Here is a 134,167-nt window from a genome sequence, read left to right as displayed (position 1 = left end):
CCCAGCTAGCCGCAAAAAGAATAGCCTTTGCTTCGGCAATGTCCGGAGGCCACCAGGCCCTGATACGTTTCACTGCCGAGAAAAGAACTGATCCAGAGCTGTCGCGAGCAATGGCGCTGATGCCAACCCAGCCTTCCTCGCTAATCGATGCATCAGAATTGATCTTCACCACTCCCACACTCGGCGCACACCAGATACGAGGACTAGGCGCTAAACTTAATCGCGGGCCTGCATAAATCTTGCTTGAATATGCACAAAAATCCTCAACCTGCCTATGAATGCGCTGGGCCACTATGCCGAGAGGGGTAACCACCTCATCAAATACAAACTTGTTCCTTTCAAACCAAATATTCCACGCCAAGTAACAACCTCTTTGGACCATCTTCATGTCCATATCGTTCCAGCCAGCTAACACTTCCAGGATATCCTTGCCTTCACAACCCACAATCATCTCTTCACACCCACAATCAAGCCAAATCTGCCGAATTCTTGGACAAAAAAAGAGAGCGTGATGAGCGGTTTCATCCACCCCGACACACCACGGGCAAGTACCCTCACTAACAATGTGGCGATGCCTTAACGTCGCACGCACAGGTAGAGAATTGGTACAAACTAGCCACAAGAAGTGCCGAATTTTGGGAGCCATATTCCATCCCCAGATTTTCACCCATACTCCATGAAAAGCATCAAGATTGCCACCTTTACCTAGCATATAGGCTGTTTTCACTGTGTACTTCCCATCTTTGGAATAAGCCCACATAAATTCATCCCGTACACCGCGAATGTTAAGAGGGATAGCTAAAATGCATCTTTTATCTCTGTCATTAAAGTGTCGTTCAACCACATCAAGTCTCCACTCCATCCTCTCATGATCGATCAAATCCCCCACAACTTTTATTTCCTTATTTTTTTTGTTTCACAAGATACCCTTCAAAATTTTTGTTTTCTCTATGGAATTTGTCATGGAAATTTTTTTCAATTTCCTCCTTTACGTACTTAGGATGTTCCAGTAATGATGCCTGGACCACGTCTAGACCAGCCCACACACACATATATTGTTTGCCTCGAATAACGCGAGCAAGATCAAGAACGCGCGAACACACACAACGATACTTTTATTACTTTCATAATATCGTACATACAAGGCTAGAATGCCCAAAACGACTAAGGCAAATCTCTGTTTATAAAACAATATATTGGCACCCACTAGTTGGTAACTACCTATTATCTTTGCAACTTCCCCTTAAATCTAGGAGAGTGCCTCTCTCACACTTCTAATAACTACTCCTTATTTTTAGGAAATCATGGGGCAGCATGGGTGGTTAACAAATAACCACCCACCACTCTAAATAACTTCCCATTACCGCCCCTTAATATAAGGGATAATCGCCTCTTAAATTAAGAAGTAACCGCCAACGGTACTCAAGCATTTGTAACTGCCATTAACCACACTTGTAACTTCCAAGCGATTACCAAAGCAATGGTAACCGTCGCCCATGATCCCACCACGTGAGCACTATGCGGACGCTTGGCTAGGAACTCCATTACGTCGGTCTGCTGGGCAGCCACAATATCAGCAATTGTCGCGCCACCTCACCGGACCCATCAGGACCAACCTTCGACTTACTAGCCGTGGGTGCGTTACCTTCTGAGGACTTAGAATAAGGCGGTAACAAACCTTCCCCACCAAAAGAGCCTGACGTCCTCGGTAGGTCGTCGAGGTACGAGCCGATAACATGTTGTTTCATCAAAGTGTTTCGGCTCGCTCTCAAGTGGCATCCATTTCCGGCTTTCCTTTCCAAAGGACGAGGTAATACTCACGACGGATATTCTTATTTCCTTAGCCTATTACTTTATGGTCTACTATCTTCTCGATAGTCTGACCATTCTTCTTGTTCACCGTAGGAGGAACCCTTTTCACCAGGGGGTGCACATTCAATAAGTCAGGATGAACAGGATTCAAATAACTCACGTGGAAGGTGGGGTGAGCCTTAATCCGCTCCGGTAACTCCAAGCGATAGGCTATATTGCCTACCTTGTGATTACCCTGAACAGAAGTGGTCGACGACCTTTGTCCGCTTGTTTTTTCATGCGGCGTTGAGCCTTTGCGAGACTATCCTTAGCCTTATCCATCATCTCCTATCTGTTGGGAGCAAACTGATATGAGGCAGGAAACTTCCCACTCATCTTTTGCTTCACAAACTCCGCATGGTTAATGGTTGTCATCCCATGGCGAACTCAAACGGACTAAATCCCGCCGCACTACTCTGGTACACACTGTAACAAAATTGGGCTGTCTCAAGCAGCGTCGTCCAATTTCATTGTGATGTACTCACATAGTGCCTTAGGTATTCCTCGAGCAAGGTGTTAATATGCTCCGTCTACCCATCCGTTTGAGGGTGGTTCACCGTTGAAAACTTCAACAGCAAACCCATTGGGTTATACAGCTGTAACCAAAAGTTCCTCGTAAATCGAGTGTCGCGATCACATATTATATCCCGGGGAAGGCTAAAATACTTGACCACGTTCCTAAAGAATAGCTTCGCGGCTCTCTCAGCCATGCATGCATATGGAGCAGCACAAAATACCGCGTATTTTGTTAACCGATCCACCATCATTAGGATCGATTGTAGCCCATCAACCTTGGGCAACCCCAATATAAAGTTCATAGAGACCGACTGCCACGATCTCTTAGGGACTGGTAGGGGTTGAAGCAAACCTACTTTCTTCTTTCATTCCAACTTATCATGTTGGCAAACGAGACATGATTTCACATGTGCCTCAATATCATAACTCATTTTTGGCCAAAAATAGTCACGGAAAAGTAATGTTAACGTTCTTTCCCTTCCTGGATGTCCCGCCCACTTGGCGTCATGCACCTCTTGCATTAACTCATATTGAAGCATATCAGCGGGAATGTATAGCCTACTACCCTTGGCATAGTCTAAACCACTCTCCACCCAGAATCGCCTCGTGATTCCGGCTTCGATCTTTTCCTTCATTTTCTCATAAGACTTGTCGCCTACAACGAAAGCCCTCACCTTTTCCGTGAAGTCTGCTTCAATCGTTGTCAAAGCGGTGACCAACTCATGGCACCTACAACTAAGAGCATCAGGGATCGCATTGTGCCAATCGGGCTTAATTAAGCTCCCACTCGAAGTCGTATTCTCCTAAAAACTCCTAACACCGAGCCTATTTTGGGGAGAGCTTTGGTTGCATATTAAGCACGTATTGGCGACATTATATGTCTTGACAATAAACTTTGGCCCGAGAAGATACTCTCTCCACACCCTAAGGCAATGCATCACAGCTAGCATTTCTTTTTCATAGGTGGTGTATCTTTGCTCGACGCCTTCGAGCTTACGGCTCTCAAATGCAATGGGGTGTCCATCTTGGATCAAGACCCCATCAATTGCATGGTCTGAGGCATCAATGTGCACCTCAAAAGGCTTATACAAAACGGGTAACTTTAAGACAGGTTCGCTAACGATTGCTTGGTTGATGTCCTTAAACGCTGCATCGCACTCATCTGTCCAGTCCCACCCTTGCTCTTTCTTGAGCAGGTTGGTCAGCGGAGCGACCTTCTCAGCATAACCAACAATGAACTTACGATAGTAGTTTGCTAGGCCTAAGAATGATCTTAAGTCGGGCACATTTTGATGGGGAAACCAGTCATGGATGGCTTTCACTTTACGTTCGTCCATCCTAACTTGTCCCTTAGCGATCTTATGTCCTGAGAACATGATTTCCTTTTGGGCGAATTCACACTTTTCCTTTTTTACAAAGAGTTTATACTCTTTAAGTCTACGGAACATAAACTACAAATTGTGAACGATGCTCATCAAGATTTTGCTATAAATCACAATGTCATCAACATCCAAAATAACAAACTGATCTAAAAATTCATAAAGAACATCCTTCATGAGATTACAAAAGGTTGCAGAAGCATTAGTAAGCCTAAAAGGCATACTAGAAACTCAAATGAACCATAACGAGTAACACACGTTGTCTTGGCTTCATCCCCTTTTGCAATTCTCACTTACCAGTATCCTGAACGCAAATCCAACTTGGTAAACCAAGTAGCTTGTGCCAAGCAATCAAACAAGTCATCAGCCCTTGGGATCGGGTACTTGTTCTTGATCGTCACCTTATTCAGCGCCATGTAATCAATACATGTTCCTAAAGATCTGTCAGATTTCCTCTAAAGTAAAACAAGGGCACCAATGGGAGCTTTAGAAGGTTGAATAAAACCTTCTTTAAGAAGGTCGTTCAACTGAGTCCTGAATTCCGCAAGCTCTCCCGGACTCATTCGGTAAAAAGCACTAGCCAGGGCCTTTGCGCGTGACTTTAGATCAATTGTGTGATCAAAAGCGCGCCTTGGTGGTACACATTTCGGAGGTGGCATCACGTCTTTGAACTCCACAAGGACTCCAACAACTTTGTCAGGCAACACGGCATAATTGTCTGAGGTAATCTCCACCAACGCAATAAGGAACGTAGGCTCACCCTTGGTGACCTTGTTTCTCACCTGGAAGGAGGAACATAACTCCGAGTTCTTTCCAAGGTCGTGAGCAACATGATTCTTGGAGGAAGAAACAGCAACGTCCTTGACAAAACAAGGGTTTCCTTCATCCGCAATCAATATTCCACCCAAGTAGGGCATCACTGAAACCTTTGCCTTATGAATGAACTCATTCCCCAGGATGAATTCGAAAACATCAAGTGCGACAGCTAGCAAGTCACATTTCCCTTCCCAATTGGCTACTTGCATATCGGCACCGCACACACTCCCCTTTGCCACGCGGGCCTCGGAGTTAACGACTTTCATCCGATTAGCATAGTTGTTCAATGGAAGGCCAAACTTTTGAGCCGTCTCAGCACTCACAAAGTTGTGAAAGGCCACTGTATCAATCATTGCCTTGATAGGGTGCCAATTGACTTGCACATCCACATACAGGAGGCCCCCCATATGGATCAAAGGATGTCGCTCTTGCGACATTCAACAAGCGCAATGGATTGACGCAGGTCGGAGTGTCATCCTCTGAATCCGCCGCAGGATCTTTGGCCATCAACACTCCCAAAATTTCCCTTCTTGGTGACGATTTTTGGAGAAGTGCAGTCCACCGCACTCATAACACTCGCCATTTCCTGGATTATCACCTGCACCATCATCATTAGACGAAACAATTTTATCTTTACCCTTGAACTTTTTGTTCTGACCCTTTTCTTTGTCTTTTCAGGAGTTTCTCAATGATTGCACTTTCTATATGATCCCGAAGAGGCAGCGACGTCGGTAGCACTTGGCTTAAAATTAACAAGAGCGTCAGCAGCAGCAAAGGTCGTGGATAAAGTCTTAATATTTTGCCTACGCAATTCAGTTTGGCGCGAGTTTTTAAACCAGAAATGAAATTAAATAGCTTATCTTCCTCCGACATGTCCTTGATGTCTAGTATCAAAGAATTAAACTCCTTCACATAGTCGCGGATGGAACCAGATGGTTGAAGTCCCTTCAATGCCTCGCGAGCATGCCAGAAAGCGTTGTTGGGGGACAAAATTGAGCCTTTATGTTCTTCTTCATCGCGTTCTAATCCACAATAGGGTCTCTTCCAACGACATTATCAATTTCAATGCGAGATCGCCACCACAGCTTGGCGTCTCCCTATGGATACATAGCCGCAACGAATACCTTGTCTCGATCATTGACATGAGCACCCTTGAAATATTGCTCGCTATCCCACAAGAAGTTTTTGAGATCCTTTGCACTTTGATCTCCCGGAAAAGGTTTCGGTCCTAGAATCCTGAGTTTGAAAGTTTCACCTCTACTCTTTCGAAGCCTGTCAAGTTCCCTTCGAAGGTCTTCCACCTCGTTACGAGGAGGAGGGGGAGGAGGAGGTCCATCCTTTCGACTTTCACCAATGGCATCAATCTTACCTAGGATTAGAGTTTGCATTTGATGAGTAGCCTCCAACGATTTTTTGATTAATTCCATACGATCTTTCATCATAGGGAATTCAACATTCTTGTTTCCCATGCGACGATTTACGTGCTTCCAGTTCAGCGTCCTTGGAGAATTCTCTCCCTCAACATTAGCGGACCTTTGAGGGGTCCTTGGAGGAGAGCGGTCAGTTCCAACATGATTCACTTCGGCGGCATCCCTACTTTGTGTTGTGTTCTTCGCAGCAGTGCCCTCGAGCGCCTTACTTGCTTTGCTCTGAGCCATCACTCTTGGCTTTTGTTTATTCGACAAGTCGGACTAAATTGTCACGGAAAATTATTCGACAAGTCAAACTATAACTTTTAAACATAATAATATTAAAACAAATCTTAAAAATACAAACTTTGCATTGAAGATAACTTGAGGAAGAAAATTAACCAAACAAGAGAGAGGAGGAGTAAAGTCATGACAAGGAGGGGGTGGCGTTGTTGCTGCCGGTGATGGCGATGGTCAACTGGTGGTGGCGGCACTGGAGCTGATGGCCTAAGAGAAAACCGAAGGAGGAGGAAGAGAAAATCGGAGGAGAGGGAGAAAAAGAATAGGGAGGCCGAAAAAAGAGGAGAAAAAGGAGACAGAAAATAAATGTGTTTAATGTGAGGGGATTTGTGTAAATATGGGTATTTATAGGTTCTCCCATTAGGGGTCCAATAAGGAGTTGGGCTTTGATGGGTTAGTTAAATGAGAGTGTTCATAGGAAAAGTTATAAGGTTTGGGCTCCTCTAATCCAATATTAAAATCTTTTTACTTTAACTCCACTAGTTTAGTTATAGAATAATTTTTCACAACATGACTAAATAAAATATTTAATTACTTAAAATCATTAAATAATTCTTTTGACTTTCAAATAGTCAACCTTTAAAGAAATAAATTATATAAATGCTAAAGCATGCTAAAATATATATAAATATACATTAAAATATATTTATAAAAATCCATAAATTAATAGGGGATTACATGTAGGCCCATTGTTGGGGTATTAGATGGATGTCATTTGAAAGGGGCATGCATATCCTGGGCAAATATATTGGTTGATGTGAGAAAGGATGGAAATAACAATATCTACCCTATATGTTAGGCAGTGGTGGAAATGGAATGCACTATAACTTGGATGTGGTTTTTTGAGTTGTTGCTAAGGGATTTGGGTAGTAATAACGGAGAGGGGCTCACTTTCATGAGTGACAAACAAAAGGTTACTGTTTTAGTTAATCTACAAAGGTTAATTTAATTATCTCATTTTTAATATCTTCTAATAGCTTATCTTTTATTGGTTGTAGGGTATATTTGAAGCCCAAAGAGCCCTTTATCCCAAAGCTGAGATCAGATTTTGTGTAAGACACATCTTGGCAAATTTCAAGTTGCAATTTAGTGGTCAATCATTCAAAAATCTCTTCTGGAATGCTGCTAGGGCCACAACAAGGGTATGGATTATTCAATTGTACATAAGTTTGTTTCACTTAAATGTCCAACTTTTTATCTTAGCTTAATTTCTTGGAAAAATTGACAATAGAGGTCTGAACTTTTGGTGATAATCTTTAAAAGGTCTGAACTATTGATTAACCTGTGTAGGTCCCAACTTTAGGGGGTCTTAACTTTTAGCGGGCCTTAGCGACTTAAAACTGGCTTAATAGGTCATCACTTGTAAAACTTGGGTTACATCAGAAGGGTTAATTGAGGGAGGGATGTAGGAACTAGGTGACATTTAAAAAAAATCTTCAGTTTTAAGTCGTCGAGGCCCGCTAAAAGTTAAGACCCCTTAAAGTTGGGACCTACACAGGTTAATCAATAGTTCAGACCTTTTAAAAATTATCACCCAAAGTTCAGACCTCTATCATCAATTTTTCCTAATTTCTTTTATATGTCTGCATGTTTTGATGTACTGTTGTAGTATGATTTTGAATGTGAAATAGCATCTATTTAAGTTCTTGGATGAAGATGCTCATAAGTACCTCAATGACATACCTGCAGAACGTTGGTCTAGGCATGCCTTTTCGCTACTTCAAAGTCCAGCATGTTATTGAATAACATGTGTGAAACATTTAATGCAATATTGAAAGATGCTAGAGATAAGCCTGTTCTAATATGTATGGAGTGGATAAGGAGGTACGTGATTAAGAGGTGTTTTGAAAAGTGGGAGATGACTAACAAAGAAAAGGAGAGATTCATGCCTTATGTTAAGAAGGTGTTTGATGGATTTGAAGTTCAAGCTAGGTATGCTGAGGTGTTAAACTCTAAGATTGATGTGTATGACATCCATTACAGAGGAGACCAGTTTGTTGTAAACTTAATTGATAGGACTTGCACCTATTTCTCATGGGAGTTGTGTGGGATACCATGTGTGCATGCATTAGCTTGTATAAGGAAGAGGAGAGCCAATCCAAAAGATTATGTGGACATCTCATACACTAGGGAGAAGTGCCTACTTGCATATGGGCAGTTCATTGAACCAATGCTTGGGGCCTAGCATTGGGAGAAGGTCAACTTGCCTAGAGCAAGGAGGATGCCAGGCAGACCTGGCTTGAAGAAGAGAAAGAAAGAAGCTGGTGAGGATGGACAACCTTCTATGTTTTTTACAAGGAAGAAGAAGGCCAACAAATGTTCAAAATGTGGCCAATTAGGGCACAACATGAGAAAGTGTAACTCCACAACAGCTGCACCAGTGCCTGAAAAGGGCACTGGAGGAAGGCCTCCAAGCAACTCCAAATGGGTGAATCATCAAAGAGACAAAAAGGCTTCCAAAGCAAGAGATAAGGTCAATTCACCTATTCATCATAAACTTTAGGCTTAATGTACATGATTAAACTTTACATGTCCTTTTATGTGTTGTACCAACACCCACCTTCCACCACTGGTAGCCAAGCAACATTTTCCTATTTCAATGATGCCAACTCCTACATTATATCAACGACACAGTGGTGCAAGCATAACCACACAACAAGCAAGTGGTGCAACTCAGCAAAGTCAGAAGACCAGCTTGTCCAAGTTATCTTCAAGGCGCCCTTTGTAATAGTTTAGTGATGTCTGAACAGGGGAATCAGACTTGAACTTTGTTTTGATGTAATGAACATAGTATTTTAGGCTAGGCATTTATGTTTTAGTGTTGAACAAACAAGAACTTTGTATTTTGCACAACAGACAATGTTTACACGTTGAATTGGAATGCAAAGATATTGTTCAAACACCTTTTTCATTGATAGATAGTTGGTTACATAAAGATGATAAAGGTCACAAGTTCATTACAACTTTTGGAGTGCAATTACAACAAAATCATACATCCATCATTCTTAAGCTACCTACTACTAACTAACTTTAGATTAACATAGCCACTAAACCTATCAAACACACATAACTACCATCAATACAACCAAAGGGGGTATCATGTTCCTTTTCTTCTTCTTGATGTCCTCCTTCATTACATTCTTCAGTTCAGAGCTTAGAGCCTTGCACTTCACCCTAAGTGAGTCATTTTCTGCTATGAGGCATCTTTTCTGCCCACAAACATCTGCCAATCCAGTCTTCAAGTTACCAGCTTCAAGGGTGAGTAATTTTTTGTCAAGGACAAGTTGGTTTATCACCTCCGTTTGCCATTGCAGTTGATCCTTATCATACCACTCAAAATAATTGCAGCCATGCCATTCAGTTCCAAGCTCATAAAACTTACATGTAAGGAATCTCCTTCCAGGATTATCAGTGGTCCAAGCCTTCTTAATGGCTGCTAGAACATCACAATGCAGGAGGTGAACTGAGAGGTAGGACGCCCTCGCTCTTTCAGGCAGGGCATTTTTCCTTTTGCTTTTGATTGAAAGAGTGAGAGGAGGAAGATATTTCAACCTACACATTGCAATGGCAAAATACTTAACTAGCAAATCCAAATTTACCCAAAAGTTTCCGATTTCCCCAAATTACAAACCCTTATTTGCATGATTAGAGAACTTACCTTCACATTGTGGCAGTAGTATTGATGAAGCAAGTGAAATCCCAAAATCAATTGATTGGAACTGCAGCAGACAACTTTGATTGATAAATCCTAAGGCAATTATGGGAAATTTTGATGAATTTGGGGAATGAAGATATTGTGGTTGTTATACAGGTTATAAAGAGCAAAACAAAACGTGGGAAAGGATGAAAAATTGAGGGGGAAACATAAAGTGGGCCCCACTGGATGGAAAACTTGACGGATTTCGTTAAAAGGTAGCAATAATCTGAGTTTGAAAATAACAAAGGTAGTTAAATTGAAAAAAAAAATTAACAAAGGTAGTATTTTCAATAACTTGTAAAAATAAAGGTAGTTTTTACCAAAATATTATTTCCATAATGAAGGTTATAAGTATGACTACGGACTAGTCAATATAGTCGGCTTCTAGTTGCATTTTACAGTTTTTTTAAAGAGTAATTTCATTAATGGAAGGTCAAATGATATCTACAATAAATATAAAAGAACAATAAGATCAAATCAAGTTCGTATTCGAATTAACTATGAACCAGATTGAGCAATATAATGCCACCACCTTGTTTTTTCTGAAACAAGCAGCTATTAACGGGAGGTCTATCATTCTGACACAATTTAGGGAAGATTTTTTTTTGAAAAAGAAATTTCATTAATTGAAATCCAAACAGCATCTACAATAGATATTAAAGAAAAACAAGATACCATTAAACAAAGTTAAATCAAATTCGTCTTCGAAGAAACTACAATGAACCAGATCGAGCAATACAGCACAGCCCATTGTGTTTGCTGAATCAGGCAGTTATTGATGAGGAAGTCTATCATTCTGGCATAGTTTTGGAAGAGCATTCTTGATCGAGCCATGTTAACCGCATCCGAGATTCCAATACTTTTGTTGAGTCTCGAATTTCAACCAATGAGAACAATTTCTCATATTTAAAAATAAAATAAAAACCCTACTCACAACTCTCATAGGGGAGAAGAAGATCTCCATAACAGAGATTAAAAATCCCATAACAAGAGTTTGAAGAAATCTCATAAAGAAATATTTATTTATTCAACAAAACAGGAAGATGAACTAAAAAACTAAAAATAAAAGGAGAAAAGGGGCTTACCATGGATAAAATCATCCATGACAGCCCCAAAACTGTTAAAGAAGGGGTAGAAGAGGCTAGGATTTTAGAGAGAAAACAGAGAGCAGGAGGCGGCTAAGTTATTTTTCTTTTAGGACTATTCTTAATTTAAACCATGTTGAGCACATCTGAGGTTCCAATAACTTATATTCATAGTGTTAAATTTCAAATAATAAGAACCATTTCTTATACCAATTTTGAAATTTCTACGTGGGAAGAAAATAAAGTCAACCGAAAATCTTAAATGTAACTTTTACACCAGAGACTATTGTGTAACACTTGGAATATCTCCTCACCTTTCTTCGTATAGACATTACCCCTTTCGCTATAACTCCACAATTTTTAACACTTTGCCACTTATGATAATTTTATACTCCTACACAAATGGATATGAAGATATCAATATAATAACAAATAGAAGTACTATTATTAACAAATTGACATGAAGCAATTCAGATAATACTCCTCTTATTAGATCTCCCATTTTTAATTCAAACATTATATAGGTAAAGAAAATCTTTAAAAAAAAATCGATATATACGAAAAAATATGTTCATGTGGATTTTGTTTGACTCGTCTCATTGTGTACATTAGGAAAATCAAACTTTCATAGTTTTAACTGATATGTAATAATAGATATTGAAAATACAAAATATGCATTAACAAACATGCATTGAAAAAATGGTAAATCTAATAAGGGACAAAGGGAGTGATAAATAAGAGCATATTTTCCCCATCTTATTTTCAGTTCATTCAGTTCAGCTCTGGACAATACTTTTACTCTCACATATCACTATTCATTTCAGTCCAGCTCAACTGCTTTATGCCGAAGAAAACAGGTTCTAAGTATTTAAAAAGTTACTAGTAACATCTAAGATAAAATTTAGATATACAATAGGTCCCTAATACAATCAACGTATCTACATACAAGTGTTCAACCACTACATTTTAGTCTTTAGATGCACTCTCTTCACATTATTTTTCCTGGACTTGTTGAAACTTGTGTTGTAAGAGGTTAGAACTTTTTGAAACTTCCTTTGCACTTATCTCTATTATATAAGTGAAGGGGGAGCAATGGTGTCCCCTTGGAATTTACTTAAATGCCCCTCTGGCCACCTAACGAACCCCAATTTCATGAATAAACTTGCCAAAACAAAAATATCAATCAAATCGGATTTAAACCCAATCAACTCATATAAGATTCAATCATATAAACTTGCCAATAAAAAAGATTCATAATCAAGAACTCACCATACGTTAATACTACATACAATAGCAAAAAAAAAAATTACATGGCATAACATCCTCTCAAATCAATTTTTTTTCCACAACACAAACTCAATTACAAACACAAACTCCAAACAAAAAAAAATCAGCTCTATTCATAGATTGGAGCTTCACGACATTCTCAAATACAAAACTCTGAGATTTGTCGATTCTTTATCGTTAATCATGTACTCAATTCGTTATTGAAAATAAAAATATGTGTGTTGTTCTATGTTCAATAAATCTAAAAATATGTACTATGTTCGAGTAAAATTAAACTCAAATTACAATAACTCTTACGAATATGTGATGTATTATATTTTTTCCAAAAAAAAAATATAACTTAAATTACAGTTTATTTAAAATTTAATTCGTGGATAGTTGAAATTCAAATTAAAATTACATCATAAATAGTCGAAAAAAATGAAATTTCATCAAAAATGACTTCAATATTCGTGCCCTGGATATAAAAAAAAATTAACACAAAATATGAGAACTCGAATTGTTTTTGTGCCCATATATTAAAAAGAATTTGAGAAAAAAAATACTTAAAACCCATATATTAAAATCAAAAAATCAAATTTCGTTAATATAACTTTAAATGTGCCCAAATATTAAAAAGAACTAACACATAATATAAGAACTCGAATTTGGGGGAAATAAAAAAAATACTTAAACTCGTATATTAAAATCAAAAAATTGTGCCCATATCGAATTTCAACATAAACTACAGAGCTTGGGTCATGACCATAAGCAAGCTCGACAATCCATGACGGGCTGAGCGAAAGCCAATTCCATGACCGTTAAAGCCAACTCTGCAACTTGTTTAAGATAATCCTCAGCTAATAATCGATGGTCTCAATTGAATAGAGAGAAAAAAAAAATTGAGTGTGTAGTTTGAATTGGGGAAAATTGATGAAGATGATGTTCAATTGAATAAAGAGAAAAAAAAATATTGCGTGAAATTCAGAAATATAGATATGGTAATTGGGGAGTAGTGGTTTGATTTGGGAAAATATCGTCGCACACATCACGTGCATTAAAAGCTAGTTATAAACTTATTGGAACCTTCATCTACACTTATTAGGCCCAAAATTTATTTTTCTTTTACGAGGTGAAAAGAATAGAACAGTATACTAAACCCAAAAAATGCAATTAGATAAAATTGACATCGTCAGCTTGCTATTTCCTAATCCTGTTTCCTGCTACACCAAGACATCAACATGATTTGACGACGATTTAGATGTTTAGAAGAGGGACTCTCATCTCCCTTGCTTTTTGGATTCTAAATTAAACTTTCAGGAAAGCATGATTTTACAAGGAACAAATTAATAAAAAAATACATAGAAACAGCTGAAAGTTTTCAGTCATCCAACACCAACAGCCACAGAAGCGCAACAAGATTAGTCCTACTTGTGTATTTTAAAAACACAACACAGTAACAAACTTATTACAAGTTTTATGGCAGCCACATAACAGGCACATACTCCAGAAGATTGATTGGCATGTTCAGGAATAAGAGGAGCAAAGCATCGGTTCACACAACTATAAAAGATTTCACTCTTCAGCTGCACTAGCAGCATTGAGATCCACGTTAAGATCCAAAACCTGCAGTATAAGTTAGCCCATTATCAGTAGTTGATTAAACTGAGGTAATAGATAATCAAAAAGCGAAACACACATAGATATGACATATTAGGAGGTTGTAAAATTCATTCTTATGATCTTTCGTGATCCATCTTATCATGTTAGTTTTTGTACTCTTTCTTCCCATCTTCTTTTGGTGTATTATATTTCCATTTGTGCTGCATGGTACCGTTATTGCATTGATCACTATGTCCTTTCATCACTTATTGCCAATTTCCTCGTTGTAGATTCATCTTTACAAAGAATTGTACGTTTTTATATTTAATCAAATTTCCTCGTTGTAGATTCATCTTTACAAATAATTGTACGTTTTTATATTTTAATCAAAGATAGATAGATAGGAAAACTTATGAGAGGCAAGGAGCTTATTTCCACACCTTTACTTGATTCAATACATAAATGGGGAGTTTGGCATTAACATAGGGATAAGAAAGTGGGACAAAATTAATAATTGATAGGTGAGATAAGGTAAAAGTAAGTCTTTTCCCTTGCTTAATACATAAATGGGGTGTTTGGCATCAACATAGGGATAAGAAAGTGGGACAAAATAAATAATTGATAGGTGAGATAAGGTAAAAATAAGTCTTTTTCCTTGCTTAGTATGAGCTGGTAATAAAATCAGGATAGGTGGCAAATTAACCAAAAAATCCTTGCTAACTCTCTCTTTCCTTTTCATTAAGGATGAAATTGTATTTTAAATTCTTTGCTTACCACTTCCCTTTATATAACCCCCCCCCCCCCAAATAGGTATAGATTTTAGTGGGATAAAGGAGTGTTTTATCCCTATCCTTATCCTCTCTCTAATCCCCATAGGTATAGGTTTATGGTTCGTCTGGTTCACTATTTTTGTGCTCCAAGAAACGGAATCAATTACCGATGCCCTTTCTTCTGGTTTGGTTTAACCCCTAATCAATCCCTTACCATTAATTGACGATAGTGAATTCCCCCAATATGTTACCTTCCCCTCCTCTATTTGTGTTCATTCCCTTTCCATTACTTTGTGGCAATGGTTATTATCCATTTCCACTCCTTGGCTTGAACAAACACTCAATAAAGGTAACATATTTTGCTACCACTCCCCTCCTCTATTTGTGTTCATTCCCTTTCCATTCCATATCTTGAATCAAACGATCCATTAGTGGAATAAAGGAGTGTTTTATCCCTATCCTTATGCCCTCTCTAATCCCCATCACCCAAAACAAACAACATTTCTCTTATCATCTTCCCCTTATCACTATCCCTCCCCAATCCCTCAAAGACAAAGTCTCGAAAGACAACTATAATGATTTAGCTTAAATAATTACATATTTACACCATTAAATTCATTTATCGGATTTTGCCACCTTATATATATATATATATAGTTGTCTGTTGCACTTACGGGCTTACGGCTTTCTTTCCTATGTGATTCGCCGGTTAACTTTAACATCCTTCTTGTCAAAAAAAACTCTTAACATCCTTGTTTAACATTAATATGGGGATAACAATATTCTTTTTACCTTGACCTTAATGCCTTTTAAAATTATGAAAATAAACCTTCCCCACATTTTCATAACAATATTCCTACAAATGATCACATGAAATGAAGCCACTAAGTACTTAAAGGTATAGTCTGTCTGGAAGGCGGATAATTGCCTTTTTGCATTCACAGCTTTTCTTCTTATGTGATTCACCAGTTGTCTTTAACATCCTTGCTCAACATTAATAAGGGGATAATAGCATTCTTTTTGCCTTGACCTTATAGGGATAGCATGCACAAAATACTTAAAGGCTATGGCCTGTTTGGTAGGCGGATAAAATGGCGGTAACGGTAATGAAAAAAGTGTACTTTTGTAAAAAGAAACACATATTAAAGTCCATAATGATGAAATTTCATCCTCAAACATTTCCCATAAACTTGCATTATTCTCCAAATACCACCTTCCAATGTGGTAATGGAACTTTATGGAGAAAAGAGAAGTTTTTAGGATAATTTTCCTTTTCAGAAGTACACTCAAAGATCAATACTATTACCACCAAACATTACCACCTGCCAAACGAGCAAATAAGGGTAATAATGATGATGTGGCATTTAATAAAATTTTCATGCCTGCAAATGTCTAAAGAACACTATAGAGGAATAACAATCAAACATCATAGGGCAACAGGAATTCAAGGAGAAGCAAATTAGTACAAAACATTTTAATTATGTACCTTTCCAGTTATCATGGTATACATGTTGAGCACATCTGTTACAGTTGATTCAAAGTGTGTTGTACCATCATAACTCTGCATCAAATCAAACAAGTAACTAAGTTATTAAGAACGATGGCCAAGGGATCTGCATGAGCAAACAAATTCATGGAAGTCAAGGAAAAAGGGAAACAGTCAAACCGTTGAGATAAAACAATTGTCCAAAGAAGGTTCATTGACAGGCTCATATCTATCATAGATATCAAAAAACATCTCATCGACTGGGCCCAGAAGATCAATTCCAGCCTTTAATTCAGTCTGAGGATTATCAGTCTCAGCCTCTGTTGATACAAAAGCGATGAATTTTCCCTTTGGGGCAACGTTGTGAGTGTAGGAACAGCAGAAGACATACCTGCAGAAATATGCAGCAGCACAAAAGCAAGCAACCTAATGTTAGAACCTTGACAGTCACAGGCTCACAGCAATAACAACTAGCAAGTGAGTGGCAAATATTCACCTACAGAATTACTCATATCATCTACATTACAACTAATTCATTATCATTAATCTACCCAGCAACTTATTTGCTTACAGAAATAAGTGAGATAGTTTCAGAACTAAAATGGAGTGCAATGGTAAATCCAGCAAAATTCAACAAAAAAATTTATAATAACAAAACAGATATAGCAGTAACAATCAGGAATAAAACCTTAGCTGTACTATCATTACAAGCAAATATCAAGAAGTCCAAATAAACAAGCCCTAACCTTCCAACACGACCAACCTGCTTAAGAAGCAGGTAGGCCGATTCTATACACTATACAGTTCTCATACCGGCCAAGGGAGGAATCTGATAAGAGAGGAAATGGTTGCGATTCCATCACCTCATCTTCCAAAATCTTAAAGTTCTTATTTGAAATTGAACGGATATGATTGCTGTATATCTTTGTCCCTCCACTCTCGGAACACTATGCCAGCACCTACCAATTTCAGTGTTTGAAGTCTTCATAAAGGGGTGTTTCATAGTAATTTAACTTGAATGACCCATTATTAACAACTTCTTACATGCATGCATTTATAAATCTCCCCACCCCCTCTTTATAACAGTGTCTAGTTCCCAATCACCTTCGTTCATCGACCCTTTCTATATCTGCATTGCTCAATGATTTTTATTCAGCTTCCTCTCCCAAGCCCCTTTTCTGTCTCTGCTCTTGTGTCTCAAATCCATACAGATATTGAGTGGGGAACTCTTAATTACTTTCAGTAAAAAGCGTCAATTTGACATATCCTTTCTTTTCTTTCTCAATATAGTGAGTTTAGTTTTAAAGCATTTGATAATTCTTAGATGAGAAGAGTGAGAGATTTTTGGATGATTTGGTGAGCATGATACTATTACTTGGTGGTGATTAAAACATATATAATGTGTCATTGTTAAACATATTAAGCGGTGTGTACAATAAATGCTGAATTTCTTTAAGCAAGAAGAAAGGACATTCTGGTAAAGTGGTACATTGTAGATAAACTAAACTAAAAAATAGATAATAAAGAGACTAAGGGTTTGGTTTGTTCTCTTCAGCTTTTATAAATTTATGTTCAGAAAAAATAAGAAAAGTTAGGACAAATTTAAGAAACATTTAGAGAGTTCAGAAACATTAAGAAAAGTTCTAGAGAAGTTAAAAGGAAAATAAGTTGAAGTGAACTGACCCTAAACCGGTAGTATGCGGGTAGGTTGTAGCAGCAATTTTGTGGATGTCCTTGTTGAGATTAGGGAGTGGTGATGGGATTTAAAGGAATAATTTTAGCAGTCAGGCCGTACTATAAGGATCGTCAGTTGTTTTTGTAAGGAACATATTTCTTAGTTCTATTTATTATGACTTTCAGACATTATTAAGCTAATAATTTTGCATCTACTAAGGACCTTTTACGATACCCCTATAATTAACACAAACAAAAGACTGGTATAGCCTAAAAAACAGTTGTTACCCATCTATAAGACTATGAATGTAAATTGACATGTCAGGGCACACGATTATTCTTTCTCCTTTTACTTTTGTCCCTTATCTTTCTCCCAAGGAAGAATATATTCTAAGAAATGGTTGGATATTGCCCTTTCTTTTTGTAAAGAAATGAAACTTACATGTCAGATCTACGTCCTAATTGCTTCTGAGGCAGAATAATTTGCACTGAATGTGAATCATTTGTGCTGGGGATTGGGTGACTCATAATGGCAATAGCCCTCGCAACCTTTCCCACCTTCCTCACCTGTACACACAAAAAATAAAACAATTTTGAAATGAAAAACAATATAAATAATGAACTATTAGTACTTCATCATATGTTTCTTTTGTAGTTAGCATTTGACAAAAGTCAATTTCCTCTTCTGTTCTTTTTCTTTTTTGGAGTGGCTTGGAAGGCATTTGGAGCAATAAACAGTAACACGGGAAACAGAATACAAAGTGAAGAAGTGAATTCAGTAAACAAAAAAATTCTATTCATTAGAAGAGTAACACCTTTATTGCCTAGTTTAATATTATTCATGCCGGCTTTTCAGTACAAGTAAAATTTACCAAAAGTGACCAATCCTGTGGACATGTCAGCTGATTTGCAAGTGTAGAAGTCACATTCACAATCCACAAATTACCTTGTTAGTAAGATAAGATGGATCACAAACAACTTTTTTGCACTTGGCAGTTTCTCCTTCCGATGTTACACCTACAACTTTGCCCTCAGCATCAAATTCGACCTAGCAACTTATGAAAATCAGCAAATCCCCAACTAAAACGAACAAAATTACACAACAAAAAAAAATATTCATAGAAACAGAAGCAGAAATACCTTGCACTCTGGCTTATTCAACATGTAGGTTCCACCATAAACAGCACTCAGCCGTGCAAATGCCTGAAACCAAGATGCATATTAATTTAACAAAAAAAGCTAACCCCCAATAACACAAAGCTAGAGATTCCACATATTACAAGTAGGACAATAACATAAAAGGAACAGTTATCTAACCCTCTCCCCTCACCCATCCCTACCAAAAAAACTAATGTAAAACGATGACATGGACAAATATAGAGAGATTTGAAAAAGTACAAACAGACAGTCAATTTACCTGAGGAAGCTCCCCTAACCCATACAGGGGATAGATATATGGTGATCCTCCTTGAAAACGTGCCAAAGATTCAGCGTAAAGCTGAAGCCACAAAGACGAACACATAGCAAAATGCTTATGAATAACAATAATGATATAGACTTATCAGATATAGAGTACGATGCAGGCAAGCTGAATTAATCACCTTCATTCTCTTCACAGTATCTATTGCGGGTTCATCCAGGTAGCGGTCATCTCTATGGAGAGCCAATGCATGGCCAATGAAGTCTATGGTGTTGTCGTCAAGGCCATATTTTCTGCCAAGAAAAAAAGATCGCTCCACAAGATAAACAAGAGGATGAAGCAAAAGCACATTCACAATAATTGTAATTCTTAGCCAAAGAAGTATGTCTAAGCACTGTTCAATATGAAAACACAAAAAGAAAAGATCGGTCTCACATATGAAAAATTAGCAAGTACTCCCTCCTTCCAAAGTAGCATTATATGAAACTGTAGATACATGATCCAAGTAAAGGAGAGAGGTGGTAGAAGTATGGTCCTTAATTTGAGTTTTCGGTTAGAGAGAGAACGTTGTTTAGAAACAAGAACATTCATTAATGGTCCAAGTGGACCCGCCGTGATGGGGTAAGGTAGAAAAAGGGAAAATAGTTACCAAACAATGGAATAAAGCAAAATGGAAAAAAACTCTGTGGGGCGAACTAAAACTGAAAATGGGGAGGTTCTTGTGGAATGGGGGGAGTACGTATGTGCACACACAGAAAAATGAATGAGGAAAGAGACAGGGAGAAAAGGTAAAGGGAAAAGGATGAAATACTGAATAGTAGCAGAATCTATAAACCAAACTTGTACTTACACCATACTGAAGAACCTAAGAAAGCATGAAGAAAATAATCAAGTTAAAAATTCTCTCCTACTCTCCTACTCTCCTACTCTCCTACTCTCCCTCTCTCCTCTCTCCCCCTCTCTCTCTCCCCTTCTCTCTCCCCCTCTCTCCCCCTCTCTCCCTCTCTCTCTCCTCTCTCTCTCTCTCTCCCTCTCTCTCTCCCCCTCTCTCCCCTCTCCCCCCTCTCCCCCTCTCCCCCCTCTCTCTCCCCCTCTCTCCCCTCTCCCCCCCTCTCTCTCTCTCTCTCTCTCTCTCCCTCTCCCTCTCCCCCCTTCTCTCTCTCTCCTCTCTCTCTCTCTCTCTCTCTCTCTCCTCTCTCTCTCTCTCTCTCTCTCTCTCTCTCTCTCTCTCTCTCCCCCCAACTTAATGAAATGCCTGATTATTACTCCCTGAAATTAACCTTACAATATATATTGATTATATATTAACCTTACAAAAATTAAATCAAACTGAAATGAAATGGATAGAAATAATGGGACTAATTAAAACTATAACTAATGCGCCTATTAGTAACCTTACAAAAGTTCAATCAAACTAAAATTACATGGCTAGCAAATAACTGGAGTAATTAAAAGTTAAAACTATAACTTAATGGGCTGGACTAAGTAAGAGGAAAAAATTGGATAGCTGGTGGCTCATATCAAGAAAAGGGATATGAATAAAGTAAAAAGTAATAACAAAAAGCGCGCAAGATTTATTTATTTTCTCTCTCCTCTCCCTCTCTCTTCCGTTTTCTTCTTTTTTATTCTCTCATGCATTAATTATTTTTTCTCTTTCACGTCCCTCTCCTCTCCAGTTCTTCTTTTTTCTCTTTCCTCTCCCTCTCTCCTCTTCCGTTTCTTCCAAAGCCGTGTGAATTCATTTTTCTGTCTCCTCTCCCTTTCTCCTTTTTCCTGATGTTGTGAGTCTGTGAATTCTTTTTACTCTCTCCTCTACCACTCTTTTCCTATGCCGGTAAAAGACGTGCATTTCTAGAGATTTCTACGTGTAAAGGTCAAAGGAGGATCATCGAGGTCAATGAACCGGAATGCGAAAGCTGGCAATCTGGGTCGTGTTTGCTCCACTATCCGGGGTGACGGATTTCGGTCGCGGTTCGGAAGTCCGTTCTGTGATACAGTAACAATGCTCTATGCCTCTATCTACCTAAAAACCTACACTCCCTTAATATGTGTGCCCAAATGTAAAAGGAAAGTTAATCGAGGACGCAGGCAATATTCTTTACAGCTCAATACACATATTACTCAATATTTTCATGATATTAATTATTATTGATTGCATATTTTCAAAACAAAAAAACAAATTAACTAATTCTGAATAAAATAAGACAAATTATTACACCTTTAACTTAATTACTAATTATTTCAAGTTTGTTTTAATTAATTATAATAATAAAAAAGTTGTTAACAATTAAGATTAAGCATCATCAAATGTAATATTAAGATAATCTAAAAACCTTCAATTTTCAATGTGAAATTTACTTTAAAGAAATGGAACAGTATGCCACTAAAAAATCCACCTGAGGGGAATCAAGAAAAGCTCATAATTCTGTAAAAGATCTTTTTTAAAATTGATCCTTGAGATTTATTTTTTAATTATTAATATATAAATTTTCAATTGAATTTATATTTCTGAAGCTAATTTTAACTTCAAAATTTCAAAAAAGTAGTACCTCTCATTTTATATAAGTGGTATTATTCATTCACTTAAAAAAAAAATTGCAATTAATCAGTGAGATTTAGTTGTTAATAAGTATTCCCTCTGTTTTTTTATCTTTCTCACTTTCCTGTGCACATCTCCCAATGCACATCTTTGAACTTAAATATCTTTTATTATATATTAGTAAAAATTATAACGATTGAATATTAATAATATACTAATTGAGACGAATCAAACAAGATCCCACATGACTAAATTTGTCTTATAAATTGAAAGTTGAGAAGATTCTCTCTAAGTATGAATATTGTCAAGATTCTAAGTGAGAATGATAAAAAAAAAAAAAAGAGGGAGTATATCCCGTATTAATGGAATGTGAAATACTTCATACCTATAAAGTGGGAGGGTCGAGACAGAGTAGAGCGGGAGTGTGGAGGGAGGAAGGGCAATTAAGACAATTCATCCATTTAACACGTGAATTGTCCATAATTGTGAGGATGTTCAGCAGCTCACTAAAAAAGGTCGCTTGACTCAAAAAAACTATGCAAACATGCTCTTCAGCCAAACATGAGTACGAAGAGGGCTCGTTTTGACGTGAAAAAGAAACAAACAAAATTAAAGGAAGATCAAGAGTATACGCTATAAGCTCTCTCGTCGTCACTCTGGTCAAGTCCAGACCCTCGTGTGTCTTGGGATTACTCTCTTCAAAATCTTGCACAAAAATGAAAAATTTTCGGGCACGACGCTTCTCAAACAATCCCATCAAAGGAGATTTCAAGGCCTCCATGTCAGTGGCAGGAACCTTGTGCACCTGTAACATAAATTAGTTGATGAAATGATGAAATCAAGGTCATTCTTACTTCAAGCCAATCTAAAAAGCAGTTACAGCATAAGATTGACGATAATACCTTTCCTTTGTTAAAAACGTAACTACCATCAACTGCCTTGAAAGAAAGATATTTTGTGACATCTGTGTGGATGAGGACCCGAACAAGAGCACCATTTGCCATTATGAACTACGGGTTGAAGAGGAAAAAATATGAGATTAAGAGTATACAAAGAAACTAGCATAACATAGATGTATATATGAAAATATAGCAAGACAAGAAAACCTTTGGCATCATGTCCACATTGTAATCTCTGCTGGGACCTAAATCTGCTGAAGGCTGGTCATTTCCCCTAAACCTCTTCCACAGCTATAGTTACATGATATTGGCCAAAAGTTAGTATACTTAGATATATTTATATAAATTCACAGGCCAAAATCTACACAGAACAATATAATACCTACCTGAATGAGATTAATTGAAGTTGATTCTCCTCCATAATAATCATTTCTATCCATGTGTAGTACCTGAATTATGAAATATAGCTTATCAAAATTCAAATTAAGCAGTATACAGTATGCATGCAGAAAAGGCAAGTACTTGACCGCATAACAAACCAGCTGATAACATTAAAGATCAACTGCTTTTGTAGGTTCAAATATTAGCTAGTAGTCACCAATTCTAAGCAACAAAAAATGTGAAGATCAATTCCCTTAATCTCATGTGAAGTTTTGAAGTGAAGCTTAATCTAGATACTCCACTGCCAGAGTCATCACACTCAAGTAAAGCAATAATCCTTCTTGTGACCTATTATTCTTTTCACTCAATGGTCAAACTTAAACCTGCATTTCTGCATAAGTATTATTTAAGGAACACCTCCATGCTCCAAGTCTTCCCACTCGTGCAGGGAGCATCTGACAGACTGACAAAATTCAGACTATTTAACCAGCCGCACCCACATAATTAAAAGATCTAAGAAAGGGAGATAGTCTAGATAAGTTTGCATCTTCTACGGCTAACATGTGTTTTTGTGCCAGAAACTTTCCATTACAGTTTTCCATGCATTAGTCAACAAGGATCCCGATACTCAGTAACATATCACTGTTATCTCATACTGTGCTCTTATGCCCTTGGTGAGTGTTGACTCCTCATATAGATGTTTTTTTTGTTGTGCTGATATAAGTAGGTTCCAAAGCTACTGAAATGTATGGTAGAGCCCCAATTCCGAGATGAAACTCAAGTGGACCTAGAGTTGAGTAAAGAAACATACAGGACTAGGTTCTTGACATTCACAAACACAGCTCAAACTAGGCAGACTCAGACATGTGTAAACTTTATTTTAAGCGACGGTCTCCATAATCCAGGTTATGATCCCAAAAAAGGCCTTCAAAAGGTTGATCAAGGAAAAAGAGACGAAGAAACCAAGAGGTTCATGCATATTTTCAGAGAACAAATCACTTAAAATCTTAACCAAATCCAAATAAACCATGAAGGTAGGTACCAAGAAACACAGCAGGTAACCTACGATATATTAAGTGGTGAATAAGCTCGTCTCATTACCCTTAATCTAGGCATGCTTGATCACTTAAAAGTTAATCTCTTGCAAAAAGATGAGTTACATGACATCTCTGACCCACGCCTATAAATGATTATGATCCGTTAAACACGAAATAGAATACATCTCTTTGCAAAGATTAGCAGAGGCGCTATTTGGTGGACGAGCACCATTTCTGTCTTATCATCAAAATTCTCTACCTAATGACAGCAATAATCACCAAGTAGAACTTCCTATCTACATATTGCCACATATTTGCGAGTGAACAACATAAACTAAACCATACATCAACATAACGTCCTCATTCAATCAACAAAGTTAACATCCGATAAAATAAGCTATCGATTAACATGATCATCTATTAAATTGATAAGAATCCAATATATAACAACAAGAAGAATAAAATCAACAAGATCGGTGCGTCAAAAAACAGAAATGCAAGGTGGAATAAGAGATATATCAACAATGAATGAAATGAACCGAATTTCGGCATGGATCGTGGATTCATTTCATACGATTGATAATTCAAATTGAAAGAAAATCGAAGAAACATTGAGGATGAAAAAAAACCTTGAGGCCATCGACGGAGAGTAGACCACTGAGAATGCATTCCTTAAGACCAGTTCCTAAAACAATGACGTCATATTCTTCATCCATTGTTGATTGAGCTCTGAGAAAAACGCAGATCAAATCGGAGAAAATTCAGATCGATTAAAAGTTGAGGAAGAAGACGAAGAAAAATGGTGAGAGAGAAATTGAAAGAGTTAGGGCTCGAGTCAATATATAAATGGAGAGAGAGAGAGAGAGAGAGAGAGAGAGAGAGACGGAGGGTGTAATTAGACAAGGGAAGATGCTTTGTTTGATGATTGAGAAAGATAAATGTAGTTTTAGGATCTAATTCTCGCTATTATTTGCCTGCATCTCCTACGAAAGTCTTAAAAACTAATTTTACTCACTTGGGGGGTCATTTGGGTTAAATATGTAATGAAGATTGAAGGGTCATAAATTGAAAAATGGTGTTTAATTGGTAAAATATTGGGGATTGGTAATTTTTTTTATATAGTTTTTTTATTAAATACTTAAATTAGATGATTGACTAGTTAAATTCTCTAATATTAGTTCAAACATCTAATAACTATTTAAAATTCTTTTTACCGAACAGGATCATTATTTATTTATATCATCGTGTTTCTTGACTCCTAAAAGTATTCTTCATTATGAGTTAAAGCCCAAAAGTCGTGAAATTAGGTCTTGAAAGATGAGACAATATGTTTAGCCTCTCAACTCGATCGAAGTGCATCATAGAACTCACTATGAAGTGATTATATACATATATGGTCAACACATGTCTTAGTCATCATTTGATTAAGGTGCACCATGATCATCAGTTTACTAATAGTTTACCCTTCCACGATCCAAAATAGAGCGTTTCACGACCAAAGTCTTTCATAAATTATACAAATTCAAATATCAAAAAATATATGCACATCTTTTTTTTTTTTTTTAGTATTAATACTTAGACAGTCATTTTACCTTAGGTGTGCAGGAGCCCACTAGTAGATATTATCTTCTTTGGGCCCTACCCCGCAAGAATTTGCTTTATTGCAAAACTGAAGTCCTACCCAAAAGGTCTATACTAGGTTGAGGTGTCCACCTTTATATAAAGAATGCTTCGTTTTTCTCAACTTTCGATGTGGGATAGCCAAGAACTTAGGCACCTTTTTCAGTTATGTCCCAAAGCAAATCTTCTTTGGGCCCTACCCTGCAAGGACAATATTTACTAATGGCTCCTGCACACCTAGGGGTGTTACAGCTGCTTTCTGTAAAAAAAATTTATGTATGTTTAGTTTTAGTGTGCGGTTATATAAATATAATGGTGATAGTTGTGTGCAATTTTGTAAGTAAATTTTAATGCCAATATTTATGATATTTGATGCCAATGTTGTGTTTAAGTTGCAAATGCGATTAGTGTGAAGAATGGTGTTGATATTATTTTGATGTGTAGAATAAGAATAACTTTAACGATATATTTTTTTTGTATGTAAAATATGGAACAACCTAAATATCCTTTATGCCTTTATTGGATGGTGAACTATCTCAAAATGACATTGATATTGTGTATAGAAGTGGAAGGAAAAAAATTTGTTCATTAAGTCCGGTATGAGGTTTCACGAGATTTTGAATGGGGTATATGATGTGTTGGTTGTGATCGTATGTATGTGAAATTGAAATTGTTTATGAGATATCCAATATCGGGAAATATGTGCCAATGGCACTAGAGGATGATGAGTCACTAAGTGTTATGCGACTTTCAGTGACACAAACGTTAGCCATGGCTATGGAGGTGTACATTGAACAAATTCTCAATGAGATAAATCTCCAAAGTAGTATTAGTTATGTTCCTACTATGGACTTTAGAGATACCATGGAAGTACCGGTGTTAGCTCCTAGTATGCAGTTTGAACCATTTACTAGCTTGTTGTCAGATCCAAATTATGTCAATGAACACATGAATGAGTTTAGTGCTCCTGGTTCGTCTCCCCACATACCATCCACATTCCATCTCGATACTCTAGGTCGAAATGATGTGGATTTTTTTGGGAAATGAGGAGGAGCATATGTATTCTAATAGAGAGGAGGACGATGATGCAATGGAAGCAGCTGACAAGGCAATAAAGTCTAGTTTTCCATCACAAGATTGGTTCAGAGTTGAAGAAGTTGATCAAAGGTTAATAAATGCATGGATGACTTAGAAATCCAATGGCTCATTAACAGTGGCTTCTGATTTTGAGATAGGGAAAGACTTTACCTCATTGTAGGAATTAAAGAATTTTGTGAAAGCATGGTCAATCTCAAGAAACCAGATGTCTTGGGTGTTAGAGTCAGAACCCACAAAGTATGTCATTGGATGTGTCAGAAAGAAAGTGTGTCATTTTCCATGGAGATTGCATCCAATCATTACTCGGTCATATTCAGTCAAAATTGTAAGATATGATGGTCCACATGCAAGCAATTGTTTGTGAGACATAAGATATGTAGACCATCCTCTCATTTCCTCGGATTTCGTTGCTGATCTTATCGAGAATTTCATTAGGACTGATCCTTCACTCAAAGTTCAGTCCATCGTGACTTTTGTGAAAAACCAATTAATATCAATTTTCAATAACATATAATAGAGCTTGGTTAGCCAAACAAAAGGAAATAGCCAACATTTTTGGTGATTGGGATAAGTCTTATGAAGAGTTACTTAGGTACTTGCAAGCCATGAGAGTCCAATCGAGGCACTGTCATGTATTAGTGTACGATCCCAACACAAGATCCTTCTATGCAAATCTTTGAGAGGGTCTTATGGGACTTCAAACCCTCCATTACCGGATTCCGCCATTGTCGACCTCTTATCACTATAGATGGTACTCACTTGTACGGGAAGTACAAAGGTACATTATTGATTGTTATGGGCACAACTGCTAATTTTCAGCTATTCCCACTTGTCGTTACTGTTGTGGAGGAGGAAAGCACGAACTCGTGGTCTTGGTTTTTGGCTTGCATTAGACGTTATGTTATAGATAGAAAGGATTTATGTGTAATCTCATATCATCATAGGGGTATCATTGCAGCTATAAACGAGTCCCAAGGTGGATGGGAAAAGCTATATGCCCATCACCGATTTTGTGTGTGGCATCTTGATTCCGACGTGAGTACGAAGTATAAGAATACTGCCATCAAGAGATATGGTGGTTGATGTACTATATGATGTGCTATAGTTAAGAAAAAGAGGAAGTTTTTGTACTATATGGATCAAATTGGATCCATTAATGTCGAGGCAGCTAGATATTTGTTGGACATTCCCCTGCATCTATGTTCTCTTCATCATGATGGTTGATGTAAATATGGTGTGCAGACAACGAACATGTCTGAAGTGTTTGATGGCGTCCTAAAAGGGGAAAGATGTCTTCTAATTATTGCTTTGGTAAGAATGGCATTTTATCGTGTCAATTCTTGTTTTGCTACCAGGAGAAAATTGAGTAGAAAAAGACTTAAGGAAGGTGGTTGTTGCGCTCCCCGCGAATAAAAAAGAGCAAGAGAGTGAAGAACGGATGATCTTCCAAACAAAAAGAGTGATTGAGTCGCGAGGTTCATTGGTAACTTATGGGATTTGCAGAAAGACAAAGTTATCTTTCTCTTGTCAACTAAGCCATGATTATAGCCCGAATGTGACTGTCATCATTGGAAAAAAAGCATGGAGAAGGCAAGTGCTCATTAGGTGATTATGTTTGACTATGAACGAGGCCTAATTGAGGTCACTATTGGACGTGGAAATCGTATTGCAGGGAAAGACTTATAGTTGTAGCATTTGTAAGGTTCCGGGACACAACAAGCAAAGATGCCGTAATTAGAGCGGTGAAGGAACAATTGGGTAAATTTGTTTTCATTACAAACATAAATATTTATTATCATATTCACTAAGACATAATGTATTGTTAGTATCATAGTCGTGTTTTTTCCAAATGTTATTAACTTATGTTCATTTTTTTTCTTAGGTATGATGGTGCAGGCCATCTTTCCCCGCCACATTGATCGCAACGTTCTCACCCTTCAGGACAAGCATCAGAATGAGGATGCCTGGAGGAGAGTAGCAAACACAATATTATCGTGTCGGTCGCATCATCACAGTCTTAGTCACGAGTGGGAGGTTCACGATAGGGTTCTTCGGTATGTCGAGCGTGCTGATTTTCTCGGCATCTATCGTTTGGTAAGGGGTGGTTTAGAGATCGATCGACCACTTATTACGGCATTATTGGAGTGATGGAGACAAGAGACACATACCTTTCATTTGACTGACGGGGAGGCGACAATTACTTTAGAGGATGTTGTTGTTATCCTTGGACTCAGATTACATGGGCCACCTGTTACTGGTTAATTCAAGCCAGGGTAAATGGGTTACAATAATGCACGAGTTGTTAGGGATTTGGCCCTCTACTCTGGAGAACGAGCCCAAAATTCTTCAAGGTTTGTCTTTGAGGTTGACATGGCTTCGACTACAATTTTTGTTATTGTCGAATGATGCTGACAAGGAGACGGTGCGAAGATTCGCACGGGCTTACATTATTGGCTTGATCGGGTCTATTCTTTTTGTTGATAAGAGTGAAGATACAGTCACGTGACTTATCTCCTCTTCTTGGTTGATTTAGACGTAGCAGAGACATATAGCTGGGGTAGTGAGACCCTTCCATACTTGTATCTGATAGGCTGTCGTACACCCATCAAAAATAATTCCTGCAAAATCTTCTAACAATGTAGTAGGGTAAGTGGGGTCGAATCCACAGAGAGATGGTCGTTTTATCTAGTTTATAAGGTATAGAGAAACTAAACAAGATCACAGATATTATTTAAATTAAAGTTCTAAACTAATCAAACTACGAAAATCAAACTAAAAAGGATCTAGGGCGATGGTTCACCATGTTTATAACTATAATCTATCAAAATATCATCAATAGTTCAATTAATCAGAAATCTAGAACACAAGTTAATCCTTGGTCAGGCATTAACGCTCTCAAATCAACATATGCTAGTACGGTCGCTCAACATAATCAGATTTGCTAATTGTAGGTAAGCCTCTAAAGAGTACTATCTCTCGATCTATGACTCGATATTAACAATATTTAATCAAACAATTGATCGGATTGCAAGATTAACAATAAAACACTAATCAATTAGAGAAATCAATAGCTAATCAAACCATGAATAAATATCAATCAAATCATAGCATATAAACATGGATTTCCAAAACCTAGAAATAAAACTACTCTATCATGAAATAAAAGATGAAATCTAAAACTATAAAAGAAAACATAATTAAAGAAATCAACAGAAGAAACTAATAAAATTCATGAATTAATGAAGAAGAATAAAAACTAGGGTTTTCTGAAAACTAGAGAGAAAACTAAAACCTAAAACCTAAAAAATAACGTGAAGGGGAGAATGAGAGAGAAAAAGAATGAAAAACTAATCTAAATAATATTCAATAACCTAATATGAATAGGAAAGTAATTTACAAGATAAGAAAAGTCTTAATTAAATCATTAATAGGCGGATTAGTGATCTGCGCGTATGCGTGGCAGATTCCAATGGAAACAGTACAATCTTTCGAAAGGCATAACTCCTTGACTAAAAGTCTCCTCAGGGCGTGCCACCTATCGTTGGAAAGCTCTTCAAGTCTAATTTGCAAATATGCTGGAATTACTATATTTTAAGGAGCACATCAAAAGTTATGATCATAAGAGTAGACATGACTCTTTTTTCACGTTTCTTCTAATGATTTTCCGCTTCGTTTTTGCCCAAACTCCTACTATGACATATCCATACAATCCTTATTCATTGTTGCTTCTTTACAAGTGCTCCTAGTCCTCAAGTTTAGCTAATCATACTCCAAATACGTCCTTAATACCTGAAATTCATCAAAAACAAGAAAACATACCGAATAGAAGTAGAATAACATAACTTAAGAATATGATGCAATAATGAGCCTACATATGAAACTAAATGCTATAAAATACAACCTAAATACACCTAAAAACTATATATAAAAATGACTTATCAGTATCGATAGCTATATCAGACATCCTAGAGGGGTGCAAGAGAGTTAGGTGGACATGTGATAGATGTTGTTACAGCTTTGGGTTGGACATGGGAGCACATACTCATTGGTAGGCATGTGACGTCGAGGGTGTGGACCCACCTCCACAGTTTGACAATGACGTTCCTGCTTTAGGCTCCCAGCATGTTTCGAAGGTTAACCCCTTAGCTGTCGGGTAATATGCGTTGTCTGACATTTGTTAACATTATTTATTTTCATTTTTTAGAAGAATATTAATTTTTAGTCCTTTTTAGTTGGCTTCGGGTACACCTCACCAGGTCCCACTTAGCCGGTGGACTTTCTTACTACAGGGATACACTTGACCACCAGACGAATGAGCTGGTACATAGGGTCTATTATCTCATAACTTATGTACATTAGACCTCTCTCACATGCCTAATACTTAACTTTCTTTATTATAAATGACTTAGCATCCGTATACTGAGGCAAGACTGGAGTTGTTACCTGCTATATGTCGAGTTGATCGACATGTATTGCAGATTGGCTCCACTTATTTGTTTCGAATTTGTGGAGTTTCATTATCCTGATTGAGTTATGCGCCAGTTTGGGTTCGAGCAAACTATTCAAGCACATATCTTCATGGCATATATCGTTGGTCGAAGAACAAGAATTATCCAATCAAACATCGCCCTTACATAGCGCAGTGAGGTGAACGCGAGAGACATGTTGTTCAGGGTACTCCATTAAGTGATCTGTTGTTCAGGGTACTCCATTAAGTGGTCTTACTCATGCCAGTGAGGAATATATGATATGGTATCGTCACATCACGAGGTTGCGCATGCCGGATCCATTGAGGCGACATCCTTTTATACATTATCAGCATGCATCTACAGATATAGAACTGGTACATGACATGACTTGTATTTATACTTTTATTTATTTTTAAAACTACATAATGTATATTTTTCTTTCTATGTAGGCACATACTTTATCTGATGTTGCTCATAGGTGCAGTATATAATGGAGGCTACTGAGTCATTGCCTCCAAATATAGGGCACCAGCTGTATTCGCAGACATTGCAGACCATTAGGGGGTTGTGTATTGACGTTATTGGCCGAGCTGGACTTGGCCACATCTTACATGGCGTGCCAACTTTAGCTTCCGATACATAGACTTCTATATCTTGTACGCCCACTGCCCATACATCTACCACGACACCTTTGCTTTCGCCTCCACTTTGTCAGAGGACCTACCGACGACGCTATGTAATCCTCCTTAAATTTATGCATTTTATAAATATATTTTACTGTATAACTATATAGTTAAGTACATTTTAATATTCAAACAATTTATTTATTTAAAGGTTGACTATTTGAAAATCAAAGGAATTATTTAATGATTTAAAGAAGTCAAACATTTTGTCTAGTCATACTTTGAAATATATTTGAAAAGCATAAAACACTTTTTGGGTTGTGAAAAAGATTTTAAAATTGGGTATGAGGAACCCAGCCACTCAAATCATCAATCATTAAATATTAGTTTAGATTTTCTGATGGGAATAATCCCACCTTTGAGAGATCCTCCCAAAACAATCCCACCTTTCATAAATTTGGGAATAATATCACCTTTGTGGGACATTTGTCAAAAACGGATCTTTTTACTGGTCACCGGTTCAAAAGGTGATGACCCACACTTTATGTTTTTTTTTTTTTAAAAAAAAACCCTCCCACCACCCCTCTCCCACCCACTCACAGTAAACCCGCACCCACCCTCCCGCAAGCAAGCAGCTATCGCACACCCAAGTCTTCGTCCCCAGCTACCCCCTTCTTCCATGTCCTCATCTCCCCTCCCCCCGTCGCCCTTCCTCCTGAACGAATTTGTTTTTTGAATTTCCAGAGTAGGGAGAAAGAGGAAGAAAGGAGAAAGAGGAAGAAGAAGAAGGGGGAGGGGTCGTCGTGGAAGCGCGCGAGTCGGGAGGGGGGGTTTCGTCGGGAAAGCGCGGGGGGGGGGGGGGGTTGAGGGGTTACCAATAGGTAAGGGTCCATTTTGAGCAAACACAAATGGTGAAATTATTCACAAATTTATGAAAGTTGAGTCTATTTTAGGAGGATCGCTCAAAGGTGGGATTATTCCCATCAAAAAAACCTATAAGTTTTGGCTCAATCACCTTTTCCTAAGCCCAAAACGGGGAAACTATATAAACCCCCAAAACCCCAAAATTCCCACGCTTTTTTCTCTCACCTCCTTCTCCCTCATATTTTTCGACCCTCCCCTTCTTTCCCCTCTATCTCTCTGTTTTTTTTTTCTCTTCCTTTCTTTTCCTTTGGTTTTCCTCTTCCTTCGTGCGATCGGACCACTACCGCCAGCAGCAGCCTGTCGGCCTTCCTCTCCGGTCTTCCTTCCCTCCTCTTCTTTGCTGGTTATTTCTTCCTCCTCAAGTTTTATTTTAATTATGAATATAAGATTATATAATTTATGTAATGAAGTAATTAAATTTCAGATTTACTTATTATATTTAAATTAGAAATTTAATTATCAAAGCTTGAATTTTTAGGATTTTATGAGTTGAAAAATCATAGTAGTATATTATAGTTTATGAAATTAAGTATTTCTTACGATTTTAAGTATGTTTAAAAATTATTTTATTATATTATATGTTGCTGGAAATTTAAAAAGGATGTTGATGGAGTTTTTATGATTTGAATATAAGTTTTTTTAAGGGTTTTGAACAACTAGTAGTAATACTATACTAGAAGGTTTTACTAATTAAGTTTTAATGATGGAAAAGGTTTTTAAACAATATTAAGAAGGGTTTAAAGTATTTTATTATTGCTGAAAATTTATAAAGTATTGATTGTGGATCATATTGGTTATTTTAGGCGGAGAATTCTCTTTAGGAGACTTTTATGGTTGTGAAAGTGGCCTCTCGATTTGTCTACATAAGGTATGTACATACCTATGTGTTGATTGGATTAGTATCATGTCCTAAAGATGAGAATCATGTAGTATAATGTATAGAGAACTATTTTTAGTTCATATGTCATTTCTATTAAATTAGATTTGCATGTTTTATGCCGCTGTGCGAATCATATTGGTTATAATATTGATGTTATGTTTGTATGGAAGATTGATGCAAGCATATGGGATTTGAGAGCTTTATTTTATTAATTCACATGAGGTATTAATATTTATGTTTATATTGGATCATGATTGAATCATGTTATTCCCTTTGGATTATTTAATTACTTTATGAGGACTGACGATCTTATTTGATAAGTCCATTATTGCACCTATGAAAGGTTGGTTGGTTGTTGACTTGGTTTAGCGAATAAAGGAAGGTTATGGATTAAAATTTGGAATTAATCTTGGGATGTAAGTTGTTGATCACCTTATCTAATCCTAAGATAAAAAATGGAAGTTTATGATTGTTTGATGATTATATTATTTTTCCTCTTGTGAGTCATAACAAGTGAATAAATTATTATCATGTAAAGTGAAATATGGATAGCAATACCTTTAGACTTGTGCACGTTTGAAGTGTTGGACAAGTATGAGTTGGAGTACATGGTTGGTAGTCCATGACTTTTCTTAGGACCAGATTGATCATCGCGTCCTATTTTTATTTTAAAGGTTTCTCGATATCGTAGATCAAGGGAATACGGAGTCGCACTCGAATTTCATCGTCTAGATCGAAGACTGGTTTTGGTTTAGACAACTCGTTCCGTTGACTATTTCATCTAAATTAATTAATCTATTAGTTGTGAAGTTTAGTTCAATAAAAAAAGTCTGCTATGTTATTTTATCTATCCGTGCTTTTTATTTATTAGTATCATGTTAGGATTGTTTATTTATTTTTTATTATGTAGTACTCAGCTTTGTTGATTACGTGTTGTGTGTATGTGCTGATCATGGTTATGCTTATTGATCCTGTGATGGCCCATTTGGTGAGCAGTCTCTACGGATCAATAGTGCATCGTCCATAACAAGTTTGAAGATGATGCATCATGGGTTCAGGATTGGATAGCTTGTGTTGACTATATTTTTTTTGTTGACTTTATACTTTTCATCTTTATCTTTGACTTTTGTCGTCGTCTTTGACTTTTGTTGGTTTGACTTTTAGAGTTGGCTTTTTGGTTGACTAAGTTTTATTTCTAAAGTTCATTTATTATGTTTTCCGCTGCAAATTTTTGAATAAGCCGATACGTTATCATACGGGAGACAATGTTTTGATTACTCTCTAAGTTTTATATTGAAAAGGTATTCTGGAAAATAGAGAATTGTCGGGGTGTTACACGTTCAACCACCACCCCGTCTTCTCTTGATGCCATTGCGGAGTCTGATGAGTCCACACCTAGTTCATCTAGACCTACACAAAAGAAGAATACGGGGCATAACTCTTTTATTTATTGTTTGTATAGTTAGTTAGTTAACACTATGTTAAACTATGTTTGTGATTGATAATACCATTATATGTCATTTTCTTAATCTTGCTTCATCACTAAGAAATTATTGGCTTAATCATTCGTTTAGATCAATTTTGTGATAGATGAACTTGGAGTTTGTGATTGATATTTGGATAAATTTGGATTTGGATGAACTTGTTGTTGGGTGATTGATATGTGGATAAATTTGGATTTGGATGAACTTGTTGTTGGTAATTGATATGTGGATAAACTTGGTGTTGTTGGATGAAATTGGTGATTAGATGATTTGGTGCCGAAATTGCAGGTTGTAGAGCTGATTTTGTGGTGCTTCTAGCATTTCGGCCAGTTATGGAAAAACAAAACTAGCTGGTGTAGCTGAGTATATAAACTGCTACTCCACATAGCAGTTTACAAATGCCCAAATCTAGGTAGCAGGAGATTTCCACAGGAAAACGCTACTCCGAGTGGCGGTTTAAGCTCATAAATCGCTGCTCATGATAGCGGTTCATTATAGTTAACCGCTACTTAGAGTAGCCGTTAATTTCAAAGTGAACCGCTATTTTGAGTAATAGTTTACTTTGGTGAAACAAAAAAAAGAATTTTCTAACCAAGGATGTCTTGGCCTAGTGGTTAAGATTGAGGTGCTGTGAACGATAGGTCACAGGTTCGAATCCCCCTCCCCTTCTTTGTACTTTGTACTGCCTTCGTGGCTCATATGGATCAAAAAAAAAAAAAAAAAAATTTTCTTACGTGCTGTTATACATAAACGATACCCATGAAATTGATTTGAACGTTGACGCATATGAAGAAGTAATACTCTTTTTAATATTATTTATGAAAAAATTTCAATATTTTGTTCTTGTAAATCGGTAATTTGATTGGATTCATTATCATTTCAGTCCTCACTATGGGGGTAACCGATGGGATGGTGGCCCAACGAAAGAAGGGAACAAGTGAGAATAGACAGGGGTAAAAGTGGAAAAATCAATCATTCTGCTGAAAGGTGGAGCCCACGAAAGAGCATCCCTACCTAAAGCTTCCAAGTGGTGAGGCCCTTTGGCTGGAGCTTTTGGGTGACTCTTTTTCATGAGTCATACAGATTCTTTTTCATTTTTTTCTTAGAAAATCCTTTTCTTTTCACCAAACTACGTCATCTAATTATTACCAATGTTTTTTAACTATTAATTCCTCCATGATGTACTCCTAAAAAAAATTCAATATATCCGCAACTTTAAACGTTAATATCTAAATAAAAATTAAAGTAAGAAGAAATCCTAAAATATATGTATTTCGGGATAACAATTCGATAATATTATATATGATTATAGAAATATTCGGAATTAATATTATTACTTCCGTTTCACTATACTTGATGTTGGACAGGTTCTCTGTTATTATTATTCCTTCCTCTGTTTTTTTAGATGTTATGCTTTTTACTATTTAGGAAGTTTTTAAATTAGATGTTACACTTTTATTTTGGATAATAATTTCTCTATCTTTTTCCTATCACATGTTTACATGAGACCTTTTTGTTTTTCATTCTCTCTATCTATTCTCTCCAAAAATTACGAATCCGTGATTTAAAAGGTGTAACATCTAAAAAAAAATATTATTAAATTAATTAGAAAATCATTTTGGAATCTGACTTCACTCACAGTTCGTCTGCAAATGCAAACAAAGAATCAATAATTAAACAATTCTCACCCAAATATAATCAAACAAGAGGCGCAAAAATAAGTGATCCGAACATAAAAAATAAAAAAAATCCCCTTAATTATTTTACCTTTTTTTTGGAAGAATAAAAAGGAGGATCGCCCATTTTAGTGTGTTTTTGGGAGGTTTTCTGAGCCAACCTCTCTCTCTCTCCTCTTCTTTGCCAAGCAAATTTTCAGGTTTGCAACAACAAACCCATTTTTTTTTCTTTTTGATAAATATACAAATTTCATGCATTTTTATTTAAATTTCTCTACTTGATTCTGGGTAAACTGCTTTAATTGGCTGATTATTTGCAATTGATTTCTCAAAATTTATCTTTTATATATTTTTTTCTGATGAGATTGTTATTCTGGGTTTTTTAGGGTGTTGCTGGATCTTTGAGAATTTTTGTATAGACCCAGAAAATTGAAGTGATGGTTTAGGGTTTATTCTTATGATACTGTTGAGTTGAGATCCTTTTGGTTCTATTAATTCTGGGTTTATTCTGAGAATTTGTGGGTTTTGATTGTTTTCATGGTGTGATTCTGCTGCTGTCCAAGTTATTCTGATAATCTCAAGTGGAAGTTGTGCTGAAGATTTGCATCATTTTATATGATTACTTCAATCTAAGGGATCTTTAATTGGGATGAATTAGTTCTTAGCATCTGTTTTTGATCTTGGTTGTTTGGTGTTTTGGCTAGTTTTCGCCGTGGCGGTCGCAATAGTGTGTTTAAGTTAAAGTGGAAGGAGAAGTTGAGAAAATTGAGTTTCTTTTAACAAAGTATTGGTATTAACAATTTGGGTACTTTTTGTTATTGTTGAGTGGTTTGTTTTAGTTTTGAAATGTTATGTTCTGTTTGATTGTTAACTACTGACTGGTAGAAGAGGTTGGCTTTACCTGGGAAAGATGGAAAATGACGTGGGAAGGGAACGGTTGAGGTTAAAGGTTGAAAATAAAGATGAAGAACAGATACCTTGTGAGATGGAAATTGATTACAGTGGTACTGGGAGTCCCAAGTTTGAAATTGAAAGCAAATTCACGGAGCTAGGCGAGGGAAGTAATGTCGTGTTTGCGAGAGAAGGACCGTTATATATTGAGGACTCGGGGATATCCAAGGTTGGGTGTTGTGGTGCTAAGAAGCAGAAACTGAAGGTGGTGACAATGAGTTCTCAGGTGGGGAAGAAAGGAAATGCGGGAAATGAGAAGAAACTGAGTAGACAAGATAGGATGGAGCTGGGAAAAGTGTTTCAAAGTGCTGTGAGCTCTCATGATTGGGACCTGGCTGAAGGTTGGATACTGACTGCTGATTTACTAACTCTTAATGATTTCCTTTGCATCTCATTGGATTCAATCTGGTTCCTTACTACACATGAGGAGTTACATGGAATATCAGGACTAATAAAGAAGATAATAGCTAGCGGAGCCTATGATTTTACTAGAGCAGCTCTTCGGACTTCATTTCTTGCATCTTGTGTCTCTGCGTGTCAGAGTCGAACAATGGACCTAGCAGATACAGTGACTGTGATGGCACAAAGGTACCTGTACTTTATTGCTCATAGTTGTAGACATTACATGTTCATTTACATTATTTGGTGAAAAGTAAAGGAGGTCATCTTGGTGTCTGTTTCTTTCAAGTGTAGAACCTCTTTGCTTAGTTTTGTTGTGCATCTCTTGGAACATCTATCCACCCGCATTATAGAGGTTCACTATTGTAGCCTTGAAACATGAATTTTCAATATCTAAGTGATTACTGTAGTGTGCACTCTCTTCTACCCTTAATACGGTATCGAGGGGTCTTCTGTAACTGTGTACGTACAAATGTACAATGATGGCATGTCAAATGCCACATTAGGATATGGTTTATCTTATAGCTTAACCTCTGCATTCAGCTAATTTATGGTAATCTGTCCTATACACTTCGGTTAGGTTGCACGAGCGACTTCAGGAGTGCAATGGCGATGATGTCTTGAAGGCGGAGGCCGGTGCTAAGGTCCAAAAGTTCACTGAATGGGCTTTGAAATGTATTGGTTTTCATTCTCGATGTCATGATAGTAAGGAGAAAAAGCATCGTGACTCTGCTGCTGAGATCCAGCTTCAGTTGTCTGCCTTCAAGACATTTCTTGATCTTGCTGGGAACAATCTTACTGGGAAGGACTTTACTGAGGCCTTCGATGCTGCGTGCTTCCCTCTTACTCTTTTTAGTAGTTCATTTGATCCTGGATGGTCTTGTGGAGCATCAGCTACTGCTATCCAAGGGCTCCTTGGTATGCTAGTTGAGGGTGGTGCTGACAATGTAAACCAGTGTTTTCTTGAAGCCTCACGTTTTGGCAGCACTGAGTTGGTGCGCATTTTGTTGCAGGTATTGTTTTTTGCCTCGTGTTTACTGTGCTTTATCTCCTATTTCTATCACTTAGCTGAACTTGTGAACCATCTGGTCAAGGGATCTCATCTGTGTATATTAGCTTCCGTGGATGAGCTGAATACAAATCAGAAGTTGGACAAAGAATGAACTCAAACATTAAGTCGTCAAACTACTGCCTTGAATTAGTATCTTGTGTTGAATCTGACTGCTGTTCTCAAAGATACCTAGGGCATTTATACGAGCCTTTTTTGGTTTCAGTGCTTCCTTGAAGCATGATGTTCCCTATATAATTGACATCTTCCAAAACAGTTAAATTTCTTGCTTTGGGGGGGGGGGGTTGGGTTTGGTTGGTAGGTAAGTTGAACTTCCATTGTTCATTAAGTACACTATTAAACTTTTTCTCCTGTTGGAAATTGTTTATAGATATCTATTGTGGGGTTAATGTATTTTTTTTGGTACACCTGGACTTGGATTCTCGCCTTGGACATGAATATGTATGCGAATCTTGGCCACTGCTATGCATTTAGTCGAAAAGGAAGTATCAAATGTCCATAACCATGTTGGGTTGTCAAATATCTAACAGACATTCTTGTTCCCTTTTCAAACTGGTGTTTTGCATTTTTCCTTAAATTTTAGATGGTTAAAGTCCATAACTTTCAATTTGATACTGTTAGTGAGTGATCCTACCTATGTTGACAAACCAAGGAATGAATTTTATGTTAGCTGTGCACTAGTGCCTTGGATATTAACATATCGTTTTGCAGTTTGATAAGCATTGGGAGCGTGATTTAAAGTGCAGCTAATAGTAATGTACCTGCCGCGTTTCTAACGAAGTTGGCAATCTTTAGCTCCCTCAGTTTAAGTCCTTAATGTTTTGCCTCTGATAATTGGATCACTGTCACTGCCTTCCTGCCATCTATTACCTATATGCATTTTCACTTCAGTCTGTGCACTCTGTCATCTCCTATCTCCAGCGAGGTGGGCATGCTGAAACTGGGCCACTGCTACCCCTCAGTTACTTCTTGTTCTTGTCCATCACGTGTGCACTTGCTGTTGTGTTCGTATCTCCAGTTCTCCAGCTCTTACTCCCACCATTGGCCCTTTCCCTTCTGGATCCAATTCACAATTGTCCTCTTCTTTTGTAGAACCAGTTGATCTTCACAGCATTACAAGATACCTCCTTGCATCATTTAATTGCTCATGCAGATTTCACCATAGTTTGACATGGCCAGCTCTGACAGCTGACTCTCTTTCATGGATGAAATTCTTTTCTTTATGTTTACCGTAAAGAAACAAATTATATCAAATAACTTCTTCGTAGATATTTGTTTGCTGAGAAAATCAGTGTGGTCCATATTCCATAGCTTTTCAAGGGATTCTTCCTTTTCAGGCTGGATTCAGGCCTCTTTATTAGATTTGAAACTTGATTTCTGATATCTTTGGGCAACATATCCATAGGAGGTCCTGGTGACATGGTTGTGAATCCTGCAACTAATTCTCAATGATGAGCTCCACACACTTCTTAGCTGAGTTGCTAGTTACTATAGGCACTAGGCTTTGCTAGAAGGGATGGTGGTTTGTGAGTAGTAAGTCGGCAAATGTGGTATAAAGGCAGAGACAAGGTTATGGATGGGAATTGCGATTGAAAGCTAATTGACCATTTTGTCACTAATGAAACGAGAAGGGGACAGAGTTGGTAAGGGTGTTTCAGTAAATTTCTTTTATAGTGCCAATCTTTCTCTATCACAAATCAGACAAGGGTATTGTCATGTATTTCCAATGATCAATTGCACGCTTTAATCCCTTAACTCCAACTTTTTACATACCAAACGCCAGCCAGAAGGAATGGTGATTAATGAGAAGCAAGGCTTCAGTAGGCTGATATGATATGAAAGATAATAGTGCAGAGATAAAGGAGTTTGGTTAAGTGCAGAAAATTATTTGGCACTAGGCTGAGCTAGAAGGATTAGGGATTAACGAGGAGCAGGGCTTGAGTAGGCAGATATAGTTTGGATGAGATTAGAGCAGATATGAGAGAGCGTGGTTGAAAAGGGCATGATATCTAATTATATACGTCCTCCCTTTCATAATTCTTGCAGTACTTGTATATTGTAAGGTCAAGCTTTATAAACTTTGACCACAAATTCTCGTCACTATATAGGACAAATAGTTACGTGAGATCTTATTTGATTCATCGTAATGTGTACATCTAAATCAATTTTTTCATGTTTTTTTACTAATACATAATTGAAAATATTGATGGTCAAAGTAGTGCATTGGGGGCCGCAAACTAGCAAGTGTTGCTAGAATTATGGAACAAAGGAAGTATGTATAAAACCTAATTTATTCGCCTTTGTATTGATACTTTGTTTCTCTTTCAAATGGCAAGTGTCTTTAGATTTTTAAGGAATTTAAGTATAGTATATATAGAATATATTTGATACTATCATGTACTCCCTTTGTCCCATAATATAGTGCTCACATGTCTTTTTGGGTGTCCCAAAATGTAATGTCTATTTTCTTTTTTATCAATTTATATCAACCAAATTATCCTTCATTTCTACACAAACTTTTCGAAATACCCCGACCTTTCCTTCAAAATATGTACCCCTATTTATTGTTTAGTACTATTTCAAGGAATATTTATTGCTTTTCAATTTTATTTCAAATAAATAAGAAAATAAAAAAGTAGTTCCAAGACAAAAGTACCAAAAAACCACATACTTAAATATATGTTGGGAAATCCTTCAACTCCTTCCATTTTCCTCAATTTCCGTGAAAAATGAGAAGTGAGCATTATTATAGGACGGAAGGGAGTATATAACATTCCATAATTTTATATGTAATAGATAAGAGTTTTTATATAATATATAAAGTAATTGAAATTACTAATCGTATTTAGCCTTTTGAATTATTCCTATCAACTCGCGACAATTTGTTTTATTATTTAATGACTTCTTTAATCATTCTGTTGGAGAATTTTTTTTAATTCAAAGTTTTCGACGAAGAAAATTTTCATATAATTATGGTTCTTTTCCGATTATTGAATCTTTGTGATAGCAATGAGTTTCAGTTGGACATATATTTTAAGATATCCTCCATCCAACTTTTGGTTGAGTGGATAGGTTGCCATCGTTAGGGTGGGGGTATCATGTATTACAATCACCTGAAGCTGGGCATATGGGAACTGTACCCTAAATGTATAACTCTATGATCGTTAAATGATTTTCATTTTATTTCTTTGGCTGGTGATAATATCACAATTCACAACCTTTGTGATTGTAGATTCCTCTTCTTTGTGTGTTCCTATAAAGTTCAAAAACTTCATTAGTTTTTAGGCTCTCTAGAAATATGGAAATCTTCTGCTCTTCAATGGATCCACAGTTATTTAAAAGATAGAAATGATCATACTCATGGCTGTAAACTTAGATAGAGAACTAGTTGATGTGCCAAGCAACATGTACATGAATTAATTTGGATCTGAATCCATATGAGGACATATCCATTGTTGGACAGAAGCACTCAAGTCAAGATTCTTGAATGAATTTTTACCAGTTAGTGGCCTGACTCCTGACTTCTGGAGGTCAGAGTGACTGAAATTTGTTTGTCTAAGTGCTTTGTTTAATTGGTGCTTAAATTCAGGACTGCAACGCAACAGTCACTGAACCATGTTGTCTACAATTTAATCACATATCCAATCATTTGATTAGGGAAGAAGAGGTATACAGACATGTGAAATGAGGGCTGGCAGGGACAAGTGGAGAAGGTGGAAGCTTTGTGATTTGGTGTATAGAAGTGAGAAGATTTTCAATAGGAGAAGGACAAGAAGGATTTTTTTGCATATTTTTTGAACTAAGTGTGCATATTTCTTGAATTAGATGTGCAACTATTTTTCATGTGCATTTTTTCTGAACTGAATAGGCATCTTATTTTTCAATACCATATATTTGTAGTTTCGAAATTGGAATATGCACATTTAATACAAAAAATATGCACATCAATCCTTCTCACCCTTCTCATTGGATATGAACACTCTCCCCCCCCCCCCCCCTCCTCTCTCCATATATATATATACTAGAATTTTTTGCACGCGATGCGTGCTTGATTTTTTTTCGAAACAATGCTCAATTTTCTTTGGCATAAGAGTCAAAATTTGAACATTAGACATACGAAGTATAACAGTTTTTAGTTGCAAAATTTGATTGGTTTAGTTTCTGTCACTTAAGCCTCTCACCATTCTTTTTGTTTTTACTTTTCAAAGTTAAATTCTATGAACAAAATAGAAATTTTATTGAATTTATTTATGATTTCTAATATTATAATTTTTTAATTGATTTCTGAATTAAGTACAGTACTTCATAAATTGTAAAGAAAGTGGACATTTTGATTCCAAGTCAATTTTTTCATATGTTGTAGTTTATAAGTGAATTTTTAAGTTTTTGTAAAGTTTTATCATTTTAATGATTTGCATAATGTAAATTATGCAATTTTATGATTTTAGTTGACTTCTGAGTGATTGTTATAATTATATTTTTCGTATTTTTGTTTGAAGCCCCCTTTGATTTGTAAGTGAATTTGAAATTTAGAATGGGAAGGGGGTAACATAGTCTCCTCATTCAGGGACAGCATAGCTCCCCCCTTCCCTTATATAATAGAAATATGTTGTACTTTAATTATTGAATGATATTTTACATAAACCTTTTTACTTTGATAATTAATCGCTATTATATAATAGAAAAAGATAGGTCCAAATATATGTAAAAGTTTCATTATATATAGGACACACTATAAAAAAGTAAATAATTTTTTTTTTCTTGTCTAACTTCTAAATTATGATTTCACTACAAATACACCTCTATTTTTTATCATGACCCACCATTAATTGTGAATGGTTCTTGAGAATAGTGATTTGTAAGTAAATTTTTGTAAATGTTTTTGTATGTATTAACGTTCTAGGTTATTAGTTTTAGTTTGTATGTTAATTTTAAGTTTTAACAAAGTTTCCTGATTATTTGAGTGATTTGCGTGATTTTTATAACGTGATTTTCTCAATTGTATGAGTGATTTGTAAAGTTTCTTCTTTTAAGTGATTTGTGGGTGAGTGTTGTAAATTAATTTTCGGTAATTTTCCTTTGAGTGTCGATTTTGATTCGACATTCCTTTTGTAATTTAAAAAGGGAAGGGGGGCAAAATAGACATTTCAAAAGAAGACACCATTGCTCCCCCTTCCCTTATATATATATATATATATATATATATATATATATAATTGCCTATGATTCAATTAGATAGATTACTAAAGGAATGCAAACGTGTGGAACATACAGTGATGGCTGACGGGGACAAGGAGTGAAGGAGCATATATACACACACAAATAGGGTTGGGTTTGGGTAGGAACTCTACTTATATAAAAATGTGAAAACACTAGTTAGTAATCTTTTTAGCCAACAAGTAATCCATTATTGGCTAAAATGTAATCATATTTTTCTTTGCGGGGGCTTTCTTCCTGAAGATTAATTTTTGAGGAAAAAGGATTACCATGTTATCTACAATTTACTCACTATTATCACGTTCTTATATAAGAAGCGTTGTCACCTAAACTTGATTTTATATATATATATATATATATATATTTGAGTTCATATGAGAATGCATACTTACAGGAGAAATAAGAATGAATTTTACGTGATATAACTCTTATTAGTAAGTGATGTAACTCTAATGAAAAAGTGATGTAATTCCAAAAAATGAAAAATTAGATTTTTTTTTTTAGGAAGGGTATAACTCTAATGAACAAGTGTTGTAACTCTAATCCAATCGTGTGGTTGAGATTCATTCTCTTTCTCATATAAGGAGCATTCTCATGTGATCTTACCCCTATATATATATATATATATATATATAATATATATAATATTACTATATATATATATATATATATATATATATATTTACTTCATCCGTTCTTCAAAGGATGCAACATTTGTATAGTCACCACTATTCATCTACCAACTTTATCCCGTATTCACTCATAAATGTATAAGCAAAAGTATAGTAAAGTGGGATCTTACTTGATTTATCTCAATGTATGATTTCATAATATCAACTTTTTCTTATAATTTTTACTTTATATATATATATATATATATATATATATATATATTATATATATATATATATTTCGGAATGCCTTCCAAAGTCTTCCTCTCTTAACTTTAATGGATTGGAGACTTTGGGGTGGATTAGAAGAGTAACAATTTTGGTCATGTAAGTTATGATTGGGCTTCATATATGTGAATGTGTTGGCTAGGAAGCCTAGGATGGACTGCCTCTGGATGACTTGGTCGTCTGGGGTAATCTTTTGAGCATGTTTTGGGGTTTGATGTCAATGGGCTGCTAAGCAAGTTTTAGTCTCATAAAAAGCCATTTATTTTTAGTCCCCACACATAAGAGCCTGGCTACAGTGACTTACTGGAATGAAATTTTGTGGAAGGTAGGGATGAAAATTGAGAAGCATAAGGCAAGAAAGAAATATGGTAGGAGGGACTTGATCATACATTCCCCATGCCTGGTTCAGGAAGAAAAGAGAAATTTAATAAAGCTCTGTATTCTTTGAGTTTTTGTGTGCAGAAGTTTATCTTCATGTAAATTTTTTCCACTTTCAAGGATGAAAGTTAGGTGAGTTTGCGTGAATCTGTGAGAATGCCATCTCCGTTCCCATTGTTATTCAATTTCCCTCTTTATAAATTGCTCAGATGCGGAAAATGATGTGAAAATGCTTCCCCTCCCTCTGGCGTCTTTCTCTTTGTCAACGAAAATGAGTATACTAGCTTTGCTGGGAAAAGCCTTTTATTATGTCAAACCATTTTGTAGGATTCCAGTTATATGCCAGCGCTACATAATCTGGTTTGGTTTAATAAAGCTGAATTTTACAAGTTTCACTATCAACGATGACTTGTGTGTTTTGTAATCTCCTTCTGAGGCTAGTATGCATAATTGATTGCTATGGAGTGGTGTTTGTTTCATCGTGGTATTGTTTCTGGGAGTGAAAATCATAAACGATTGTGCTTGATGGTTTAGGACCTTCAGGTTAGTAGTTTTTTGAGGTTAGGGTCTTCTGTTGAGAAGGCTGTGGTGGATGGCTACATCACAACCACAGTATTTAAGGCTCTTTTATTTCTGCTATATACTTTGTTCTGTGGACTATCACTGGTACGTAGAGCCTGTGTTGCCTGCAGGTTGAAAGGATCTGGGGATCGCTAGGGTGTTTGAAAGCTTGATTATTTCAGTTGATGCATCAGCTAGTTTGTGGCTGTCTTTTGACAGTGAATGCGTATCATATGGTGAATTAGGAGATTTCAATTTCATTAAGACCCGGCGATGAATGTAGCTCATATTTGGTTTTGACATAAATGCAGAATACCCAGAAGTTTTACCTTTTGATTACAATGAAGAGCATAGAATTTCTCAAAAAGAATCAATTTCTGGATTTATTACTCTCTTTCTGAGATTTGAATGGTTGGGGGGGGGGGGGGTGTTGATGAAATAATGGTAACTTGTATGTTGCAATTATCTTAATGCAATGTGTGTATAATCAAAACAAATAAAATTTAATGTAGATAACAATCTCCAAGAAAGCACAATATCCTATGTGAACGTCCTACATATCTTGTCAAGACAGATATAGGTTGTGTTTGATTAAAGGTTCACAAAGATAATTTTGTCTATAGGCATGTAATACTCACTTTTCAGAGGGAAAGAAAATCCTTTCTTTGAAGTTTTAAGATACGGCTGTGGTCCTTGTTCTTGGTTTTCAAGTTTTAGCATAACGAGTAGTTGAACTCTTCTTATGATCCTGTTTCTGTGGTTACTTTCAGTCACAATTACACACTTTCCATTTAAGAATAACTTTCTAATGTAAGCATGAAATTATCAAATTGATCAAATAATTAGTATGTGTGACTCCATTTTACCGATCTTCCCTCTTGGTCTAATACATGGTTTATGTCCTTCCAGATTGCCCAGCGTAACAGTTTGGATGTGGATGTCGACCTGGCCTTGGGTTTCGCTTCTCACTATGGCAAGATCAACACAATGGAGTGTTTAGTGGAAGAAGGTAACGCGATGGCGTTTCTGGGACCTCTAATGAGAGCAGCTGAGAGAGGGTGTTTGCCCGTTGTCCAGTGGTTTGTGGAAAGAGGTTGCCAAGACATGGAATTATGTCTTGCCTTGACTGCTGCCACGTCAAGTAGCCAAGTTGAGGTTGCTGCTTACCTGCTGCCCCAAGTACCGCATCATGTCCTTACTGCCCTCAGCATCGAAATCCTGAAGGCTGCCGGAGAGAGAAGTGGTGGGTCCCTGGAGGGAGTTGCTTTTCTTCTCCGCTCAGACTTCTTAGGGGACCCAGTTGGCACGTATGCTGTTGCAGATAGCATTGCTCGGTCAGATGACAATTCAGTTGCTTCTGAGCTTCGTGCGTTTCTCCAGGAACATTGGTCAGAGGATGCTTTCACAGAGGGGTTGTTACAAGGCCAAGAACATTTTGTTAACATGTTTAGGATTTTAAATAGAGGAGAATCTCCTCTTTGTCTTAGGGATCTCCCTTCACCCTTGAGGGTGGCGATCGCCTACTTGCCAGTGTATAGAGAGTGTATGAAGGCAGGTGGGTGTTTGCTGTCTCAGAAGCTGAGAGGTCAACTAGTTGAAGCCGTAAGAAGGCTCGGAGGTGGGGTTCTTGGAGATTCAAGCCAATGCCAAGAGCTTTTGGCGGTTTTAGAGCACCATCTTCGACCATTTTTGCCCGGCTTGTATTCAACAACTTGAGCATAAACGCAATCAGCAACCAAAAATTTGCGGATTTTGGGTTGTTGCCTTTTTCTTTCCTCCTCCTCCTCCCCCCCCTTTTAACTTCATACCATAGGAAAATAATCACAGTTTAGCAAGGTTTTGAGGCTGTTGCTGCTGACCCTCATTAGCTTTTCTTGGTCTGTCAGCTGATAAAAATGATAATGGTTGGTGCATGTTGCATGTGCATGCTGAGATGTACAATGTAAGATAGAAGAAATCCCACATGTAGAGACTAGAGAGAGTTAGGACGGCTGCAAGTTGAGGGGGGTCGTGCCATGACTCTTTTATGTATATTTAGCTTATAATGAGGGTCCGCTCCATCTTATGCTGCATCTCTCTGTCTCTCTCTCTGTCTCTCTTCAACTTGCTTATAAGGCCAGGTGTGAGGTGCCTGAAGTTGTCACCTTGCTTTTTTCTTTTTTTAAATGAGCTTCAAAAGTGCTCTTTTCTAGTAGAGTATTATTGAACTTGCACATGCTCATGCCTCTATACTAATATTTTGCAAATCGCATAGAATATAATAATTTTGCAGATTATTGGAAAAAACTTGTGCTATATTGCTGTGGACCCAATCTTGTCTCACACATTATGAATTAAAGCTTATTGTTGTAGTTTTGAGTTTTCTTCACCAATTATCGTGACGGCTTTTTTGGTAAGTGATAAATAACAATAATGGATTGACAAGGGGAAAATAATAAAGAAAGGGAACTTAATTTTATGTTTGGTTGCTAAGTTGGTAACAAATTCCCATTTGAGATAAAAGATTGGATTAAGTAATATGAAAACCATCCCCTCTTTCTCCCCATCATAGCCACAAAGAGCCATGTTGGAATGTAATACTATAGAAATATGAATGGGATGATGAATTTGAAAGAGGTGAAAGCTGGGTCTTACCGGGACTCTCAGATGATGCTCATGCTCCAATACTGGCATCAGGGGGCCCTTTCGTAATTTGATCAAACTTTTTGCTAGTATTGCCTGGAAACAAAGAGAGGATAACCAAAATTGGAGTAGCAAAGTGTATATAGCATACTCGGGTTTATCGTACATTCAAAATTATCTTTTTTTTTTTTTTGCTTAAGGTGATCCCAAGTTTTAGAAATTTCTCTAGATATTGCAAAAGCTAGAAGTATTTCTCGTTTGGATTAATGTGTAACTTAATTCCCACCAAACTATCCACGTAGTTCCAGTTGTGGGCTTTTTTAAAAACTTTTCTTTAGTTAAACGACTTTTAAGATTAGCGGTGGACCAAAGAAAACTGCTAATGTAAATTGCGGTTTATGAGAAACAAAGCCACTACTCGGAGTAGCGGTTTTAAACCTAACCGCAGTTGACCGTGCGGCCCACCGTTACTGCACCTTCCACTGCTGATTGCGTCTCCCGCCGCCGCCATAATTTCTCCATCTCTCAACTCTGCTTAGCACCCTAGTTGTGGTTAGTATGTTTTTAATTTGAACATATTGATGCTAAGTTCATAATATTGTTTGTAATTATTCTTTATCATGTAATTCCAATTTGCGAGACCATAAGAGGCTCTGCATCGACGTTCTCGACTAAGTTGGACAAGATCACATATTGCGATCCGTGCCCACAACTGCTGCTTACACATATACTTTTACACCTCCTATGCCCCATCTCATTCTCGCCTACACGACATCGTCAAGACCACTAGTTCATCACCTTGTCAAATAACGCATCGAGGATGTTCGATTACCACTTCTTTTTCTCTTGACATCATTGAGGAGCTTGATGAGGCAACAATTCGTTCATTCACCCCACAATGAAGAAACTAGGGGGGTTTCCACTTTGTGTATAATTAGTTAGCTGATTATCATTGGGTTTTGCTAAGCAACGTCCTAGAATTTCCTAGTAAGCCCTAAATATGGTATTTTTATACCGTATTTGCATACTTGTATTTCTTTCTCTCTCCTCCCCTTGACTCACTCCCTAATAATTTCATATTTTCTCCCCTTCTTCATTTACTTTCCCTCCCATCTTCTTCCACTCACCACTAGACACCGGTGCCGCCGCACAACCACCATCGCACCACCACCGTCGGACCACCACTGCACCACCAGCGCCGCACTGCTACCCCCGACACACCACCACCGCGTACCCCCACCATCACCCCCTCAATCTGTTTTTTTTTTCCATTTACAGTGATTTTTTTTTAAAAAATAATTAAGGGAGGCGTTCACCATGGACGCTCCATTACTGGTGGAGGCGCCCATGGCAGACGCTCCACCACATGGTGAGGCGTCTGCCATGGACGCCTCCACCGGTGACGGGGCGTCGCCTCCCTTAATTTTTTTAAAAAAAAATCAAAAAAAGGAGCCGTCCACGATGGACGCCCCACCACCGGTGGAGGCGCCCATGGCAAGCGCCTCACCATGTGGTGGAGTGCCTGCCATGGGCGCCTCCACCGGTGGTGGGGCGTCTGTGGTGGACGCCTCTTTTTTTTTTAAAAAAAATTCAATAAAAATGAAGAAAAAACAGGAGAGAAGAAGGGGGTGGTGGTGCCGTGGTGGTGTGCCGCCTAAGTCACTGCCGCCGCAAAGCCGGAGTTCTCCTCGCTGGAATCCTTGTCGCGGGAATTCTTGTCGCCGGAGTTCTCGTTGCCGAAAATCTTAATTAAAAATCCTTAAGAAAGGGTGAAGAGAATGAAAGAAAGTGGGATAGTGGTGATGAGAGTGAAGGAGAGTGAGAGTGGGAGAGTGGGAGAGTGAAAGTATTATAATACATAAATACATATATATGTATTTATACAGGGCGTTAGTAGGATATTTCAGGGCGGCGTTTAGCAAACGAGTTATCATTTTGCTCTTGGATTATACACTTTCATTGCATTCTAAAAGATATGTTATATTTGTATTATATTATTTGGCCGTAATGTACTTATTTGAAACTTTCATGTCCCTCCGTTAATTTGGCTTCATGATTATTGAATTGTTAACTTTTAAAGTTTGAGATTGTATGTGTTTGGATGACTTGTATAAATTTGGTGTTTGAGCTAGTTTGCAGGTTATGATCCGACGATTTTTAAGGTTTTACTCCGACACTTTGGCCAATTATGGAAATGCAATACCACTTGAGAAGGCTACATTAGGAGTAGCGGTTTACCTGCCACATAATGTGAATTGTGAGGCAGGACAGCGAAACCACTACTTGTATTAGCGATTATACCTCATTGACAACTAATACCAGTAGCAGTCTTTGCTTATTAACCGCTTATATAAATAGCGATTTTGTTCAATGTTAGCCGCTGCGTGTATTAGCAGTTTAGTGTGGCGATAATTAATTTTTTTTTTTTGCATTCAATCTTACATAGATAAGATGAGAAGTAAGTTATACTTTGATGCAAAGTGGAAAATATTTCTTACTTTGCAATATATAGGGAAAAAAGATTCCAAGTCTTAGCTTTGTTTCACTATTACCCAAATAAAAAAATTGCCAAGCATATCTATTAAACTTTTTTGTACCTTTTCACAATTTCAAATGGTTTGACTTTGTGTTTCTCTATGAACATAGCTGATAGCACCAGTTCCATAGCCTTTGAGCAAATCTGAGGAAGCTATTACATTACTTATTCTAATATGGGGACACTTTACCGTGTTAAGAAGCAATGAGCGTGTTGCTTCCATTTTTGTGATAATTAGATTGCGTTGCTCTTAAAATGTGTTAGATTCTTCAAATAAAATAATTAGATTCCACAAATGAGAGGGCGGCCTTAACTATGGAAAATTTGCATCCTTTTCTATCTTTAGAAGGAACCAAGTATGTTGCTTCTTGTTTATGATCCCCACTTACTTTTTAAGGCTAATTGCATCAAATCTTGTTAGATAGCACGATATTCTAACCAAACTACCTCATATGTACTTTGGATCTATCAACTTCCGCTTTTCATATATAAGACTCAGCTGTACTTCAACGACCATTTTTTCATTTCGATTACAACTCATTCAGTAAACACAAGTTGTTCAAATTCATTGACGGCTCGTTTGGTAGTTGGTCATAAATGGTGGTAATGGGAATGAATTTGTGTGTAAATTTGTGAAAAATATCATTGTCCATTCCCATGGTAATGCTAATTTATCCTAAAGTGTCCACTTTCCTTCTTGAATTTTCATTCCCATCCAATATCACCTTGTAGGGTGGTAATGAGTGGTAATGAAAATTAGTTCCCCTTGGAGACAAAAACACAAGTTTAGGGGTGAGATTGCTTGCCCATAGAGAAAAAACGTCACCCCATGGAGATTTTAAGGGTCTTTCCCTAATAAAATTACACTTAAAATTCATTCCCATTATCACAATTTATTAACGACTACCAAACGGGCCGTGGGTGTAATGATAAATATTGTAAGATGGGTTATTTTTCTATAGGGTTGTTTGACAATCGGCTGTTGGCTGTTGGCGGTTGGCTGTTGGCGGTTGGCTGTTGGCGGTTGGCTGTTGGCTGTTGGCTGTTGGCGGTTGGCTGGTTTGACTGGCTGGAAGTATTGGTTGTATGTATTGACTTTTTAAGTTGTCTGTTTAAGCCAGCTGTTTGCAAAAGTGTTTGACAAAATTAATTGTGGATGTTAGCTGTTTATTATAGAGTTTGTGGGCCAATAAGCCAAAAGCCAATCCAAAAAGCTGCTACAAGCAGCTTTTTCATTTTGGTTTAAAAGCCAACTTTTCAGCCAACCAAAAAACCAATAACCAAATACTTTTATTGGCTGTTTGACCAAATCGAAAAGCCAAAAGCCAAAAGTCAATGAAAAAACCATTTACCAAACATGGCCATAGTAAAAGTTAAAGTAAAATGTGACTCATGATTTGAAGTGATCCCTACAACTTAAAATATTGACTCATTTAGATTGAAAAGTGACCTATTCTGGATATAAAGTGAGGTGATAAACTATTTTCATCGTGCACTTGGTGTACGCAAGACTTGTTGATTTGTAAAAGAGAATAAAATGATATATGAGATATATATTTAATTAAAAGTAGTTTCACTATTTACCATGATGTAATTTAAACTAATATGGTCAATCCACAAATCAACATTTTGTTACCTTTAATAAAAACTATCCCTTCCAAATAACTCATCATATGTGATGTGAAACCACCTGCAAGACTACAAATCAAAAAATTTCTCACGCTTTCTCTTCATACTTACGTTAAATAGAAGTATAAAACCCTCCACTAACTTTCTTTTTCCCAGTATAAATAATTTCTTTTTTCATACTTCTACACTATATATATCTATCGAAAAGACCTACATTTCCTTGTTTCTTTTTTAAAGTAAGATGAAGGATTCGATCCCTTGACCTATGGGATCAGAGGTGATGCCAATTCCACTAGGCTATCACATACTGCTCACATTCCCTTGTTATTTGCTCTTTATACATGTGTAAAAGCTAAAGGGGATGTTTATTTGTAGACGAAGAGATTAATAGTTTATTAATCATGTACAATGCAAGGGCAAAGAAATGAACAATTCAAGTACGTTTGTGGTATGATACCATACTCGCAATCCTACTATAATTCATATATTATTATATTTATTCTTCTCTTATTATATTCTTGTAGCATTATATGCCCCACCACATGAGCTAAAAATGTAATGAAAATACGTTATATTTCATCTAAAAATTTAAACAATTGTCTAGCAATAATGCAATATGCTAAATAAATCTTATTATAAGACATATTTTGAACACTTGAATCGAACAACTGATCATCCAAATATAACACAAAGCAAATTAGCCTGTTTCAAGAAACTCATTTGTCATCCTAAAAAACGTGTCATCTCCATTTGAAATGAAGTTTGTTTACATTTATTTGAATTGATATGAACTTATTGTAGTTGTATACTAAACATATAACCCATACCAAAACTAACTTTTTTCATAAACCTATACACACATTGATGTGTGTTGTACCTTTCAACGTATGGTAGCTTATTGCAAGTGGAAGTTCCCAATATCTGATAATTGCTTCTTTCTAGAAATATTATAAGCATCATAGTTTTGAAAGATAAACATTTAGTCATCTACCAAATTGATCAAGTGATTTTCAACCAATAATGCCACTGGAATTAATTTCAGTCAGCAATTTAGCTTATGTAGCAAATTAAAATGGTTTACTTCTATTATATATAGGCCTTACTATTATAACCTCTTCATATATGTATCTTTACAACAGATATTCAATTGAAAAATGAATATGCAACTTTTTTTTACTTCCTTCTGTGATTTGTATGGCAATAAAGAGAGACAAAATTAAATTAGCGAGACAAGGTAGACATGATGAATCAATGTAACAAGTAGCAAGAACATTTACATATAAGTTAAGTCTCTAACATTAGAAGGCATAAATGCTAAGATCATAAGCAACCCAAAAATGCCAATGGGAACCAGAAGTAGCAAGAATGGTGGTGGAGGTAATGGTGGAAGTATCAATGGTAGAATCAACAATGACGCGGTCAGGCACACGAGTAGAAGCATCGATTCTAACCCAAAATAGCTCCCTCGCAACGCCTTTTTCCCGTTCCCTTGAGAGAACGATCGACGATATTCTCTATTTCTCATCATCTCTTCATTCATTCTGTTGGTGCTACTTGTTTCCCTCATTGTAGTATATGACACATTTTTCCTCACTCTAGGCTCCATGTCTCCGGTTTTCGAGCAATGATTTCGCAATGTAAACAAACTGTTTGGCAATTTCCAATGTGTTTCAGGGAATTCACCAATCATCTAATAAACAATCTCAAAGTAATCACAACTGAAAATCACAAATCCTTCAGATCACCAAATTGTCAAATTACTATTCCAGGAACTTTATTTTTGGGTTTGAGCTTGTGAAATCAAATTCTGATGCCAAAAACACCCAGAAAAATATCACTACCAAAAATGTAAACCAGATTTTGATCAAAACTTCATACTAAATGTGGGCTGATTTAATCTCTTCAATTTGAGTAATATCAATGTATGGACAAGAACTCCAAGTTTGATGATGCAATCCAACTCTACAATATCAAATGGCAAAAAATATTAGACAACAGATCACCAAAATCATAGTTAGACTATAATTTAAAATTAACATATCCAATAAAATGCTATTGATCAGACTTTAAGCAATGATCAGAAAGAATTATTTACCCAGAAATTTCAAATAAAGCCAAGAAATTTCAATTAGAATTTATACTAATAAAGGAAAGATTAAGAGTACAAGAAAGAGTTATAGAACTTAAAGCTATATATAGTACTCACACCAAATTCTTCAAAATTAATCAAATCTCTAATCTTTCATAACATGAAAGAAAACACCAACCCACAAAAATCAAACAACCTAACAAAAACTAACCCACAAATGTTTTTCTAACCTAACTTCTTTGTGAAGTACAACAGAAAAATAAATACATAAAGAAAGCACAAACAAAAAAAAAAAGATTATGGTTGAATATGCACCTGTGATATTGTTGGAACAAGATTTCCTGAGATAGAAAGCAATCAAAGAATGATAATTTCTCAAAATGTGAGAAATTTTGCATCTCAATTCTTTCACCTCCTCTTCTCACCTTCTGCAAGATGCTTTTTTTAATTATTTAATATTGCATAGAATTAGAGACTGAAAAACCAATTAAATCCAAAGAAAAACTTAAAAATAAATCAAACCCAGAAGAGGAAATATGGGTAAATATTAAAGCTTTGAAATTTATAAAAAAGTGGGAATTTTTAATTATAGAAAAAAGGAAGAAGAAAGAACAAGGGAAAAAGGAAAGAATGGAAAGTAGAAGGTTTTATAAGGATGTGTTTGGTTGGGTTAACTTGGTAAAGTAGGGAAAAGAGAGAGAAATGTTGGGGTTGGATGCAGTGAACTTCCTAATGAAGTGGGGTATACTGACAAATTTTAACATACACTGATAACACAACACAACTTGATCAATTTGGAAACTGTGGGAGTTTCAAGAGGTGGGAGTTTGGACTTTGGAGAGGGGTGATGTTTTCAAAGGTTCTTCACCCCTGGACTTACCTTTGAATTTTTTTTTTTTTTTTTTTGTGTGTTAAGATATGTAGTATCACCTTTTTTATTTTTTTTGCCTGTTTTTGGTGTTAAAGGTAATGTTGTGGTCTTGTGGAGTACTTTAGTTGTACTCTGGAATATTATGTGAGTCAAAATTGAAAATGAGTCAAATTTAATTACCCAATTGAATTCCACTTTATTCCTCTTCTTGTGTAGTGTGTGGTTTTTATATCCAATTCTATGGGCGTGTGGAAATTGAAGTTTCAAACTCAATATTAATGAGTTGATTAAAGCAAGGGAATTTTTGGAAGGTAGGTTTGGGTATTAGATTTAAGACCATGGCCAACTATGACTTGTATTATAATGAATAATGAATAATGAATAATGATTGTGGGTTATGAATTCATGACTAACCATAAGAAAAAGATCGATGGATAGCTTTTTTTTTTATAGATGACGAAATTTGTCATGAAAATAGGTCAATGTATGACAATATATGAATTGACTCAAGTTTGTGTTCATGGTTGAAGAGAAACTAAATTTCTTGTTATTTGGAAATTTTGTCGAAAATCAAATGATACACATGATTATTATACACTTGTGCAAAATTATTCTTTGCAACAACTAGGCTTATCATAATTTATTTGCCTATTGTGAAAGTGGAGGATGTAAAAAAAGGTAAGTTTGTTTGCATTGGGTAATAAAGTTAGAGTAGACTTTGACAAAATATATGAAACTCGATACAAACTTCAAGGATAATTGAAACTTTGGATAGTTATATATAGAAAATGCAACACCTAAAGTTTTACGCGATTTAACTCACAACTTTGATATTTTCTATTAGAATTACTTATATGTAAAACAAATAATTGATATTTTAAAGTATATTTCGAGAAGAATAGATTTCTATAATTTTTACGTCTAAATCTCAATAAGTGGTTAAAGGAGAGTGCAAATACTATAGAAATCCAAACGTTGCAATATCCATGAAATAGAGGACATCTATTTCAGTGATTAGGGTAGTACCCATAAATCATTTGGACCCGTTCCGGAGACTCTTCCATAGTCTAACATGTTATTAATCATATCATAAGATTATGCCTTGTTTTTTTTTTCCTTCTCTCCCATCAGATTATGCCTTCTCTAAACCGTAACCCATGATTTTGCACATAAGTGCCCCCCTCCTAGTCATGGTGGATCCAACGTACAAATACAATAAAGCCTCCCTTCATTTTTCAGCTCACTTTTTATCTATATCTCTTCCTCCCACCAAGTACAAATACAATAAAGCTAATGAATATAGTTTCTTTTCCATTCTCTTTTGATATTCTTTGCTTAAGCAATCAATCAATCATGCCCTAAGTACAATTAGTTATTAAAAGTTTACTATATTGATTACTTGATTTGCTACTCTGATATTTATATGATATGCAATGAGAAGCTTGTTAAAATGAAAAGGACTGATGTATATTGAGAATATTTAAATGTGCATTTATAAACTAAATGTGTAAATATTAATTTTTGAAATGGAAGAATCTAAGACATGACTTTGCATTGTAAACAAATTTATTGACAAAGTTAATTATCACTCAAACTAACATACAAAGAACTTAATGTTGTTTTGTTGTAAATTAGTCATTTTATATTTCATATTTGTGCTAGTTGTTCAAATTTTTTTGTGCAAAAACGTAATCAAGAAAGAAAGTTCCGCTAGGCGCTAAGTACAATGATAGTAGTTTCTCTTTTCTTTAAAAAATTATAACTTACTCCCTCCGTTTCCTAAAGATCTTTCCACTTACTGTTCCCACAGATACCAAGGAAAATCAAGTTGTGTGGGGCATGGTGTGAGTAAAGTAGGAGAGAGAAAGGGGTTAAGATAAATAAACATATAAAAAAGGGTTAAAGTAGGAGAGAGAAAGGGAGTAAAATTGAATTAATAATGTAATAGTGGACCATATGATAGTGACATGAGAGGGTAAATAGGGAAATTTGTTTTGTCAAATAAGGAATAAAGCAAAAGTGGGAAGATCTTTTGGAAACACCCTTAAACGGAAAGTGGGAAGATCTTTAGGAAACGGATGGAGTACAATAATAAAATTTAATTTGGAATTTATGTTCGAATTACTCTGAACACACGTGGCTCAAATCTTGGATCCGCCACTGCTCTCTAATGCCACCATAACTAAGGACACTGAGCAAGCTTCTCCTCCTACCCCTCACTTCCTCCTCCTCTTCATCATGCTTAGGTTGTAAGCAGCATCAAGCACCTTGTCCTCCTCACCCTTTATTAAAAGCAAATTCAATACAATTTATGACTTGAGTTGTTTCAGGTTGCTGCCTGTCCCCATAAAGTCGCAAATCACATCAATAGCCAATAGCACCATTCCTCATGACCTGAATGTCTTCGCCAAGAACTGGAAACAAGGGATGTTATCTTTATTTCTTGGATGTATGATACAATATCTGGAAATCTGCTCTAGGAATGAAAATGAGCTCAACAGTTCGGGCTCAACTCGGTGAAAACTCGGCTCATTGGCTCGGATTCAGGTTCGACTCGAGACCTTAACGAGTCAAGCCGAACTAGGCCAAGCCTGACTCGAAAAGCTCGCAAACGTACAGGCTGGATTATTATTTTATATAAAAACATGAATAAACTTGAAAGCCTTTAAAAGATTATTATATGCTAAAACACTTTAAAAAGTTATTTTACGTATTATTTTATACAATTTTTTATATTGAACAATTTTTCTTTTTCTTTTTCTATATTTTTAGATCTAGTTTGTCGATTTTCTATGTATATTTGTAATTCATTTGGTCAGCATGTAAAAATAAAATAAAATATGTTTATTCATAGTACATTTTGAATTTAGTCTATAGTTCTACAAGATATGTCAACAATTTTTTTGAATGTCGAATATGAAGTTTCTAGTTTAACGTTGTTTGGTTTATTCTTAATTTGTCTCAAATCGAGCTCGAGCAGAGGCGAACTCCTGAGTCGAGCTGAGCTCGAGCTGTGAGAGAAGCTCTCGAGCTTGAGCTTCGCTTTTCGACCTCGAGCTCAAGCCGAGCCAAGCTAAACGATGAACGAGTTGAGCCCAGTACAGTTTAAACTCGGCTCGTGCGATAACCACCCCTAATCTCCTCCTTATGGGTCTACAAAGGCGTGAATTCGTCACCAATCTTGAGAACTGATCGATTACTGTCAAATTCAAATTCCGGATCCTGTAGATCATGTCTTTAGTCTGCTTAGGATTAATATATTAGTTCCATGTGATAGAAGACTAGTTCCCATCTTAAACGAAATTTGATATGAGCACAAACCCATCACCACAGGAAACAATTCCACAGTTTGCGATATTTTTCTTTTCTTCTTTTTCTCTCTTTTGACAAATCATGTAGCAATAGGTTCACTGTTACCCACATTATTCAGTATCTTCACCTATATAGAGACACACATAAGTACACAACTCTCCTTCGAATGATGACACCATGACTGTCACTTCAATAATATATATATCCATATAGATACAAACTAAAATTCTTGCCATATACTACAATATCAAGTAAAATTATCTCCGCTTATAACACTATAATCGGTCTACATATACAAACTCACATCCCTTTGGCTTGATAGATAGCCAGTTCTTGGGCTGAAGAGGAGCATTCCCCATTATTATACATCACATAACATAAGGAGGTTACGAGGTATGACAATGTCATGTAGGCAAACCGTAAAAAAACCTCTTGCCTTTGATAGTATACAACAACCAACATGTCAGTAAACACTAAACAGTAACTTCACCGTGCGCATGAACAAGCCTATACAGAAAAACCAGATCAAAATTTGCTGAAAGGGTTGAATTGTCACCATAAAGTGTAACCTACTTCACTGCTGGTTAGGAGCAACAACTTGCTTAATCATTGCTGAGTATATATTCAAGAAGTAGCCTCGCATATCATGTCACATAAATTAGCAGGACTGCACTTTTGTGAAACCAAATCCTGTAAGACAATAAAGCGAGCAACAGCTTTCAAAGCTTGAAGCAGATTACAGTAAAAGAGGATGCTTGATTGCTTGTGATAGCCAAGAACAAATTTCAGCTATTAGCATGTCATTGCACTTCTATACTGAAAGTTGTCAGTCGATGTAACTACACGTGTCATACGAACTATGGCAAATAATGCTATCTATATCATCTATATTTTTTATATTTTTTGTTCTACCACTAAACGACAACTCACAAGGAAACTGCCAAGTAAAAAAACAAACAAAAGCTTCATGTTCAAAAGTTACCTCAGGGTTGTGAAAAAACGATACACCACCGAGCCCTAGCCACCAATACGTATCATCGGTCTATTTGCCGTATTTGCAATGTCAAACATTCCAGCATGAGCAGCTTTCTTTGTTTTCACCTACATAAAAAAATCTCATAAATCATTATTGAACATATAAATTTTCTACAATAACTCTTCACACAGTAACTTCGCTCCACAGCTCCAGTGACCTAATCACTTCAGAAGTATGAGACAGAGGAGATGAGAGATAGAGCATACCGCTCTTCCAATTATATCCATGAGCTCACTGTCATCAGCACCACTGCGCATGGGGTCTCTTAGGCTCACCTGCACTCAATAAACGTTTATGATTGCAATTAAATTCAGATAAGTGAAAAGACGTAAAAATAGAACATGTAAGTCGTGACTCTGTCGATGAGCCTTTGCTCTGAAAAATTTGATCAATTGCCCAATAGTACAGCGAACACAATAATATGACCAAATTCAACATGTAAAACCTCTCAGGTGATATTTCATGTTTTGGCAATTTGGCCTGCAGATTTGGATGACACAGTGGATATCAGCGGAACCATGGCCATTCTTTCTCTAGAATAATGACGCAACCACTTTCCAGAAGAATTTATTTACAACGCGTAGATTATAATACGTTGAATGCCACTCGAGTACTCTAGTTCCAAAGGAGGATTGTTTCTGGAGATAAAAGCACTTTAGACCAATAAATAAGATGTATATATAACAGCAAGTAGATATTCTCTACAAGAATTAGTCAAAATTTGGAGGATACTATATTTTATCATGCTTCATGCTTCATGACCTGTAGAAGGATCCTATAGATTTGGTCAAGAGGAGCCATCTCTTCTTTAGGTAATAAAAGAAATGGTTCAAGACCGTAGAAAGAGGCAAATGAGCAGATCAAGACAGTTGCGTCAAGTAAGAAATTAGTTATTGCTCACAAGAAAGAGTCAACAAGTCATTCCTTGTGAAAAATCTCAATCAAAAGATTCTAAATCTAGACAAAAATGGCAGATGAATGGGTGATTTATATATTCTTGGGTCTTCCTCAAAGGCCTACAAGTTCCAGTTTTCAAGATTAACCTATTAAAGCCTTGGAGGTAAGACACGATGCTCTTGCTCATTTCATTATGGATGATCGAGAAACATTTTCTATGGGGATTTGGAGAGGTTTGGTTACGGGGAAACGTTACTTCCTCCAATGTCATGCTACCCTTTCTCAGTGTAATACGGGTGGGTAAAGACGGACCTCTATGAGTAATTAGAAGCCCAGACAAAAGGTTAGGGCCAGGAAGAGGGGAAGGTAAGTACCCCTAAAACAAAAAAAAAAATCTAACTATAGGGGAAATTAGACGACTCAAATCCAAAATTCACAATAATTCTCATTTACGACACATGGTACACGATTTTACCATGGAGCTCCATTTCGTTGGAGCCTTTTTTTTTGGGGGGGGGGGGATTGAAGGGTAATCCCCGCTTACCTTTGTTTTTGGAATCCAACATCAATGAGGAACTTGAAAGCCTTTCTAGTTCCTGAACATATTTTCACTTGCTAGGTGGGAGCAGTACCTTCATTTTGATACATTGGGTTAAACTTAGTTTTGCCATGCGAATTGATGTAAGTGGCCAAAATGAATCATCCCTCCTCCCTCATTTGCATAACACATTTCCGATGTGTCTCCTAAATGACCAAACAATATCAAAGATTTATATCTCAATCTTACATTATCTTATACACCCCACAGTATTTGCTCTCTGCTACAAGCCTACAACCACACCAAAACTAAACAATATAGAGAAATTGGTATTAAAAGATAAGTGAAAAGTGTCTTAAACCAAGTTGATGGGGTACGTTTCATCATTGATACTAAAATGGTGAGATGCAATTTGGTGTCTATACTAATACGACAAGTAAGCCTTCATACAAAAATCAAACTGTTAAAGAGGAGCAGATTATTACTCCTTTGCACATTCCTAAAAAAAAATTCAACATAAATTCTGATGTTATGCCCTGCCATGGTAAAACCTGGGAAAAACTCTAATGTAAATCTGTGTGGAGGTAAGAGGAAAGATGGTCATACGCTTACATATAGTATGAGGAATTCAGTGTTTGCATTGTTGGTAGATTTCCTCTTATGACGCTTACTGTACCTCAAATGAAGGTGGGAATTGTAATATAGCTATTAAGTTGGACAATTTCTAATATACTAAAGTTCTCAAGTTTGGTGCAACATTTGGGTTAAGAGCAATGTCTGAAGTTTCTTCCTTTGAAGTCTTCACCTCTTTGTTAAGTATGCCCATTGGGTTTAACAATTCCAGGATCTTCACCAAAGTGGTGCAATCTCTAATGGATTATTGGAGTCATCTTATTGTCATAAGGAAACTCACATTTCCTAAGGAGAAATTAATGACAGAATTACGGTATCTGAACATAGAATGAAGATCAGGAATGAGCTGGACAATTTAAAGGCTAAGCAAATTTAATTACGGGTCAAAAAATGAAGTAGAAGAGGACTAAAAGCGGGATGACTATTTGATTGTTGTGCTTCAAGCTAGTTAAAGGAAAAACAAACATGTATAGAGGTGAAGTTCTAAGTTGGGGGTTCCCCTAGAAAGAAGCATGCTGCTCTTAAAGAGATCTCCTTATTCTGTCACCCGTTGAAGGATGCTGTAAACAGATGGTGAGTTAGTAGAGTAAGCCTGCATACTTATGGCAACAGGGAATGCCTAGAAATGTGTCATATTGATGAGATCAAATAGATGCTGGTGTTAGATATGGAGACCAATAAGTCCCTAGGTCTAAATGATTTCATGATGACATGCTTTAGTTGCTTCACTATCTTTTCATGTGGTTTTTGATTAGTTCAGCCACACTAGCTTGATAAGAGACTTTAGACCGAACAATCATATTTATAGTAGTATTTCAAAGAACTTGGCTAAAGTCCTTTCCAATAACTTGGACAAAGTTTTTCCCAGAAAGTTTTCTCTAAGAGTGCTTCTGTGAAGGGTAGACCAATTATGCATGCCTCACTAGTGCTAAGCGAGGTGGTTTATGTTCATCAAAGTGAATGGGCCTTTCAGACTCAATCATGAATTGGATTTAAGAACGCTAAAGGGTATAGAGCTTTTTGGGTAAAGTGATGGACAGAAAGATTTTTGGTTTCATTTGGAGACAGCAGATTTCAGATCATTCCACTTTATCTTTTCAAGAGTTGGTTGATGGTCATCCTGGTAGAGGGGATAGGGCTTAACGAAGCTTGAGGCAGGGAGATACTTCTTTAGTTGACTATTTGTTCACTTCATCCTCCTTTATCTACCCTAATTAACAGTAGGACTGAGATTTAATGATGGCTTTGAGTAGGCAGGAAGGATGTAGCAATATCATAGATGCAGTATTTTAATGCTGATATTCTTGGTTAGTGATTTGGAGAAACATAAGAATACCTTATGTTTCATCTAGATTTATAAATTGATCATAAATTCGACACCAAATTGTATAATTTTATTATCACCAGAATACCATGGGTTGATGCAGGTCTCAGACTCCCATTATCTAGGCTAAGCTCTCTTCTCTGCTAGAGTGTATCATGTAGGCTCTTTCCCCCACTCCGGGGTTTGTTCAAGGGACAATCCTAGGAGGAATGCATTTTGGACCCAATTATTAAGATATAGTCTATAAGTGATGAAGAAAAGGGTGCTTACTTTGCTATCAGAGGGCATAATACACTTACCCAGTCTGGCCTCTCCACTAATCGACAAAGTTGTTAGAGACAGATACAGCAATCGAATTAAAGGATGGGATGCACTTGTGGGCTTCACGTCTTTTGTTCTTTTTGACGAAGAAAAAAGAATAACGAGCTAATCCCTTTGTGGTTTTATCAGTTGCATCTCTCAGGCCCAACTTACACACAACCACACGATTATATGGTGAGGATTCAGCCTCTGATATTAGAGTTTGGAGGCAAGAGTAAAACCACCAAACACCCACCTTTGGCTTCTCTGTAGATTAGGTATAAGGCGGTAGAGCATGAGGCCTTCTAGAAACTTGCGTGGAACAAATAATATGCGTGTTGGTGACAAGAGATGTCCCTTCAGTTATGTTGTTGCTTGCCTGTTCACACATGCATGTTACACATGTCCCTTTCCCATATTCAGTTTAATGTTCTCTACAGAAGGAGACATCTACTTACAGCAGCAAAAAGACAAGGCACTTAGGATATATTGAAGCTGAAAAGGATAGACATCATATCGGAAGTAATTTCTCTGTGAAAATCAACAATAACCCAATACCTCAGAAGAGGCTCCCTACTCCCAAGGGTGAGATAAAGAGGGCCAGATATATGAAACTCTACCTCTTGGAATACTATATGATTCTCCCTACCCTAAAGGAACTACCAAACCTCAACACATCTGCAACTCAGTTGAAAGCTGTGAAATAATTAATCAGACCCTTGATCAGATTACTTGACAATAAATACGAGGAACAACCATGTTACAAGATCCAATTTAGTGTAGTTCATTATAATCCAACTCGCAAGAGTTGTGAATCTTTTGCCTCCAATATAGAAGGAATTTTCTGTTCAAACAAGTGCACAAGAACAGTTGCTGAAAGACTACTTTTGCTAAGTCACATCAACTTGCTGACCATGGATTTCAACAATACTGTTCTTCCCCCCCTCCCGCTCCCTCCAACCCACCCTCTCTCAAACCATGGCAAGATTGACAAGTTGACCATGTCACTGATAAGCAGATATAAAAAGATTAGATAGAATAATTAAGAAGTATGATACAAAAAGTTGACAAAAGAGGTAAAAAGGTTTTTTTTTTTTTTCTAGTTAGATGAAAGCACACATAGATGGACGAGGACACTAAGTTGCACCGATAAACTTTCAGTATACGCAGCGGTAGAATATATTCCAAAATGAAAGTTAAAATAAATATGAAATCACGGAGACAATTACCTCTGCGGATCCAAAGAGGCAAACTTTAAGGTTCCCATCTGCTAAAATACGTAACCGGTTGCAACTAGCACAAAAATGCTCTGTCATTGATGTGATAAAAGAAACGGTACCGCGATGCCCCTTAATCCGGAAATTCTTTGCTGTGTCAAATGGGTCATTCTTAAATCTCTCCAAGTCGGAATATTTTTTAACCTGGTTTTAGGAGTGACCAAAGAAATCACGGAGATATAGAAAATAATAGTGTATGGTTCATCTAAAATTCTTTGATACAGCCTTAATAATTTTATAAGATTGACATACCACCGTCTCCATCATCTCAGAATAAGGCACAAGCTTCTTGACATTCCAAACATTTCCATCAAATGGCATGAATTCAATGAATCTAATATTAATAGGCTTCTCACGCGTTAATTCAACAAAATCACATATCTCATCGTCATTAAATCCACGCATGACAACACAATTAACCTGAAAAGCAACAGTGGAGAAATTAAACAAACACATGAAGAGGTGGAGCCATGGAGGCATATAGTCAGATTCAAAGATGGAAAACATACTTTAACAGGATCATAGCCAAGCTCTACAGCAGCATTGATTGACTCAATAACTTTCTCATGCCCTCTTCTTCGCGTCATGAATTCAAATTTTGCAGGCACTAAAGTATCTAAGCTAATATTCACTGCAGTAAGGCCGCTTTCTTTAAGCTTCGGCAGTTTCCTCGCTAAAGTAAGTCCATTAGTTGTTATAGCCAATGTTTTCAACCCCTTCATTTCAGACAATTGCAAGCAGATCTCATCAAGATCTCTCCTGATTGTAGGCTCTCCTCCAGTTAGACGTATTTTATTTACTCCACAGTTGACAAAAAGATTTGCCAATCGCACAATCTCATCTTTGGAGAGGAGATCAGGGCTGGGAGTGAGCTCCACCCCATCAGCTGGCATGCAGTACTGACATCTTAGGTTGCAGCGTTCAGACAAGGAGATTCTCAAGTAAGTGTGGAGCCTTCCAAATGAATCACGCAACATGTCAGAAACTGGAATACCTTTTTGGGCATCTTCAACCATCCTAGTGCAACTTGTTGTACATGTACCCAAGGCGGAACCATGGGCACAACTGTCAATCACACTTCGAGAAGCTCCAGTGTGGACAGTTAGATACGGTCCAACCTGGTTAATAACAGCAATAAAGTGAGATTTCTTATTAACAGTTCAACCAATGTGACAAAATCTAAAGCCACGTGTTCACATTTGTTCACAAGCAATTTCCAGATATACTGAAAAGATACTACACGAAGTCTCGGCACATTTGTGCTAAATTGTACCACTATTACATTCATTGTACACTACTTTAGGTCAATCACATGCGTGCTCCTAAAAATTACGCCACTGATTTCTAGTGTTCTGTTAATTCTGTATGCCCTATCTAAATAGAAGAAAGAAGATAGCTTAAATAAACTCGCCCCCACCCCGGGGGAAAAAAAAGAAAAGCAAACTAGATCTTCCAATGAAACGGCTTTTTTAGAAAGAAAAATATCATTTTACCACATATATTAAGCATAGTATCTTTCATGCTCAATTTTATCTACACAAAAATTCTCACTTTACCATCAATATATTACTCCATCACCCCCCCCCCCTCCCCTAATAATACGGAGATGTTTTTATCACTTTTCAACTGCCAGAAACAAAATCAGTGTCTTTTACAAAATCACCAAGGACATCTTTCGAAAATGTCTGTGACAATGGGAATCTTATGTTTAAGATGCCAGTTTCAAAATCTGCTAAGTAATAAGAATCCTTCATACGGATGACCTGCATACAAAGTAACAGGGAAGTTTGGTGTAGAAAATTGGCAAATTGTAATCGGATCAAAAGTCTAAACACAAAAAAAAAAAGGAGGATTTTGATTTTAAAAAACTACAAGATGCACAACTGAAAAGAGTTGTTAGCTTAGTTGTCTTATCCATCAATGAGATACTCCCTTATATATTTCTGTAGTTGCAACATTTTGACTTTTGTAGTGTTCATATATTAACCTAGACTGGAAACTTTTTACTATATTTAAAAACAAATATCAGAATGCAAAATGTTGTTGGATTTATCTCAATTTATATTTTCAAAATATCAACTTTTTACTGTTCAAGATTATTTTGGGACTAAGGCTTTTTTGTTGTTTCCATTGTTGATAGTTTAGATATAGTCATATAAATGGTCAAATTGTGTGTTGGCACATGTGAAAATCATAATGTTGCAACTAAAAAAACAAAGGGAGTATCAAAGAGGAAAAAAAATTATAACTCAAAGCAGCACAAAGTATCATTTTTATCAGAAATCTAGATGGTTTGAAGTTAAATTTCTGGGATATATAGATATATAAAGTTCTATTTCCAATCAGACGAAGGAATTTGTTTACCTAATCTCCCTTTGGAAAGTGGAACTCTTCATGTAAAGTAGAATTTCCTCTACTCAGCCACATAATATTCAGGTACTTCCTAGGGGTGGCAATGATGCGAGTCGAATTCGACTTGCTCGACTCGACTCTTTAGCATTTCGAGTCGAATTTGAGTTGAGTCAAGCGCACTCGAGTCGGGTTTTGACCGATTTTCGTCCGAGTTTTGACCGAGTCGATCATTGACTTAGTCGAGTTTTGACCGAGTACATTTTGAGTAGTTTGCAAATATCACATGTTAAAAACAACAATAAGATAGAAAAATGTTGAATTTAGGTATTTTGCAATTGATAATTAGGTATTCGAGTTTCTCCCGATTTTCGAGTCAAGTATCGAGTTATTCAACTCGAATCACCTAACATCTCGAGTCGAACTCGAGTTCGATTTGAGCTTACTCGAGTCAAGCTTTGACCGAGTTCTGACATAGTCGATCTCGAGTAGCTCACGAGTTGTCTCGTCTCATAGCCACCCCTAGTACTTTCTAGTAAGACTTCTTGGGAAGTAAGTCTTCCTACATCTAACCAAATGACTACTATGAGTTTGTTCCTTAAACAGCAGATAAGGACGAACCCATTTGAGAAAGAAACATAAATTCATACTAATTTTGACCATATTGCAATAAAGTAACTTTAGAAACAGAGCCAATCAAACATGAAACTTACCACATTTTGATATAAATTGACTCGCCTATTGCCATGCACAACTTTTGGCAAGTAGCGCCACATCTTTTATTCAATCACAGAATGGTGTCTTCCAATAAATCAACTAAAAAAGCAAGAACAATCAATTAGCTAACAATGTCATGTAGCTATACACGAGTCCATAAACACATTATACAAAAGGTACGAATCAAGCATCCATGAAACTTGTGACATCTCAGAACAAAATGAAACTCGACCTGCACTCTCCAACAAACAAACACCCAAAAACTTTGACATCTCAGAACAAAATGAACCTCGACCTGCACTCTCCAACAAACAAACACCCAAAAACTTTTGACCTAAGACAAAAAAGAGGCTATAAAATCAACATGCCTCAATCACAAAAATCACCACATAAAGGTCAAGCTGAAATTTCAACCCCAAAACGTTTGTAGCTTACTAAAGGGTGCATTCTGTTCACCTTATTTTATTTTTTTTTGCTAGCGGAATTTATTGAAACTTACGTCATAAACGATTAGAACTTGTTAGAATTTATCTAAACTTACGAACAGGCCCGTCCCTGAGCCAGCGCAGGAGGGGCGGCCGCCCTGGGCCCGGGGATGACAGGTCATTCATTACTGGTTTCCAGCCACAACACTTGAAAAATTAATCTCATGAAATTAAACAAGAACAAGTGAACACAAATATGCGCATCTACAAATTGTAACATAAATTTTCTTATCATTTACTTCCATGAAACAAAGATGAAATAAGAAGTTAAACCAGAAACTCGAGTCATAAGTTTATAACATGTAAATTATCACTAAAAACATGAGATAGCATATATGAGAAAGAAAAAATAAGTTGAATTCATGAAACAAACAGCATAAAACCAATCGCATGAATAATCACATGAAGTAGATCTCAAAAATCGCAATTCCACACCAAAATCCGCAACAAAAACAAGTAGATTCATCTAAGGAACAAAACAAGAACCTGGAACGAGCTTCTGCAATTCGAGCTTTGCGTATGACATATGAGACGTTCCAGATTCCAGAGGTTCTAAAGGAATTCAATTTGCGTATGAGTTGGGCACCGGCACCGTCACCGTCGCCGTGAGCGTTTTTGGAGTGTTATTGTATGCATTTCTCCATAAGACCCATGGCCTATTTTGCTTCATAGATGTGTTTGTCTTGGGGATTAATCATCAGGGCCGTCTTAGAGGGTGTGTAAAGAGTGCAACAGTACAGGGCCTCAATTTGAAAATTGTCTAAAAATTTAAATCTTTTAATATTTGCTTATAAAAATGCTTATTTCTTCCTCATGGTCTAAAAAAATCTAAATTTTTTAGAAATTTTGCTTAACGTAATTATATGTTATTACCTAAAATATACACATCCATTTAATTTTAATAATATAAGGGCTCATTTTCAATTTTAAAATAGGGTCCTAAAATTTTCAAGACAGGCCCTGACAATCATAGTTGTCCAGATGAAAGCCCATCTTGTCTTGTTGCACCGGTGAAGCTAAATACAGAGATGTTGTCATATGTTGTAGCCAAATTTTATGTTGGATCCAAAACCTTATTTGAGATTCTACAACATGTTAAAAAGGCTATAATTTTTTATTGTGATAATCTATAGACATGGACATCCACTTTGTTCGTCAACAAGTTACTCTTGATGCTTCGGAGGAATGATTGAAACACATACTACAAAACGTCCTTATCAAATCGAAAACTGGAGTCTACACTAGGGTGAGGTAAAGTTGATGAATTATGATATTTGGAAATTATATATTGCGGGCTCTCCAGCCTATGTATTGGCTAGTCGTCTTCATATACTTCGTTGTCGACTTAAAAATTGGTGTCTAGATAAGAAACTGTTCTGGGGAATAAATTGGAAAAATATTGTCGAACAATTACAGTACTATGGCAACCAAGTGCAGACCTGTGAACAAGGCCGTGTATTTTTACAACGACAACGACCTATATTAGAGGAAATTTCGCTAACTTGTACTTATTGGCGTCAACGAACGAAAGAGAAATTTATTCAGGAAGGTGATCTGCCTACAAAGCTTTTGCTTAGGCGTCTTCGTCAGAAAAGGCAAAATAATTATATTCACATGCTGCAAACTGAAGATGGTAACTACGTTACGCAACATACGGATCTGGAACATCTAATTCAGCAACATGTTCAAACTATTTTAACATCAAATGGTGGACAGCAAGTTTCTCAAACGTCTGTTAATGAGGATATTGACCTTGTATTACGTGAGCTTAATCTTCTGGTTATTTCATCGACGGCTTGTTTTTCCTTGCTACAGCCACTAACTCCCGAGGAAGTGGAAAATGCTATTTTTTCTTTACCTGATGGAAAATCGCCGGGTTTATATGGTTATAATGTGGAATTTTTCAAATGTTATTGGTCAACTGTTGGAGACTGTATAACGGCAACAACACAAAGATTTTTTACCACGGGACATTTATTAAAAGAATGGAACCAAACGCTGATTATACTTGTTCCAAAGGTTAGCCCGCCGGTGGAGGTAAATCATTTACGGCCAATTAGCCTTTGCAATGTTCTATATAAATGCATAGCCAAATGTATAATTAATCACATGAAATCCTTGCTACCGCTATTAATTGACGATTATCATAATGCATTTGTTCTGGGACGACATATGGACGATAACATCCTTGTCGCACATGACCTTACCCATATCCAAAATAAGCAACGTAGGGGTCCGAAACATCTAGCATCGCTCAAACTGGACATGAATAAGGCATATGGCAGAGTAAGTTGGGTTTTCATTTTACGAGTGCTTCGAGCTTATGGATTCCCAGAGCACTGGGTAAAAATGATACAGGAATGTATCTCAACAGTGTCATGTCGGGTTTTAATCAATGGTCATACAACACAACCTTTCACTCCTACTTGTGGGTTACGTCAAGGCGACCTTCTTTCGTTGTATCTCTTCTTGTTTTGCATTGACATACTATCTCGTATGACAAGCCTGGCAACTGATATACGACTGTTTCAAGGCATCCGTGTTTGGAATCAGGGTCCAACAATATCACATCTCTTTTTTGTGGACGACTCAATGTTCTTCTTCGGAGCTTCACAGGATTCTTGTCGTGAAGTAATTACAGTGATCAACAAATTCTATGATATATCGGGTCAGATCCTGAATTTACAAAAATCTTTCGTCAAATTCAGTCCTAATACTCCGCCAGAAAGTTAGAGTGACTATAAATCCATTTTGCGCATGCATTTACAAACATCAATTGGTACTTACCTCGACATCCCGATTGATTTCCAGACAACCAAGGTTCAACAATTCACTCCTCTGCTGGATATATAAGATTTCGAAGCGTATTACTAGCCGGAACCACATTCATCTATCGTAACCAGCAAATGTGCTTATTATTAATTCCATCCTCATAGGTGCAATCATGAACCAACCGGGAGTGTTCAAAATTCCCACCACAATAGCTAACAAAATTGACAGCATGCTAGCAATGTTCTTCTGGAAAGATTCACAAGGTAGAGGCATTCACTAGAAAAAAACGCGATATCAGCACTCGAGGTTAGGGGGGCTCGGTATTCGTAACATAGGGATCTTTAACAAAGCTTTATTAATGAAAAAAGCATGGCACATAAAACAAAATCCGCACTTGCTCCTCTCAAAGGTCTACCATAGAACTAGAATTTCTGATAACTCCTCGACGCGTAGTCCACCACAGTCATCCTGGGGATGAAAAGGTATTCTACTGGCTGATACTTTACTTACCAAGCATACAAACTGGAAGGTGGGAGATGGAAGTAGGATAGGGGTTACTACACACCTATGGATGAACGACTCTCGTCCAATTTTTCGCGATTGCACATCACTATCCGAAGCCCACAACTTAAAGGTGGGTGATTTGATGCTTGGCAATCAATAAGGATGGAATATTCGAAAGATCAACAGTTTATTCGAACCACACTGTGCACGTCAAATACGCGGAGTTCTGGCACCAAATTAGGTGACTACACAACAAAATCGGGGTATGCAATTTTGCTCCAACAGCAAAACGATATCAGAAGCATGACATCTGCCATGGATACAATTTTTTTTCGTATTTTTTGGGGATTGCGCATCATGCCAAAATAGAAACTGTTTCTTTGGAAATTGTGGCACGATGGTATTGCCACAATCCATAACATATACAACCGTCAGATTGGGAACTCAAGCGAGTGTCCAATCTGTTTGGCCGATATATTTGTTCCACTGGTGCCCACTGGCTATTGAGATTTGGGATCATGTGAGTTTGGGGGTTCAACTGAATATACAGATGCTAACTTGCGGTTTAGTGAATGGCTAAGTTATTGGATAATCTATTTCCATAAGGAGGATAGTCATCCTTCTCGGCTTCCGAAGTTTGTGGGAGCACTTTGGTCAATCTGGAAATCTCGAAAGGACCAGGTATTTCGGACTCATCGTCCAACGATACCATCGATTGTTGTCCAACTTCAAGAAAGTGATAAGCAACATGACATCTTTATAGCTCTAACTCACGGCCCTACTTGGAACCCCTGAGACCCCAATACCCCGCCTGGCTTCTCCTATGCTCAACTGGGCCAGTAACATACTGCAGCAAGGCCACTAACTATCCAAATTGATGGGTCTTGGGTCTTGTTTAAAATGGAATGTTGATACTTCTCTCAACACATCCCTCAAAGTCTGCCATTAGAGGAGTTCCCTGGGATCATGACGGCAAATTCATATGTATTTTTTCTAGTCCCATCCCATGTGTAGTGATTAACCATGCCGAGGTTCTAGCAATTCATCGTGTTATCAAGCTATTCACGGCACATGAATCTTTATGTACTCAAACTTGTGGTTGAATCCGACTCCGCAAATGCGGTGAAGTGGTGTACGAGTGATTCTAAAGGCCCGTGGAACCTCACTTTCATCATAAATTTCATTCGAAGAAGTCTGAGGATGGGGAATGGCATTCAATTAATACATAAAGGGCGTGAGACAAATGTTATAGTTGATACATTGGCGAAGCAAGGCCTAGTCAGATAGGATGATTTCATAGCTTGGTTGTAATTGTTGTTTCCCCAAAAAAATCTTGTGTTAGCAATTCTATTTAGCTATCTGCTTGAAAATGATGTATTGGATGTTTTAAAGTCTTCCTCTTTGTTGGAAGCTTTTACTTAATGAATAAAATACAACCCAAACTATCAAAAAAAAAACTTTGAACCCGATTTAGCACAAGCGCAACAAGGCCTTTTTTGCTTTGCTCACTCAGCTTTAGCCACTGAAGCTACGACATGTCTCAAATCATTAATCTTGGCGAAGAATGCGGGACAGCTACATTAGAATTTTTAACAGATTCGTCAGTGCTTGTATAACTTCTCCAAGCGGATAATAATCAAGACATAACACTCAAATGGACAATACACCGAATTCGAACACTGGGTAAAACCTTCACATCTTCTCACGAGCACAGGTTACGACAGCACATCAACTGGCCCAATGGTGTAGGAAGAATCGTAGTGTTGGATAGGTCTCTTCAGCTTTCATTTTCCTTTAACTTTATGTATGTTTTTCCATTGTAAAAAAAAGTTACTCTTGGAAATTTCTGTGTTTTTTACGTACATTATCGACAACAATATTCATATAATTTCCTTAAAAATTTTCGCTGCCTACTCTGACGATTTTTAACGTACAACCTCCATCCTCTTCGATTGTATGAATACGATAGATTGTGAATATTTTTTGTGTATCTTGTGAATGCTTTCTATTATCTTTTAGCATCTTACAATATAGTTTGCATGTAAACTTATATCTCATATATCAATGAAATGTATAGGTCATGTTGTGTGACAATTTCCAATAATAAGCTAGCCATTGTTAAACAAACCCTATTAGTGAGGATAGGAGTTAGCTCAAGTGGGTAGAGCGCTCCCCCTTGACCCTTATGGTCAGGGGTTCGATCCTTACCCCCAACATTATATTAGGGTATTTCCTTAGCATGCTATTCATGCCTTACCAGCCAATGTGTTGGTGTTTCCAACAGGCTAGTAGCCTTGTAGGGGTTAGTCCTTGGGCTGACTTTATTTTCTAATAAAAAAACCCGAGACAAATGTTTAAAGGACAATTTCTTTTTTTTTTTTTCTGGATAGGCAACTAGTGTATGAACACCAGTTTTCTTGAATATCTCAAACAAACTCTATTCACGACATTAGGGTGAGTTTATCTCTCAGGCTCACCTCCAAATTTCAGACTATGCCACATCAGCTTTTCATTACTTTTTAATTCTACAGACTCACTTCAAACCTTCAGACTAAGCTTTAAAAAAAAAAAAAAAAAGTAACAGATTTCCTTTGCAAGTTGATTCTTTAGGTGAGTCTTTGATTTCAAAACTCAACCTCAAACTCCCACCAAAATTGTATCCCTGAGTCTTGTACAAGACTCTTGTTAAGACTTCGCTAAAGACCTAGGGATATTCATACCCTTAATCTCAATAAACAACATGAAATTCTTTTGACAATGCAATAAATTGTTAATTACTAAATACGCCTTCTAGTACCTGATCATATTGTCCGACTTATTCTAGGAATTCCCTTCTAAGTTATACAAGTAAAAAGATCTATTCATTGATAAGAAAAAGGGTAAACGACGATTGTATTGATGCCTATCCTTTCATATCATTTTATTTCAAGCAAACTTCGTCATACCCAATACGCGTTTCACTCATAATGTAGATGGTTTTATTGCTATAAAGTCTTAACAGAGAAAGAATTTCAAAAACACATCATTCCAATGGTAACAACATACAAATAAACGCGACAGTAACAAGCTTTCAGCAATCCCGAATGCTTGCTAATCATGCATAAATGTGCAGTAGATAGCATCTCCACATGAGCGGATCTAGTCCTGCACATAGATAACAGAAGTATTGTTAAGATTTTACCAAATTTATCAACCGAAACACATAAGGAAGCCAACTTACTATACATATTCGTCCTTGGTTTGAACTAGAGACTAGACAACTGGCTATGCGTTAGAAATAAAGCTATACCATTTGCAACTAAAATGTAAAAGGCATGTATATGATGTTTCTGGATGTTTATCATTATATCACGAAAACAATGATGTGTTCTTGTTGTTGTAACATTTGTAGGGTTAGTTGGTCTTTGACTCTTTGTGCAGTCTGAGTTTTCTTCTTGTGCATAGGGAGCCAAACACGCAGAGATGTAGATAGGATTCAAGCCCAGGTCATTAGTACCATCCCCATATGACTTACCAACTAAGCTAGTTGGCATCCATCTTATACCATGTGAGTTGATTATTAGTTTTACAAACCATAGAAAAGTTCAAGCAGGTTACAACACAACATTTCACAATTCAACTAAAAGAAACATAGGAGAAGCTTTTTTATTCGGAATGGACGAATGGTGATCAATCAAATACAAGTTTCAAAGCGGAGTATAATGTCCTGTGACGATAGATCCCCACTAAAAAGGTACGTATTTGACCATTTATAAGACCAAATGAGGCTTCTGAAACCAATCGACATATAGGGAAAAGAAATACTCGTCTAAAAAGATCTAATTCTACTCCAATATGGACTCATGTCTATACATACATACATGGATTCTGAACAAGAAAACAGAAGAATTTTAAAAGCAGTGTCAAGATCTGAGTTATTTTGGATAACATGAATAGTTTGCAGCAAGCCCACAACCCATATGCTAGCACCAAGCTAAAGAAAGGACTAACTATAAATTACAATAGAGATCACCATCCCACCCGGACCCTTTTTTTATCTGTGTATCCCAGCAGGGTGCTATGACGAAAATATGGAAAGATCTTCCACATAGATCAGACACTAGCATCAGAGTGTTTGGTTGGGGAAGAATTTATTTCTAAGAAAAGTGGCTTCCCCATTTTTTTTTAATTGGTTTGTTAAAGGTGAAAAATAGTTCACCTAAGCGTGGAAAATATATTCATTTCCATTTGTAAAGTAGGAATGCCTCATTTCCCTGCCTTTTCCTTACTTCCTCTTTCTCTCCTTCCATCCATCCTCTCCTTTTATATTCCATATTTTCTTTTTCCTCCTAGTTTTCTAGCAAGAACCAAACAAAAGAAAATGAAGTCGGAAACCTGATTTCAGGGACATATACTTCACGTTAAATGAAATTCGGTTCAAATTGTTTTCTGTTTAACCATACACAGCCTTGAAAAGGGATAATGTCAGTCTACTTAGACAAGTGAGGTCAAGTTTTATAAACAGAGAAGCTTCCTGAACTGAATACCCCACAATATAATACAGCCATATAAATAAGAGACGAGAGATCAGTGCCCAAAATTAGATTGAGGACTTAGCATACCTCATCATCTTCACTGCCTCCATCTTCCTTCTTCTTCTTAAAGTGGGTTGTACCACCTTCCTTCTTGATGGGCAGTTTCATTTCACCAAAAGGTGTGTCGACGTCAATATTTCCCTTCATGCTGTAACCAGTTCCTCTTCCTCTAATTATATCCCAGACTGCCGATCCACAGTACTTGGGCCTGAATGTAATCGGAAGATCGATATGACTAATACCATTTTTAGGTAAGTTTTCAGATTTTTCGAGATCAGCACCTCCAATGCTCACATCACCTAGCCAAACCTCATAGTCCAAATTCTTAAGACCCAAGTCAAAATCATTCTTATTATCCAATTTCAGATGAAGTGTTGCAACAGTTTCTTCAAAAGAGAACCTCTCAAACTTTATCTTTTCCACATCTATGTCAGGCTTGTATGGTACCGGGATCTTTCCAGTTTTCTCAAGGGGGATAGTGATCCTTCCAATAACAGGAACATCTATAATGAGATCAACCTTAACCTTGTAAGGAATAATGCTTCCAGGCTTAATATCCTTATAAGTCTGTTTAATGTCATGGTAAATCAGAACGACCGGTATCTTGATAGTCTCAGAGCCGTGAGCATGAATTGTACCAGAATCGGGAATCAGTCCAGATACCAGTTTCCTTCCTTCACTCTCAATACAGTAGTTTATGTCAATAAGTGGAATTGGAACTGGGTTGGGATTTTTCACAAGAATGTCAACAACAAACTCAGCCTTATGATGGCTAATATGAGGAATATGAATCCCAGAAACATCTGCAGTAGGCTTGCCAAATTTTGCTGTACCCTCTATTTTCTCACCAATATCATGAATGAAACCCTTCACCGTTGCCAGAAATCCACCTTTAACTTCCTCTTTATCTTCATTTTCTTCCTTTTCAGGGTCTTTTCCCTTATAAACCCTCTCAACTAACTCTGGATTATCATCTGATGCCATTCCTGAAGAGCAAGAAAACTAAACTGAAACCCAGAACATCAAAGAACTAAAATCCATAATATTAAAGCCATAGTTTATTTAACAGACAGAGCAACAGAAATTCTAACACACATCAGACAATCACTTAACAAATTACAAACCTCCAGAGCTGCAGATAGATTTCCTAAAAGAATACTACTCATTGGGTGCAATAACACAAAATGAACATCAATCTAATTGCAGAAGAATTGGAGAAGCCGAGAAGGCAAATGCGAATACAAAAAGTGTCTCACAATATTCAGTGGAACTGTGGAATATGATCAAATGTCATCGTAATTCATCCAGAACTAATAACCACATCTTTAATTGAACAAGTCCCTTAGTCATTGAGAGAGACGTACAAACTAAGATGAATCCGAAAGGCTATGTCATTGTTTGTTTAACAACTCGTAAAGTTTGTGACGTGTGATACTCGAAAACTGCTGCGTCATTGTTCGTCTAGCTCCCTATAAATCACCCAACCACCCAAAAACATAAATCAAGTAGAAAAATTCTCCAAATATCTCCTATCAATAAGGAATTCTCCTCGTGACTCAATCAAACACACACCACTCCACCAGGGTTCCCATGTTCAACTTCCATTAATTTTCAAACTCGAGCATTAATTTAGGTTCTAAACTTAGGGATGTTCAGAGTTCAGTCTGGACTGCACCAACCGCAATGCAAACCGCTTTTTCGCAGTTTGTGTTAGTTTGCGGTTTTAAAATTGCGGTTTGGATTATGATTCCAAGCAAACCGCGGTTTGCAGTTTGGGTTGTGTTTTAATTTTTGTAAACTGAAACTGCACCTTAAACCGCAGTTTGAGTTGCAGTTTGAGTTTTTTATTTTTTCTAAATACACGTGACAATGTGGCATAAAAGTATACAACTAAAAAAAAAGTTTGAGATAAAGAACTTGGACACTTTTGATAATTATTATTTATGTTTAATTATAAAGTTAACTTTATATTCATTTGGACTCATTATATTTATTAACAATTTTTTTTACTCTTAGATTACAACTTTAATGTCGTGGAGGAAAAAATGGTTAAATCGCAAACCAAACTGTACCAAACCGTTTTGCGTTGTTCGGTTTGGGTTAGTTTGGGCAAAAGTACAGTGCGGTTTAAGTTGGAAAAATGTCAAACCGTATATTTGCAGGTTGCGTTGGGTTACATCCCAAACTGCAAACACTTCAGACTGAACTTATAGTTTAGGCCAAGAGTTAGAAATCAAATGGATCAATGAAAAACAACAAGAGTTCTGACTGAGTAAGGCACAACTGCACTACATAGTACATACTTCAAGTTCCTACTAGTTAAAGAGAAAATCATGTTTCCAAACTTGAAAAAATGACAGTAAATCATGAATAACTTCAGAAAATGCAACTGAGAGTTTAATAAATATTATTATTAATATAAAACTCAAGAACATGATCAAGAGTAAATCAGTCAATATAACAACACATTACTAAGCAAATCCGAAGTCAACCCTATCAGAATTCCTCAAATTTCTAATTCTCTATTGGGTTCAAAAGTCAGAACTCAATACTACAAAGAAAAAAAAACTTTAGTAATGAGATGATCAAAAAGCTTGTAATTTTTTTATTATGTCAAATAGCAGATAAATTTACTATAAAACATCAAATGTAGCTTCTAAGGGTGTAAATTCAGCATGATTTAATGCAGATGATTTCAGATCCAATAAAATTATGCAAGATCACATAACAGCATAACTCATCACAATTCACAACCCAAATAAATTGAATACAAAATCAAATAGGATAATTGGGTACAAAAATATCGAGGTAGAATTTACAAAATAAATCAAAATATCAACTTACCCAGCAAAAATAGATTTTGAGCAGATGTTTTTTTTTTTAAATTTCTTTTTTGGGGTGATGAGTTGGAGGGCAGACCAATGGAGGACAGAGGACTGATGAGAGAGTAAAAGTAGACTGAGTAAGACTTTAAAAAGTATGGATATTTATTAGCAAAAAAAATGCTTGTCCAAAAGTTTTTTTTATTAAAAAAAAATGTTTGTCCGAAAGTTTTTTTTATTAAAAAAGTTAAATTATCTTCCCTCATTTTTCTTTTATTGTTCTTATTTAGGATTGGGGCAGAAACCAATGCAATTTAAAAAATGGATAAGATTAACTATTTTGAATAAAATCAAATTGATTCCCCTCAAAAAAAAAATCAAATTGATCAAAAATAAAAATTTTAGCCCTTTAAGTCTATTTATGTTATGCAAGCAATAATACAAAAGCTTGAGGGTAGAATATTAAAGAGTTTGTCTTGTAAGAGATCGTCTATTTTTAAATAAAAATTAGCCCAATAATAACTAGGTTAATTTCTTTCGGTGACTAGGTTAATCCATTTAATGACTTGGTCTACTATTATATTAAAATTAGACTTTTTTTTAATAATTTTTGAAGATTAAAATATGACTATTGAGTAGTGTGAAACATTTATTGCTACTTAAAATCAATGGAGTTTTAAGTGATAAAATTACAATATGTTAGTGGGAAAATTAAATAAAAGAAAATAAAATAAAATATCTCGGGGGATGAGTGTTCTTCATTTCAGGTGGTCGATCCCTCGTCATCTATTGCCAGGGATTCAACCAAAACGTGTGATTGTCGAGATTGGAGGGGTGTGGGTTGACGAGGTAGTGAACCTCGGATTGTTTTCCTTCGGGGTGTCATGTTGCTCTCGGAACGTGACTTTGAGATGTAGAATCCCCACAGACGGCGCCAAACTGTTTCGGCTAAGAAACTAGTCAAAAGAGTAATGTGTTTGGGGTGAGAGTCAAATCCCGAGTTAGATTATAATCACGAGTATGGTCACTGCCAATCCTGCAAAACAAGGAAAAACAGGCACGGGGTGATCCCGGGAAAGCCCCTCCGACGCTCAAGTCAGTAATGGGTTAGAGAGAGAAATTAAGCAAGTCTAGAGAGAGATGCTCTGGTTTAGTTAAGTGAGAATTGAATACCTGTTCATTGATGAGACTGTTGGTATTTATAGGGTTGGGAATCCTCCAGACAAGAAACCCTTTTGGGAACATCCCAATACCTAGGAAAGCTATCACTTTTTTAAGGTAAAGCTGGTGGACCCTCTTAATGCCTATAACTCATGCCTTGAGGAGTGTTTTATGATATTTATTGGGCCTGATCATGAGCCCAAACAACGACTAATTTAATCCATTTAGTGAATAGGTCCACTTTTATATTAAAACTAGTTATTACGCCCGGGCTATGTCCCGGGTAAGAAAATTTTCATTTATTAATATTGTACTTTGATATGATAGCACTAAATACAACTTGGTCTAGTGGTTAAAACTTTAGTACATGAACTTGAGGTCACGGGATCAAAACCTATACTATGCAATTTCTAATTTTTTTTATTGTACATGGATTACATGAACTAAAACTCCTTAGGGAGAGCGCCACGTGGCACCGTTCCTGGTTTACGCACGCCTTTTAATATATTAGTATAGATTAGACTTTTTTTAAATAATTTTTGAAGATTAAAATATGACTTTTGAGTAGTGTGAAGCATTTATTGCTACTTAAAATCAATGAGGTTTTAAGTGATAAAATGACACTATGTTAGTGGAAAAATCAAATAAAAGAAAATAAAATAAAATATTTCAATGAAAAAACTAAGGCTGGCAATAGGTCAGGTTGGGTCAAGATCAGGTTGGGTTGGCGGGTTGGCGGGTTGAGAACCCCTTGACCCAACCTAACCTGTTAACTTAAACGGGTTGAAATTTACAACCCAACCCAACCTTATGATAAACGGGTCAACCTTCAGGTCGACCCGTTTATTTTTTTTCGTGTTTTTTCTAGAAAAAAAAATAAAACAACATAATTTATTTGCAAATAACAATAGGCAGCAAATTAAAATTAAGTCATTACATAACCATATGATAATATTGTTCAAAATCAACATAACTTTTGTTAAAAATCAACACAAATGTTCAAAATTAACATCATTAAAACTTCGTAAGCAATTGTTCAACCTTAAGTGTAATGACTAACTCATAATAAGCAAGAGTAGTAAAGGACTCCAAATTTTTTTAGAGATTTTTTTAGCTTGCTTTTTCATAAATGGGTTAAGTGGGTCAAAATCAGGTTGGAATTTTCAACCTGACCCAACCCATTTAATTAAACGGGTTGGGTCAGGTCGACCCATTTAATTAAATGGGTTCAAATTTTTGACCCAACCCATTATTAATGGGTTGGGTTCGGATCGAGTTGGCAGGTTGGGTAATATTTTGCCAGCTCTAGAAAAAACGCAGGAAGAACAAAAGAAAAGCGGATGAAATGTGAAAACAATTACGAGATATTTTTCCTTGTTAGAGTGTGACTTTGTAAGTGCTGTGTGGTGTCCATTGTCCACATTCAAATCCTACTCTTTGGGCTTTATAATTAAATAATTTATTTATGAGAAGGGGATAATGTGAATTACTAAAAACTCATAGAAATTGTGTGTAGGTACGACCTCAACCGACTTTTCGTGATGAATGCTTATTGTGGAGATCACTCATCTAATGCATTTCTTTTTTCCAAGTGTTAGAACGAACTTAAAGCCGTTTACACATGAGTTATGACATTTATGATTTTTCATATGATTGATTGAATTTACACACAGAATTGTTAGGTGGCGATTAGTAAGTTGAGTGATTTTGTAATGAAATTATTATGATGTGATTGGTCTTGAATTTATTTGTTTGTGACAATTATGGGAATTTTTTTCATTAATCTCTACTCCTTTAAAAATAAATTATTATGATGTGATTGGTCTTGAATCTATATAAGCCAACGAAGAGTTATAGTGTCCCCTTTAAAAAGTCATTTTTGTCCTTTGCTAAATATATAATTGGATATTCAAATTTTCTACAATATATTCTTTTTTAATTTAAAGATGTGGTCAAAATTCTAATGATAAATTAAACTAAATAAGCATTAACAAATTAAAGTAACTTGACACAATGAGAAAAATGGTTATTTAATTTTAAGAAATTACAAATTTAATTTGACTATAAGACCTTATATCTAAATATTCATTACAATTTCTAAGCACCTTACATTAGTTTGTACAACAATAATTATAAATCACACTTCTAAAATTATATTTAGATGAAATTTATTAAAAACAGACCCCAAACTATTGGCACACGCATCGCGTGTATAGAAGGCTAGTAGTAATAAAGATAAGTGAAAAGGGGACAATATGAAAATAATTTTATTATTGAGTAGGTAGCCATTCCCTTATAAAAAAAAAGCGTCCAATTCCTCAATCTCTAATTATTCAGCTCAGTCCTCATTCCCAATCTGTTAATTTTTAATAAGAGTTATATCAAGTAAATACATAATTGTGTCCTCTTTTTGTGGAGTATGAGAAAAAAAATTGAGTTTGAGGAAACTATATCACCTAAATAGAAGAATGACCAATTTTTAAAATCAAAATTTATCTACATCGCCCTTCAAACTTACTCTTGCTATATATATATATATATATATATATATATATATATATATATATATATATATATATATATATATATATATATATATATATATATATATATATATATAATATATATATATATATATATATATTTCCTTCGTACCATGTAAATTGTACATGTAGTGTTTTACAAATTCTACGCTCAACTTTGACCTTTAATATCTAGAGTGACTTATAAACTAAAATATAAACTATATATATATATATATAAATATCAAGTTGTATCTAACAAAATTCTATATGACCCTTTTTCTACCACATAAAGTACAATAGGTGGTAAAATGAGAGTACATGTAAAAGTCCAAACATAGCACTTTTCCAGGAGAGAATGAAGTATACTCCGACCACTCCTTGGTGAAGGTTTTATGGCCAATTGACCAATTTGGTAAAAAAAATTGGCACATGACGACAATTTGGTAAAAAAGTTAGCTTTGGTGACAATTTGGTAAATAAACTTAGTTTCGGATGACAAATTGGTAAATAAACTTAGGTTCAGGGGACAAATTGATAAAAAAAGTTAACTACTGCGACAGTTTATTAAAAAAATTGAGCTCTCGCGACGTTGAGGCCAAAATTTTAAAAACTTATTTTTCTATGCTTTTCCATTTTTGTTAAATTTTATTCTTCTTTCCCACACATTTATTTACCAAACTATCACTCATTATTTTACCATATATTCTTTCCATTCTAATTAATACAAGAGGAGAATAAAAAAAATATTATTTCATTCATCATAGTTTAAGTGCAAATGTATTCAATATTTTTTATAATATTTAACGTATTATTGTCCCTAAAGTTGTTACTCCGGAGTGTATAGTTTCAATAAAATATTGTATCTATCTTAGAAATATTCCACAAAAATATTGAAATAAATTTCAATACATATTGCATACAAATGTTATTGTTTTTTAATGTTTTTTTTTTTGAAAGGTTGCTCTCGAATGTTAATTAGAGTGCAAACAAGAGAAAAATAATTGTGTAGAAGAGATAATATTTTTAATTTATTAATTTCACCATTATTTCTTTTTTCTATATGCAATTATTTACCCAATTTTCCCTATATTTTGCTCTCCATTTTCATTCTAACTAACATTAGAGAACAATAACATTTGTATTCAATATGTATTTAATATATCTGTGGATAATTTTTAAGATAAATACAATCTTGTAATGAAGATATATGACAACTTTGGGGACAATGGTGCATTAAATTATCCCTAAATAAATTTCAAAAATATCAAACACATACATGAATACATTTGCTCTCCACATGTGATGAGTGAAATAATATTTTAATAATTCTCGCTCGTATTGTATTAATTAAAAGGAAATACCCCTGAATTCAACAATAAAAAAAAAGAAAAAAAAATAGGTTTTTAAAATTTTGGCCTAAACGCCGCAAGAGCTCAATTGTTTTTACCAAACTGTCGTAAAAGTTAACTTTTTTTATCAATTTTTCACCCGAACCTAAGTTTATTTACCAATTTATCATCTGAAGCTAAGTTTATTTACCAAATTGTCACTGAAGCTAACTTTTTTACCATATTGTCGTTCGGTGCTAATTTTTTTTACCAAATTGGTCAATTGTAGACAATATTGCAAAGCATCGATGATTAAATAATAAATACACCAACATACAAGCATTATGAGAATCAGGTAAACACAATATACAAACTTTTCTTCCTATCCAATATGAATAGTACATTCTACAGCACACCTACATCTCTTGCTTCCGGAACAGGTTCAGGTGCGATCTTAGCCTACATGATCCTTCAAAATTTGTCTTAGGTATTCTTCTTGCTCACCACTTCCTTCAAGTTCTTGCCACTATAGTGAAACAGAAAATACATCAGTAGTTCATAAATTGGAAAATCGAGCAGACAAGCATGTGCAAGTAATTCGACAATAACATGGATTCACTTCAATGACCAAGATACAAGTTTCATTTCAGCTTATCAGGGTTATGTGAAGTCTACAGGGTGAAGAATTTTCCCTGTTCCCTCCAACAGACTACCAAAAGTACCAATGGATAAGATAACAGAATCCTGAGTAGTTCACTTCACATACTCTAATTAACATCTTATAGCAAAAACTGAATTATTCTTATTCTTATTCTTTTTAGTAATTGGATCGGGTCTAATTCTAAAATAAATGATACGTAGGGGGCAGGCACTCCAGTAAGGAGAGGGGAGAGATGGAGAGAAATAAAAACGAGAGTCGTCTGATGAAGAGAGGAGTAAATGCCAAATGAAGTGGCCTTAAAATGACAAGTGTTCAGTTTATTTTAGAACGGTAGGAAATATATATTTCATACAAGTGATTCAGATTAACTGTTCAGCAGCAGGTAATGTGGCTTGACACACCTACAAATCCATATTCAACTTGTCTGCAACATTTCTTTGAAAAGAAATTCTTTCTATGTCAAGAAACAGTTAAAGCACTCATTCCAACAAACTGAAAATCTAAGGATTATGCTCTCACTCATTCCAACATACTGCAAATCTAAGAATAAAAAGAAACTCTGAGAAAACGAGTGTGCTTTCGTTCTTCACACCATATATCACTGATCCGGCCAGGTGTAATCGAGAAATTATATGTCAAATCATAGAGTTACTCATGATGTAACACTAGAAAGCACATGTGCTATAAGCTCAAGCACTACAGCCCGAATCAGAAAAAAGGATTACATGAAGGAAAAGTTTACTGGTCACAGAAATCAATGTAACCAAAAGTGAAACATTTCATAGCAAATAATTCAGGAGACTCACTTCTTGATGAACAACTGACACAATATCCCAACCAGAGGCAGCAACATATCGCCGTTTGAGGACAGTATGACCAAGAGGGACCCCTGCAGACTCATAGTATAGACAAAAATTAATGCTTCACAAGACTTGGAACATGTTTAGAAAATGTATGGGGAGATAAGAACTTTTACCAGAATTTCTGGAGAAATGGGTAGGTCCATCAATTTCAAGAGCGACCCTCTTGTCGATCAAGGCTGCATCTAATGTATACGCATCCAAGGCATATTCTCTAACCCATTCCAGCCCGGTACCGAAAAGTACACGAGCAACCTCTTTTTGAAATGATGATGTAACTTTTTGGTTAAATCTCCTAGTTCTTCCGGCACGAGCAATCTTCTCCTCGACATCACTCCTTAAAGACAACTGAAGATGAGGATACTCAACCTTCAAGCACTGATTTGCCAGATAGACTTGAGACGCAAACATAACATCCTCCCTGTACTGATCTGTAATTCTTTCTTCCTCAAAATTTTGCAGGGTTTTCCACACATTGAAAAAGAAACTGCGTTCCATTCCACCAAGAACAGCACAAGACCAAGCTATATTTCCAAGCTGATCTCTGTTGAATCTAAGGACAAGAGGACGTGGACTTCCCGAGTCCGCAGCTTTAACTACATCATGACTTAATGATCCCCTGATTGAGCAGCATTGAAACTGAGCTTGATCCTTAAATACATTATCTAAAGCTTCAAGCACAGGATAAGCTGGTTCATTTAAGAAAGCAAAAGCCCATAGCAACTGAGCAAGCTCTTGAGGTTGAAAGGCATGAATTATCTCACAAGCTCTCTTTGACAGCTCCAAAAAGAGATCTGGAGCAGAGTGTCTCATTGAGGCAAATGCACCCGCAACATTAGCAACATTTTGGGAATTAAATTCACCAACTTTGGTCATGGCAACCTCCGCAACCCTATCCATTTCTGTAGTATACAGAAGGTCACCTCCAATCTTGGACAACGCCCAAGCAATATTTGAGATACCTTGTGCTGAGCACTCTGGGAGAGCGTTCATTGAAATACCGACAAGCATAGACATCTCCCTTTGACGAGCAAAGGCTAACCTTCGAGTTTCCATCATCGACACTTTCTCCATGTTCTTTGCAATCCTGTGGATGGCAGTAGCAAGATTCAAAGGAGAAAGTGGGGAAGGGCTCAAACCTTTCCCAACAGAAACAATCATCTCAGAGACTACCTCCAACACTTCTTGTGCTGTCTGAGCATCTACAACCATTCTGTTTAAGTTTACCTCCTTCTTTCGATCCGATGGCTGGCTACCAAACTGTGACAACCTCTGAACAAATGTCTGCATTGTTTCCTTCTTCTTTTCCTCAAACATCCCATCACCAAGCATACCAACCGCCCTGAGAAGGTGATCCACATCATCTACCGGGCTCACATCATTCGAGTCAACTTCATCATAATCAGAATCAGAATCAGAATCAGAATCAAAGTCATCCTCATCTACCTTAAGTTTCTTCTTCTCTACAATGCTCTTATTCTTCTTATTTTTCTTCTTCCTTTTCGTCTTTGGACTCACCATATTCTCCATAACTCGCGCCATCCCCCTATCCTCGATGGATTTCAATGCAACTTTCCTTGCCCTCACACACCAGTCCATCCCATCTGTATCTCCCAACAACCTTGATTTCTCTTCTTTCTTTTTCTTTTCAGGGGGCTTAAGACCTACAGGGCTACGCTTTCCGAGAAATTCCAACCTCCAATCATCCACTAGAGGTTCTTCTTGCTTATCATTTACACCCTTAACAGCAAAAATACCAACCTTTCCATACCTCTCACAATTCCTCCCAACCCACCTAAATTCCAGCTTTCTTTCACAAAACCCACTTGTAATCCTACCCAATGGTAACTTTGAACGGCATTTATCGTTAAGAATTAAGGGCTTTAAGCATGTTTCTCCGTATAATTTACTTGATAATACTTCCATTACCGGCTGCAATCTGTTTCCTTTCTACTTTACCTCGATTACGGTGGCGGACCCAAGAATTTGAATATGGGTACGGAGCTACGGACGTACAACAAACACAAAAATAGAAAAAAAGTTCATAAAAAAAAGTTCAATACATAAGTCTTATAACCAAAATATCCATAGTCATACAACCAATTTTATTAAAAAAATGCATAAGATTAAACTTCAAACTAAAACTACAATTGCATCCTACGAATATCAAAACGCTATGTTAAAAACTTCAAACTTCTCTTGAAAATGAATTGTCGAAGATCGGGTTGCTTAATTTGTTTTCCCTTGGATTTACTTGACTTGGGTGTATCATTTGTCATTTTCTAATTGCATTCATAAAATTAATTGTCAAAAATTCAATTTCGAATTTCAACAAGTAAACCCTAACTAATTAATCACCAATGTTCAAATTCAACAATTTACATCTAAATATTCAATTAAATTAAGAATCTAACAATATATAAACTTAGAAAAGTTGAAAAATCTAAATTAAAACACAAAAGTATAAACTAAGAAGTAAGAACTTACAAGCTTGAAGCTGCGATTTGCGAATGAGTTCGAACTTCGAAGTCCGTGGGTACTGGCGGCTGGCCTACTGGGTCGCGAACTCGCGAAGCCGAATTGCCGAAGAAAGCGAATTGGGCGGCCACCGGCGTGGCGGCGTCAGCGTCGCAGACTCGCAGTCGGCCGTTTATGTGAGAGAGAGGAGAGGAGTTCAGCGAGAAAATTAAGTTGAAACTTGAAACGCCAAGCGCGCTCTGCTGCGCGAATTTTTTTATTTTTTTTATTTTTTTTTAACTGATTTTTTTTTTTTGAATTTGGGGTACAGCTGTACCTCCATGTCTCCTTCTAGATCCGCCACTCCTCGATTACCCAATTGAAGATATTGGCAGAAAACGAATTTCGATGATTTATTTCAAACAATAATATGAAACTAAGTAAATTCTAAATACAAATCAAACATGCGCAAAAGACCCAAAAATGTAAACATAGGCCTCGTTTGGTTCACATGGGAAGTAATTTCCCATGGGAATTTACATTTCATGGGAAATTCTTTCCCTTGTTAATTTCCTAGGAATTAGACAAAATTGTTTGGTTGACACCATAGGAAATTGCATTTCCTAGGAAATTACTCACCAAGGGGGGGCTTGGTGAGTGATTTCCCATGTTTCATGGGAAATTCTATTTCCCTTGGAATTTGTATTTCCTATGCTTCTCCCATTTCCCTCCAACCAAACACAACACTCATAATGTATTTCCTCGGAATTTGTATTTCCAAGGGAAATAGCTTCCAACCAAACAACACCATATACAAGTTCTTTTGGAGATTTCAAGTGTGTTAGTGAGTGAGATGACTATTGGAGAAAGATAGATAGAGAGAAATAAAAAATGTACTTACCCTACATATTCAAAATTAATCTGAAAGAAATTTGATGATGGGAAGTGAAAATTGTATACCAGTTCTCAAAGTTTCACTTTCACCCGCGAACTAGATAGATAAAGAGAAGCTGAAGACAATAGGAGACTAGGAGAGTGGACTGGACAACTCTAAAGACTAGACGAGAGGACACAGGTATGAGTATCGAATATGAGTACGGGTTAAAATGTTGGGTTCGGTAATTTTAAAATTTTTAGATACAGGGACACTATTCTAATGTTGGATATGTATACGAGGATACAAAAAGAAACTATTCTTAGGGATAGTAGTACTGTTTTACGTGTTTAGCACTACGTAACACTTACTATACCTTCATGGGTTCTGATGCAAGTCCAAGGTATAAAAGAAAAGCCCATGCATTATATGATGAATTAGAACTATTAGTGTTGATACTCGATCATATTTTTAACAGCCATAATTCGGTCAATTTTTAACAGCCATAATTCGGTCAATTTGACTCATTTTGTGGACTTTAATAGGTCCATCAATAAGTTTACATTTTGAACTTACGAAAAAAGTGGTCAAACACTTAATTTGGATAAGTTTTAGGCCGAATTCAAGTGTTGGATGTCATGAATGAAGCCCAGCCTAAATTTGCAGCAACAACATCAAGTGTGACGTGAGTTGGACGTGTGAATTGAAGGCCCAACTTTTGTTTGGCTTTGATTTGCTTTTGTTGTTATTTTTAAGCTTGTAATAAACCTTAAGGTTTCTCATTAAGTATCTCATGATTAGGTGTGTGGTTTGTAGTAATAAGCATGATATTAGGAGTGTGTTTTAGGGTTAAAATGGTTGGTTGTAACTCTTTATAATACCTCAAATTCTTCGCATCTCCTTTAATTAAGAACATGCGCTTAAATCTAGGTATTATGGGTAGATACCACAACACCTTGGTTGGTGGTCCTTCACTACCTCCAGCTCCTTCACGCTTGTACCTCGACAATCCACAACGTGGACACTCATGTAAATGCTCATACTCATTACGATAAAGCACACAATCGTTAGGACAAGCATGTATCGCTCGTACTCTAAACCCAAAGGACACATCAGCTTCTTCGCATAATAGTACGACTTTGTTAGTTCACTCCATCAGGGAGCATCTCAGCTAAAACTTCCAACAACGATGTGAAACTAGAGTCCGTCCAACCAGCGTTCGACTTAATGTTGAACATGTTACCACCGGAAAGTTTGGTGTACTTTGTACAACCTGGATACAACGGCTTTTCAGCAGCCTGAGACATAGACTCAAAAATACGAGGTCGTCTACACGACTGATCTTCAACCTCGTGTATCATCTCGTCTACCCGATCCCTATCATCATCTCCAAATTCATCATCCAAATTCTCATCCCCTAACTCATCATCATCCTTCTTTTTTTCTTCACATACATCATTCTTTACTCCAGAGCTTCCCATATACCTCCCCTGTCTCACCAGCCAAACCATACGTGTATTGAGGCCTAAACCCACGGCGAAAGACATGCTCCCTAACCACATGTATACTACTAACCTTGCTCACATTTCTACAATCCAAACAAGGACAATAAAAGTCGACTGCTCCAGAGGATGTTTGATATTCTAATGCACTTCTACAGAATTGACCCCATTCACAAACTCAATCGATTCACGACTACCATACATCCAAGTACGATCCATCTCATTCAAGAAGACCACCTCTAATAATTAAACACAACATTCATTATAATGCATCAATCATTATTAAAGTACATACACATACATATTCAAATCACACACGTATACCAAGCTAAGATAGTGACATGTTCAATTGTATGCATGCACTCAAGGTCCTTATCACTCCAACCTACCCATCCTTGGACGTCTAATCTCACTAGTGAATATATGCCAACTTTTCAATTCAAAGGAAAATCCGGCAGCATTTCCCTACAGTTCTCCAAGTACACAATGTAGATAATTGCTTACTACATATGTACACCAGAGAACAATGTAGAAAACGATAAGCCAAGATTTTCCTCAGAATTGAAAAGAAGACACACATTCACCACCTAAGTGAGATCAAACGTCCAAGAACAGTCCCAAACCGGGGACTATTCAAGACTTACTCCTAATGAGTAAGTCTTGAACGGGTATCTAGGCATATATGATGATGATTCAAACAACTTGTAGATTTCATATATAGCTAAATCACATTGCGTTTTCATACAATCTCATATCATATTAATAATATACATTATAAAAAATACATATATACATCAATAAATTATCAACTTTGTCTACATGTTAAACTATCTATTAATTACCTCTTAACATCAACGACGAGCAATGAAGAGAAAAGAGCTACTTGGGACTTTATTTGCCTTCCTTAGCCTCTTCTTCCTACAATTGACAAAACCCACATTGCACATTAATCATTTAATTCAATTAAGAAAAACAAAAGTAACTTAAAAACAAAATTAATTCATACCTAATTAACCACTCAAATGGTGGAGAGAAGAGAAGAAAGAGAAGAGTATGGTGATGGTGGAGAAGAGAAGAGAAGAGAAGTGGTGCAGTGTGGCGGACCAGTCGAGTTAGGTCGCGCAACCCACTGTACTCGAGAAGAGAAGAGAAGAGAAGTGGGCGGCAGTGGTGCAGTGGTGGTGCACTCGAATTCCGTCGCGCATGTTGTGGTGGTGGTAGTGGTGCACTCGAAAAAACTCGCCAATGTGGTAGTAGTGGTGGTGGTGGTGGCGCAAAGTGGTGGAGCAATGTGGGTGGTTGGTGTGTGTCGAATTAGGGCTCGCAAGGTGGTGGTGGTGCACTCGGTTTTTCGCTCGTAATTACTCTAAGTGAAAGAAAGAGGGAAAGTGGGAAGGATACTGTACATGCGCGCACTAAAACTCACTCAAAAAAAAAAATCAAAGTAGGGCTGCGCTAGTTAAAAAAAGCGCAGCCCTACCAAGCCAGAAGGGCTGCGCTTTTTAAAAAGGCGCAGCCCTACTAACTGAAGGGCTGCGCCTTTTTACAAAAGCGCAGCCCTTCAACAATAGGGCTGCGCTTTTATCAAAAGCGTATAAAAGCGCAGCCCTTCTTGCGCAACCCTTCTGCTTTTTTCCCCTAGTGTATGGGTTTACGGAGTAGAATGCTAATCTTATGAGTGAAAATTTTAATGAGCAGGATGTTCAAGCAATTATGGCAACACCTTTGAGCAAACACCTTCCAAAGATCGTGTGGCGTGGGCTTTTACCAAGGATGGGTCATACTTAGTTAATACCGCTTATATGATTCGTAAGTCGAGGAATCTCGGCCTTTTTCATCGGGCATGGATGAAAATTAAGAGCTTAAATGTCTCACCTAAGATGAGACATTTTTTATGGCGAGTTTGCTCGGGTCATTTGTCGGTTAAAGTTGTTTTGAAACATCGACATATCCTTGATGGGGATACTTGCCCATTGTGCAACGAGGTCCCTGAGACCATATGGCCATGCACTGTTGTCGCGTTCGAAGGTGAGGGAGGTGTGGGAGCTGCCAGTCTTGGGGAGTAGGCTGCCGTGGGATGAGTGGGAAGGTTGGATATTTGGAAGAGATGGCAAGAGGTGGGGGATGAGTGCTTGGTATCCTTGAGCTATCTCACATATCACGTCTGGAAGAGACGAAATAAGGTTGTGTTTGAAGCTTGGTGTCCCCCGAATGATCAGGTTGTAAACTTTGCAAGAATTGTCGCTCGTGAGTATGGTGAATATGCAAAGAAGATTTATTGTGGAACAGTTTCCAAAGCTCTCGAAAATATGGCAGCCACCACCTGATGGATGCGTGAAGGTGAATGCAGATGCTTTAGTTAGTGAAGATGGCTAGGTAGGTATGGGAGTGGTGGCCTGGGACGAGAAGGGGGAAGTTTTGTTCGTTGATTGCGTCGTATGAAAGCTTGGTGGCCTGTAGAAGTGGCGGAAAGAAAAGCGCTATGCTTTGGAATCAAGCTGGCTAGTAGACATGAGGTACATAATGTGATCTTTGAAACTGATTGCCTTACTATTACTGCTAATAGGTTGTCTAGAGGTGCCCTTTATTATTCTGATTAAGATATTGTGTTAGAAGATGCTCTTTTTCTGAGTAAAGACTTTGTTTCTGTTAAGTGGTCGCATGTGCTTAGGGGTGTGATATTTGTTGCCCACCATCTTGCTCGACTTATTCCTTTTGGTGTCGAACAATGTTGGAAATGTCATTGTCCAACAGAGTTGTATCACTGTATTCTTATGGGCATTTTGTCTACTAATTAATATAAGTCACCTCCATGGTTCCTCAAAAAAAAATTTGTATTATTTGGTTATGTAAAAATTATAGTATTATAAGTTCTTCTCTATTGAATTGAATCAGGAAATGTAAATTTTCTTTTTTCAAAAAAACCAAAAGAAAAAGAAATGTGAATTCTTTTATAATGGTTGGTACTCCCTTCGTTTCATTTTAATCTGCACATTTACACTTTTCACGCATGCCAATGCAAAACTTTAAGGACATATATCTTTAGTTTTGTGTTTGTAAAAATTATAAAAAATACATATTAATAAAATACATGTTATGATGAATTTAACAAGATCCCACATGACTATATTTTCATCCGCGTATAATCACAAATGATGGTCAAAGTAAAATTTGTGAATAGTGTAAAATATCAAAGTGTAACCATTAAAATGAAATGGATGGAATATGTATTTTTTCACTTTTCATGCCGTATTGATGAAATTTGTGTTTGTGTTTGTATTTTACGTTATTAATTCTAATGAAAGAATGAAGTTGAAGTTTTTAATTATATATTGTTTTATAAAACACTATAAGATGGTGTCATCGGGAACGCTTGCGCTCCTGGTTACGATCACTATCCCATCACGAATCATGTATTCTTGATCTTTTCTGCTTCCCTCTTGGACATTATCCTTGTTTATAATCTGCAAAAATTCAGTACTTCAGTAAGCAAACTTCATAACAAGAAACATTGATTAGCAATTTATGGATCAAAAAGAGTAGAGGTAACAAATGAGTGATTTAGATTGTGTCACATTTAGACGATGATCTAATTTAGTTTTTGTTTCAGGTCTGTTAGCGTCAAATTAGGGTCGAGTCATATTCGAATCTCTTCTCAATTATGGAAAAAAAAAACAATAACAAGTTTAAGTATACTAATTATAAGTTTGATTTGAACTGAAATATAATATTTTGGTTATATTTTGAATTTACATTAGGCATTTTTAGCCGGGTCAATCTTACGGCCAGGTCAATAGGCATAAACATGCCTTCTCAAATTCATTTGAAAAGTCTAAATGTGAATGTTCTGAATTCAATAAATCCTCAAGAATTATGGATTTGCATTTACTTTGTGAATGGCGTTGATTGGATTGTTGCTAGTGTAATACCTTTTCAAATATGCACTAGATTTTGATACCTCATCCGTTTAATTAGAAATTTTAATACTATGCAATATAGAAAGATCTCAAGGCCTAATGCGAGCGAGGACATGAATTTTCAGCATCTTTTTACCATGACTCTTTTGCCTATTCTTGCATTTTTGTCTATTATAGCTTTCCTTATGAAAGATCCTTGCCCAATTCCAATAGGAATCATTGATTTCTTCTTCTCCTTGCTCTGCAGCAAATCTTCCTGTTTATGTCACAAAAGAGTTGTGGATACACATGAGTATGACTTAGAATTATGTATTTCACTTGTTTTCGAATAGTTGAAGTTAAATTAGCTTTTATAATCGTCATCATTTTTCGACGGTTGTTTATCTAAAGTTATTGACGCTTATCTATACATATATCTAAAATTCAAGACAAATAAATGTCATGTTGTCACATGTACTCTCCCCTCCTCCATACAATCAAATGAGATACTAAATCATTCTCTCCTCCACACAATCAAATGAGACATTAAACCATAAAAATGTATGTTCAAGACTCGAACACATGATCTATCATTTGATATGCTATTGCATTGACCAACTACACTACAATGCTCATGTTGGTCTTTGAAGGGGAAAAAGTCATTTAAAAACATTTATTTCTATTTTGAAGACTTCAAATGCACATCATTAAATAATTCGGAGCGTATGGCCGAGCAAAAACTAGTTGAATTTTATATTATAGAGTGTTAGAAGTAATATGAACTAATATGATCTTGTTAGAACTTGTTTAAACTAAAGGTGAAGTAACAAACCTTTAGAAAACTTTGGGGCCGAATTGTTTATATATAAGCTTTGGGTGGTTTGGCCCATTCCATTAGGCCTATATTATCACTTAAATATCAAGAGATTTCTCTAAGTTCTACCTCAACCTAGAGATCATTCATGATTTCTCTAGAATAATTTGGACCATGGTAGCATATTCATCAAACTTAGAATGTAAAGTTGGCAAATCTGGGAGCAAACAAAACTTTGTAAGAAAATATCTCGAAAAATCTATGAAGATAAAATTAAGTCTCAATCGAAGAATTGATGTTTTACTATCAATCACAAGTTTCTAGATACATCATCCACCATCATTGACACTCTATAAATAAGTATTGGGCACACTTTGGGGATGATCAACCAACATCTACAAATCCAAAAAGCCTTTCATACTAAGCCTTCCAGTCATATTTTTGTTTATAACTCATCTTATATAATTAATCCACTATTCTTCTTTGTAATAGTCTTTTGTGAGTTTCTTACTATAATGAGAGTTTTATTGTAAACTCGCCTTAAAAATATTTAGGGTTCTTGTACTCTCCTATTTTCCTATAGTGGATTTTCGGGTACTCGTCGTCCGTGGGGTTTTTTGCCTCTATTTGAGGATTTTTCCCATGTTAAATATTGTGTGTCCATCTCTTTACTACTTTTCTTGCCACATATTTCCAACTCTATTTATTTTGCTCAATCTCTACATCTTTAATTTGTTTCCGCTACGCACTCACAATCCTAACAATAAGAAAAAGGAATACGGAGTTTGTCGAATTTATTTCAATTTGTAATTTTGAAAAAAAAAATCTAGCAAGTAAAATCAATTTATCTATGTTTTAAGTGTGTGTATAGAAATCGTGAATAATGCAAATGAAAAGATTTTAAAAGGGGGAGGATTATTAATATTGTTAGCCTTACTTGGTAGATATCAGATCCCATTAAAACTGAATCTTCTATCACAGCTGTATCCTCAATTCTTGTCCCAACACCTACCACTGAGCCTTTGATCCTGCACCTCTGCTCATAAAAGAATTAAACAAAGGGATGAGTGATGACTTCCAAGAAATGTACACTAATATCCTATCAAGAATTAAGAAAAAAAAAATAGTAGAGAAGTGATCCACTAATTAATAGGACTTGAATACATGTGAAACGGTTCATGCTGATGTAAATGTCCTCTTTAATGGATCAACTTTTGAACACTTAAGGTGCTTATTAAGTTATTATAAACATATCAGCTATTAATAAAATTAGAAAAAACTTTTAAAGGATATGTTAAATTTAGTGTGGACTTGATACTAGAATGTGTAATTATAGGTGAAAAATGATCAAAAATTATTAAAAAAGACGATCTAATTTTAATATAAAAGTAGATCTAGTCACTAAATAATTTAAATGATAACTATATAAAATAAATGACAGTCTATAATAAAATAGTTTATATAAAGAAGATTAACCATATGCTAAAAAAAGGGGTCTATACTTATACGAAGAAAAAATGCAATAAGTAAAAAATAGTCGATTAAAAAAAATAAAAAAAAGTAGAAATTAGTCGATATGAAAAAGGAGTGACTATAGGTTGTAAAGAGTGAATGTATGAGAAAACATGTTATGTTAAAAAGGGGAAATTTTGTATGTTAAATAAATGTAATAAAAGGTGTGTATATAATAGAAAAGAAAAAAGATCAACATGTTAGAAAATTTCATAGGTAGAGATGAGTAATTATAGACTAAAAATGAATCACTATATTAAAAAAGGGCCACTATATCTGGAGGGTAAAACAAGGCTTCTCATCCACACTAATATTAGTGCGGACCAGGGCTACGTACGCAAAATTTAATCTCATCTTTTACTTGGTCCCTTTGTATATTCTCAACAGACAATTAAGAATCCAGGATATGAACCATGTCTTTACCTGATATTACTTTTATTAACTAAAATGAATTTATACCAATGTTAAACCTAAAATTTAAAAGAGATTTTGCTATTTGTTATTGGTTTTCTTAATTCTTATATGCAAATGATCAAGTTAACCGATCGTTTTCTACTAAATATAAACGAGTTCTCTATAGAGTAATTTATTAATTTGACTTTGAAAGAGAGCAGAGCCTAAGTTGATTTGACTTTTTTTGCTATTTTTTTTTTAATTATATATGAACCACAAAGACAGTATATAATACAAAAAAGGAAAAGGGGAATCGAACTTGTAACCTTTCATCTACACTTCACAACACCTCAATCTTAACCACTAGGTTAAAATATCTTTAATTGACTTGTTTTTTTTTCCTATGAACATGATACTAAAGTTGTTGACTTCTTACATTGAGAATGCAACCATCTCCAATGGCACTGTCGGTTATTACAGCATCAGTTACTCTAGTTGGAGGGAGACGTCGAGGCAAAGTATAGAGAGGATAATCTCTATCACAGAAACTGTTACCAAAAGATTAAATTTTGCATTAGATGTAATGAGACTTTTAAATGACAATGAAATGCAATAGATGTACTAGAGCTGTAAATTCAATTACTCGGGTCGGGTCATCTCAGGTTATCGGTCTGGTCGTGTCAGATCATTAAATCAAACAGATCGGGTGCAGGCCGGGAACAGTCATAATTCGGTTAGGTTTGTCTTGGTTAATTTCTTCTTTCAGGTTCGATCAGGTTCAGCGCGGTCAATTTCGGGGACATGTCATCTTTTGTGATCATATGGTGTCAGATCGGGTTTATTGTAGGTTTGTAGCGGGTGCTTTCAGGTACAGGTCATGCATGGGTAGGTTACTTATCAGGTTAGGACAATAGCAATATGGGTCGGGTTCATGTTGGTAGTTATTGGGTTGTACCATACTTGGGTTCAGGTCACTTCGAGCACAGAACAAGTTATGAATTTTGTGTGGCGCTGTTTCAAATTTGTATCATTATTTAAGATTTCTTTGAAAATCAATGCTTGAATAGTTCATCTAGTTATATGTCTTTTTATAATACTGTTAGTTTATGATTTATGTTACTATATGGGGAAGTCAATGACAAGTCGAGTTATCAACAATCAACAAGTCGGGTAAAATTGGGTAACATGTAGCAACAAGTCGGGTAAAATAATGTACCGGGTAGTAACAGGTCTAGTAAAATCAGGTAACGGGTGGCAACAAATCGGGTTAATGACAAGTTACGTTGAGTTATAATCAGTTTTAGGTCCTAATCGGGTCAGGGTTCAAATCGGGTTCATATCGTTGTCAGCTCGGATCATTTCAGTTATCGGTCTTTTTTGAGCGAATATCAATTCAGGTTCAGGTCATATAGCATCAGGTCAAGAGCAAGTATCAGTTATTATCAGGCCGGGTATAGGTCATAATACATATGACCTGCTTTGCCAAATTTTCAGGTGCAAATCAGTTACACGTCATTACGGATTTAGATCGGGTTATCAGATCAGGTTATTTTTTACAGCTATAAGATGTAGTGATAATGACATATTCTCGCTACCTCCTCCTTTTGAAAAAGAGTGGGATCCGATTTTCGAGAAAAATAAGGACAAACTTACTTAAATAATGAGGTATAATCTCTTTGTTACAGGATATTTAAAAAAAAAGGTTTATACTGACTTGTATCTAATGTTTGTGCTTTCCATGTTGGCTTGATAGAATCCGTTGATGCTTTGCATGTTTTCCCAATATCCGTCAAATAGATATGCTTGAACCTGGTATTGACCAAATGAATAGCAAAAGGATAAACTTTTTCAGGTATATGTGAATTTCAAACCATCTTTTTCGATGAAGACATGCTCATAATATTTCTGAATAATTGATACTCAGAACAACTTCCTAAACAGAATATGTCCTGCAAAAGATTCCATATGCTTGCTCTTTGAAGCCATAAATGAACAGTGTATTCAGGAGTTGAGCAGAGTCGGATCCACGATTATAGTTTTCGAGTGTCATTTTTAAGTTTCCGATGATTTGGTGTTGTGGCATCGACAAAGAGTACCTATTTTTTTAATAATAATGGCCCACTTATAAAGTAGATTTTTATTTATTTATTTAGAGTGACAACTGACACTCCTTGCTTCAATGTAAATCCTCCCTTATATAAGTATAATGCATTTATCCTCAAGTATTCAATGTATATATGCTATCAAACATGAACAACATGTGATAGCTTAGTGGTGTTGGCATCACCTCCGATTCCAGAATCGGGATCGAGTCTCACCCCTTCTTGCAAAAGACTTCATCTTACCTTAAAACATGCTATCAAACATGTCGTAGTCTACATAAGAGATTGAACTTGTGATTGAATTGGGTTATATCAAAGACCCAACCCAATCCTTTCCATTACCTAAGAAAGATGGTATATATGCACCATTCTTATGTGTCCTACACTTAGTGAGTGATGAAAGATTGTTGTGATTAATTTATATGTGATCTCAAATTGTTCAATTTGGAAATATGCTACTAAAAGTCAACAAGTCATTTCGTTCACTTTTTGTAATCACATCATTATGAGTTGTGACACTTATTTTCCATTGAAGACTGATATATCATCTTTACTTTTGAGCAGAGAATCAATAACATTGTAGTGGATGTGGATCAGTCACATTTTTTCATACTTGAGACCTTATGGCTTTGAGACTTCATATTGACAATGTTTACTTTTTTTTTTTTTTTTACTTTTTTGTATTGTTGACATAGAATAATGGCGAATAGAAGAAAGAAAGTGCCACGTGTCATACATAGTTTATAATCAACATTCTTTACTAATTCTATAAATTATCAATGAATATAGATATTAACAAAGTAAATATAATCTGACCAAACAGTAAAGAAAGAAGCAAAGGCATGTACACCAAGAAATGGCTGACCTTCATCCCTAATGATAAAGCACCTGGAATTACTTCACTTCTAAAGTGATTAGCCCATGGAAGTTCTTCTCTGAGCATATTTACCATTACATCTTTTCTAATAACATAGATGCCCATGCTTGCGTAAGTGGTACAGTTGTTATCTTTAGTATTTTCAACTCTTCCTACCTGATTTATATTTTGAAAAATTAAAAGTTCAGCTTGAAAAAATATTTATTCTCCTGTATGATAAAAAAAATGGTCCAAGAAACTCACCAAAGGAAAAGCAGTCTCTTCTTGAAACAATTCAACTACTTCATTTTCTGAATTCACTTTCAATATGCCAAAACCTTTGTCATGCTTTTTCTCTGATCTTAGAGCTGAAATAGTTATATCAGCTCGATTTTCGTGGTGGAGCTGAAGGATATCTTGGTAATCCATCTTATAAAGATGGTAGCCAGGGAGGATTATAAACTCTGTCGCAGAGCAGTCTTCTAGCATCCACAAAAATCTCCTAACAGCATCAGCATTTCCCTGTCATTACCAAAGTAAGAAAACAAGTAGAGAAACCAAGGGGAAAAGAAACAAAAAACGGAGTTTAATTTGAACCTATAAACGTTGTGTATGTACTTGGACTTTTGATTTCCGTGATTTTGTCATGCATAAATACGTACCCAAGTCTGAGTAGCATAGAACATTACTAAAGCTTCACTTCCTACATACTTCCTCCGTTTTTAAATAAGTGAACACTTCATTATGCGAGGCCAAACTTAGAAATTGTTCATTAGACACCGTGGAAAAGCGAATGGGGCACTTATATGGAAACGGAAGAGGCATGTATTGAATGGTTTACTGACCTGAAACCAGGACTGATTTTCTGAGCTTTGACAAGCAGCAATGACTTGAAGAAACTCCTCTTTTCCAAGACCCACATTTGAATAAGTTCTTGTAAGGTGAGAATTGAGAGAAGTGGAGTTAAATTGTGTTAAAGCATAAATCTTGGCTATGTTGCTGTTAATGCAGTTGCTAACAACAACATCTATCAGTCTGTATTTTGCTCCAAATGGAATTGCACCTGCTGATCTTCTTCTCATCAATGGGTATAACTTGCAGTCTGAACCATTTTCAAATAATATTGCTGCAACATTCTTACTTGCACAAAATTTCTCTTAATTAAGTAAAAAAAAACCAACCCAAGAACTTACAATAATACTTTCAAATCTAAACATGCATAATACAAATACAAACCTGATTTTCTGACGGCGAAAAAGAAAGGTTTTGATATGGATGCTGCAGATTGGACATGGAAAAACTTGAACAAAGTGAAATCTGAAGCTTCTTAGGAGTTTTTGCGTTGTTATGGCAGAACTTGAGAAGTGAGTTATTGGTAGGGGATATTGAGGATAATTGCAATGTCACCATGACAAATTAAGCAAATGTTGATGTTGTTTTGTTATAACAAAATAATGTTAGATTTTCCACTTTGAAAATCATGTATTATATTTAAGAGTCAAATTTCCACTCATTAAACCAAGAAAGAAGGCATGAACAAAGAATATTTAGGTTTCTTCTTCATGGGTGACTGTTGCATGGTATTTCCCACATGAACCATGTTTTTTTGTTGGGACAAAGAGCAACTGACATTAGTAAATTGTATGGCCCTTGATTTGCAGGTTCAAAGGGAATTTGTTAAACTTATTTTAAGGCCACTTGGTTGAACTTTGATTCTAAGCTTCTTATCACTTATTGTCACTTTCTTCTTCCCTGCTTTTGCTTGCTTTATTCTTGTTGATGCAAGCTGGTTTTGTATTATTGAATATGTTAAGCGAAATTCCTGTCTGGGAATCTCATACGAACAATGGAGGTTGCTTGCTTGCTGATTTAGTATTTTGCTGAGTACTGTCCATTTTTTTTTTTTTTTAATGGCGACGTTACCTTCCGCTTCATTGAGGAAGTCATTCATTATTGTGTCTCAATTCTCACGCCTTCCTTCTTGATTCTTCCATCTTCTTCCCCATTAATTTCTACTTATAAAATTACCAAAAATAAATAATTATTTCAATTCCCTGATGATTTTAAGAAAGCTTACAGAAAATTGAATCCAAATAATAAAAAAGAAGCTGAAGCTAAATTCAAGCAGATTTCTGAGGCTTATGAGTGATGATGTGAGTTTTCTTTGCCTTGTAAATTTTCTGAAAGTATAAATTATGTGTTTATTTTCCTAATACAGTAATACTGGTGCTCTCTGTTTTTCTGGGTTGTTGAGTTTTTGAAAAAATTATATTTGGGTATTTGATGAGAACTTCCTAATTGATAACCGTTATGAACTGTTTGTTGTATATCGAATCGTAAATGATGTTGTATATTGAATCACATATTTTGTATACAGATGTTAACATCATCTAGTGTATCTGGTATCTCCCCATTGATTATGCTCAGATTATCAATCAATGCAAAATTACAAATCTATCAAGGATACAACTTATTCATCTTCTCTCCAATACGAGGTACTTTGTTCTTTTTCTTAAAAAATGATTCTTTGTTCTTTGTTCTTTGTTCTTAAAAAATGATTCTTTGTTCCTCTCGTGGATCAAGTTTCATTTTTTGAGACTTTTATTTAACTGAGTGAGCGCAACTTGACTCCATGATAGCTTGAGCCTTGAGGGCGTGAACTTTTTGTCAAAGAAGCAAAAGAGATACAATTTTGTTGTGAATAATCAATATAAAAATTTTGGTAATAATCTTCAATGATAGTGAGATATAAATACAAGAATATCTGTGATTTCGATCTCTCTCACTCTTCTACATAATTTTCTTCCTTGTTCAGAATATGAGAGATTATTTGTGTAGCTTTATTAGAGGATCGGATACAAGTTTTAGTAATTTCTTGTACATCGAGTTGTTTTGATACGGTGGATGTATAAGTTGATGAAGATATAAGTTGATTATAAGTCAACTATATCTTTGGATATCCTTGGCAGCTAATATGGAGTACATATAGGATAATATAATATTTTCTGTTATATATGCTTAGCAATATATTCTGTATAATATCTTTGGTATCAATCCTTTGTAGAATATTCTTCTCTCATAGCTAGCTGGAGCCTGTAGGTATGCTACGGCATTTGTATGGAATTGATCAAGCTTTACCAATCTCTTCATAACTTATAATTATTCTATTTAACTGATATAATAGGACGGGTGAATGATAGGAATGTGATTTTTTTTCCATTTCAACCGCTAGTTTTGCCAAACACTTATTATTTAAACAACTACTTTAAACGCTGACAGCTAACCGCTACTAGTTGACAGCTACCCGCTACTACAACAGCTACCCGCTACTACAATAGCTACTAGTCCATATGCGGTACATGGAATTCTTTCCAGATTTTTTCAATCTATTTGACGACATTTCGATAATGTTTAATTGTTTTCTTATAAGTTTGAAGTTGTACTGAGATGCTAATTTGTTATGAATAAAGTATCTCAATTTTTTGTCCTTAAATAAATGTGTAATTCATTATATGAAATCATTTTGAAATATGGTACATTGGTAAGAAGAACTTGTGAATCACTTCAAATATATATTACAAATTTAAAGTTTATAATTTTGAAAAATAATAAGGGCCCTATTTTAGTTTTAAAACAGGTTCCTCAAACTCTTAGAGACGACCCTACATGAAAGAGCATAACAAAGTAACAAGAAGGAACGATGGAGTTAACTTGCTAGGCTGAAAAGGTCTATCTTATCCTTCTATAAATTTGCTTATAGTTTGTATAACTTATTTTAACCTCATTGCTTAGCATGGTGTTATCTTGTGTCCTTGAATTGACAATGAACTTTTCTTACTTTGTTTAATTACTATCTTTTGAGTTTAATTAAATATAAGACCGGATTTTGTACTCCTCTGGATTTCATATGAGTATGGCCATTCTTGTCTTTTTAGATCATGAAATTGCGTCGTGATTGTAATGTAATAAAATATAGTCTCCTGCTCATGATTTTTTAATGATCTAATTTGGGTCATGACATCCATTTAGATCATCCCATGATCTAAGTCATGGAATGAGTCATAGAGAAAGTGAGCTTGGAGCTCACATGCACAATGTATTATTTAAAATTTGCAATTGAAATATCATAAAAACTACCCCCTCCGTCCTGTAATAGATTTTTCATTTCTAATTTAGACACTACTTATATATAGATAAAGAAAATCCTAAAAAAAAAGTTTCGGAAATATATAGGATAAAACATAATCATGTGGGGTCTCGTTCGATTTGTCTTACTATGTACATTTGGAAAATCAAACTTTTATAATTTCTACTAATATATAATTAAAGATATTACAGATACAAAACATCTATTGACAAACGTGCATGAGAGTCGAGAGAAATGAACACTCTATTAAGGGACGGAGGGAGTACAAAGTAAAATAAAATTAAAAAATTACTAATGGTCATAATCTTTTGAGATCTATGAATATACATTTATTTTGTTATATTTTGACAAACTTTTTATATCATTTATTATTTCTTTAAATTTTATACACTTGAATTTTTATTTTATGATTGTGTTCTTTTTTAGGTCATCAGTGGGGTGCATGCATCAAGATGTGCCATGAAGCATGATAAACTTTTGTAAAATGAGAGACAAAGTTGATAAAAAAGAGGACATATTTTTTTAGATCGTGAGTGGCCGTGATGTACACAAGTTAAAAAGACACATCATATAAACCAATGTCGTCTTTGAGACATGTATTTAATTATAATAATGAGCACATTTAAGGTTTACATCACCTCTAACATTCAAAATTTGCATGAGGGTGAAGTAGGAAAGTAAAAAGAAAAATCTTCTAAAACTATATTGGTGAAACGATACCTATTAAAAAGTAAAATAGGCTTCATTTAAGTACTCGGTTGCTCGTGGTATGTGTTAGAATATCTAAATTGGAAAAATTTACGAGGAAAAAAAAAACTTCCAATCAAAATTATCATGTTGGGAAACAAAAAAAAGGGAAAAGTTCCAATCAAAAAATTATTATGTACACACAAAAGAACAACTTATAAATTATCTTTAAAATACAAAAGAATACTCGTAACTTTTAAATTTGTTTAAAGATATATCTTCTCTATCCAATATTGTGTAAACTCAGTGCTATTAAACATAATTTTACTGGTATAGATTATTGAAGCACATATTTATAGTACTTTATATTATTTTATCTAACAAGCGCTTCCATTAGACCATTACTATAGTTAAGAATTAGCATGGACCATAAGTAAAAGGTTCTTTTTATTATTGTTATAAGATAAGTTGAAATCCTTAGCAAGTACAATCGTACAGGGGAATATGGAGATTTCTCTTGCAAAGAGTGAGACTCGATCCCAAAACTTTTGGAATCGTAGGTAATCCAAAACGAATAAGCTATCACTTATTTGCTCATAATTAAGAAATTCTTGGAGGAGGCAATCAACCACAAAGTGATCTCCAAAATTCAAAGTGAAGCTTGAAAGCTTTTGGGTGTTTTTTAAGGATATCATTTCTAGCAGGAGTAATCATGAAGGTACGGATCCTCAGCTTTTCAGCCTGGAATCCAACGTCGCCGGAGACATTCCATTATTAATTAAAAAGTGGAAACCAGAGTTCTAATTTATCCAAATATTAATGGAAAAAGGGGATGATAAACTTAGTATCTTCCATGTTTTGTACCATCAGAACTTTGAAGATTAGATTAATACTTTGGGGAAAGAAGTTAAACAACATCCAATAGAGCATCCTCAAATTTCTTGAGGAAAGTAAAAGATATAGATTTCCAACCAACTATTCTCAGGCTGTCAGGCACCAGAGCTCCATGTTCACAACAACTTCCCAAGAATTTATTCTCATAAAACACGGTATCAAAAATGAAAGAAAAAAGAAAAGAAAATTTATCCAAACATATTGGCCCATGGGGGAAGCAAGTTTCTCTTACAACAAAATGTAAACCTCTTAATTCCTGAAACACCCCCCCCTTTCTTCCCTGCACGGTTGCACGCGTTTAAGAGAAATCTCTAGGGAATAAGGTAATCTTGAAGTGGCTCAATGGACAGGGGAACTACTTCAATCAAATTGAATCTAGGCCTTCAAATGATGTTCAAAGAGCGAAGCCATCTCAATCTGCCAAAACAACATAAGTGGCTTGATAATGAAAAACAAAAACATTAAAAAGAGTTATATGAACAAGAAAATTAATCTCTTCATCAGGAAATCAGAGAATATTAAAAAAGGTCATAAATGGACATCTTTCCAAGTCTAAAATCAAGAGGATTTTGGTAAGAACTTACAGCTGTTAGCGCTGCCTCAGAACCCTTATTGCCTACTTTTCCACCAGCGCGATTAATGGCCTGCGGTTAACATCAACAAGAGAGACACAAATTATGCAATAAAGCAATATGCTGGCCAAATTGACTCTGACATGATACCAAATGACAAATTATATAACATTGAACATTAGGGTTTAAACGGTATGCTAAAACATTGTAGTAAGGGTCAAAACAAATTACCTGATCCATGTCATCACAAGTAAGGACACCAAAGATACAAGGTACTCCTGCAGCAGAACAACAAATATTACAATTGTCCTTGTGAGCTACTTGCAAAGTAAAAATGGACACGATAATTCAGAAAATCAGAAATATCTATAATCTAAATAATACAAAATGAAAAAGAAAAAATTAATCTGCACAGTCTGTCTTTTGTTGATATCCACAAAAAAGTGTGTTACAAATATATATGGACAAAGATGCTCTACCTGAATTCAGTCCAGCTGTTAGTATTCCAGAGGAGGCGGAGTTAACGACAGCATCGTAGTGTGAAGTATCCCCTTTTACCTAACAAGCCAGGGGATAGAGCAAAATTAGGACAATGGTAATTCGAATATGGTTCCAATACGAAGCAAAGCAATAGGACTATGGAAGACACTAGCCAGTAGCCATTCCTCCTACAATGATAGTAATGCACATGATATCAGAAGGGAATTGGAACAATCACACAAAAAGCAGAAGTCCTACAAGCTCGTCATAATAGTCACTTTTTGGATGAGAACAATAATGAAATTTTAATCAGCCTTAACTTAAGCTGTCACATTGCAATAAACGACACATTAATAAAGTTGACAGAGTTTGTACATGAGTCTAATGCAGAGTTCGAAAATACGATTTCGGTCACGGTTGCGGTAACGGTCATGGTGATGTGGGAACGGGGATGATGCGGTTATCGTACCGCTGAATATCAGCTTAAACCATGAAATATCCCTAAAACCCGCCTAAAATGCGGTTTTTTTGCACCTTTACGATGCAGGTAATATTGGTTCTATAGATTTGAAAACCTTTACGATACGGGGGATACAATACGATGCAGCCTTGTTTTGACACCATGGTCAAATGCATGTCCCCGAACCATATGTATAGAACATATTCAACACAGGACCTCTGCAAAGTATAAATCAATAAACTTAAATAAAAGTATACTATGAGGACCTACCACAGCTCCAAGACACACAATAGCATGATATTTTCCTGATTTTCCCAGTGCCTGTGCAGTAACGCCAAGCTCATAAGCACCAGGAACCCAAACAACCTGTCATTCAAAGAAAGGATAACTAAAAGTTTTAATCACAAAACAACGGAAGCTTCTCTAAAAACATTTTTGCAAAATTTAAACAAAAATAATAATTATGCAGCAGATTCCTTCATTATTTTACTTTTCGATCCGACTGACTGGACTTAACAAGCCTAGAATTATGTACCCAATAAGGCATCTTTAACTTTCTACAAAAAAACCCACTGGTTCCTTTAAAAAATTGTTTTTTCAACTATTGAAACAAATCGCACATGAGTCAAACTATAACAAGTGCTTCAGTTAATTTGACAAACACAACAAGGAAAATCCAAAAAGAATTTCGACTAACCACACATCAGGGGCGAAGCCAGAATTATAAAAGTGGGGGGCCGATAGTTAAGTGCTACACCTCCTGTTCTTTTTAATGCGATACACAATGTTTGAGGTCGAATATTGACTGTCAATTAATCTCAATACATATTGATATTGTTATGAAAATACTTTTCTAGATAAATCTATTCGTATAATTTTATAATGCTTATATGTCATAATATAAGAGATATAGTAATCAAACCAAAATTTTGAGAAATGTGCATTCCTTATATTTAGAGAGGAGTAGCATATACTTCCTCCGTTCTTCATTAATTGCAACATCTGAGTTTTCACGCATGCTAATGCACAACTTTTTTTATTTTGAAAGGAGCTAATGCACAGCTCTTAAACACTAATATCTTTAAGTACCTTTTAGTAAAAACTATAAAAGTTGATATACTGAAAGAATATATATCTAGATGAATCTAAATTATTGAAAGTAATATATATATGTATATATACATATATATATATATATATATATTATTATATATATATATATATATATATATATATATATATATATATATATATATATATATATATATATATATATATATATGAATCTAAAAAAACCCACATGACTATATTTTTCCATACATAAAAATCACAATGGATGGTAATGGGGTTATGTGTGAATGGTGTAAAAATTCAATTGTTGCAATTAATAAAGAGTGGAGGAAGTGTATAATTAGTTCAATGTTACAAAAGATTATAATATAAAAGGATTTGCATTAGAAATTTCCAAAAACAATTGTAAAGATATGAAAAAATAAAGAAGGGAACACTAAAAAGAAGAATAAAAACAGTGAATGTAAGTTGTATAATTTTGTAAATCAACATAACCGAGTTAGTGAAAAGACAAACAATATCTTTAAAAAGAGATAAGAGAAGTAGATAAAAGGGGAAAACAATAGATTAATTAAAAGATTTAAAAAGCAGCAAAAGAAGCAATGAAGCAGTGTAGAACATGCTCCTCAATGCGATAATTAAAGGGGACAACAAAAGATTTGAAAAAAGAAAAGATGCAAAGTTACAGAAGGCAATAGCATGTGTTGAACCCGCGTGCAGTGGTAAGAGCTACACACAGATGTACAAAGCTCAGCTACCTTAAATTCTGATGCAAGTTTGTCTTATATTATATTTTCAGAGGGGGGAGCTGTATATTTACTGGGCTACGAGGCTGGGCCAGGGTGGCCAGGCCTCCCCAGCTCCTCCATGGCTCCGCCCCTGCACACATCAATATTAGAAGTAAAAAAAAGCACCCAACGCACTAACTTTTGGAATCTGATCTACGTGACCTTTCGTTATGATATACATGTAACAAAATGTTTGCTCATGATCCCCATGCATAAAGTACGTAGCATAGAAAAGGAAATGACAACGGAAACCATGTACGCGTATGTTCAAAAGAACAATGGAGATGGCTCAAAAAATAGCAGTTTTAAGCAAACAGGTTAACAGAAAATAAGATACCCCTTCCCCCCGCCACCCCAAAACACACACCTTACACAAAGCAATGAGCGCTATTCTCAGACATAAATATTCAGATAAAACCCAGTCCTTATCAGATCTCGACTGGTTCACGGACCAGCCATGATTCGAATGATCTAGGTTATAGTGTAGCAACATAAAGGGGAATACTCACAGTTTAGTAAATGCTCCCTGTTACAAATAAAAGCATTTTCTTACCTAGTTCCCCAGGCACAAATATAAGAATGAAATTTCAAAGTATATTGTTAAACGGATGCTGGAAAAATTCGTACTACGTCACATAATTTCAACATAAAGCACTAGTGAAAATTTTATGCAATGAATCAAGCAAATGTCAAAAAAATCTAGATATTAAGCAATTAATGCACATCTTTCATCAATCTCTCCTACTCCAATTAGAAACAAGCACTTTCAAATTCGACTAATTTCTATTTTGTGCAAATCACTGATTGCACAAACACATTCATGGAGTACAGGTGAAAAAAGAAGCGCAAAGCAAATATGATTAAGCATAGAGAAGCCACATACATCAATATCTTCAGTGACGGAATATTTCTTGAAAGTGTCAAGAGCTCCTTCCATTAGCCGCCTTGTCACAAATTCATTAAACCTAGCCACAACCTTAATAGAGGAAGAAAATATATAGAAATTAGTAATGCAGCAGATACCTATCAGCTTCTGCAATGGCCCATAAAATTATGCTCATGTAATAATTAATTCTGGTTACTCATAACAGAGGAATATATTTACGCCGTAACAATTAGATCCTCTAATACTCTGGTTTAATACTCAAAAGGAGAAGAAAATGCCATGAAAAAAAGCATGAAGAGCCAATGTCGAAGCACCTATTGCATTGAACTAATTCTAAAATAGAAGGTTCCTCCCATTGTCTGGTAAAATTTTGGTTCCGCATATGTCAGCAAATTTTATAACAATTAGAATCTTACAGTTAGCTTTGAATTTGGCTAGGTCCAAAGTTATTAGAAGCTACAATAGCAAACCAAGGCTTATTGAGTCACATCAGTAGCTTTGAAGCAGCTAGCTTAGTCTATGACATTCAAAAGGACGATCGTAGTAGATCGTTTAGGAGGCACAATGACCATAGATCGAATCTATCAGACTTTTACAGTGTGATGGATGGTTGTTCATGGTCTGGTTGTACCTACTGTTTCTTTTTTGGGGTCAATATCCACAATGCATTTCATCCAACGATAAACAACACCAAATCCGAGTTATAGAGCTACGACACAATCAAACCCAAAAGAACAAAATGTTGAATTGAATCGTACTAGTCTTTATTGGGAGCTATTACTCATTTTTGTACTTATTGTTTTATTTTCTAACTATTTTTTCAATTAAATAAAAAAAACGATAGAAATATATAGAATAGAGTATGCATTCTCTTATCCCATTCAGAAGGACCTCATCTCATAATTATCCATGAGTGACAAATAAGCTGATTATTAAAGAGTTCTTCAAATTCGAGATTGTAGTACAAACGTTAGAGATTTAGGCCATCACAAGACATCCTTTTTCATAAATCAGAAATCAATTGGCAAATCATCTTCAAAATTCATCTAAACTCCCATACCTACACCCTTTCGGCCTTTCCCTGCTTGGTTTGCAATTTTCTTCCTTCAATAATGCAAAATAATGTCATTATTCCTTATATCCTATGGCAGCAATTGAGAAGATTATTTGGCTCAATGTTATTGCTAACAAGAGATCCATAGCCGGAGATAAGGAATCTTGTGGTCCACACAAGATGGATATACATAGTTATGCTCTAAACTCTACCACTAGGGTCTTCTTTGGTTCACTTTTTTTTTAAAATGCTTCAGAGAATTGTTAATAAAATAGACCAGATCGTAAAATTTACTCTAAAGATAATCTTCATAATTCAGAAAAATTTAGATCATTTCATATTTTTTTGTATGATTCATACTATATCACATCAGAAAGAATCAGGTTAGATTAGGTAATTTCAGGTGAATCAAACCCTAGAGTCTTGTTTTGTTAGCAAAAGTTGTAGCAGTTAGTATAAATATTACATAGCAAAGCGCAAGCATCCACTTAACATATAATCAACTATAAACGATCAAATTGCATTCGTATGTAGCTGGGTCTGCTACACTATATTGTTTTAACTATCATTGGCACCATACAACACAAATTCAATATCCGTGAACTCTCATGTATAACCACTTGCTGACAAAAAGAGCTCAAACGTTTTCTCTCTCTTTGTAGTCGAGTATATAGGTACCCTTAAACGTTTTCTCTCTCTTTACGACACATCAAATAGAAGTCATCCCCCTCAACAATAATAAATCATTCTCATACCTCAGAGCTAACTAAGGGCTTCTTTTTTTCGCATCCGCCTTTACGCTACCAATTTCAAATTAATATTTGAATGTCACTATTTTTAGAAAGAAAGGTGTTGAATATTCATAAAGAAAGTTGTTGAATTATCATATAGACTATAAAGAGTTGTTGAGTATTTCTGATGAAAATTCTAAAATAATGATAGTATTATTTTCATCAACATCAATGAATCAAGATGAAATGGATGTTTCATGACTCCAAATAATTTTAAAATCCCCCTTATCCCCCACAATAAGCTTTCCCCTTCAATTTGAACATACCCACTTGCCACCCAACTAACAAATTACACTACAAATTAACAAATTTTCCGGAAAACTAAACAATTCAAAGACAAATTGAAACAAGTTTCAGTAATAATAAGCAAGAAAGACTAACAATGGCAAATCGAAAATTCTGGGCTTTAGTGACATATCCTTCCAACTCCCTCACTGCATTTGTCACTGCAAATGAGGCACGATTTTTCTTTTCTGTCGCAACATGAACTAACCCACAACCTGAAATTGACAAAATAGAAAATTTAAAACTATCCAATTAATTTCGTAATCTTTCCAAATAAAATTGAATTTTTTACTCAAAATTACAAACCTGGGACAGAAGATGAGGAAGAAAGAGGGGCAGAAAAGCGAAGAAAGGTAGAAGATTGTTGAAGAAAAGAGGGTTTAAGAGGTAAAAGATTGGAATTAGTAGTAAGGAAACAAGATTGAGATGCTACAAAGGAAGACATTGGGAAAGTTTAGTGTGTGTTTTTTTGTTTGACTTTGGAAAGTAGCTTGTTGGTGCTGATGACAAATGTGAGAGTGGTTTTATAGGAGCGAAACTTCGGCGACGTGAAGAGGTGAAGGTGTGCTCTGAGCCTCTTTTGAGGGATATGTTTAATAGGTTCATGAATCATGCCTTTTACTTAAATAACTAGTTTTATTAAGATCTGAGTATATATATATATATATATATATATATATATATATATATATATTATATATATATATATATATATATATATATATATATATATATATATATATATTTTTATAAGAAAGATCTGATTATCTAATTCTGACACAAGTGGTATAAACTGGTATCGTTGCAGAAGTAAAGCTGTAAAAGGAAGGATTGAAGAATTCAATTTGACAAAACAATGGAAAATCGAGAAGATTTGAGATCAATTCTTCCATATCTCCCACTGACACTAAATTCATCATGGCCAAACCAAGTAATCGAAGCTCTAAAATCGCTCTCTAAAGGACCGAGTCACAGCCGAGTCGATTCAGGAGAAGTCCTCTTTCTCGCCATTTCTGATCTCAGAAACTCTCTTTCTCTCTCCTCTCATCCCTTCGCTAACTCCGCCGCCGACGGATACGCCCTCTTCTTCGATGAGGTAAATTGTTTTTATGATTTTTGGTTGAAATTTGAGCAATTTTTAAGCACGAATTTAATGTAATTTAGTTTACCTAATGGTGTCATTGCTCTTTTTGTTTCTGTGAAATTTTCTTAATTTGATCGTTTTTTGTTGTTGAATGTTGTATTGACTGCAATGTGTTTATGATGCTTCATTTTGATCAGGGGTTTTTTAGGTAGAGGGGATATTTTTGAATTTATTTGGGAGAAAGTATATATGTGAGATACAATGCTTTGCCCAAATCAGAATTGTTCTATATTTTTGTAGTTCAGATTATCAAGAATAGTAGTATATCTGTATATCTAGTGAAATGTAGTATACTTAAATCAATAAAGTAGTATATATACATATAATCATGTCATATGTTGGGTTTTTAAATACTAATTTTTTTTCAATATTAATAAATTACTTTTTGTAATAAGTTTACTATTGTTTTTGCTGAATTTACCACCAAAAATTGTCTGAACTAAAAAATGTTAAGGACGGTTCCCATTTAGGCGTTTCTTTTGACATTCAATAAGAATTTTAGTACTAGTATTGTCAGGAAGAATATGATTTTTTTCTGGGAAAATATTACTGAAAGACTGAAATTTGACAGTTTTGGAGAAATTTAGTAGTATATTATGATTATGAATACCAAAATTAAACTAAGAAGATTTGAATATTACGCTCTTGCCAAAGGCTTCAAAAACATTCTAAGAGGTATTGATTTCGCTATTATACTACTAGTCTTTTATGCACTCGAGGCGTCCAAAAGCATATGAAATTCTTCGTGTATAACAAAGATAGAGATATGGTGATCTTGTTTTTTTTGTTTGGTTAAAGCCGGTAGTTGGCTTCCTTTTTTTCTATTTTTTGGTGTTCCCCATGTGTTGCCATATATAATAGAGATTTTGGTTGGTTCTGTTAGATGAGGATCATTGTAGTTTTGAGCTGCAAGCTGTAAAAATTGTAGACCGCCAGTTGTGGGTTTTAAGGCTACTTTTCGACCTTTACACTTACACTGTGAAGGGAAATTGAATGATATTTCAGATTTTCAGCTGTTTGAAAATGAATAATTGTGTTAGAGGGTCATCTGGGAAATGTTTAGATATCTGTATGTCACATGTTATTTGAAAATGCTTGCTTATGTGTGGTGCTTCTTTGTGTATATGTGGTAAAGGCAATTGTAAGACTTTTAATATAGAGAAGCAAATGCTTAATTTATTTAGGGACTGAATATATAATCCGGTTGTTACTATTTTTGGACAGAAATTGTTTTTGAGTAATCTATGGTGCTACGTGTGAGACAAGTAAAGTATTTATAAAGGGTTGGCCTAAATCTTAGCTAAGGTTGTCACCTTTCTTTTGTGTGCAGTTTTTGTCTAGGGCTGAAGCAGCGAAATGGTTTGGGGAAGTTGTTCCACTGATGGCTAATTTGTTACTGAGGTTTCCCGCTCTTCTAGAATCTCATTATCAATATGCAGACTTAATCATGGTTGGGGTTGATACTGGTCTTCGCTTGTTAGAACCACAACAACCAGGCATTGTTTTCCTCAGTCAGGTACATACGGTTATTCTATAATTGTAAAAAGTAAAAACGGTTCTAATTTTTTTATGCTAAAGCATTGCTCATACAAAATTTGATCTTTGTTTTCTTTTTAAATGCTCTACTTGACTATTCAAGCCAATTGCAATAGGTTTGACCTCATATTGTTGTCAGTTATGACAGTGGATCAGCTAGTTGTCAGTGACATCCTTTTCATATATAGTCAAAATATCTGTCTGTCGTAGTTAGATTTCAGTGATGCTTATTATACTTCAATATGTTATATCGATGAGCTTAGTTACATGGACTCTTCAATTCACCTCAAATACCCGTGTAAGATGCTTGACACTCGGACATGGATACATACACTTCATTTTGGGCCAAAGTCATTGATTTTTTTACAGAATAACGGAGTCAGACACTTGGACACGTACGCGTGTCAGACATGGGTATATGAGTCCAGATAACATAGTTGATGAGATGTTTTCTAGATTTTTCCTTGAAATCAATGTGTTGTTAGATATTCTCTGTTCTCATTGCAATTTAAACATGGCTGTGTTGAGCTTGTCTTATGCAGGTATCTTTGACATGCCTATGTTCTTTAGAATGTAAAAGGTTCTCTATTGGGATAATTGTGTTGTTATCATGGTAGCGATGATAATAATCATAGTGTTTTCTTATAATTTGTGAAGAATAACTTTTTTTAGTTTGAGGAGGAAGAAATAAAGGACAAGAAAGTCGTAGTATTGCCTTTCTTTTCCATCATTGATGTTTGTAGTTAGAGAGGACAGGCTAAATTCGAAATAATAGTCCATAGATATCTTGCGAAGCCTTTGACCAAGTGCTCTTTATGGTTCTTTTTGTGCCACGATGACTAGAATGTCTCACATCTTTGAGGTTAAGACTTAAGTACTATAATGCATAATTGGCAAGCTTAATTACTTCTTCCCTTTGAGAGAGTTACATGTAAATTGTATGTGAAAATCTAATACGAATTTTATTCTCTCCGGCACATATCCTCTCTTTGCTGAGAAATCATGAAGGTATACTATTTTCCTTGAGTTATATATTTGACTTTCATGTTCATGCTAATCATGGCAAAAAAAAAAAAAAAAAAAAGAAATGTATTGGCCATATAGGCAAGCAGATATGAGTAGATGGTATCTGTTTAATTCACTACGTCAGTCGTCAGTCATCACGCATCAATCGTGAAACTTATTCATGATGGGAAAATGAATCTACCAAGTAGAATAGGGAATGTGCTAGGGATAAATTTGAGAAATTCATGTTCTCCCAGTGGAGTGTCATGCAGTAGATTTTGGTTTTCTTGGCAAAAATTAGGCAATATTTGATGGGAATCGTTCAGTACCAAGTATGACAAAAAATGATATAAAAATTTGTGGATAATTGTTTGCATTGGACGCTTCACACTTATACAAGGTAGTATCATGTTCCCACTTCTAATTGTCACCCCTTTTTTTTAAAATTAGCATTTGTACAGCGTTGTGTTTTATTTTCACTTTCAGATCTCCACTCGTATATGTAATGTGAAGAGGTCCCCTAACAGCAAGTTTCCATATTTTTGTATAGGAGCTTATTGCCGCTTTGCTGTCATGTTCCTTCTTTTGCTTGTTTCCAACTGCTAATAGAGTCGCCAAACATCTACCAGTGATCAACTTTGATCGCTTATTTGCGTATGTTATCCCTTTCCTTCCTTTGGTGGATTTTCAAGTGTGTGCGTGGAAAGTCAGTGGTAAACTTGAATTGATTAGTTACCCCAATGCATAAAAATTTATGTGTACATATGGTGCTCGGACTCGGATACTCATGTTGGACTTGACTACCTGAGTATGTGTTCATGTTTTGGATTTGGCTATTTTATGAATAACTTCCATGATCTAACCCACTGGAGTGTTCAAAGTGTCCATATCCATGTTGGAATGTTAATGGTCCGATGCGGGTACTTAAGGTGAATTGAAGAGTCCGAGTAACATAGGTATATGTATAATATATGTTGATGACTTTAAAAATTCTATTTAGTTAGCTCCTGCTTGCCTATTCTCCTCACTCTTGATATCTAATCATAACTGACGCAGTCGGAAATTATGGAGAAAAGCAAGCGCTAATCTCGATCAAGAACAAACAGATTTATTAAATCTGTAAAAACTCCGGAATCCACCAGAAACTCTGTGATATTATTAAAAGTCAAAAACTGCCTCCAAACATTGACCTAATAATGTTTAAATACTTGAAACAAAACCCTGATACGAATTTAAGGAAATAATAAAATCCGAAAATAATTAAAATGCTGATTTCGGGCCTTAAACGAACTCGGATGGCTTAAAAAGCCTATAGGTCACGGCGTAGTAGAAATCACAATAAGCAATCAGACTCGTTGGCCCGTTCCGCTTCCGAAAATGTATCACAATAAGCAATCGGACTCCGTCAGCCCGATTAGTAGAAATCATTTCAGGCTTTTTTGTCGAACTTCATTATCGAACTTATCCGCTAACCTTCCTACGTCAATAACTTTTATGCATCCACATGAATACTTTTATTTCATGATCAGAACAATCCCCCCCCCCCCCATCTGAGTAAGTTAAAACCCTTTCATCAAAGCTACTAGCAATTTGTTGGGTACGACAATTGATAGTTGAGACACTAGCACTTGCTGGATTCTTAGTGGTATAGGATGAGGCATGTAAACTATTTTCTTATAATGTAGATTTAACTGGACTTGCCTTCACTATAATCTTCACTTCTTCGGCTCATAATGGGGACATAACATCTCTTACTACAATTTGGTTCATGAAGTGCTTTCAGGCTGGGAGCAAGGAGTTAACATATGATTTTATAGCTTTAGAGAAGGTGCATGTTAAGAAGCATGACTGCTATGCTTGTGCTACCTGGCTTGAGAGATCTCTTACAAAAAAACAATATAGAGAAAGTGTGGATTGAGAGATCTTATGACTCACTGACTTAGTGAGATAAATGCTTAAGAGTCTTTGGTACTGGGGTCAAGATAAGTTATCATTTGTCACAGTTAGATTCTGATGATAGGTCATGTCTATAATATATTGTCTAAGTCTAAAACATTGGTACTCTTAGTTTAGTTTGACCATTTCTGTCTATAATGTAAAATCAAGTCTGATAGATTGGTCATGTTGCAGTGTTTCTTTACTTTAGTGTCTTTATCAAGACTCAAGGGGGTGTAATCTGGTAAGTTTCTGATGCTGCTTTTGTTGCTAATAAGGTTATTACTCAATCTTATGAGTATCTAAGATGAATTGGTAAGTTGAGTTGTGACCATGACTCATGAAGGTTTAGAGTTGAGTTATGAGTTGTCGTGGTTCATTATTACTTCTGATCCTACTATGATGTTTGAATCTTTTTGCACATGACTGTATCCACTTATCACTCGCTTCTTTTCTTAGTTGTTCTATATGTGAAGTCATGACAAGTTTTTAAAAAATTTCAGGAGTTTGTATGAAAAGAACCATGAAAATCTCGAGCACAAAATCAAGTGCATTGTACATTATTTTGAGAGGATACATTCAAGTGTACGGGTGGGATATGTTTCATTTGAAAGGAAAGTTCTTGTTCTGGAGAACAATGCGCCTCTTGTTACTTATCCCACTTCTAATTTATGGGCTAAATCTGTAGTTCCTCTCTGCCTGTTTGAGGTAACAAAAATATGGCCTTAAACATATATAGCTACTGTATGAAGTTTGAACAATGTATTAGACAATGGACCACTAATTAAAATTTCACATATCTGTGAAAGGTTTGCTCTTCAGGCTTGATAGAGGACCAGCTTAGAGGGGCTCTGGAAGTTGATTTTGCTAACAAGTATCTGGGTGGTGGTGCTCTGTCTAGGGGTTGTGTTCAGGTGTGGTAAATTACAATATTTGAAGATGTGGATCATAGATGCTTTGTTGCTTCTAAATACTTTTCTGAATGTTCCTGTTCTCTTGTATATTGTGAAGTTCTCCCCTGGATAATGTCTCTTCCGAGTGTCACCATGGTTTCTTGCTGATCGTCGTTCCCACAACTTTCTTGTACTTAATTTACGGTTTTTTCACCAAATACCCCCGATAAATCGGAAAATTCACCAGATACCCTCAATGTTTTAGATATTCACCATATACCCGTGACTTTTCGAAAACTTTCACCAAATGCCCTTTTCTTAACTGTCGTTAACTCGCCCTTTGCATTATTTAGGATTTTGCCACAATTAACCCCTAACCTTAAAATCTAAATCCTAATATGAACCCTAATCTAAACTCAATGATTGACATGTTGTATGTTGGTAAAGGTGGATGCTGATTGATCTGTGCTGAGAAAAATGCACAGCGGTCAAAAATTATTTGGTTGTGAGATTGTGAACAATGTTGTATGTAAGAGGGTTAGATGAGGGTTTTCCTTGACAATTTCATACACCTTCAGTTACAAGGTCCTTGATGTGTTGGTTTTGGTCTGATGTGTTGGTTATGGTCTTCTCTAGTTACATCTAACGTCGAATCATGTCCAAGCTGTTAACAGCTGAGGTGCTATGCTGGAACTTGTAATTGTTGATACCTGACCACTCTTTCATACTACTTTTATAAGAGGAAATAGCCTGTTTCATTGTTAATTAATCTTTTTGTAGGAGGAAATTCGTTTTATGATCAATCCTGAACTGATTGCTGGCATGCTTTTTTGCCTTCCATGTCAGACAATGAGGCGATAGAAACTGTTGGTGCAGAACGATTCTCAAATTACTCAGGGTTAGTGCTGATGGAATCTGATGTTAAAACCATTTTTTTTCCCGCAGATACATGTTTTAGAATTGTCCTCAGACTGTGGTATTGCATTGAGGGGTTTGAAAACCCTTCCTTGTCAAGAACGTATTTGTTTTATCGTTCTCCCTTAAGGTTGATGTTGTGAAGATCTAAATATGAGAATTATAAAGACTGAAGTTATTTAAATTGGTGTATTTGGTAGCTATTTTATAACACTAACATAATTCTTAGTCATATAGGCATTGTTTTGCTTGTTAAATGGAACCATAATCTGCATCTTCTTATCATGCGATCTTAAAATTTGTTGTAGGTATGCCTCTACATTCGTTATGCTGGCAACCATGTGGACATAAGAGAAATAGATTCTTTTGGAAGGCGTAAAACAATAATTGTTGCAATAGATGCACTGCGCAGTCCAGGATTGCGACAATACAGAGTTGACTCTCTCTTAAGGTTTGGATTCCTGATTTTTCTTTTTGTAATTCATTTAAGGGTTGGCAGAGCTCTGGCTGTTAATCAATTTTTGCTTCTCATGACAAGTCAGATTTGAAAGGATAGTAAGTATGCTAATAAGGACTTACCGTGAGTCCTCGTGATAGACCATTCATAATTTTATACAGGTCTCTGCTGCTGGGATTCATTTCAGGTTCTTTTGTCTTACAGAGGTTAAAGAGAAAGATGTTGTGACTCAGGTTACTTCTGCATTCTCGCATTTTCCCCATGAGAGATGTTGGTTTACTGAGTCTAAAGTGAGTAGTTATTGATTAGCTAAGCCAATATAGAGAGAATCAGGCTGTATATTGATAAGAACAAGATGTGCCCAGAGCCTCTGAGGAGCTGGGTTCCTCCCAAAGTCCCAAGAATACAAACACTCAAATATTTTGTGGATACCTTTCCTTACAATTATCTCACTATCTATAGACATACTCCTAAAGGTTACCCTAGAAATACTTTCTGGCCAACGGGATTATTCTAAGGTAAAGACAAGTTAGCTGAAGTAATACTAAAGAAAAAAAGAGAGCTGATGTTAGCAATCATTGGCCTGCTCATAAATCTAGAACCTTCTAGAACTTTCAAGCTACTTATTTTGGCGCCTGGAGGCTGGAATACACAAATTTTGTGGTGGTTTGGGTGCGTTCATGACATTACCCGCCGTCCAAAGTTTCACCTTGTCCTCAAGGTGGAAGGTGGGAACCTTTGATTCATTGCTGCCAGATCTTACCATGTAGCTTTACTTTCAAGGAGGTCCTTCCATTTAATGAGGATTTCCATTGGTTTTCCTGGGGTGCCATAGCGAACATCTAGGAGTGCAACCATTAGTTCCATATCAGGAGAGAGTTGTCAGGTAGGTTGCTGGGAGGATTTGGGTTGCCAATGGCTGGTTTCAATTGAGAAATGTGGAATACTGGGTGTATTTTGCTGTTGGGGAAAGGTTGAATTTATATGCCTCTTGCCAATGCGTTCTGTAATCTGGTAGGCCCATGATAGCGAGCTGCTAGCTTCTCACATGGCCTTCTAGCCAAAAATTTCTATTGATGCGGCTTGAGGTATACATAGTCCCCAATTTCCAGTTGCAGCTCCCTCCTCTTTTTATCAACCAAAATTTCATCTTTTGTTGATCCCTTAGAAGATTCACACGCAGATTATCCATAATTGCATCATGTTCTTGAAGGTCATTGTCTAGTGAATCCACCGGTGTTTGATCGTGCCCAACATGGATCAGAGGAACGGAGGTCTTTCCCATATAATGCGTTGAATGGGGTCATCTGGGTAGATACATGGTGAGATGTGGGGTACCAGAATTCTGCCCATGGAAGCCGATTAGGCCACTGTTTTGGTTGCCCGTTCACAAAGCACCGCAAATAGGTTTCCAATTCCTTGTTAATATGCTCCGATTGACCATCCGTTTGAGGATGATAGCCGGTGCTTCTCTTAAGAGCCATGCCTTGGAGTCAAAAGAGCTCCCTCCAAAAAACTCATGAATATCTCAGTGTGATACAGTAGAGGTTGATACAGTAGAGGCTGGGAATGTGTGAAATATGTGAAGTCGAACTACCTCTTTGATAAAACCTCCAGCTATAGTAGCAGCGGTCAAACGATGTTTAAGGCTTAAGAAGTGGGCAAATTTGGTGAAACGATCCACTACCCAATATGGTATCTACTCTAGAGGGAGGTAAGCCTTCGATGAAATTTATGGTGATGTCATCCCAGACTTAAGAGGCTGGGATTCGGTTTGAAGTTTTGTTTTGCTGACATACTTGATTCATCACATATTGTGCAAGAGTGCTTCTCATCTCGACCCATTACTAGAAGCCATTCAAAGGTAGGTTTTAGATCTCCAGAATGCCCACCGTTTGGGCCATCATGATAAAACTTTAGCAGGCTTTGGACCAAGGAAGACTTAGGAGGCAAAATAATGCAGCCTTTGTACATGACTAGGCCATTTTTAATGGTGAATCCTACCATGGGCTGGCCTCCCCTTTCCAAATTTGTAACAAGCTGCTGTATGTAAGGACCCTTCTTCGGTTCTGTACAACATCCAAGCTTGTTCTACTGGTGCATATCAATGGATCTCAAACTTAAAGCTCGTTAATTTGCTAACCCACCGTTGGTAGTCAGCAGTCATCATCGACTTCACGTTGCTCAATGATGAACTTCAGACTTTTTTGGTCCGTCCTTATCACAAACCGACGACCTAAAAGATAATGCCTCCATTTTTGGATGACAAAAATGATTGCCATGAGCTCCTTCTAGTAGATAGACTAAAGGCGACTACGAGGTCCTTTTGCATAAGCAGACCTTTAAGCCAAAACCCGAAGCGTCCGCTTTAACGATGAATTGCTGGGTAAAGTCTAGCATGGCCAACACCGAGACAGTCAACCTTTCAAAAATTTGGGTGGCTTCCGGTGTCCAAGCAAAACTATTTGTTAGTAGAGAGGCAATCTTGACATAATTTGCCACGAACTTGCAGTAATGTCGGGTAAGTCTAAGAAAACCCCGTAGTTCCAACCCCGTAGTTCCTGGATCCTCCTTGGAAGAGGCCATTTTATCATAGCTTTCACCTTTTCCAGGTGTGCTGCCACTCTTTTTGTTGATATAACGTAGCCAAGTAGGCCACTTGTTGTCTTCCAAACTCGCATTTCCCAAGGTTGGCATACAGTCAATGCTCAGCTAAGGTGTGGAGTACAGGACTTGATTAAAGTGGTAGGGGTGGAATTCCTCACCGAGGCTATAAACCAATATGTCATCGAAGAATACAAGCACAAATTTTCTTAAGAATGGCCGAAACACCAAAATTAGTGTCACCCTCCAAGGAAAGTCGACTTTTTCACTGTCGGGAGGGAAATCAAGTTATGGTTGTCCCCACAGTCCACCATAACCACCACTTCACATCCATTAATGAGACCCAAAAGATTCATTGTTTTTCAGGTTTGTCAATCCCACTTTTGAGTTCAAGGACACTTCAACATCGGTGATCTCGACGCCGGTTTCTTATCCTGGATCATACTCCTCCGTCGGATTTTGGGGTGGATCTTCCTTGCCATCCATTATGCGGAAGCTAAATTCCTTCCTCTGTCAATGGTTCCCTTGGGACCATTTGTCATCACATAAAGCATAGCCCCTTTTCACGGCGGAATTGGAGTTATTTGACAATCGACGGACATGTGGTTGATTGCGTGGGTTTGGGTAATCAGCTCTGTGGTGGTGGTTGTTTGAAGAAAGGGTGGGTTATTTTTTAATTAGGAAAGGGTATTGTTTTTGGTGGAGTTTTGGGCTGGTCCAATTAGGTCTCGGGTGGAATTTAGAGAAAGGGAGGTTCGGGCTGATGGTCCATCTGTGGACATTCCCCCCCCACTTGGGCTACTGTTGAGTTTCTCCTCATCTTATAAGGCCAAGTCCATGGCCTGATCAAAATTAATTGATCCCATTAAAATGGAACTCTGCCTTAATATCATTTTTTAGACTTTTGATAAACCGGTCTAGTTTGGTTTTGGGTGGGATTTAGAAAAAGGGAGGTTTGGGCCGTGGACTCAGATGGTCCATAACTGTACTTTCTCCCACTTGGGCTACTCTTCAGTTTCACCTCAACTTTTATGGCTACGTTCATGTCCTAGTCATCATTAATTGAGCCCATTAAATGGACTCGTGCCTTAATATCATCTTTTAGACCTTTGATAAACAGGCCCATTATGCACTCAGAGCGTATTCGATGAACCTCCTCTTATACTGCATCACTATTCCCACCTACTCCAAAGTAAACCATTGTTTGTGAAGTGAACCCTTGTGGGTACGCCTGAAATGCCGGAGTAAGAGAGTTTTTAGCTCCTCTCACCAGCATACCGGTTATCGGCGGTGCTCCCACTAATAGTAAGCCAACACATCATCTTGAAGGGACATCGCATCTGCTTCTAACTTCTCTTCTTACTTCAATCGATAGAAATCAAATACCTCTATGCCCATAGTATTGATCCTCAGGGGGCTTGAACCATCAAAGAGGAGCATGTCAAGCTTTCTTACCTCCACTTGTGTCCACCATCTTGTGGCGGATTTCCTTCCATCCTATTAATCTGAAAGTTCCTCTCATATATAAGGAATTGATCAAGTTTCAGAGTCAAAGATCATAGTTCTCGAACGAGCAATCGAAAAGATTCTAGAGCATCTTCGCGGTTAGGTATGGTTCCCCCATTGTAGTACCAAGTACTTCCTGTCGAGCTTTGATATGATCCGATTCTATAAGTAAGCATCTCTTGTAAAATATGAGCAACACTTAATCCTTCTAGAACCCAAACCTCCATTTCTCTTAACCGTTGTCCTTCTTGCTTGGCTCTTCCTCAGGGGTTGTTGTGTAACAAGTGCATAATGACCACTCAAACATCCATGGATTTTATCATCAACTTGATTAATAAATTTCAATATATAAGGATTTCCTATTATAACAGGTTGTTCGAAAGGATCTCGTTCTTCCATCTAATACTCTACCCTTTCCCGGATACTTGTGTTTAAATACCCACAGGTTCGCTGTTTGAAATCCAGGATGGGGTTTCTCGGAAATCTCGAGCTCTCTTTGCTTGGGTATGGACGAAATGGTGGAGAGAACTTCCTCCCTAAGCTTTCCTTAGTGCTCGGCGAAGGTGGCAGCTAGGAGGGAGATTTCTTCTCGCAGGGCCCTTATGGACTCTTCTTGCTACCATGGAGGCTGGTGGGCCCTTGCCGTAATGTCTCCTTGATAGAGGTAACCTCTTGCTCTATTGTCTCTACTCTTAGGTTGCTTGAAGGGGGTGCCATGAGCGTTCCCAGGATTCGGCTCTGAATTCTGATACCAAGTTGTAAAATGAATCAACTCGGGGGAGGGAAATAAACAGTTTAGGTGGAAACTTTGATAAGAATATCTTTTGGCCAACAGGATTATTCTAAGGTAAAGACAAGATAGCTGAAGTAATACTAAAGACAAAATAGCTGATGTTGCAATCATTCCAATCATTCGCCTGCTCACCAATGCAGAACCTACTAGAACTTTCAAGCTACTTCTTTCGGCGCCTGGAATACACCAGTTTTAGTGGTGGTTTGGGCGCGTTCATGACAGGTCATTGTCTATTTAGTCATAATGGAGGTAAATGGAAAAAAGGTACAGTTTGTAAACAGTTATAGTGATAGTGAAGAATGTTCTAACGCCATAGGTTATTTGACATTTTAAAGTTATTTAGCACATAATGATGTAGTCAATTGCTGAAATATCAATTCATGTAGTTAAGGTGAGATAGCAAGCTCTTTAATTTTGACAGGGAGGTTAACAAGGCATTTTGTGGCTTTCTTGATCAACCAAACTATCAGCAGTATCAGATGCTGTTGCAATACTGTGACTCTTGCGTAGTTCGAGGTGGTAATGATCCTATGGATGCCGACGTATCTGATATCCAAGCAACAGTAAGGAGGCGACTTTCTTGTATTGAATGTGCTTTGCTATTTGACTTCTTTATTTTTCGCTGTTCTTTCATTATTGAGCTCCGCAGTTTCTTGACAATTGTTTTCTGGCCTGTGATGGAGTAGGTAATTTTTATATCAAGTTAGGTTAAATTTTCAACATAGATCTGATTCTTGATCTTTATTTATGAGCCATTTCCAGTTAGTTGAGGACAGTGGGATGTCTCCAGACAATAACGAAGCAAAAACAACTCAAAATGTTACTAGTCAGATGCAAGTGCATCATAGTGATGTTGGAATTGCTACTGGAAACTGGGGTTGTGGTGCTTTTGGTGGAGATCCTGAACTTAAGTCGGTGATACAATGGCTAGCTGCATCTCAGGTGACAATTACTTCCATCTCTGTTCTAAATATGGATTCTCGTAGAGGTACGAAACTTAAAAGCGTAAAATGTGTCATTTTTCCTGAGAGGTAGCTCTTATAAATATTTGTCATAAGATAGTCACCAACTCTAAAATTCAACTCTGGTAAAATAGTGTGAATCTTCTATCTCATTGGAGTTGCTTTTATGCCCTGTATTACCAAACTGTAGGGCTATCGGAGTTGCTTTTATTCCCTGTATCACCAAACTGTAGGGATATCGGAGTTGCTTTTATGCCCTGTTTTACCAAATCGTAGATGCAGCCTTCAGAGTTTCAGACTCCCATTCATCTATTATACTGGTCTAATGATTGTGGTAAATGAAGGGCCTGCTCCTCCTTATTTCACTTGTTTGGTTAACATTGACATGTCGGATACTGCTTGAAGTTGTAGTGCTATGAACTGGCATAGCTAATTCAGGATTTTGATGATTAGTAAGGACTAAAAGTGGATTTGTATTAATAAGATGGAAAATGCAGATGATATATAGATAGTAGAAAGCTTTGAAGAGGCTTGATTCTTTCCCAAATGAACTCTTAAAAGCTCACCAAAACTCTCATCCATATTCCCCATAACTTGGCTCCCCCAATCTCCTGTATTTATAGGATTTTTTCCCTCACTAATTCTTAACTTATTTTTCAAGCTAACCTCTAACTAAACAATAATGCTATACCAATAGTACCCCTCTCCCTGTGGCAGTTCATTGCATAGAGGTGTTTGTTCTGGTCTGCTGTGTCTGCATCTTTTTTAATCTGCAGATCTCTACGATTCATTCATTTTGACATTTACTTTGTTAATCTGAGCACTTTTAGTTCTGATCTACATAGTATGGCTTGTTCAGTTGTCTGGTATCTTTCTTTTGCCGATTTTGCGACTGAGGAGAACAAGCCTCTATTTGTCAACGGAAACTATATGGACATAATCCATTTACATACCTGCACCTAATATCTGATGTTTCCCAGTTCTGGGACTCGTGTCCGATTTCTGAATCTTTGTTGGTGGAAGGTTGTTAATTGGCGGACTGATCTGACTTACTTGCAGAATACAAGGGCTTGATTGATCTCACCTTTCACCTACCCCCTTCCCTGCCCAAAAAAGAAGCCTTTATGTCTATACAATAATTAATATATCCTCCTAAAAGAACACCTTAGGAACTAGCAATCAACATTGCTGGTTAATGTTTGTCACAGAATTTCACAACTCGAGCAGAATTCCATGTTCTTGTGTAAAGTCCAACTGCCCAGGTAGCTAGAATTGAAGAATATGTTTCTACAAAGTTAAGTTTTTTTGCAAAAAGTGTGGGGACAGTAAAGGCTTTGTGAGACGATGACCCAAAGAGTTGCTATTGCCGCCCTTTGTATTCGTGATTTATTGCATTAGTTTCTTTTCTGAGAAATTTGTTAGAAGCGTGAGAAGGAATGTGTTTTTCTTCCTGTTGTGCATTCTCCATGGTCCATTAAATCTTTTCTTTTGTTCCGGTGCTCAACCTTCTCAGGCTCTAAGACCTTACATTTTACATTACACATTTGGAATAGAAGAATTGCGAAATTTGGATCAGGTACCTTTTTAGTTTTTTTCTTGGGTGCTTTTGGATACCTGTTTGAAATTTGAATTACAGAATATTTTTCCTGATCATTTGGAAATACAATGCAGGTATGTAAATGGATTATGTCCCATAACTGGACTGTGGGAGATCTGTGGAACATGTTGGTCGACTATTCTTCCAAACGCGCAAAGGGAGAAACAAAACTCGGTTTCTTTTCTTGGCTGCTGCCATGTTGAATCGATTGTAAATCAGTTTCTTGTCATGTAACATTCTCATGTCATTTGTTTTGTTGCAGATATTTTCCCTACTTGTAAATAGAACCACAGTTCGAATTTCTTGTTATTTGTTTGCACTTATTGCTTGATTCACTTTGAGAAAACTCTTTCCTAGCTGAGATTGAGCATCTAGGGATTAATCTCTTCAGTTGGTGGACCGTGGATCACAATTGCGATCTCGTCAGGCTGGAAATCTAGATCGTAAAAGTCATTTGTTATCCTACTCAATTGTAGATTGAGAGCGGGTGTGTAGTGTCTGAAGCACAATGTTGCTGCTGAGATATGACTTGTTTTTTTTTTTTTTTTTTTTTTTTAATTAGGAAAGATAATTGGTTTTGAAGACCAACTCCTGCTAGCTTACTAGACTGCAAGGTACACCAACTCAGAGGTTAGGTACAATGCTAAACAGTTCAGAAGTAAATTTTCCGACATATTCTTTGGATGAGGTTTTGAACCTTGGGAAATGTCCTAGAATTTGAGGTGGTATTCCACTTAGTTATCACCTCTTCCTCCAGATATGACTTTTGATTTTGAGGGATATTTTTAGTGTTCAATTGGGCTGCTAGGATCATATTCTCCATGCGAAAATCACAACATCAAATAGCTTTTGAAGTTTTGTATAATTCACATTTCATATTGTTGAAGGCGGCTATCATGATTATTCATGAATAATATGCATGGCTAAATTGAGTGATTCAATGAATATTTTGCACGGTATAAATTTGAATTTCATGATTAATGTGCATAATACACCCTTTGTTTAGATTTCCCATTCCCTAATGCGGTATATAGTTAATACATTCATGGAAATTTTTTTAGAAAAACCTTTCAAATGTTCAATTTTGTCAAAAAAAAAAACTTTCAAATGTTCAATTTTTTTTTTTTAAAAAACTTTTAAATGTTCAAGTTTGTCAAAAAAAGAACTTTTAAAAGTTCAATTTTGCAAAAAAAACCTATTAGAGCATTTTGTGAAAAAAACGTAAACTTAATTTCCTTTGCGAGATAAAATCTATTTTCATTTTCCTGTGTGGTTTTTGAAATGCATAGTTCATATTATAATTTACTATGTAATTTTTTTTAAAGAAACTGAAAGATCAATTATGGAGCACGATCCAATATCTATAACTTTTTTATCAATTTTTCTAAAGTGTTTGATTTAAAATTTCAATTCACATTACTAAATGATTAAGAAAAACACCTATACCAACTAGTTTAATTATAAAATTCATTATCATTAACATCATATATCAAATTCGTCTTTGCAACTTGGGACAGAAAATGAGTCCACATGCTGATATGGGTCCAAACAACTTGTAAAACTAACTTGGTATCAGGAGCCTAGCTCCCTGCTACTAAGAATTAGAATAATTCCAGACAAACTGACAGAAGAGAGAAAAGAATAGAATTCAGAATTGAGAGGGATCAAAAAGAGAGAGAAGAGATAGACAGAGAAATAGGAGGGAGAAGAGTATTTTTATTTCTTGGATAATCTTTCTAATACAACCTCAGTTTGTATTTAAAGGTCTCCCTACATGTAGCTGATTTAACTAACATTCAAAAATCAGTTAGAATTAACTAACAGAACAGAAAGCTAACAATTTGTCAACTTGGCGCCAAACTTAACTAACTTTTACAAGTTAGTTTTACAAGTTGTTTGGACCCATATCATACTTTCCCCCATGATAAAGACTTGACCCGAAGTCTGTGATATCATGAAACTAGATAACAAAAGTAGGGAGTTGCAATATGAACTCAGATGCAATTTCCCATGTAGCTTCATGAGATGAAAAACCCTTCCAATGCACCAAGTACTGCAGCTGATCTTTTCCTTGCCTCTGAACTGTCCTCTGAGCTAGAATAGCTTCAGGTAAAATAGGAGAAGTTGGGGCTTGGCCTTGGAACCAAGACGGAATGTTAGCAGTCAAAGGCAAAGTACCTTGAAAGATCTTCAATTGAGAGTCATGAAATACATTATGTATTTTGGCATCAGTAGGGAGCTTGAGCTTGTAAGCAACCTTTCCAACTGGAGCAATAATCTGGAAAGGGCCATAGTACTTAGGACTCAACTTTTGATTACTCCTATGCTGCACATATACTTGTCTATAAGGATGCAATTTAAGCCAAACCCAATCACCTACTGTAGAACTCCTCTCTGATCTGTGTTTATCTGCCAGGTTCTTCATTCTACGTTGAGCCCTTGTTAAATGAAACTTGACCAAAGCAATCATGGCCTCTCTCCTTACCATACTCCTGTCAACTTCAGCATTGGATGAGTCACCAGCCAAGTAAGGAAGATGTAGGGGAGGAGCTTGATTATAGACTACTTCATAAGGTGTTAGTTGAGTAGAGGTGTGAAGATGAGTATTATACCTCCATTCAGCCATTGGTAACCACATACACCACTCTTTGGGAGAATTGCTCCTGGTTGATTCAATTTATTGAATTGCTCCACAACATTCGAACTTCTATTATCTTTAAATATTGCTGCCAAATCAATTATGAAATCATCCCATTCTATGTTTGCCCTTACTGACAAATAACTTGTAACCAATGGCTGAATGGTGGTATAATACTCATTTTCACACTTCTACTCAACTAACTCCTTATGAAGTAGTCTATAATCAAGCTCCTCCCCTACATCTTCCTTACTTGGCTGGTGACTCATCCTATGCTGAAGTTGACAGGAGTATGGTAAGAAGAGAGGCCATGATTGCTTTGGTCAAGTTTCATTTAACAAGGGCTCAATGTAGAATGAAGAACCTGGCAGATAAACACAGATCAGAGAGGAGTTTTACAGTAGGTGATTGGGTTTGGCTTAAATTGCATCCTTATAGACAAGTATCTGTGCAACATAGGAGTAATCAAAAGTTGAGTCCTAAGTACTATGGCCCTTTCCAGATTATTGCTCCAGTTGGAAAGGTTGCTTACAAGCTCAAGCTCCCTACTGATGCCAAAATACATAATGTATTTCATGTCTCTCAATTGAAGATCTTTCAAGGTACTTTGCCTTTGACTGCTAACATTCCATCTTGGTTCCAAGGCCAAGCCCCAACTTCTCCTATTTTACCTGAAGCTATTCTAGCTTAGAGGACAGTTCAGAGCCAAGGACAAGATCAGCTGCAGTACTTGGTGCATTGGAAGGATTTTCCATCCCATGAAGCTACATGGGAAATTGCATCTGAGTTCATATTGCAATTCCCTACTTTTGTTATATAATTTCATGATATCACAGACTTGGGGTCAAGTCTTTTTCATGGGGGAAAGTATGATATGGGTCCAAACAACTTGTAAAACTAACTTGTAAAAGTTAGTTAAGTTTGGCGCCAAGTTGACAAGTTATTAGCTTTCTGTTCTGTTAGTTAATTCAACTGATTTTTGAATGTTAGTTAAATCAGTTACATGTAGGGAGACCTTTAAATACAAACTGAGGTTGTATTAGAAAGATTATCCAAGAAATAAAAATACTCTTCTCCCTCCTATTTCTCTGTCTATCTCTTCTCTCTCTATCTGATCCCTCTCAGTTCTGAATTCTATTCTTTTCTCTCTTCTGTCAGTTTGTCTAGAATTATTCTAATTCTTAGTAGCAGGGAGCTAGGCTCTGCATCTCATGCTCTCATTGTAACACAAATCCTCCAATCAGTCAATTGCTGCCAAAAGAAATTAAGAAAGTAACTTTCAAGACAATTTGAAGTTAGGTTGGAGAAGGAAAGAATGATTCCTTAGAATATGCTTCCTTACTTCCTTATAATCGATCTCATAGCTGATGCCAAAAAGACCATTTTCTTTTCTTTGTTTTTTTTGTCTTGAACAAAGTGATGTCTGCTGTGCAAAAGTGTTTTGCAGGGATGAATATGTTTTGTAGAGTGAATTGATTATACTCTCTAGTTTTTTTGTATGATCAGATACACGACCAAATTTCAAGGATCATGTACCTCTTTTCCTTTTTCCTTTTGTTTCGACGTCATTCGGTCTTGACATATTTATTTGAATTGCAGCTCATCAGATTTTGTGAAATACTGAACTTCTACGCTATTTTTGGAGTAATCTCAGAAGCTCTAGACTAGTAAGGTGATGATTCTTATTTATACCCCATTAAGTCTTTTAATTTTTTTTCAATATTTTTTTTGTTATGCAAGTGTTGTTTGTAATGTCTTGCATGTGACAAATTCTTTTATGACACTTGCCATCGGAAGACAATCAAGTCCACTACTTAAGTGTTCATCGCGATGGGTTAGTGATGACACATCGTAGTTGTTAGGTCAGTTGATAATTATGCTGAATCTAGCAATTAAAGATGACACTTTTGGAAGTGCGTTTGAAGACAATCAAGTCAATTACTTAAGTGTTCATTGCGACGGGTCAGTGATGACGCATCGGAGTTGGGTCAGTTGCTAATTATGCTGAACCTATCAATTAAAGATGACACTTTGGGAATTTCGTTTGTAGACCATCAAGTCCACTACTTAAGTGTTCATCATGATAGGTCAGTGATGTCGCCGGAGTTGCTAGGTCAATTGCTAATTATGCTAAACCTAGAAATTAAAGATGACACTTTTTTTCCTCCTAAATGCTCTCTAGGTGCACGATAAGGTGAAGTACTATTGTGAGCCGAGTGGTGGATGAGGCGGAAAAAGAAGAGTTCCGGTGCCGACGAAGGGTCATCGGAGGCCGGAAACTCTACTAAGTCTAATGGGGAAACTATTAATCAGGTTGTTGGCGCTGATTTTGTAGAAGGCAATGGAACAGTAACTAAGGTTTTGAAAGCAGCGATTATTATGGTTCAAGAGCCAATGATAACAGAGGTTCAGGCACCGGAATATGCGAATGATTTAAGTGAAAAGAGTCATAACTTCTGGAAGAGTATGACACAGAGTAAGATTTCAGAGAAAGGTATGGTTCTAAACTATGTTACTCCTTCTGTTGTTAATGGTGAAAATGTAGCCAACTGGATAGAGTGGATGTTGGTAGAGCCACTGAAAGTTGGCAAAAATGCTTTAATTGTCTATGTCATTGGACGAAATCCTAGTCTCATGGCTATAATCAATTACTATAAAACTCAGTGGGCTCCCAAGATCGAACCTAAAATTTTTAAACATGATGAGGGATACTATGTGGTGAAAATGGAGACAGTTGAGGATAGAGATGCAGTGTTGTTTTCAGGATCTCATCTGTTTTTTGGGAAAACTATGATAGTGAAACAGTGGACTTCTAGTTTTAGTTTTAACTAGGAGATATTAAAAGTTATACCAATATGGGTAACATTGCCTAATCTCCCTTTGAATTGCTGGAGTACAGACTCTTTGAGTAGGATTGGAAGTACTATTGGGGTCCCAATATATGCTGATGAATGCACAACAAAGCAACTTAAGATTTCTTTTGCCAGAATCTTGGTGGAAATGGATGTAACTGGGAAGATACAGGAGGAAATTAATGTGGAAGATCCCAATGGGAGGGTGTTTAAACAAAAGGTTGGATATCCTGGCTACCCCCGTTTTGTACTAAATGCCAAAAGATAGGGCATGTTTGTGAAGAGAAAAAGAGGCAAGCTAAAGGAAAAATTACTCAAAAATGGGTGCTAGTTGGTCAGGCTAATGCAATACCTACATCAAACCCAGTTTTAGAGGTTGATATTGGGGATGATAGGATTACAGAGACTGTGCCTACAATGTCTACCAATCCAACTCATCCCTCTAATGTAACCCCAGTGGTTACGCCAATATCTTCTACTCAGAGACAAGATTTAGATGAGGAAGGGGCCTGGAAATTGGTTACTAGGAAAACAAAAGATAAGGGTAAACAAGGTGCTTTTCAGACAGCTAGAACATTAGTGGTATATGAATTACAATCTGGAGGTGGAAGC

At 36.2% G+C, this 134,167-nt stretch overlaps 8 protein-coding genes and 2 long non-coding RNA genes across 12 annotated transcripts; 3 read left to right on the top strand and 7 right to left on the bottom strand.

Annotated features, from left to right (window-relative positions):
• Positions 1 to 13,665: 13,665 nt before the first annotated feature.
• LOC104889089 (guanosine nucleotide diphosphate dissociation inhibitor 1) lies at positions 13,666 to 25,029 on the bottom strand. Its single transcript, XM_010674230.4, has 13 exons — positions 24,757 to 25,029; positions 23,096 to 23,158; positions 22,917 to 23,000; positions 22,713 to 22,820; positions 22,443 to 22,615; positions 19,453 to 19,564; positions 19,269 to 19,349; positions 18,992 to 19,054; positions 18,798 to 18,899; positions 18,294 to 18,418; positions 16,358 to 16,568; positions 16,178 to 16,252; positions 13,666 to 13,945 (listed from the first exon to the last, which is right to left on the bottom strand). Exons 1-13 carry the CDS (start codon positions 24,841 to 24,843, stop codon positions 13,895 to 13,897), a joined length of 1,335 nt encoding a protein of 444 aa, XP_010672532.1. The 5' UTR covers positions 24,844 to 25,029; the 3' UTR covers positions 13,666 to 13,894.
• An 11,912-nt stretch (positions 25,030 to 36,941) lies between these two features.
• On the top strand, positions 36,942 to 48,588 carry LOC104889088 (ankyrin repeat protein SKIP35). Its single transcript, XM_010674229.4, has 4 exons — positions 36,942 to 37,101; positions 37,288 to 38,440; positions 38,832 to 39,264; positions 47,285 to 48,588. The coding sequence occupies exons 2-4, from the start codon at positions 37,812 to 37,814 to the stop codon at positions 48,089 to 48,091; spliced, it is 1,869 nt and encodes a 622-aa protein (XP_010672531.2). The 5' UTR covers positions 36,942 to 37,101; positions 37,288 to 37,811; the 3' UTR covers positions 48,092 to 48,588.
• A 6,156-nt stretch (positions 48,589 to 54,744) lies between these two features.
• LOC104889087 (uncharacterized) lies at positions 54,745 to 56,295 on the bottom strand. Its single transcript, XR_789520.4, has 2 exons — positions 55,567 to 56,295; positions 54,745 to 55,124 (listed from the first exon to the last, which is right to left on the bottom strand). It is a non-coding gene; the product is annotated as an uncharacterized LOC104889087 (long non-coding RNA).
• A 3,321-nt stretch (positions 56,296 to 59,616) lies between these two features.
• On the bottom strand, positions 59,617 to 69,672 carry LOC104889086 (GTP 3',8-cyclase, mitochondrial). Of its 2 annotated transcripts, XM_010674228.4 has the most exons (8): positions 69,477 to 69,672; positions 68,502 to 68,604; positions 65,949 to 66,557; positions 65,692 to 65,859; positions 65,392 to 65,583; positions 60,677 to 60,745; positions 60,417 to 60,535; positions 59,617 to 60,124 (listed from the first exon to the last, which is right to left on the bottom strand). In XM_010674228.4, the coding sequence occupies exons 2-7, from the start codon at positions 68,562 to 68,564 to the stop codon at positions 60,452 to 60,454; spliced, it is 1,185 nt and encodes a 394-aa protein (XP_010672530.2). In that variant the 5' UTR covers positions 68,565 to 68,604; positions 69,477 to 69,672; the 3' UTR covers positions 59,617 to 60,124; positions 60,417 to 60,451. The 2 variants fall into 2 exon arrangements, with proteins under 2 accessions (XP_010672530.2, XP_019104201.2); XM_019248656.3 differs by lacking the exon at positions 68,502 to 68,604 and having other exon boundaries at positions 69,477 to 69,671.
• A 5,549-nt stretch (positions 69,673 to 75,221) lies between these two features.
• On the bottom strand, positions 75,222 to 79,843 carry LOC104889084 (hypothetical protein). Of its 2 annotated transcripts, none has more exons than XM_010674227.4 (3): positions 79,685 to 79,843; positions 76,868 to 77,826; positions 75,222 to 75,410 (listed from the first exon to the last, which is right to left on the bottom strand). In XM_010674227.4, exons 2-3 carry the CDS (start codon positions 77,822 to 77,824, stop codon positions 75,405 to 75,407), a joined length of 963 nt encoding a protein of 320 aa, XP_010672529.2. In that variant the 5' UTR covers positions 77,825 to 77,826; positions 79,685 to 79,843; the 3' UTR covers positions 75,222 to 75,404. The 2 variants fall into 2 exon arrangements, with proteins under 2 accessions (XP_010672529.2, XP_048497188.1); XM_048641231.2 differs by having other exon boundaries at positions 76,868 to 77,847; positions 79,685 to 79,804.
• A 5,128-nt stretch (positions 79,844 to 84,971) lies between these two features.
• On the bottom strand, positions 84,972 to 88,956 carry LOC104889083 (hypothetical protein). The gene is made up of 4 exons (XM_010674226.4): positions 88,685 to 88,956; positions 86,314 to 88,201; positions 86,144 to 86,226; positions 84,972 to 85,202 (listed from the first exon to the last, which is right to left on the bottom strand). Exons 2-4 carry the CDS (start codon positions 88,121 to 88,123, stop codon positions 85,131 to 85,133), a joined length of 1,965 nt encoding a protein of 654 aa, XP_010672528.2. The 5' UTR covers positions 88,124 to 88,201; positions 88,685 to 88,956; the 3' UTR covers positions 84,972 to 85,130.
• A 5,220-nt stretch (positions 88,957 to 94,176) lies between these two features.
• LOC104889127 (inactive glucose-1-phosphate adenylyltransferase small subunit 2, chloroplastic) lies at positions 94,177 to 103,379 on the bottom strand. Its single transcript, XM_048641230.2, has 9 exons — positions 101,840 to 103,379; positions 101,449 to 101,739; positions 100,868 to 101,125; positions 100,613 to 100,780; positions 99,360 to 99,454; positions 98,082 to 98,193; positions 96,678 to 96,776; positions 95,084 to 95,203; positions 94,177 to 94,494 (listed from the first exon to the last, which is right to left on the bottom strand). Exons 1-9 carry the CDS (start codon positions 102,011 to 102,013, stop codon positions 94,378 to 94,380), a joined length of 1,434 nt encoding a protein of 477 aa, XP_048497187.1. The 5' UTR covers positions 102,014 to 103,379; the 3' UTR covers positions 94,177 to 94,377.
• LOC125496002 (uncharacterized) lies at positions 102,640 to 105,382 on the top strand. The gene is made up of 4 exons (XR_007272586.1): positions 102,640 to 102,756; positions 102,981 to 103,098; positions 104,230 to 104,330; positions 105,177 to 105,382. It is a non-coding gene; the product is annotated as an uncharacterized LOC125496002 (long non-coding RNA).
• A 977-nt stretch (positions 105,383 to 106,359) lies between these two features.
• LOC104889081 (6,7-dimethyl-8-ribityllumazine synthase, chloroplastic) lies at positions 106,360 to 113,317 on the bottom strand. The gene is made up of 8 exons (XM_048641229.2): positions 113,025 to 113,317; positions 112,815 to 112,933; positions 110,586 to 110,678; positions 108,114 to 108,209; positions 107,383 to 107,461; positions 107,135 to 107,181; positions 106,916 to 106,975; positions 106,360 to 106,748 (listed from the first exon to the last, which is right to left on the bottom strand). The coding sequence occupies exons 1-8, from the start codon at positions 113,161 to 113,163 to the stop codon at positions 106,707 to 106,709; spliced, it is 675 nt and encodes a 224-aa protein (XP_048497186.1). The 5' UTR covers positions 113,164 to 113,317; the 3' UTR covers positions 106,360 to 106,706.
• Positions 113,318 to 113,478: 161 nt separating this feature from the next.
• On the top strand, positions 113,479 to 128,374 carry LOC104889082 (poly(ADP-ribose) glycohydrolase 1). Its single transcript, XM_048641228.2, is given in 13 exon segments — positions 113,479 to 113,814; positions 115,193 to 115,378; positions 116,954 to 117,057; positions 118,842 to 119,046; positions 119,148 to 119,252; positions 120,012 to 120,054; positions 120,057 to 120,129; positions 120,455 to 120,468; positions 120,471 to 120,597; positions 125,928 to 126,069; positions 126,269 to 126,448; positions 127,982 to 128,044; positions 128,140 to 128,374. Coding segments are annotated over 13 exon segments (1,611 nt in total). The 5' UTR covers positions 113,479 to 113,574; the 3' UTR covers positions 128,269 to 128,374.
• Positions 128,375 to 134,167: the final 5,793 nt, after the last annotated feature.

This window comes from Beta vulgaris, chromosome 3 (genome assembly GCF_026745355.1).
Source record: "Beta vulgaris subsp. vulgaris cultivar EL10 chromosome 3, EL10.2, whole genome shotgun sequence".
Classification (NCBI taxonomy): Eukaryota; Viridiplantae; Streptophyta; class Magnoliopsida; order Caryophyllales; family Amaranthaceae; genus Beta; species Beta vulgaris.
Note: the sequence above shows the minus strand (reverse complement) of the source record. Positions and strands in the feature narration are given on the sequence as shown.

Bases quoted from the DNA above. Each gene is read 5' to 3' on its own strand.
- LOC104889089 (XM_010674230.4), bottom strand. From the start codon at position 24,843: ATGGATGAAGAATATGACGTCATTGTTTTAGGAACTGGTCTTAAGGAA. The intron at 19,565-22,442 runs GTATACTCTTGA...TTTTCTTGGCAG, and splicing joins ACGACGAGAGAGCTTATAGC to AAAATATGGCCTTGACGACA. The intron at 18,419-18,797 runs GTAATTTGTGGA...TTGTGTGTACAG, and splicing joins CATCTTATCTTACTAACAAG to GTGAGGAAGGTGGGAAAGGT.
- LOC104889088 (XM_010674229.4), top strand. From the start codon at position 37,812: ATGGAAAATGACGTGGGAAGGGAACGGTTGAGGTTAAAGGTTGAAAAT. The intron at 38,441-38,831 runs GTACCTGTACTT...CACTTCGGTTAG, and splicing joins GTGACTGTGATGGCACAAAG to GTTGCACGAGCGACTTCAGG. The intron at 39,265-47,284 runs GTATTGTTTTTT...ATGTCCTTCCAG, and splicing joins TGGTGCGCATTTTGTTGCAG to ATTGCCCAGCGTAACAGTTT.
- LOC104889086 (XM_010674228.4), bottom strand. From the start codon at position 68,564: ATGTGGCGCTACTTGCCAAAAGTTGTGCATGGCAATAGGCGAGTCAAT. The intron at 65,584-65,691 runs GTATGTCAATCT...TCCTAAAACCAG, and splicing joins CTGAGATGATGGAGACGGTG to GTTAAAAAATATTCCGACTT. The intron at 60,536-60,676 runs GTATGCTCTATC...TTTTTTATGTAG, and splicing joins TGGATATAATTGGAAGAGCG to GTGAAAACAAAGAAAGCTGC.
- LOC104889084 (XM_010674227.4), bottom strand. From the start codon at position 77,824: ATGGCATCAGATGATAATCCAGAGTTAGTTGAGAGGGTTTATAAGGGA.
- LOC104889083 (XM_010674226.4), bottom strand. From the start codon at position 88,123: ATGGAAGTATTATCAAGTAAATTATACGGAGAAACATGCTTAAAGCCC. The intron at 86,227-86,313 runs GTAAAAGTTCTT...ATGAGTCTGCAG, and splicing joins CCATTTCTCCAGAAATTCTG to GGGTCCCTCTTGGTCATACT. The intron at 85,203-86,143 runs GTGAGTCTCCTG...GTTTCACTATAG, and splicing joins TGTCAGTTGTTCATCAAGAA to TGGCAAGAACTTGAAGGAAG.
- LOC104889127 (XM_048641230.2), bottom strand. From the start codon at position 102,013: ATGGTGACATTGCAATTATCCTCAATATCCCCTACCAATAACTCACTT. The intron at 101,740-101,839 runs GTTTGTATTTGT...TGTGCAAGTAAG, and splicing joins TTTCGCCGTCAGAAAATCAG to AATGTTGCAGCAATATTATT. The intron at 95,204-96,677 runs GTAAGGCTAACA...TGACATAAACAG, and splicing joins TGGGATCTGATATCTACCAA to GAAGATTTGCTGCAGAGCAA.
- LOC104889081 (XM_048641229.2), bottom strand. From the start codon at position 113,163: ATGTCTTCCTTTGTAGCATCTCAATCTTGTTTCCTTACTACTAATTCC. The intron at 107,462-108,113 runs GTAGGTCCTCAT...CTGGCTTGTTAG, and splicing joins TTGTGTGTCTTGGAGCTGTG to GTAAAAGGGGATACTTCACA. The intron at 106,976-107,134 runs GTAATTTGTTTT...TGTTAACCGCAG, and splicing joins CTTGTGATGACATGGATCAG to GCCATTAATCGCGCTGGTGG.